The following is a 143,245-nucleotide window of genomic DNA, read 5'->3' as shown; positions in this document are numbered from 1 at the left end:
TCGAGCTTCGATTCTCTGTCCATCGATCGATCGGATCAGAACAAAGTTTATTTTGTTTCGATCTCGAAACAAAACGTTTCGAGGGTTGGACTTGGATTTCTCCTCGTAATCGAAACAAAGCCGTGGCGAATATCGTGGAAAGGATGTATTTGTTATTGCGGTTGTTCACAATGCACCGTTGTGCTGACCCGATTGCGAGTTATCGGGCGCGGTAACGTCGGGTGATAACGTCGCCGATTCGAACGAGCTTGCCGACTTTCTGGAGGAATCGCGTTTCGCTCGCGCGCCATTTCGCTCTCCGCTCTAGAAATTTTCTAGTACTTTAACTCGAAAACAAATCCACCCCCTTTTGATTTTCATCCATCCTAATACATTCTAAACTCTCTCTCGAAAAAGTCTCTCTCTCTCTCTCTCTCTCTCTCTCTCGATATTTTCCTCCTCGATCGAAACAGACGGAACAAGCTAAAGGAACGAAGAGAAAAAAAACGAGTGGAGAGGATGGAAAAAGTGCGGAGGAAGCGAGAAGAAGAAGAAGAAGAAGGAGGAGGAGGAGAGAGGCAACGGGGCAACGTGCCGGCCCCGAAGTTCTCGGCCACGAAACGAATTTAACGATCGCTCTCGCACATGGAAAGAGGAGAAAGAGCCCGCAAGAGGAATGCCGTCGGTGGCTAGATGGCTGCGTGCCGTCCCAAAGACAGCCGTGCAACCGAGAAGAAAAGTGTGCGTTAACATCGCTTGGAGCGGCACGGCCTGTGCACCCGTGTCCGCCTATATTTATCCGAGGATGCAATATTTGGCCGCGTCTTCTAGAGACTCGACCGGCCACATTCGTCCCAACTTCGAGCGCGCGGATGGGCGCATGAACGAACGAACGCAGCCTACACCTATCTCTCTCTCTCTCTCCCTCTCCCTCTCCCTCTCCCTCTCGCTCCCACTTTTTTTCCCCACTCTTTCTCTTTCTTTCTTTCTCTTCCACCATCTCCCTCTCCCCTTTCTACTCTCCCTGCTCACGGCTCTTTCTTTCCCTCTTTCCCTCTTTTTCTCTCTCCCGTATCCTCCTCTCTCTCCCTCCCTCCCTCCCTCTCTCTCTTTCTTTCCCTCTCCTACTCCTTCCATCCTTCTCTCTGCTCCTTCTTCTGCTTTATCACAATGAGCGAGCGCGTGTGCGTGTCCGTGTCGTTAGGCAGTAGCTGTCGGTGCAGGCGTGGTTGGTTCCTTGCCCTCTGTCGCGTATTTATATCTAGCGAGTAGAGCGAATGCATTGCGGCTCGCTTCTTGTTTGCCGGGACCCGCTTCTCTTTCTCCGTTCCACCATCGCCCCGACCAATATCCCTCTCTCGTTCCCTCGCGCGCGCTCGCTCGCCCGTCCGTCCGTCCGTCCGTCCGTCCGTCCGCTCGCTCGCTCGCGGCTACATGCTCGCGCGCACTCGCACACCCGCTCGCTCGCTCGCTCTCTCGCTCACGCACACCGCGGCCCCGCCAAACCTGCTCCTCGAGCAACGTTAACGCCTAGCACCGGCTAATCACCGGGGATACCATGATTTTTCCCTCCCGATCGATTTTCCTTCCTCCTCTTTTTCGATTTTACATCACGACACGATTCGATTCCCCTCGCTTACGATTCCTCCTCTCATGGGAGGATGTTATAATCGATCCTTTCGCGATTCTTTTCGCACCCGATTTTCATGAGAGGGGAGAGAAGGAGAGACGCGATCTTTATACGGAGTTCAAAAGTTGGGAGCATACGGTGTCGGCAAAAAAAGTGGAGCGAAACGGGGGAGCGGTCGTCGTGTTGGTCGTGGGCTTCCATTATGGCATCCTTGGTCGCCGCCGTATTACCATTCACTTTTTGTTCTAACCCAGGGCCCTCTCGGGCGTACGCCCGTTAAATTCGCCGCGGAAGAAAGAAGCCCGAGCGTTTTAGAGCGTTGTCCTCTAGCCTCTCCTCCCTAGCGGCTAGCGGTTCGCGTGACGAGTTATAATTTTCCTGTTGTACGAGCCAGCGTTGTTGTTGTTGTTGTGTATATATATATATATATATACGCGGCCAATTTCGGAATCTTTTTCGATTTTAACGCGGCGGCCTCCGTAATTTTACGACATCCGCCGCCGCTGCGCAACGCGCGGTGACGCGTCGATCGGCGACGGGCGGAGAAGATTAAAATAACGTGTAATCGCGAGATTACGCGGTTGCCCTTCCCAGCTCTTTCCATTCCTTCTTGCCCTCCCTCCCTTCCCTCTCCCTCGCTGCCCACCGTCGTTTCGCGGAAACGACCGATTTTTTCCCCGATCGTTTAATCGCGTTTTTCCTGTACACAAACGTGCACGTAACGTTTTTTTCCTTTCCTTCTTCTTCTTTTTTTTTTTCTTTTTTTTTCTACTTCACATTGGATACTCGCGAACACACAGGCTCGGAATCGTAAAATCGTTGATTGTATTCGATGAAAATTTCATAGTGCGAGGGGAAAATTATGGTGATTGTTGAATAATCGTTGTTGGTTGTGCAGACGAGAGTATACCACTACGGAAGAGGAGGATGATGTTTTACGGTAAAATAAGGATATAATTAAGAGTTGGACTTCTTAAGCCGCTAAATAGTCGTTAATTTATAATAAAATATTTGTATCGTAATTTTCATAACTACATAAATTTATTCGTGTGTATTGCCAATTCCACTTAACGTCCAGTTATTTGGAGACTGTACACGCACTCTTCTATTTGCATTCCCTTTAGGCTCGCGTATATATGTCTGAAGCTGGATAATATAATAAACGCGTGCGTAAATCGGTGACAAATTGGCAACCGAGTCGTTCGTTTTCCAAAGAATTCGTCGATATTCTCGATCGTGCATATATATATATACAGATATCTTCTCGCAATTTTCGCCGATTCTCGAAAGCACCACCTCGACTTTTGCCTCGACTTGTGTGCTATTTACGAACGCACAGGTTTCCTCGCGGAACGAATTTCTGCGGCAATCGGCGGTATTCGATTATTGGTAATTAAGCAGTCGCGCTTATTACGAGATAAAGGAAGGGGCAATGGCTCGTAGCCGCGTCATAAACATCCAACGCGTTTCCCTATCCACGCCATTTATACGTACACGTAAGTGAGAAACGACACGCACGCAACACCGTTCCGTGGAAAGAAAAAAAAAAAAAGGAAAAAAGGAAAAAATATGTTTCGTCGCCGGCAGGTCTGTGCACGATCCGCGGAATCCGCCGCGAAACGAAATTCAACGGCCTCGCGGAGACGAGAGATCCGTCGTTGGAATTCGTGTTTCGAGAACGAGCATGGCAGTTTCTCGCGTCTCGCGAAATATCCGTGAAAACAATGGCGAATTCGGGATTACAGATCAGGCATTTCACGCACGATTTTCGAAAATCGTAAAACTCGATCTTTGTCAAAAGAGACGTTCGTTTCGTCGGCGCGCGAAAAGTCTGCGCCTCTCGCGGACGACAATCGCTTTAAACCGATGGCGAAAAGACGATTGAAGGAAAAAGTAGAGTAGATTGAAATGGGGAGGAAAGTAAAAAAAGAAAAGAAAAGGAAAGAAAAGAGAAGAAGAAAAAGGTAAAGAAAAAGGCGGTAGAAGATGACAAGCTGTCGTGGCTCGTAGTAAAGGACGACGGAAGGAATGGTGCCTCTTTAAAGTATCGGGAGCAATCTCCCTCGGTTGCCACTGTTACAATTTCAAACAGTCCTGCGTTTCATTTATTTTTTATCGGGGAGAAGTTTGTTGACCTTGCAGTGCGAAACGCCAGGAATACATTGGAGGAGGCACAAAAGTGGGGTAGAGTAGACGATGGTGGTGGCGGCGGCGGTGGTGGCGGTGCTGGGGGCGGTGGGGTAAGAGACGTCAGGGTTGTGCGAGCCAACGCCACGGTGGTGAGGGTTGCTCGACCGGAGTGGGATGAATCGGACGGCGAGCAAGTTATTTCGCGCGAAATGTGCATTGGCCGAATTTGGCCTCGTGATTCTTTTTTTTTCTTTCTTCCTCCTCCTTCTTCTCCTCCTCATCTCTTTCTTTTTTCTTCTCTTTTTCTGTCTCTCTCTCTCTCTCTCTCTCTCTCTCTCCTCTTCCCCTGCCCGTCCAAACCGAAACTGCTCCTTCACGTTCGACGGAGTTTTCGCCACGCGTTTCGTCTATCTTATCGCGAAAACATACCGATAGGTCGCACGTCGAACAAACGCGTTTTATCTTCGCCACGTATATACTCACGAATATTTCACCGTTATAGAAGGTATTCAATCATCATCGGCGCGAAGAAGTGACGCGTGGGTGGGACGCGTGTCCTCGCTGCCACGCGAAATTAGGCGGCCCATTGACATCCGGCCAACGTAGTAGTAGTAGTAGTAGTAGTTTCCTTTGTACGAGAGACGGCTCAGGGCCGTTGGGGGATCTCGATCCGAGGAAATCTCTCGAGCCGAGAACGAGAAATCGTGAAGATTCCTCTCTTCTCTCTCTCTCTCTCTTTGTTTCTATCGTGAAGAAAAAAAGAAACCGAGTAAGGTAATCTCGCAAATTTGAAAAGTGAAAGTGTTACTACTACGTGCGCTATTAGCGAAATGATTCGGGAGTGATTATCGCGGGACGGAAATCCGTGGAGGACAAAGAAAACCGGTGGTTTCACTTTTCGTTCGAAATTATCGGCGAAAGATGACGGAGCCGAAACCCGTGAAAGCGTCCAACTTTATTGCAAACGTGGCCACGTGGCACACCGCGGGACAATGATACTTCGCGTTAAGAAGTTATTACGCGAAGAAATGGCGTTCACCGCGGTTATAATTATCGGCCGTGAAACACACGATTCCCGGATAATAATAACGTGGCCCGGAAAGGTAGCACGGGTTGATGTCTCAGGTATTAATCGCGCCGGGTTACGGCGATATTATCGCGGAAATGAACGCGCGCGTGAAACACGGCCACTAAATTAAAACCCGTCCTTGCCCGAGTGCCGTGTTTTTCACGGGGACAATCCCCGGTTGCACCGCGATGAATCAAACTAATTAAATCATTCGCCTACGCGGTACAATTATTTCGCTTTAAATCTCGGCTCGACCTCGGCCCGACCAATTCCACCCTCCACCCGATGCGATTCTCCTCTTTTTCTCTCTCTCTCTCTCTCTCTTTCTACGGGCAATCAAGAGAGGCGAAAAATCTTCTTAGAAGATCCACTCTCTCCTCCTCCTTCTCCTCCTCTCTTTACCTTTGCCTTTCGAATCACGAAGTTGGTGGATAACTCTGTTCCACTCCCTCGAATCTTTCGTAGGTAGGTATATACGAAGTTTCACCGGACGGAGAGGATAATCTTCCTTGGTTTTTAGGTCACTCGGCGAAGAGATGTCCAAAATTGAAAGTGTGTACCGGTTGGGAGGGAAACCAGCCTAACCGTGGTTAGGTTAGGTATCGCGCGCGTGTGTGCGTGTATATATGCGCGCGCGCGCGTTTCGTCTGGCCACGTGTTGTATCTTTCGGTCCGGCTCGTTTAGGCTCCGTTTCGCGAGTTTTTTTCACTTCACGAACGAGGCCCCGAGCTCCGAAGCCCCTTGAAACCGAATTTAGAGCGTGTAGTAGTGGTGAAAAGATGTATAGTTGCGCCGGTTGTTCAGAGGCGGAGAAAGAGAGGGGAGGGAAAAGAGAAGAGAAGAAGAAGAAGAAGAAGAGGAGGAGAAGAAGGAGGAGGAGGAGGAATAAGAGGAAGGAAGAAGGCGTTTCGGAACTCGCGGCTGAACGGCCAATGTAGAAGATTCGTTATGCGCCATGCCGCACGAAAGATACGCTCGTACGACGAAACGAAGGAAAATTATGAGCGTGCGCTAACGTGGAGTAATATTTAATGCGGCAGAAAATTCTGCCTCGGCCCGACCAACGTCGCTAAATATTCGTGATTTCTCTCCGCTCTTTCTTTCTTTCCTTCTCCCCGATCCTTTTCGTCTTTTTCGCTTCGTTTAATTTCTTTTTTTCTTTCTTTTTTTTTTTTGCCCCCTCTTCCTCTCTCGCGATTCGTTGGCAGAGAGAGCTCGAGCCACGCAATTAATGGCGTTAATGCGTTTTAACACAGGCAATTAATATCTTTGGTTAGGCAAACAAATGTTTTTCGGTGGCCAGTCGATGCTCGCTCACGAGTGCATGGGAATGCACTCGTTCGGAACGGGCACGGGTTTTGAAGTGTAAATTATGATGGGCCAGACGATTGACGTGTTGCGATAATTAACACGTAATAATATACCGTTAATATTCTTTTGCAATCGCATATCCTGTATAATATTCATAGATATTTTTTTTTTCTTTCTTTCTCTCTTTCTTTTTCCGTTCCAGCGCCACTGCTGGTTGCATAATACCGCTCATTAAGCCCGCAATCAGATTGAACCGCGTTGGATGCCCGCCGTTTATTTTGTATTCCAACATTGTATCTATTTTCGCGCGTATTCATAAGGGAGCGCGAGCGCGAGCCCGAGAGCCCGCTAATGCCGATTAAAGTGATGGCCGAGCGCGAATTCTCCTCTCTCTCTCTCTCTCTTCCCGTTACGATTATTTCTCCTCCTTCTCCTCTTTCTCTTTCCTTCCCACTATATCCCCTCGAAACTATCCAACCTAATCATTTCATCGTACACAATGCAACCGTCACCGATGGTGATTTCAAGGCAAAGCAAACCTTCTACCACGATTCGATTCCTCTCTCACTTGCAATAAGATCGATCGTTGCTCGCGTTCCTCTATACACACTCCAGGCCACGTCTTTCATTCACCGCGACCGGCAGGCGTCACCTAGAGAGAACCAATAAAGACGGCAACGAAACGAAACGCGAGGAATGTGACGGAGGTGCACGTATCGAATCCCCTCCCCCCCTCCTTCCATTACCCGCGAGGAGTAAGATCTGCTTTTATTCAACGGCAGTGCGAAAGAAATCCGAAGGCATAATAATTAAATCGCGTCGGGGTAAACGATCAAACGTTCTTCGTCCGTGGAAGGCAACTTCGCCGGCGATGGGAAAGGGGGGTATCGCGATGGAAAGAGGGGATGCGAAGGAGCGGAGAGCGGGAGGAAGGGATCGAGGAGCAGCGCGGTGTGAGGAGTAAGGAGAGAGAGAGAGAGAGAGAAGAGGCTGTCGTGGCTTCGTGTGCATAATTGCCGTGATTATGGGTGTGTCAGTTCGGCCCGTCTAGGTGCATTCACACGCATTCGGCGGCTCTAGATGCAGCTGATCCGGCGGGTGCGTGTAACGGCGCAGCAGCACCGACGCAGCGGAAGCGCTGGCAACCGCGCAACGGCGCAGACCGATGCGCAGCATCATTATCTGGAGCGCTGCTTAGCGAGGAGCATCATCCATGTTGCTCGTTAACTCGCGTGCATCTCATATGAATAAACTTCTTTAATTATCGCGAGGCGACCGCTCGGGGGAAATGTCCGCCTCGCCTTCGCCGTCCTCCTCCTCCCCCCCTTCCGCTCGCGATTTTTCGACGAATTCCTCCCTACCTTATCCGTTTCGTCGTGTATACCGTTGCCAATGAAACATTCGAGATCGCTTTACCGCGAGAGATCTACGCATCGTTCGATACGCGTCGGGCAACCATTGCTCGTTCGGTGGCGCGCACCGGCGCATGCGCAGACGGCGGCGCGCGTCGGTGACGCGGTAAAAATTGAAATCGCTTTATCGCGTCTTTCGCGAGTTATTTTCGATCGGAACTTTTTTTTTTTCTCTCTTTCGTTTCTCGTTAACCTTTTCGCGTTCACGGATGAGATACCCCGTTAAGTTAAGAATCTCGAAACACACACAAGGGTGGAGGAGGGGGAATGAAAGAAAGATTCCATTGCGTTTCGCAATCTCTTCGCGAAGAGAAGAATCACGTGTTTACGTATCGAAAGAAATCATCTCCCCCCCTCCACCTTTTCGGAGAGGGGGTAACGAGTGCACGCGGTTCGCCAATTTGGCAGGGATCGTTTGCAGGGATCGTGGCGCGAAAGTTGGGCCGGGCTCGCTGATTTACGATAACAGCGGAAGGGAACACCGCGTGAAACGGGGAGGAAATTTGGCCCCGGCGAGAAAATAACGTCTTGAACGCGTCGTTGCTCCAATTTCCACGGGCTAGTGGCGCAGTTTGGTGCAGTCCAACGCGGGGAAAGAGAGGGAGGGAGGGAAGGGTTGGAAAGGGAAAGAGAGGGGAAGAGGGGAAAAATCGGGAGGGCAAGCGTATAACACGTTTATGCATTTTCCTGCCAGTAATACACCGAAATCGATAGCAGTAATTACGTAGAAAGCTCTGCGTGTCGTCGATATGACTTACTGCGGCCGGCTACTTTTTGCGGACTTGGATCGGCGGACCGATCACCGTCCAGGATTATTTCGCACGGAGAGGAAACACAGCACGATCATCGGACGACGTTCTCTCCGACGATCGCGCGCGTGTCGTCGAGAGATATCTTTGTAAAGAAACTTGCGTAATTACGAATCTTCCGTCATTATCGTTTATACAGATTATCATTATCGCGCAAAGTTCCCCCGCGATATCGGTCGCGGTCTGTGTGCCGCTTATCTCGTACCACGCGTTTCCCACTTTCGCATTTTTCGACGGTACTGCGCGCGCGGCGCGGCGCGGAGCGGCGGTCAGGTAGCGCGTAGGGTGTAACGTTGATTTAAAAATAACGTGTAAAGCGAGATGAGAAAGATGGCCGCGATTACGCGACACTACGTGATTCCTAAGGCTGGCGAGGCGACGTTTAAAAAAGAAAAAAGAAATTCTTGCCGCGCCGTTGAAAACTCGAACATTCGTCAAACGTCGCGAGGAAACGTTTCACGCTCGGTTGAGCGTATTCGCAGGTGCAATCGGGTGTCAATCGGTATCTACGGTGCGTACGTACGTGTTTCGCGAGATATCGTGAAAAATCTCTCGAGATCCGCGAGTATTAGAGTAAAAAAAGAAAAAAAAAAAGAGAGAGAAAAAGAAAAGAAAGAAATCGTTATCGCCGGATAAATCGCTCGATCGAATCGTTATTTACAACTTTCTTCTCCGTGAAAACGCGGGGCCTCTCGATGATATAGAGAGGAAAGAAACGCGATGCCGCGAGAGATAGGAGCGAGCGATTAATCGCGCGGAATTAAAGTTTTCCCCGCGAATTATCCCCGCGGTAAATACACGTTACACGATTTCATACCGGATAAATCGATCTCTCCGATTAATCCAGTTTCCCCGCAACCATCGATCGCTTTCGTCCGATGGGACGAAGGCCCCGTTCCCCCCCCCGCGTGTGTCGATTGACACGCGATCGAGCGTAGAGATCGCGCTCGTTAACTCCGTTATTGCTAATCGGCCGATCGACCATCCACGTGATCGACGGGGATGAGTTACAAAGTTGAATCCGCCGCCATAAGGGCGAATCGAAAGATCGCGCGCGAGCAGAAGCGATCATCCTTCTTTCTTCTCTCTTTTCTTTTCTTTTCTTTTTTTTTGCGACCCTGATGCTTGCGGCCCTGATCGCGATAGGACGCGACCTCGAAAGAGAGAGAGAGGTAGGTAGGAGAAAGGTTGGATAATTTAGAACGATGAAACGATCCGTGCGATTCCGCGGTGATCTTCCAATTAATTTGCCGATTATCTAAGATCGAACTAGGATGAAGGAAAAAAGGAAGGATGAGGTAGGATGTTTCGGCTGACAGAAGATAACGCGTTTCGCGACTTTCTAATTGCGTTCTCGCCGTGACGAGGTTGGCAACCGGCGGAGATCCTTGCTCCCGGCCAGATTCCGGATCTTATCCTGTACCGGTGTCGAGGATATCGTTGGCGAAACCAAAAAAATATATATACATATATACATATATATGAAAGAGGCGGAGTGGCGCTCGCGGGGAGATCGATCGTAACGGGCGTGCACCGTTTCGCGGTCGATCGTCGAAGGGCGGGAAAGCCTGTTTCGAAAAGGCTGTCACTCAGTTTACGCGATCCGGAGTTGGAAACCGGTTCGAAGGCAGGCCGTTCTGGCTTCGGCCCTGGCTACGAAGATCGAACGAGCACCGACATCGGCAGCAACACCGGCAGCACCACCGGCAGCATCTCTGCCGTAACGGAAGCCGCAATAGCCGCATGGATTCTTGTTTTCGCGTTGCTTCTCCATTTTTTCTCTCTCTTTCTCCTCCTCTCCCTCATTCCCTCTATCGCGCTACGCTATTCCACTCTCCTTCCACTTTCCATCTCTCTCTCTCTCTCTGTTCTCCCTCTGCTCCTCTCTTTCTCTCCCTCCGTATCGCTTTCGTCCTCCTTTTTCCCCCGTTTTCCCTATTTTTTCCTATTTTTTTTCCTTTCTTTCTCTCTCTCTCTCTCTCTCTTTTTTTTTTATTATTATTTTTCCTCGTGTTGCTTCTCTTTGCGCGCAAGCTCGTGCATATACGCATCGGCGGGCGTAGCTCTGCTGCCCGCTCCCTGATAAAATCCCACAAAAATCGAGAAGCCGTTAGCTCTCCGGCTAGCTATGGTAACCGAGAGGTGGAACCGGTGCTCAATATAGATTCAGGGAGCAGCCTTTACACGGAGTGCATTCGACGGGAGTCGTTGTTAATGCTAAATGAATTTTAATCCTCGATTTTTGGACGTTCGACGGAACGCCCTTTCGACCCACCTCGATCTCACCGCTCTCTCTCCCTCCCTTCCGCGAGCCCTCCTCTCCCTCCTCCTCCTCTTTCTCCTCCTTCCTCCGACCTCGTCCTCCCTCTTTTCGATTCGATAGAGCCCTGCGATATGCGAGTAATTAAAATATTGACTAATCTGCAATTCCGGATGGAAAATCGTGCACGGTGCATGAACCGAACGTCCATGGTTCATGCTTGAGTCGATTGAATATTCTTGATACATATTTCGCGGATCTGTCGATTTCGCGCATCTGATTACCAAGTGCCGGGATGTTTTATGTATAATGTTGTATACGTGCTCGATCTACGGGGTGTTACATCTCGAAAATCATCCTACGATGAAGAAACGATTTTTAACAATCGAACCTTCCTGCCCTTCCTTCAAACGCGATTCATCACGCGAGTTAATATATTTAATATATTTAACATATTAGGGGAATTATTCGAGGATCGAAAACTTTGGACAAAAATTTATCGCGCCACCTGGTACGTTGTGCCGGGTATAATCATCAGTAGTCCGTGACACTTTTAATTTTCCAGCTTGTGTATACGCGTAATAATAGGTTCAGGGTCCGAAAAAAAAGAGGGGAACTTGGTTTCCTGGCGAGAGTATCGTCTCGAGGGGGAGGAGAAGGCGCGCTTAGTTATTCTTTCCCCTCCGAACACTCGTGTCAATTTCGTTTCGTGAATTTTTTCGCCGCTGTGTAAGAGATACGACGCCGGTGTGCACGTGCGATTCTCTCGACACGGGAGGGAGAGAATGCGTGAAACACGAGAGCGCGAGCCGCGGTTGCAAGTCGGTTGTTGTTGCTCGCGCGAGGAGAAGAGGCCTGCCAATAGTTGGTGCCGGCCGCCTCCTCTACATTCCCGCTCTACAAAGTTAATTACACGGCTGACGCTCGTTAGCGAAAAAAATCGCAAAGGCGATAAATCATAGTGATAACTGAAAATACATTTCTGCTCTGCTAAGCGTAAGTTGCCGTATCTCTGCAAATGCGCAGTGTTCGAAGATATTAACGGACGCTCTCTCGATGCTGATGTTATATATACGAAGAAGAAATTGTTGTTGTTACACGAATTGTTGCGAGCGAATCGAGAAATAAAGAAAGAGAAGAGAGAGAGAGAAACGAAGAAGCAAACACCGCCAATTACTTTTCAACCGACTCTGCTCGATAATATAATCCCGCGAGCACCGATACACACAACGGCCATTAATATTCTAAACGCAAGCCTCGTGTACGCAGCTCGTGTTCCCGATCCACGATCTGTCTTGAAGGAACGCAAGGCGGGCAGATCCGGCCGGCACGAATCGTTCGTACCACCGGAAAGCCCTCGAGTTATAACAGTTTACTACGGCGGATCAACCACTGGATTCGCGTGTAGTTAGACGAGACCGTGGCTAACAATTTGCTCTCGATATCATAGATACCACCGTTACCATCCTACGTGCTTTACGCTTACGATTTTTTTGTTTTTTTTCCTTACCCTCATGGGGAGGGATTCTTCTTTCTTCGAGGATCGTTCGTTACGAATGGACGGATCTTGGTTGATCTCAAGAAGGAGGGGTTTCGTTAAGTTTTGGAGAATTTTTGTAATTTTAAACGTGGAAGTAGCGAGCGAATTATTAAAAGAACACGTTTCAAATAATTATGATACACGGTGGAAATAATTTATACGCGGAATTAATGTATACGGTTTAATCGTTCTTTCGATAATATTTCGTATATACTTCTTGGAGATTGAAGGAGAACGGGGGGGGGGGGGGGGGGGGGAATTGGCGACGAATATAAATTAATAAAATGTATTTCGCCGAGTGGAATATGCAACCGGCTCCACCGACGATAAAACATCAAATGCAATTTGCATCCCAAATTAATCACGGAACACGAAGAATCTTGCAAAACAAATTCGAATATCCATAAGCACCCATATAATTACGCGATCCGGATGCAAACTTAACGAAGCTCGGATGCGAAGCGAGGATAGGAACGGCGAGATACGAAAAGTATCGTCACAGACGAAGGGTTAAAGCGAAAAGAGAGAGTATAGAGAGAGAGAGAGAGAGAGGGGAAGAGAGAAAGAGAGGGGAGGAGAGAGAGAGAGAGGTGCGATGGTCAAAGAGACGAGAGGGGGGAGAGGAGGAGACGAATAAAGTGACAGAGACTCTCGGGCTCGAAAGGAGGGGAAAGGAGAGTGACGTTTCGAGAGATAAAGGTGAGGGGAGAGGGGTGACAGAGAAGATATTCTTGGCAGCGACTGCGATGCAACAACTGTCCCCATCCGTCATCTACGAGGCGAGAGAGGCCCGCCACTCGATGCGTCGTCGTCTCTCGTCTTCTCTTCGAGAGAAACTTCTTCTCATCGTAATCATCGAGATCTCGACCAACGACGTTCGTCGATCTCGTTACCAATTATCAATTTTTTTCGGTTTTGGTAAAAGAATTTCTTTAGACAGAAAGAGAGGAGAGAGCTCGGCCTGGAAACTTTTCGATCCTTCTTCCCGAGGAAGTGCAGCTCTCGAGTCGGTTTGCTTCGACGTTATATTTGTTCTACCCGCGTTTCGGGCGCGCGGGAATCCATCCAAAAGGCGAGGACCAGGTCCGGATGGAATTATTGACTCGTTATAGCATCGCTTTTAGCGCAAGAAACCGAGATTAACTCCGGAATGGATGGCGCCTATATTTAGGCCTTATTCGTGGTCGCCTTGGGGCACCATTATTTATACAAGATCTATGAAGAAGAAGAAGAAGAAGAAGAAGAGGAGGAGGAGGGCTGTAAAAGAGTTCCATTTAAAGCAATTAACAAGACATTCCGTTCCACGCTCGATCATAAAGATCTCCTTGCATACTAATGACCCACGGAACGGACCCACGGACGTCGTAAAGAGCGTCGTCGTTGCAAAGACGATAGAATAAAAAGAAGAAAAAAAGAAAAAGTTAAAAAAATATACAATAAGAGATAAAGAAAAAAGGGAGAGAGGGAGAGAGAGAGAGAAAAGAGAAGAGAGAAAATTGGCGAATCTGAACCTACGGCAATGGTACGGCTCCTCTCTAAATCCGGCCGGTGCGCGGTCTTATTTTAGCGGGCAGCGCGTCAGAATCCACCCCTAGAAGCGGTCCGAATGGAATTCTATTCCAGTTCGACGAACTCTGCGGCCGGTCGCGGCGACGACGACGCAATCCGTGTACACGCGTCAAACTCACCGTGCAACGTGCGTGCCATGTAACGCGCTTCTTCCTTCCACCATCATCCATCCATCCATGCGTCGAACCCCTGACCCGCCGCCGTGTCGTCCGTTCGTCCGTCCCTGAAACAATTCGGCGCGATCATTCGATCGTCCGTCCTCGCTCGATGCGTGCGCGATCGGTGCGTCTCTAAGACCCGTCTCTCTCTCTCTCTCCCTGGTAATGGGTTCTGGCTAGTTGGCGGGTGTACACAGGGTGGTAAGCCGGTTAAGAGAGCGGTGGAAAAGAAAGAGGAGGCCGACGATCGGTCATCCTGATGCATATACGCGTCCGTGACGCGAACACCGGACACACGCACGACCCAGAACGGTTTTAGAGTGGCGAGCGTGTACGTGGCCGCTCACGTACGTGTGCGCGCATCGATTTTACCCGCGTGTGGTGGACGAGATGCACGCACACGCGGTCGTGGTTTTTATATGAAATTGCCGCTCCACCGTACGCTCCACTAGGCCTCGGAATTGAGATAGCGTTATCCGATGACGAGCGGCTATATCGCGCGATATTACCGCTGGAAATTATTAACCATCTCGCGAGGCCGAGCCGACCCACCGATCGAGATCGATGGGATAGGTTTCTCCGCCGATACAAATAGAGTTGTGCGTGTTCCTCGCCTCCCTGCTCCTCTTTTTCTCTTCTCTCTTCTTCTCCTCTCCTTTCTTTTCTTCCCTCCTCCTTCTTCCCTTCCTCTCTCTCGCGTGGATACACATCGTTCCTTTTTGTTTCCCCTCGAAAAAAGGAGATTGAACGTCGGTCGGATGGGAAGGATGTTGGATTCGAGAAGCGCGACACCGATGGATTTATATCCTGATCGTTTAATGTAGTTTATAGAGAGAGAGAGAGGAAATTGGGACGAGTCAAGGTGTCGTGGACACCTTTGCCTGCGTGGACGGACATCGATAGGAAAATGGTTTGAGGAATCATAAATGACGGACATTCGGTTCACGCCGATCTGTTATTAAGTAATTATCCTTGAATTATGATCGCTCCCAGTAGCTCTTCCAAGTAAATTGGACATCGGCCGAGATCTTAGAAAAATGATTTTTAATCGGGAGTGGAGAGATATTAACCTGTTGGCGTATTATATACCCGTAATAAATCCGCCGATGATCCCTGGCAGATATCTTTAAGCGAAATTACGCGCTGCCCACGAATTAATCGCATCGCTCGATGCTGTATCATAGCATCCCCTTTTAGGCTGTGTAATAAGGCTCTCGCGATTTTTAATTCCCCTGGCTGGGGAGAAACGCGATAGACACAGAAAAAGTTTATCGATGAAACATCTTGGAGTGGAGCTAGGGAAATTTTAAATTGAATCCTTCTCGATCCTTTCTCTCGCAAAATAATAATTAACAATCCCGTTAAAAGAGAGCGGACGGGATATTATAGATTTACGCGAAAATCGAAGAATTCGCTCCCTGCGAGGAACGATTAGGCGTAGAGGACGGAGGAAATGGGATGGGATCGAATCTAGCGCATTGTCATACTTAACCGTATCCTCTCCGGGGCCGGGGCACGCCTACCGAGTTTAATGAACTTGCGCGATCAAGCCGCGATCGCCGTTCGCGATTCTCGATGCCCGCCGCGCGAATAACCCGTTATCCCGAAGGCCTGACCTACGCTGCCCAAGATTTTCGAGCGGCGTGTACAACTCGTCATTATCCGGATAATACGCGCGCACGCTCATGCACGCGCACCAACCTCAATGAATCACATCCACGCCCAACCGATCCACGCGCATCCACGTCCCGCGCTTTCCACCGTATCTGTCCAAGGATTCTTCTCTCGCCCTCCGACGATAAATATTTCCCCGTGACTTATGCGCGCATAACTCACCGCAGCCGCGTCCACCGCTTCCCCTCGTCGCGACCGATCCGAAGAGGATCGGTGGAGTTTCAAAGATTTTCGGGACGGTGATTTCGAAGAGATCCGCGTCGGGGGAAAAAATGTTGTTCCGTTAGAAAACGGTCGAAAGAAAAGGAGAGAAGGGAGAGAGGATGCAGAGAAGCAGATCGCGTCAAGATCGTTACGCGCTTCGATTCGACGCTCCTTTCTCCCCCACTCGGCTGTCTCTCTCACCTTTCTCTCGGCCGATTTTCCAAATCGAAGAACCCGAAGCAAGCCTCTCAACAGGACAAGACTTGTTGATCCTTTGACAGGCGGACGCGCGCCGCGTCCTCCTCGGCTCCCTCCTCTCGCCGCGTCTCTCGTCCCGCGTTCTCACCCCCCTCCTTCCCTCGATCCTCCGTCGTGCCCTCCTATTTGATCCTGGAGCAGGCAAATGCGCGGTAGCCGGCGCGAGGGAGGGGGCGGCCCTCCGAGCACACGTGTATCGGTTCACGGTGAAAATAGTGCAATAAGCGCGTAGTTATGCAGCAGCCACGGCGGCGTGTGGTTTGCTCATCACTACCACCACCATCCACGACGATACAGCCTCCCCTTCTCTACTTCTCTCTTCTCTCTCTTTCTCCTTCGTCCTCTCTCCTGTCGCCCGTTCTTCCTGCCACCCCCCTTTTCCCCCGACAACCACCCCCTTTCCTCCATCCTAGAGAACCAGAAACAGAGACGGAGAGAAAGAGAGGGAGAGAGAGGGAGAGAAAGGAAAGAACATGGTCTCCAGGTATATGTATACACGGGTACGAACGTTTAAACGGGGATAGCTACTAATTACAACGGTTACACCGGCAGTTGGCGAAGAAAAAAGACGGCCGACCCCGTGGAGGAGAGCCGGTGGAACCTAGCCGCGGAGGAAAGGGGAGGAGGGACACGTGGAAAGGGAGCAGGAAAAATTCAGCGGAGAATGGGCGGGCACGACACGACCGAGTAATCAGTCGCTGGATTATAGTCGTGTGGTTGGCGTGTGTGGAGGCGCACACACGGTCGTTTCGCGCGTGTCTTTAACCCTCCCCTTCTCCTCCTTTCTCTCTTCCACCGTCCTTTCCTCTCCTCTTCTCGATCCAACCACCGTTCGTCCTCCTTTCCTATCTACGACTATTGCCTCTTCTCCTCTTCCTCCTTCCGTTCTTCTTCCTCCTCTTGTTCTCTCCGAGGTGTCTTCTCATTCCTCTTGTCCCACCGGTGGTGGCCGCCGCCGCCTCTCGTCTTTCTCTTCGTTCGCGTGCTTGCGAGCCCCCCTCCATCCCCTCCTGTCGCCGTCTTGTTCTTCTTCTTCTTCTTCTTCTTCTTTCCACGCCACTTCTGTCTCCGCCACGGCTTTTTGCTCGTCGACAAGGAGCCGGGGACAGATCGGTTTCTTGCGGTGTTCCCGGTGAGCCGATTGCGTGCGTAAGTATCGCCCATGCCGGTCGCCATGGTTAATGAACTTACCGTAGACGCGGCCTCGTGTTTCACGCCCTGCAGCAGGGTCGCCGCGTGTCCTTGCCTTCCACGCTGTTCCCCGCGATTCGTTCCTTCTATCCTCCGCTGCAATTTCCACGTGTAATTCGCGCGCCCCCTTTTCCAACCTTCCTTCCTTCCTTTTTTTCTTTACCGTTTAGCAGAAATCGACGCACGTTTAAATAGGAAAATTTTTACGACACAGGAAGACGTTCGCGGATGTTGCCCTCCTACGATCTCGCGTTGCGTCACGCGAGGGAGGGAGAAGGTATCTCGTCTTTTTCACCTTTGCGTAATCCTTTGTAAAGGGTAAAGAGAGAGAGAAAGAAATCGATCCCCGATGTGCGAGCAGTCGGACATCGTTTCCGGGATACTAATTACAAAGGAGAGAGAAAGAGGAAAGAGGACTAAGTTTCCTCCGGGCGGAGAGGGAAAGGGGAGGTTGCTGCACAGAGCTCTGTTTCTTTTTTCTTTCTTTTTTTTTTTTTTCTTTTCCCCCAAGTATCCTCCGCGTTTACCGAGTAAAAAACCATCGAGGATCCACTTTCACGTCCGCCTTAACGACGCTGCTCATCGATAATTTGTAAGGCTAGCCGGTCTAACGGCGGGCATACAAATCACTGCCCGATAAACGTTTTCTTATCGTGGCCGTGGTCTGTCTTGGAGAAATGCAAAAAAATCCGAAACGTGGACGGGTCGTTACTCGGGCAGCGTGAACAGAGCTTTTGTTCCGATGCCAACGGATAATCGCGCGTTAAGAAAAAGCGTTTCGTTCTCGAAAATTTCTAATCGCCGGGGATCGATTCGCCAGGTTTTCTCTTTCTAAAATCGTCCAATTTTATTATTCGAAATCGACGGTAATAATAAAGTTGATTCGAACAATTTTCTTATCCGTTCCAAAACTCGAAGACACGATTTTAGACGCGAAACGTTCGTTTCTCTCGTACGTTACGTAGAAAAATTCCATTCCAATTTAACGATGCCTTGGAATCCAGTTCTCGAATCCATAAAATGGTGTCTATGCTGTTCGATGACTCGAAACCAGGTAGAGGCGATCGCGGATCCTTACGCGGAAGAAGAAATGGCGTTCGAAGCGGAGGCAGTGGCAAATGGAAACAGGGTCATTTCACGGCGAGAAAATCTGAATACCGCCGACGACCGGTATCCTAGAAGTTGCGCTCAGGAGTTGCCCTGGATGCTTCCGTGTGCCACGGAGAATGAACGCCTTTGGCTATGCGGCCCGCACGATTCTTCTTCGTCGGTTCTGGGTCCCAGCATCAACGGCTCTCCTCTCCCGTCGAGCGTAACCAGCTGGAACATCCGCGTCCCGATTTTTCGCCATCATCGATCATCGCCTTAAATACCGCTCATCGTTTCGATCATGTGTCTCGACTCCCCCTCAAGAGGGAAAGAGATCGATGCAATATAAATAATGCAAGGGGAAAGGAGCTTTTCGACTTTTCGACAAAGTTACATAGATTTTTTAATTCTCGGTCAAATGTTCGGCGAACGAAGAAGGAAGAGAGAAAATTATTATTCGGATCGAGAGATGAAATTTCTTTCGATAATTACGAGCTTAATAAAAATCGTCCATTCGAAATCTTCGAGATCTTCCTTCCCTTCCGACGAATCGAATTACCATCTCGCAAGGAATGCGAAGGGATTTCGATCCGAGGCGACGAGTGGACAACGTCCGAACGCCGCAAAATCGAGCGCAATCTAATATCCCCGTGCACCGTTAATAAAACGGTAATATGGAAACGGTTGCGGATCCCTCTCGCACGCGAGGGAACCGACGAACAAGAGAGAGAGAGAGAGAGAGGAAAAGGGTTAGACCCGTTGGCGCGATATTACGTTAATATCGTAAGTAGGAACCAATATGAAAACTAATACCGCGGTGAGATTACGCGGCTAGCCCGTGGCCATTGGGCAAACGCTACGTATAATGGCATTCGGGTGTGTGCGTGGACGCGATGGCGGAGGAACGAAAGGAGATATGGAAAGAAAGAAGAAAGAAAGAGAGAGGTGTGTGTGTAGGTTGCGCAAAAAGCAAACGGGCAAGCGGGAGGGAGGAAGGGCGTCGGCCGGCCTCGCGAAGCGCCACTCGGTCAAGCTCACTGCCATCATCTAGATTCTAGATAGGCAACGGGCCGCACACCAGCGCGCACACACGCACACACCGGCGGAGAGGAGGCAGGCCTGGCGTACGTTTAACCGTGTATACCCGGTCTAGGACTGCCGGTCGGTCAGCCTTGTGCGCCTCTCGCGCCTTTCTTTTCGTCGCGAGGGACGCCTATCTGTCCCTCTCTATCCCGCCCCATCTCGCTCTGCCTCCCTCCTCCTCCTTTCTCTCGCCTTCTCTATCTGGCGCGTACACGTCGCCGCATGGTATGCAGAAACCTCGACGTCCGTCGAGAGAACGGAGAGAGAGAACGGGGGTCCCTCCGTTCCGACGCCGAGGGGAAACGTTAGCCGGGCACGGCCGATCGTATGCCGCGTATAGCGGGGACCTGTTTTCTTGTTGCTCGGTATTAATCATAGCCGCGCGACCAGAAACCTTCCCCGGTTATCGATGAAGGAATCCTGCAGGTTTTCTTCTTGCGTTTTTGCCCCGATCCCTCTTCTCTCCGTGTCTTTCTTTCTTTCTTTCTTTCTTTCTCTCTCTCTTGGGAGGAGAGAGAGAGAGAGTGAGAGGGACCGGTCGTGGTTTATTTTTAACTCTTTCGATCCGGTAAGCCGACTGTTTGTTTGTATAATTCGGGCTCATTTTCCGTTTGCACAGGTTGTCGCGTCTGTCGCTCGCCATTGAACGCTCGAGTTTCCGCTCGCTCTTCTTTATTAACCGCCTCTGGATCCAAATGGTGCAAAGCGATACAGTCTCCATTCCAGGTTGGAATGCGAGCAAGAGATGGAGTAATGGGCTAGCGATTTTTGCGTATCGATTATACCGTTATGAATATATATATATATTTATAATCGATTCGGACAAATAGAAATTCCAAATGAGATTAACTATCCCCTCCGCCATCGACTCACCTCCACGTTGACTTTCCAGAAACTTTCATCAAAGTGACGCCACGAAATCGTTCGAAATCCTAATCCCCTCACCGATCCCCTGTTATCAACGGTACCGTCGCCTCTTATCGGCCGATCGAGATCGGGAACGATCTCCTTCGGCTTTCATCGAGCGATGGCCGGCCGGTGCAGCGGGACGCTTAGTTAATATCGATGGCTCGCAGCCCATGCCTCGTTTGTCACGGTGCAATGAGTTTCGCGGGCTTGCACGCGTGTGCGAGCACCGTGTACCAGCCTGCCTCGCCCAGATCGCCCGGAATTTCATCCGATCCGAGGCGAGGCGAGGCGGGGCGGGGTGGGGCGAGGAGAGGCGAGGAGAGGCGAGGCGAGGCGAGGCGTTTTTCTTCTCTCCACCACGCGACGAGGAGCGTCGTCGCGCGAGAAAGGAAGGAGGAAAGAAAGGGTGAAAAAAATTGGTTGGCCGCGTCGATTAAAAGCTTCGATCGCTCGCCTCCTCTCCTCTCCTCTCCTCTCCTTTCCCCCTCCGCGTGAAATATCGCGTATATCCCGATTGTACGCGCGACGCTGGCCGGTAAGTATATTTTATTACCGCGCAATAATATCAATTATCGCGGGGATGCCGCGCGACGCCTTGCGCGCAAAAACATGATTTATCGTAATGACAGGCCTCGGGCAGGGGCTATTTATGCGAGGCGACGCGCGCCAATGAAATTTCCCCTTCTCTCCCCGTCGAGGGAATCGTCCTCCTTCGATTCATCGAGCAACGCGTGACAAATCGCTCGAATTTTCCTTTCTTTTCCTTTCCCTCGACCGTGTTTTCTTACTTACCGTCGGTTGAAATAAAGTCCGCGCGATTATGAGATGCGGACTCTGGATCGAAAGAATTACGATCGCATTCGAGAAGAGAGGGGAGCATCCGTTAAAGGATAAAGAAAGGCGCGGCAGAGGTTCTGTTCGACCAATGGCACGTTTCCAAACTCGAAATTCGAACGACGCGACGCGTCTCGACAATCCTCGCGCGAGTCCTGCTACCTAATTCGATCGCTTCGATTTCTCGTCGCGCATCGCGATCGAGACGATTTGGATTCCATGTTTTTCTTGCCGTGGAAGAAAGAGACAATTGTCCATTTTCTCCGTTTCAGATCTATTCTACTGGTCGATCGCGATTATTTTTCTTTTTTCAGATCTCTCTCGCAAGTTTTTCGAGCTTGAAATTCCCGTGCCGGGAGATGCAATATGGGAAATATTCTCCTCTCCCTTCCCTCCGCCTATTAAAAAGAGGAGGGAAAAAAGCGCGGGGGCGTGTACGTGGCATTGTTTCACCGAGCCCTTTCCCTTTGAAATCGTAGCAAACTGATTTTTCCAAGACAGAGCCGTTCGAAATGCGTGGCGAAGTGAAACGCTTCACAAAAAGGTATCGAAGCTTGAAGCGCAGTATCGAAGCGACGGTTCTCCAAAAACTAGCTCCTCCCCTCCCCTTCTTCCTTTCGGTCGGTTTCATTCGGGGAAAAAAAAGGAATGAAAAAAAAAAAAATAAAAAAATTAGAAAAAAAAAGGAAGGAGGGAAGAAAGAAAAAGGAAGGAGGGGAGGGGAGGGGAAGGGGAAAAAAAAAAGGAAACACGCCGGAATGAAACGCGAAACGATTCAATTACGTGGCAGGACTTCAAAAGCAGCAACGCGAAACGAATTTTTTTCACGATGTCGCGGGGAACATGGACCCGTTCCGTCGTACCAAGATATAGTAAGTTGTGTAACGCGATTGCCACGGCTCAAAGTGATATAAATTTTAATGGGCCTGAGCGGAGGCATTTATGAAAATGAGTCTCATTAATATCGCATGAGAGCAAGATAATGCTCTCGCCGCCGCGATCTTCCTATTCTCTTTTTCTTTTTTTTTAATCCATCTCTCTCTGTCTCTCCGTCTCCTCTCCCTCTCACTTTTTTTCCTTTCGTTCGTTCTCTGTCGTCGTTCAAACCCCGGGCTCGTGGTTGTTGCGTTCAAAGCACAATTATGCGGCATTAGGTTTCCGCAAGAGAGGCGAACCTTGATTTGGGGCAACAGGTGCACACAATACGCATGCATAATGCACAGCGAGCACATGTAAACTGTCCTGCACGACGCTCCGCACCCACGCCAAATTAGCGTTATTAAATTTACATATACCAGCTCGCGCTCCTTCCCCCTCCCCACGCACGAGAATTAAGCGATTCTTTCTCCTTTCCGTTTCCCATCCTCTCTTTGCGCGCCCGTTTTTTCGATTCTCCTTTTTTTCGCCTCGCGAAAAAAGAAGAAAAGAACTCTTCCGTTAACAGATTCCATCAATCAATCGTATCCTTCGATTCTTACTCCGCCTGATAATCCTCGAATCGTTGTCCTGTCGCGTTTTGATAAGAATTAAATACTCGACTCGATCGAGAGACATACGAAGAATCATTGTCTTGCCGAGAATTTTTCCTTTCTTCCTTTTTTCTTCTTTCGAATCGAGGAGAGATGGAAGAATCGCGGGATTCTGATCTATCGAAAAGTAAACGCTGGCATACGGCCACGCGACTTCCCCTCCCTCCGATGATCCGCTTGACCATGAGCCACTGCCAAAGCTTCCGACAGTCGGCGTGCTCTTTCTTCTGTGCCTCTACAGCCGACCATTATCCAGTTCAAGGGGTCAAATTCTCCCTACGTAGCGGCGCGGACGTGGCGCGGCTTTGAAATGTCCAACCGCACGTCTACCAACCTATCGAATTAGTCATTCTTCGGTGAACCGCGGCCGAATTAGACGTGCCGCGCTACTAAATATACATCGAAACGATTAGAAACGCGTTCGCGGGAATGATCACGGGCGATTTATTTCGAGAGGCCGAGAGAGAGAGGGAGGGAGGGAGGGAGAGAGAGTTCGAACGAGCTTCTACTACAACACGCGGTTCAATCACTTTTATCGTCTAATATCGGGATATTCTTTCCTCTCTCTCTGATCGTGGAAACTTTTGTAGAAAATTGTGTTAGTCAGATTTTCATTCCTTCATTTCTCGAAAGAGACGAATTTTTTTTTAAACTGGTAATAATAATAATAACAATAATAATATTATTAGAAAATTGTACGTTTGTTTTAACATCCTCCTTTCTCGATTTTTCCAAGTATATTACTCGTATTTCGATCATCGTTATATTTCGATTCATTGAATTATCTCGTCACAGATTTAAAACTCGGGATTGAAAAATTGACGAGGTAACAAGGTCGGGACAACAAGTTGATTCATCGTCATCGGGGAAAAATGACTGACTTTTCATTGAAAGGGGCCGGATCGATGACAGGACATTCCATCGGAGTGGTGGAGGCACCATGGCGATCCCCCCGACCCGGTTTCGGCAGGGCGGCTTACAAAATATTGGTCAGTTTCATCAGCTGGTCGGCCGGACGGGATTGATTTTCAAACAAACGTTGACTGGATCAGTACCAAAATGAATGACGCGCAACAGGTACCCCGTGGATACTTGCTACGCCCCAGCTGGCATCACGTGTTATTTGCATTTATGTATTCGCCCCGTGCGGGTCGCTTTCGCAACCGCGATTTCCGTCTGGAGAGTCCGTCTCTCCTCTCGGGCCGAAACCTTTTCCATCCCTCCTGGATTAATTATGGCGCAGTTACAAACTCGGCGGATAACAAACTCGTCTTCGCTTTAGCCTATACGTCCTAATATTCGTAATAAACGTCCCTCCCTTCGAGGAGCGTGTATTTTCGGTTCAAGGGCAATTCTTGGAACCCGTCCAATTTTCATCGGCGTTACCTTCTCTCTTTACCTTCCGTCTTTACGCTACTGATGTCGTCGCCGCCGCCGCCGCCGCCGCCGCTCCTCCTTTTTTAATACCCTTGTTGCAACGTTTTTTTCATCGCTGAAAGTAATTTTTTTTAATACTTTTACTTTAAATTTTTTGTAACTGAAACTCTCTCTCTCTCTCCCTCTCTCTCTCTCGTTTTTTTTCCCCCTCGGTAATTTTACTTCGCTTCTCCAATGTTGAAATTTGCTTTTTGTATTATCGCAATGTTTTCGTGCTTGTTGAAATGAAAAATGTATGATATAATGGGAGATATTGTCGCGGAGAAAGCTCGTGGAATAAAGGATTATTATTTATACCTCTCTGATCCGCGGTGCAATACAGATATTAGAATCGTGGCAACGTTCGTGGCGATAATATACAGTTGTTGAAAATAACGCTTGCACGCTCGATTCGTTTTTCTCGATAATCGAATCTCTCGATTATGGAAAACTCGTGTTTTCGAGAAACATGAGTTTTTTCTCATACGAATCTCGAAATAACGGGAAGAAGAAGAAAGGGAGAATGTTTTTGAAGAAGGGTGAAGATTTTTCGCCTTGGCTCCTTCTCTCATAGACGCGTCTATGAGTGACATTACTCGCACGAATCCTCTCCAAAGTGTCACCTGAAAATAACTCACCATTGCTATTCTAGTAGCACGCATACAAGTGTGCAGGGTGTGCAGCGCCACCAAAGTCCTCGCACGCATTTAAATCAAGGCAGACTCCTCGAGGGCACTCCAGCGCCATCGAAGTTGCCTCAAAGTGAACGGACGGACTTTCCATTCCGCCGGAAAACAATTAAAATGCGCGAACAGGGATGTTTCGTCGCCCCGTCTAGATCATCCCTTCCTCCTCCCCCTCTCTTCCGTTCGGATATGATATCCCTTCGTCTTTTTCCCGTTTTTCTCCCGCTTCAATTTATCGAGAGAGAGAGAGAGAATCGTGGAGGAACGAGAAGAGCCCCGTGGAAAGAACAAATTCACAACGTTGGATGAAAACGGAAACAGTTATCGAGGGGAGGAAAAAAAAAAATACAAGGGATGATTCTCGCAACCTCGCTGCCATCTAAATTGCTCGTAAACTGTTTGTTATGTGAAACAATATTTCAAACTCAGCATCGTGTGCCGGCAAGTTTTTCCTTTTTTTTTTTCCTTTTTTTTTTTTTTTATATTATCGAGATGTTTCAAGCTTTTTAATCGTAATGCGCAAAAAATTTGAACAAGCGCACGGTTGAAAAGAGTTTTTCTCTACTCGTTCTCGGAATTTTCGACAACGAGCAGAGTCGGGTTTTACGAAATTATAATTATTGCTATAAAAAAGGGGATCATCCGACAATATCTCGAAAATAAATAATCATCGTGTCGTGTTATTCGATGCAATTTTTTTGTACATGATAAACAATTTACAAGCATTTTAGGGAGCAAGATTGGAAGAAGGTCCCATCTTGTTACAATTTCCAGTATCTCCAGCAACTGTTCAATATAAATAACATTATTTTTATTAACAAGAGAATAATATTCTTCCCTCGCGAAACACGAAAGCTCGAGCGCAAACACAACTTTCTCCTTTCCTTTTTTTCTTTTTCTTCTTCTTCTTCTTCTTCTTCTTCGTTTTTTTCCTTTCTTTCTTTTTTTTTTTTCACCCGAGTTAAAACTTCTAGTAAAACATTTACGCCCGGGCATGTTACGCGTTAACATAGTGGAACACGCAAAAAACCGCGAATAGTCGGAAAAATAACATGGCGCGATTCCCTTTCCTCCCCTCCTATTCCTCCTCGCTGTTGGGAGAGACGAGCGAGCTTATTTATCGCGTCGCCTCCACTCTTGGCGACCCTATTAAAATTCCCTCAGAAATCACCTCCCTCCTTCCAGCTTTTCATCAAAGCTCCGTAAGAAAGAAAGAAAGAAAAAAAATAAAAAAATAAAAAGAAAGAAAGAACGCCATCTGCGTATATTCGCTCCATATACCGATGGACCCCATCGGCCGATAAAAAGGACGAGAGTGAATCAAAGTGCAAGGTCGGCCCGCGTATTTACCCGCGTGTACACGCGCGGGTGTAAGGAAAGAGGGAACGGGACGTGTTACGAGTCGAATGGTCGTTGCCGTTGACTCACGCTGCGAATCTAAAAATATCCATCGTACGCGATGCCAAAGCCTCGCGAAACGAGGAGTAAAAGTAGCGAGAAAGAATTGAGAAAAGCGGAGGAAGAGGGGGAGAAAGAGAGAAGGAATGGAGGAGAGAGAGAGAAGGGAAATTTTGCTTCGCTGGAAGAAGAGGAGGAAGAATCGTAATCCGTTGGTAATCTCGTGCAACGTTGGTTGCATCGACGATCGTCTTTAAAAAATTCTTCCTTTCCTCTCCCGTATATGGACAGATCTTGGAAATCTTTATCATTTTCCACGGAATTCTTTCCGAAACGAACACTCCTCCTCACTTTGGTTCGTCCAATTGCCGAATCACCTTTCGTTCGTTCGATTCCCTTCCTCATTATCCGTCGTGAGATCCATGAAATTTTCACGCGGCCGTTAATCGTTCCTCTCGCCGTTAATGGAAGATTTTGCAAACGGGTCTTAAAAAACAGAGGTGGAGGTTTACTCTCGAAGGTAAAGCGAGGCTGACGCGTAGTGAAAGGAGAAAAAAGAAGAAGAAGAAGGAAGAGAGAGAGAGAAAGAAAGAAAATGGAGAAAAAGAAAAGGAAGTGCGTGGAAATGAGATTAATAATGCAGATGAAACGTCGAACAATTGTATCCTTTGTGCGAGGCCGGTTTCGCGCTCGATTTACCGCTCGATGAAATTACCAGGCCTGTTCTTGCCACGGAGAAAACCCTTCGGTGTTTACGGGGGTGTAGCATCGCCCGCCATGAAAATACCCTTTCCCCGTTCTCCCTCCCCTCCCTTCAATCGTCCTCGCTCCCAGAATTTCCCCTCCTGCTCGCTCCCTCGCGGAATTAAACGAAACGGACCGAAGGGCCATCGGGCGTTCCACGCTCTCGACATACGATTAATTACTTTTTCATTACGTTTTCCTCGACGACGTCACGATCGATTAACACGCACAACGTTTCCTTGGGAAAAAAAAAGAAAATTTCTGGACGGTCTTCCGGATAGATCGCGCGCAAAAACTCGAAACGCGACGTTCCTCCATTCTCCTCGATTACGCAGCTCGTTACGTTTACCTTACGTTTACCTACGTTTACCTTGCGCTTCTCCCTCCATCCTTGGGAGCGCGTGAAAAAACGGGAGGGAAATGAAAAGTGGACTTTTCGAACGGGAGGAATTATCGGCGGTTTAAGGAGGAGGTTATCGATCGGTTATCGGTAATTGCGATCGTCACCTCGACAGACGTCAAGAAACGTTTCCTCTCCTCTTTTCCGCAACGCCAATTTCTTGGTTGGCCGGATTCTTGGCGGAACCGGTGCCTCGGATCCGATGTGACTCGTTCGAGCAGCTGGATTTCCACGCTTCTCCCCCTCGGAGAGAGTATCCTGCTCCCCGCCCGTTGCGATCTCGTAATCTCTCTCTTCCCTCGCGAGATATCGATGAAATTGTGAAACGACTCTTGCGGGAATTTTCTTTTCGAGTTTAATTTGAAAGAGAGAGAGGGAGTGGTAGGAGTATATGTAAGTATATGTTTTATTACTTGAGCGGATTAATAAGGGAGCGTGTGGCCTGGATCGCGGGGTCGAATATGTTGGACGTCGGTGATACGAAGGAAAAACTGATAGATGCTAATCGCGGGAACGCGTACCAGCCGGGCAAGGAAAGTTTGCTTAAGTCGATATAACTTCTAGCTGCACTCGCTGTACTTTCATGAAACTATTTAGCCACTTCCATCGACGGCCAAGAAAGTGATTGGATAACTTCGTCGCTAAACGAGGAACACAATTAAAGTTACAATTAAGATACTAATCGAACCGGTCGCGACCAACCGTCGGTGAACTCGGGCGGCGATTTCGAGCGACGACCGATCCGTCTCGGCTCTTCTTTCTCGAAAGAAAAATTCAACTGTCGAACGGACGAGCGATTCACGAACGTGGATGAACGTGGACAAAAAATTAACCGGAGTGGTTAAAAAAAAAAGAAAAAGTTGCTCTCTTCGAGGCGAAAAGAAAGCATCCTATCTCTCTTTGGAAATTCCAATTTCACAGTAATCTTAGTCTTTTTTACCTCTTACCGAAAAAATGATCGTCGTGCATCTTTCAACGTGTATTTTTATTTATTTTTTTTCCTTTCTTGAAAGAAAGAAAGATATAACGAGGAAGATTCGTATCTCTCGAGCTCGCCAAGTATTTAGCCAACCAGCCGTCCAGCCAAGACGGAGTATTCTACTTTGCGCTGGTCAGCGTTTCCATCGATTCTACTTGGAATCGTTGCAATTAACCGGGACACGTATACGCGGAAACTTGGCCAACTAAAACTCGTATCATATAATTTTCGTATCGAACCGCGTCGTGATACAACCGCGCGTTCCTCGATTTCTCTCCACGTAACCGGCCACCGATAGATCTCTGAAAAATCTCGTGCGAACGCGTGACGTAACGCCCAGTTTTTTCTTCTTTCTCTCTTTCTTTCTTCCTTCCTTCCTTTCTTTCTTTCTCTCTATCAACGTCGTAACGGGTTCCCTCTCGAGCCTCGAGGTGATCGTGATATCTTTCATAATTTTTACCGTTTATCGACGTCGAGGGATTTATCGGGTTGAAAATTTCTGTGACATAAAAAAAACACGGATATATTTACAAGCGTGAAATGATTTAAATCCCGTACCCCTGCTCCCCGCGTTTCTAAAAACATTTTTCCGTGGTTGATTTTTAATTAGCGACCGGGATAAAGTAAGCGCAGGTTGCGCTTGTTTGTTCGTAAATATACGAGGTAGAATACATAAGAAAAGAGAACGCACAGAGGCAATGCAAACAGTGAGGATATTCAAGAAGAAGTTATACAAGAAGAGGGAATTTAAAAAAAGGGTCTGCTCAAGACAACAATACGCAAGAAAAGAGGTAATTATTTACCAAGTATGCGTAAATAAAAGTCTAGAGATAAAACGAGGAAGAAGAGGAAGAAGAGGAAGAAGAAGAAAGAAAAAAGAGAATAATCAAGAAAAATAATAATCGTCGAACAATTTACAAGATATAAAACGAACAAGATACGAACGAATACGATTTCTACTCGCGATCTCTTTAAACGACCGAAGAAACTGCCTGTCCCAAAGGATTTTCCCGGTAAAAGCAAAAGGGCGAAACGAAACGGGTGCACGGGGGATCGGAAAGGAACGAGCCGAAAATTCGCGCCCGGTCGCGCACTCAGATATTAAGAGGCAACGGGCAAGAGATATCTTCTGGGCGACGGTGAAACGCAATCAGAATAGTAATTAAGGATTCGGTTAACGTTCGAAGCGCGAGCGTAGAACGCAACCCAATTTAAACACACAAAAGTGCAGGCCGGGTTAGCGCCAGAGGGGGAGCGAGAGAGCGAGCGAGCGAGCGCCGCGGCCGCCTCTCGAGGGGAGGCAAAAGGAGGACGGACCACGAGGACGTGGAGGCGCGGCAGGACGAAAACACGAGGAAGGGGGAAGGGAAAGGAAGGCGACGCGCGATGGAACCGACGGAGAACGCGACTCCGTTCGTTCCTTCTCGCGAACGCGCGCGCGTGTGTGTGTGCGCGCTGCTCCGCACATGCACCGCGAGGAGATCCGCCGCGTGTTCCCGCGCGAATCCGACTTTGGATACAAAAGCACGTGCCGGTAGGAAAACAGTGAGAGCCGAATCCTGTTCGCGTTGAATATTAATTTATTTTTAACCTTCTTTTTATCCTTTCTCTCTTTCCCTCTCTTTCCTTTTTTCGTTCTCATTATACAGCGGGCTCACGAATCGCGGTTTTTACGATCGCCTCTTTAAATAGACGAAGCGTGTTCGGGAATCATTGATTATCCCAGAATCGGTATAGGAGAACTCGGAATGACGTCAGTCGGGGCGAGTGTCAAAAAAATTCTACGTAACTGCGACGTTCGCGAAAGAGGTTCACCGAGGTGAGCACGCGCCTGCGTACGACATTGGCGCGCGCGGTTGTGTGCGGGCGCGCGTGCACGCACACGTCACCGGATTTTTCTCAGAGACACGCGCATCGATGCTCGCCGATCGGCCACCGATATACCAACCAACGCACACACTCCAACCCGACCCTTTTCTCTTCCTATTCTCTCGCCCTCCATCCCTTTCGTCTCTCTCTCTCTCTCTCTCTCCCTCTGTATACCTACATTCCTACGGTCGCGCGTATCGCGCGTGCATAGAGGCATCGTACGTACGTACGTACGTACAAAAAGAGGGAGAGAGGGAAAAAGTCAGAGAGAGAGAGAAGACTCACGCTCGAAAGCACGATCGGGGAACGCGTGTGCGCGCGTGTCGTAGACGATGCGCCGCGAACCCGGGTGAAAAGTAGGGGAGAGGGAATTCCTGCGCCCCCCTCCTCCCCGTCGCGGCGTCCACCGCGTCTCTCTCCGTCCCTCCTACCCTCCATCCTCGTCCTTCTCTCCTCTCGCTGCACCCGCTCGCCCCCCAACCTCCCTCCCCGTCGACATCTCGCGCGCGCGAGACGCGCTTACACACCACCAGCCGCCCGTGGGGCCGTTTCGAGAGTGGCGGCAGGTGGAGCAAGGAGACGGAGGGGGTAGATCGGAGGACTAGGGTAGCAGGAGGAAGCCGCGGAGAGAGCGATCGGAGGGAGAGAGAGAGAGAGAGAGAGAGATGAAGGAGGAGGAAGAGAGAGGGAGGGAGGGAGGAGGGAGAAAAATCCGGCGATGGCCAATGGGAGGAAGGCCCTGAACCCCGAGCGGGAAGATCCGACAACGTCGCCGTTGAGTTTTTGTTTACCGCGCGCGCTCAGAGGAGAGCGCGTAGCTGCTCCTGCAGCAGCACCACCACCATCATCACCACCACCACTACCTCTACTACTACCACTATTACTACTACTACTACTACTAGTACCACCACTACCAACGCCACCATCACCACCACCACCGCCACCACCACTGCCATCAGCGTCATCAGCATCGCCAGCACCACCAGCAGCACCGGTATTAGCAGCGTTGCTTGCACCAGCAACGATAGTAGCGACAGCGAGCTAGTCACCCAGCGCGAGCGGAGAAACATACCGGACGCCGCCGCCGCCGCTTCCAATCCTCTCTTTCTCTCCCTCTCTCCCCTTCTTTTTTCTACGTTTTTCGCTTCCTCTTTCTCGATCTCTTCCCGCTTCCGTTCCTTGCTGCGCTCGCTCTTTCTGCTCCTCTCCTCTCGCTCTCTCGCTACGCTCCGGCTCCTCTCCACCGCGACCACAGATAGACGAGGAGGAGGAGGAGGAGGAGGAATAAGGGAACGGAGCGGAGGAAAGGATAACCACGATTTCGATGTTAGTCGATAAAATTATCCGCGTTTCTTTCGTCCCTTCCCCCTCCACCTCCTTCCCTCTTCGAGGGATCTATTTATCTCGATCTCGGGACGAGTCGCTTCGTCGTCGCGTCATGCTATCCCCGTACAAAAAAAAAAAAAAAAAGGGAAAAGAAAAATCCCCGTCCACAAATTTGTTCCTCGATCTTCGACGATTTTTCCGGATCCGCGCGCCTCCCATCGATCTTGCTCCGTCAAATTGTCGACGGTTTGGAGGGTTGGGCGCGGAAATTCGCACACGTCCGCCCGCGATGTCGAGCGTTTTAATTAAAATAATTAAATCGCGAGGCTTGGGGGTCGAGCAACGAGTACAGCTCGATGCCGGTCGAGTGTCGCGGAAGGAAAAGTAATTAAAAGGAACGCGTGACGTGGCGCGACGGCTTTTCCACGGGGTTTACACGCTTTTTCCGATTTCAGGCCCGATGATGTATCGCCGCGCGACCGGTTCTCCCTCATCGCGCGCCCCGCCGATTCGTAAAAACCTGATTGATAACGCTGTCGCGACACTGTTCCGCGCTTCTTCGCGGAATATCAGGATAATGTAGAATAGAATGAACACTAGCGGCCGTTTTCTCTTCGGTTGATGACCGAAATCGTCGTCTCTTCTCTCTCTCTCTCTCGTCGATTCGAATCGTATCGCGTCTAATGACGTTCGTACGACCAGATTCATATATTCGTAATTAATATTAATTATTTACGAACGATTGTTTACGAGCGAAAACAATGGTATATTATCGCCGAGACGGGAGGAGGGAAAAGAAACGCGTTCGAAACCAACGAAACGGTGCAATTTTAAACGGGACAATAGGAGGAATTCTTCCGAGGAGACGAAGCAAAAAGGATCTTCTGTAAACACCCCATAAAAGGGTTGATCCTCGAATCGTCTTCCTCTTTCCCCGATTTTCCTCGTCTTCCCCAACTTTCTTCCCTCTTCCCATCGTATATCTACCACTTCTTAAAGTCGACCTCCCTTTCGAACGATCCGATACCCGAAACTATTCGACCTTCTCCCTCCTCCTCCTCCTCTCTCCTTCTCTTTGCCGCGACACTCGCGAGGCGAGCCACATAATGCTCGATAATGAATCGAGGCGGAATCGTCGATGGCTAATTCCGTCGAACGATCCTCGTTTTCGCGAAATTTACGATATTACTCGAAATTGGGAACAAAACGGGGCGCGTCTTAGGGTGCCCCTTATCGCGGCGGCGCCTTTTGCTGACGAGCAATCCGCGGCCACGGTTAACGATTTTCGGCCGCGCCAGAGATCGGAAGATTGCGCGGGAACCTTTCTTAATTTATGGTCGGAACGGGCAACATTTCTCAGGCGCCCTCGCCGGGGGACCGAGCCATAACTCCGAGATCGAAGCCAGATTCTACGTAGAATTCAAGGGAATTCCGCCAATGCGAGCAACGCGGATTGATGGGACGCTGCCCGATGAATCCCCCCCCCCATCTCTTTTGCATGGAAACGAAATTTTCCCTCCTCCTCCTCCTCTCGATTCAATCATTTTTCCCCCACCTGCTTTTATTTTCCATCCGGCCGTCTCTTCAGGGTGTCCTTTCCCCGTTGCTTTACACGTTCCAGTTTCCTAGTTTCAAGGTTCGAGTCGCGATAAAGCTCGCGTTGAATCTCTCTCTCTCTCTTCTTCCCGACGCAGCTGATTCTCTTTGGGTTTCCGCAACCCAGGGAAAACTTCTTTCTTGGGTTTTGTTCTATCTTAAAGTTGCCGCGTTGAAGAACTTGTTGGTCTCGCTATTCTCGCGGATGTGTCTCTCTCTCTCTTCCTTTCGCAGTTCACTTTTGCAATTTCGTTTCGACACGTGCTTCCGGGTTCTCTATGGTTTTTCAAGAAACTTTCTTTTTCCATCATTTCAGTCTCTCCGCAATTTTCCTTTGTACAAATTAATTATTTCAACCTTATCCCCCAGCTTTGAGTTACTCGGTTACTTCTTAAACGTTCTTTTCTTTCCTTCTTTTCTTTTCTTTTTTTTTTTGAATTTTTCTTTCCTATAAAATATCTCCCTTTCCTGAATCTCACCTTCTGTTTGCTTTTCCCTTTCTTCGAATTCACTTCTCCTCCTCCCCCATCCTCTTCTCTCTTCTTTCGCTTTTTCTTTTTCTCTCTCTCTCTTTTTTTTAATGTTCCCGCTTTAAGTCTCTTTCTCCTTGAATTTCTCGCTCTATAAGTCTCCACCGCTTTAAATCGTTCCCTCGCTCCCTCCCTCTCCCTCTCGAGCAGGTGCTCCTTTTCCGCACAACGCTTCTTACACGGGTCACTCGGAAAGTTTTCAGATAAGGGTGCAGGATCCAGGATCAAAGTTCCTCGTAATTTTTCGAAAACTTCCCGGACGCGTTCAACCGACCTTCTTCTTCCTCTCTCTCTCTCTCTCTCTCTCTCTCTTTCTCCAACACCCTTCTTCTTTCCCTCCCGAGAGACGAATCTTAAATGCAAAACGACCCTTCCCTTCGATCGAGTAAATGAGTCACGTGCACGCACCGCGGTGATTTATCGTTTCGTCTTCGATGGAGTATCGAAAAGATTTTTACTTTTGTTTTTCTTTTTTTTTTTGTTCTTCTTTTTAACCCCCTCTCTGCCTCGCTGCCGCACCGTTTATCTCTCCCCGTAACGAAACGTCAACGAGATTAGACGAAGAAAGATAAAATCGAGGGGAGGAGAGGTTGATCAAAGTTGAGGAGGGTTGATTAAACTCCAAAATTTTTCGGCGATTTTTTTTTCTTTTTCTTCTTTTTTTTTTTTTTTTCCCCTCCCCTTTTTTTAATCCGTCCAGTCCATTAGGTGCGGCGTTAAAATTGCATCCGCGACGTGAAATCCCTACGTGACAAGAGTACAGCGACGATTGTGGCCGAGACGGGGGGAGGGAGGGGCGGGCGTGTTCTTTGAAAAATCCTCGGAAAAGGGTAAATTTGCCCCCGGTGTAATATTTTACGAGGACAGGATGAGTTGAGATTCGAAGATAACCGAGTAGTGCCGAGGTTGAGCATTGCTCGTTTTGCAATCTTTCCCCGCCCTCGTGTTCCTCCTCCTCCTCCTCCTTCTTCGCGCTTTCCTCCCTCTTTCTTTCTTCGCCCGCCCAACTTTTCGAATCTAAAATGTCGCTCGCTCGCTCGGGTCGATGACATTTACGCCATGCGAATCCGTCGAATCCGCTTGAATCGGCTATTCGCGAAATTAATTTTTTCACATTTTCGGCGGGAGGAGCATTTTTATCTTGGGAGCAAGGGAGAATGGAGGGAGGGGTTCGCGAAAAATCTTCAAAAAAAAACTTGGTGTTTTGGAATGGATCCGGCTATCTTCTAACGATGCGTTTTTCTTTAACGGCACGCGTGTGAAACGTGAAGCTAACAAGTTTCGCCGTGAATAGAATCGTAGTACGTAGATGAAACCCTTTCCGGGCTTTCTATAAAAAAGAGCCCAGGTCTGGAGAAATCCTCTTTGGAAGAGGAGGGAAAAAAAGAAATCTGGCAAGAGCAAGCAGATCGCGAAAAAAAAGAATCTTTTATTTTTTCCAAAAAATGAAAAAAAGAAAGCCTCCTTCTTCCGCGAAATGAAAGCTTCCCTTCCCCGAAAAAGAAAAAGGACAAAGAAATTTTCTTTCTTCTTTTAGAAAGATCTACCATCCTGCTCCTAAACTTGCTCCTTCCACTCCGCTCCGTAGATTCGCCGCGTTAATCAGCTAAAAATCACCTTTTCAAACGCGAAACAAGTTCGAACGTAGTTGGGATTCTATCTGTGCGCGAAGATCTAGCAAGCAGCTTCTTCTCTCTTTCTATTTCTCTCTCTCTCGAAAGAGAGATTCCTCTCCGACCGAGAGGAGAGTAGAAAGGATATTCGAGCAACAAGTACCACACTCGAAGCGGAAAAAAAAAGGAAGGAGAAGCTCTCTTTGCCCGAGCCGCGATCTCTCGACGATTAAAGGGTTAACGGCGATGGCGGACGAAACGGCGCGCAATTTCGCGCCGTCGCGTCGAGTCGCGAGCCACCAAGTCGGACGGCTGCGAGTCGCAACGACCGCGGGTGGTAGAACGTCGCTATAAATTATTCGATGCACCTCGAATAGACCTCTCCGCCGGCGAAAGTTTCGAACCGTGTCGCTCACGTTTCCCTTGCCCGGTCGGTCACTCGACCAATCCATCTTGCCCATTTTTGCTACCGCGTTTCCGGTGTCAGGATCAATGGATCGGCTGTCATCAGTGGTGAAAAGTAAACGATCGAACGACCGATAAGGTATATAAAATACACGTTGCCGTTGTATCCGTTCCGCGAACGGTGAAAGCGAAGCGGCGCCGATCCTCGTGGATCACCGTTGAGAATAATTTACGCAGTTTCTGTGAACCGTTCAACCTTGTCAAAATTGTTGTTGAGGATGCGAAGAATGAAAAGGAAGGAAGGAAAGGACAAAATCTTCGTGAAAGGGAAATTGATAATTCTAGAGGATAATACAGAAATTAAAAATTTCTTTATTCATATCTCACGAAAGAACAGTTGAAAGAAGAACGAATCGGGGGAAAAAAATATTTCAAAGAAAAATACAAGTTTCCACGGATAATAATCTAATCCAGATTCTTAGATTATCGGATACAGAGTAGTTACCACCACTCTGCACCGCGTTCTTCTACTTTTTTGTCCTCCTCTGTTTTTTTTTCTCTTTTTTCGCTTCGATCCACGTCTCCCTATCGATGTAGGAAATGCACGCTCGCCGTTTGGCCGTGTCCCGGCGCAAAGTAGAGATAATCGTTCTCGATGACACGCATCGCCGGCCACCGATGATCGGGAACCGCTTTCGCGTTTCCTGTGCGTCTCTATTCACCGCTCGATCATAACCATTTCGACCTGGTCGAGGTGTGTTTACGAGGCATTGTTGCCCCCAGGAACGGAACCCGTACAGAGAGAGAGAGAGAGAGGAGAGGAATCAGTTTTTTTTTCTCATCAGGGACTCGCTTGCTCGAAAATCAGAGGAGAGAGAAAAAAAGAAAAGAGGAAAAGACGCGATTCGGATTAAATTATTGGGATAAGATCGTTGTATTTATCGATCGGTTAAGGATTGGTTGGATCGAGGCGCGGGTTCCTCGCGCGGTTGTTACGCTCCCTCCCGAAAAATAGACCGCGTTTCGGAGGCGTGATAAAAACAGTTGACGCGGTGTTCCCTTTCCGAGGCCCGGACTCGATCCCGTTTCATCTCCGGCAAGTCAAATAATCGAACGGAACGAAGTTCGCGTCAACAATTAACACGGTCGCACGCAGAAATACCAGAAAACCCCGGCCCGTGACGAGTTAAATTTAACGATCCCCCTTCCCTTTCCCCACGGCCCCTGTCTGCTAGGTGGTATCTGGTCGAAAATAAAACGCGGCGACGGCCGCGGAAATTCGGCCTAATTGTGAAAACATGGCGCAATTAGCCGGAAAAGGGTGCGCCTGCGAACTTTTACTAATAATATCTCTCTCTCTCTCTTCCTTTTTTTCCTTCCTCGTTTTCCTTTCTCCCCTCCACTCGTCCTCTCATTTTCGTCTCGTCTTCGCGCCGTCTCTTCTTCGTTGGAAGTTCGCGAGTCACCGAAACGAATTTAAAGGAGGCCTGTTACGAATCGTTTGGCGCGCGCGCGCGCGCGTGTGCTTATATACGCGCTTTCGACTCGAGGGAGAGAGAGAGAGAAAGAGAGAGAAGGAGAGGAGGAAAAGTAGGAGGGAGAAAAGCGGGTGGGCGAAGACGAGGGCCGAAGAAAGGAGAAGAACGAAAGGAGAGGAAAGGTGTCATCAACCTCTCTGGTGGACGGTGACTAACTGTGCTAAAGTTTTAACCCTCCTCTCCACGGGAACCTTCCCTTCCCCTCCCTTCCCTTCCCCGCGAAATGTCGCGTATGCAAATGGAGAAAACGGACGCGTGGTCAGCCTTCGTCGAATCCACAGGGAGGAGAGGGTGGATCGAGCGTTTTTCCTCCCCCCTCGAAAATTCGCCTCCCTTTTCCTCCTAAGTTTCGTTCATCGAATCTTCCTCCTCTCGCCTCTCGGCGGTTTCTCTTTGAATCTTTTCAGGATTTTTCCAAGTATTTTGGAACGATGAATAACGGGAATTTTGTATATCCGGAAGGAGGAGAAATGATTTGGGGGACGGGTTGATCGCCACGCGGAAGCGCGATGCTCGAGGTGTTAATTTCGTAGCGCGGCCGCGTTGTTGATTTCACGAGGGGCGACGCAGACGCGACGCTCGGTGCGTGCCGCGACGGTACGCGACACGGAAATCAAGTTGTCGGCCGATTAACAGATAGCCGCGGCGGACGGCAAATTCGATTCCAACCGTGCCGATCCCCCTCCTCCGGCAAAAGTTTTTGAAGTTTTCCATTCTCGGAATCGTCATTAGAATCCAATTGATCCTATCGTTGCTCTGATTGTGACGCTGATGATTCGCTTTTAGGCGGGTTCTTCGATTTTTGAAGGGTTGGAATTTTAATCGAAACGTTTGAACGTTTTGAAAAGAAAAGTGGATCTTAAAATTCCATTGAATTCATTTTTAAAAGACGATGAATTATGTTTAGAATGTTTTTTTTCTTGCACCACAGGTGATGATCTGATTTTCCAGATTCTGATCTTTCTGCATCTTGAAAATTGAAAATTTACAAGCTATTGTTCTCAAAATGTCGTGTGGATAAGATTATCGAAGAATGAACGATTGAAAGTGATTGAAATTTTGATGAAAAAATTTTAATAAAGAAGAGTCATCGATTAATTTCCAAGTTTCCGCGCCAAGTCATTTTCCACGGAGCCGAATCATACTTACAAAACCATTGCTCCAAATTGCGAGAAGGAATTCATTAAATCGCGAAAGAATTAGAGGATACAACGAAGAACCAACAATTTTAATCCCATTCCGAGGCATTGTTCGAAGTGACCCGCATTTCCAGCCATCCTTAATTGCTCGCGCTCGCTGAGAATCTCTCGCAGGAGCGAGAGATGGGCTCGGCTGGTCCGCCGGCGCGACGCGGATCGATATAAAAATGCGCGACTTTTCGGCAAGTCGACGCAACTAGTTTAAAGTTAGGGGAGGGGAAGCACGGTGAGCGCCGCGTATGTAAATTAGACGCGACGGCAAGCCGAAACTTTTCAGAATTTTGCAAACTTGTCGGCCTGGCTCTGCGTGGCTCTGCGCCACCACAGGACAGGGGTAGAGGAACTTGACGCACGATGAAAAGTCGCTTTTGACCGCCTTTTATTTATTTTATTTTATTTCTTTTCTTTTCTTTTTTTTCGGTTCCTCCATCGATGTCGACGAGGGAAACCGAACCGGTGGTCGCGTGTTGCTCGAGTTTTCGTTAACGACGACGTTAAAGACACCGGAAGTCGACTTCTAATCGGTCGTCCAACTTCTTTTCAAAGAAAACTTTCTTCCTTCCTTCCTTCCTTTCTTTCTTTATCTTTCGTTCCTACCTCTTTCGACAAAACGCAACGATTCTTCTCGTACAATGTGTTTCGTCCGAAGAGAACAATGTCCAAAGCTCTTTCGAGTTATTTTCGATGACAAAGACGGTCAGAGAAATTCTCGAAAAGGATATTCCCTCTCTCTGAAGCATCTTTCAAGATGCGCCCTCGTGACGCATAAGACGACGACGAGCTCTCCTAAAAAAAAAAAGAAAAAAACCGAGCAGTTAGAACGCGACAAAAGATGTGAGGAAAGGGGAGGGGAAAGAAAAAGAAGAAGAAGAAAAAAGAAAGAAAAAGAGAAAGAAAAAACAAACGAGTTCCGGTAAAGAAAGGGGTGTGTGTGTATATATATATATACACTCCAAGGGAGAACGCAACAACCGTTCCACGATGAACTGTTGCCGGCAATTTCGCGTAGCCGAGTGGCTCGAGACGTTGAATAACCGAACGACGATACAGGCAACGTTGATAAAGAGACAATATAACGCAAAGCGAAAGTTCCGTCCACGCTTTGGTGGCCGCTTGTCCCCTTTCTCTCTCTCTCTCTCCCTCCCTTTCCCCTCTATCCGCGAACATAAAGGAATCTTTTCTTTTAAGAAAATCCTATAGGGGCGATGCTACGAACGAGCCTTTTGAAAAAAACGCGGAACGCTTGGCTTTTGCCCTCTTCTCCCGTACACCGAGGCCAAACGGCGGAGGGGAGGGAGGAATAGGAAGAGGAGCACGCGATAGTCGTCCGAGATTTTCCACGAGCGACGCACAAAGTGCATTCGACCTCCCCCTCCTCCCCCACGTGGCGTAGGAGGTACAAAAGCTCCGTTTCCGGCCGCTTTTGTAAGAAAGTAAACATCGATAGGTTCGAAAGAGGTTCGAGGAGGGAGGAAGAGGGAGAGAGAGGGACACGTGGTGTGGCGGTTTTCACGATGGATGGAAGATGGAAGAAAGAGGGGGTGGGGGGAGATAAAGGCGATTTTTATCTTTGAAAACTCTTCGCGGCGACCGTTTTCCATCCCGCATTTTTTTCCACGTTCCACGAGTTGGCCGTTTCGTTCGTGGTGGGCACGAACGAGGGAGAGGGGAGGGGGGGGGGGGTTGTGATGGATAAAAGCGGGACGATCAACGAGAGCCTCGAGACCGAAAGGTATTACCCCTTTCTCCGTAAACAATGCCGCTCGTTTTTCCATTTAACGCGGCGGCAGAAGTTATTCATAAGCCCTTCAAAAGAATCGTCGACGAGCCGAGCGGAAGGGTTGAAAAGGGTTAAGAGGGTCAGAGAAGGAGATCGGACAGCGGGAGGCGAGAGGGAGGGTGGGGCGAAAGGAGACGCAACGGAGGAAGGAATCGAGGGGGGAGGAGGCGGTGGAGGAGTGGTACTACTCGAGCGAAGTTGGTCAGCAGGATGAACGAAGGAACAGACGACGACGACGTTGACGACGACGACGACGACGACGACGACGACGATTGGTACCAGACCACGACCACGACCACGAGGACCATTACTGGGGGATAAGAGGGAGAGGAGGGAAAGGGCGGGAGAACACAGTCGGAGAACACCACCCTCCCTCGTTTACTCTCCTCTTCCTTTCCTCTCCCTATTTTCACCCTTCTCGATCTCTGTTTCGCGGGGGACCGGCGTGCATCTGGCCGTCCCGTTCTCTCTCTCTCCCTTTGCCTTGGCGCGGAACAATGCGCGGAAAAGTGTGCGATAGGAGAAAAAAATGGACCGCTGCCATTATGGAGTTCAGGGCCACTCGAGTTGTTTTGCTTCCACCTCCGCAAAGGAGTCTCGTACAGAGAGGCAACTGTGCTGAATGAATCAGAGAGGCGGAGGAGGGGGAGGGAAGCCGTTACCGGCGGTGGGACGGAGAGAGAGAGAGAGAGAGAGAGAGAGAGAGAGAGAGAGAAGGCCGAAGGAGGAGGAGAGCCGCCGAGGGAGAAGGAAGGATGAGAAATAGACGGAGAAAGCAAGGAGGTGGAAGGAGGACGAGGACGGAGGGTGCTTTCACCACCACCGGTGGCCTAGACTTCTTCCCTCTCTTGCGATCCCGTTGCGTTCCTTCGGTGTCTGCCACCGAGTTTCCTATGCATTCGCAAAGTGCCACAATCGTCCCTCCCACCCCCGCCTTTTCCCGCGATTCCTCTTCCTTCCTCTCGCATCTCCGTCACTCTGACGGGCCAGGTAACCGACCCGACCAATCCTCCTCCTCCTCCTCCTCCTCCTCTTCCTCCTCCTCTTCCTCCTCCTTCTGGTTTCGTCCTTGTCCAAAGACCGGCTCCTTTCTCGCACCCCTTTCGACCACTTGTGCATCCATGCTTCGCGGTTTGCCTTTCTTCGGGCGTGCCGCGCGCGCAGTCGGTAACTTGGACAACTCTTCTCCTCTCTTCCTCCTCTCTCTCTCTACGATCAGCAGGAACGAGATGATTTACGCGGGGTGATACTTCTTGATTAGAGGTCGCCGCTGCGTGTTACGCTTTCTCACCGTTTTGCTAGATTTCTCCCCTCGCATAATCCTCGTGACACTTGAAATTATCAAGAAACGAGTCAAGTTTCTTCTCTCCTCTCTTTCTCTCTCTCTCTCTCTCTCCCGTGATCGTCTTCTTTTTTTTATCGCGCTTCTTCTATACCTTCTTTCTTCGTTTTTCTTCTTTGCTCGAAGAAAACAACAAGCTCGTTCAAAGAGTTTAAAATTTAAAGAAGAATGAACGGAGAAGAACGTGGGACGAGACGAGTCGAGTTTTTCGATTGCTATTTTACTTTCGGTCCAAAAATAAGACCGATCTTATCTACCTGCGTGTTCTTCTTGTTCATCGAGATCAGTGAACTAGCGCCGCTTATAGAGCGAAACGGGAACTTGGTATCGCACCCGTAGAGATGCAACCATGTGTACGGGCGTAGTGTAGTGGCGCGCGGAGATCCGGAGATCTGTCTCGCGCAAGATTTACCTCTACCACTTGTTCGCGATTTATCTCTTATTTTTCGCTTTGCGAATAACTTCGTCTTCTTCCCCGCTCTCGGATAAGGTTAAAACTAAATGTCCAAACTCCTTTACCATCGCATGATCCTCTTAAAAAGAATAACAGAGACGGAGAGAAAAGGAAAAGATATGCATACGACGCATCCGTCGCACTTCTCTCCACTAATCATCCAGGACCATCTATACATAGAAAGACGCGAAAAAAAAGATATATATATATATATATATTCAGCCGTTTGTGACGAGATAAAGACTTCTCTCTTCAGCCAAGGAGAAGGGTGTACGAGAAAGTGATACGGTTGGTGGAAGGAACGCGTCGGGGGTGTATCGAGTCGCAGCCGCGGCGCAGGAATTACCATAATCCTCGGCGGCTCCGGCTCGAGCGTTTCTATAAAAAAGTCCGTCCGTCCGTCCGTCCATCCGTCCGCCGGTCGTTATTGGGGAATGCAGGGTTCTGGTTAGGTTCAGGAGAGCCGGTTACATCGGACGGCGGACAAAAGGGCTTTGTCGAGTAGACAGTGACAGTGATCAGACCGTGATGAGTGACAATGACGTCGGTCGGCTGTGCGGCAGCCCATTATTCCACCTGGCAGAAAGCTTTCCAGTTTGGCACACATCGAGTATCCAAGCGATCACTTATTATAATCATGCCGACCGTGTGTTGTTGTTGTTGTTGTTGTTGTTGTTGTTGTTGTTGTTGTTGTTGGCCATGGCTGACATCAGTGCTAAAAGGGATGGCGGGGAGTGGGAGCGAGACACACACGTGGGGAGGGGAAGGGATGGTGAAACACCCCGGGGTGGCGCGACCACCATTGGCTGCACGTCCGGCTATACATCTCTCTCTCTCTCTCTCTCTCTCTCTATCTCTCTCTCTATCTCTCTGTATCCCGATCAAGCCGCTCTGATTAGTGATTAGCGCGAAATCGCGGCAGCTCGTTCGTACATCGCCCGGATGGTTGCCAGTCTCGGCTCACTGGCTTCATTCTTTTCTCCTAAGCTATTTAATTAATGCTGAATTCTAAAAATACCGACCGCCACTGCCGCCCTCCTCCTCCTCCTCCTCCTTCTTCCATCCTCTCCTCCTTCCTTCCATCCAGAGGGGGGAGAGGGATCAGGGAAACGAACACGAACGTCGTCCATCGTGTGGGGAAAAAAATTTATTTGATGCTAGAATAACCCTTTCGGCGCGGAACGCGTCCCCATACTTCCGTCTTCCTTCCATCCACGAGTAATTCCGCCGCCTCCAATCGCTCGGTGCTCGCTCGATTGATAACTTTGCTTCGATATTCCCTTCCGTGTTCACGATGAATGAAAGTCGGGTTAGGGGAGGGGAGAGGAGGAGGGAGAGGAGGGTAAGGGTCTGAGGGAGGGAGAGGGACGGTTGAAAAAAAGGAAAGGAAGCCGGCGCGAAAGGGACTTGATCCGCAACTAGAAATAAACAGCTGAAACCTGGCTCCGTTCCTTTGCGCTCCACGTTTGTCCTCGTCGCGGCTTACTAAACCGTACTGCCTCGGGTCTCCTAAGTATAGCCGCCACCTCTAATAGAAAGCGCGTTTCTGACGTTTGAACGGCCGGCTAAGTAGACGCGTTAACACGGTGTTAACCTTTCAACCGCGTTCACTCACTCCGCTTTCGCGTTATTAAGCGGCGGGACGCATGATCCGCATCCCTAATCCGTCCGCGCGCGAGCGCGTGAACCGACTACTCGAAACTGCCGACTGTCAACCTGCCACTTGTCTCATTCCAACCTATCCTTACCCTTAATGGAAGGCCAAAAAAACACTTGGAAGAAGAAGAAAAAGAAGAAAAAGAAATACGTAGACGAACGTAGTGAAATTTTGGGTGAGAGAAGCTTAGCTAAGAATTCAGTATCACGAACGACGCGCGTTTTAATAAAAAAAAGAGAAGGAGAGAAGCCACGGTCTCTTACCCCTAGGTTCAGGGGATAATCGTACCAATTTCGAAGCACGCCGCTCCACCATCGATCCACTTCCGCCGATCCCAATTACGCGGAGGATCCTCCCTCGTCGGGGGAGGCGCGACGAAAATCCGCTCAAAGGAGTCCAACCCTGAAAAACCACGTCCTCTCCTCTCTTTTTTTTTTTTTCCTCTCCGTGTATAACGTGGAACCACACTTGTCCCTTCGTTGTAATTGAATCGTCAAAATTGCCACGCCGTGGCCCCAGGGGTCATCGACTTGTTCCCCCTTTCCTGCGTGAATAGGAGGGCAAGGAGGACGCCGTCCCTCGAAGGAGGCCCACGGGAGGCCACGGATTTATTGCATAACAACCCCCCTCCCCGAGTCGGCTCCTCGTAACCCTTGGAAGTTGCGTAGGTCCGACGGTAGAGGGTGCTGCATAGGCTCGATGATCTACTTGTTGAATGGCGAGGAGAGAGAGAGAGAGAGAGAGAGAGAGGAAGGAGAGAGAGGAGGCAGGATATTTCTGAATGAACGAACGACTGAATGGGCCGCCGCACATGGCATAGGGTGCCTACTTGACACCGATCCGCAACCTCAACAATCGAGTTCGCCCCGTCTTCGGATACGGCAACCCGTTCACCTCGCCCCTTGGCAACCTTCGCGAAACTCGGAATACGAATTGGCCTCCCGTTCTCATGCGTTTGTCCCCTGGCGAAGGAGGATCGTTAAATTAGATGAATTTTTCTCACGAAAGGAAATCGAACTCGCCCGTTCGAGAAATTATTGTTGCTCGAACATTTGCGCAGATTTTGTTCGATGAGACAAAAACATTATTAGAATTTTAAGAGGATTAAAAGGGAGGAACAGAGGGGAAAAAGAAAGTGGAAAGTCGGCGGAAAAACGCCGAAGAGAATGTCGTAAAACAGGGGGATAGATTTTCCAGCCGAGCGTTCCGGAACGACGCGAAATCAATCCGAAATAAAATCTCGTGACGGCGTGGAGACGTCTGGGAGAAGAAGGCCGGCGGAGGCGCGTATAAGTCATAGTGGCGCGTTTACGACCGCCCTACCCGCGGAGGAAATCCACTTATCCTTTAACGTGTCCCGACAACTCGGCAACGATCGTCGTTAAAATTCGTTTAACCCTCGCGCGACGAATTAAGCATCGGCCTCGTTAACTCGCGAAATTAAACCGCGCACCTACGACGAAATTAAAAAACAAAACGTTGGAGAGGGTCGGAGGAAAAGTTTTTGGGTGGAAGGAGCGGGGATGGAGGAGGAGGAGGACCAAGGAAAGGAAAAAATACAAACTGGAGAGAGAGAAAGAGAGAGGAGAGAGAAACGAGATAGAACGATATATTCGATAATCTTTCCGGAAATCTCGCGCGTTCGTCGATGATTCTCCCTCCCTCCCCTACCTGAAAACCACCGAATAACAGAGTGAAAAAAGAAAAAAAAAAAAAGAAAAGAACAAGAAAAAAAAAAAAAGAAAATGGAATGTCGAAGAAATTCGAGCAGACGTGCTGTTCGATGCCACTTAAGGGAGAGAGAGGGGGAGGAGGGGGTTAAATCGTTTTCTCGGGATGTACCCCCGAAGATATCGGGAGGGGGGGAGGGGGGCGTCGAAGAAAGGGGGTGGCGTCGCGAAGCGGAAGGCAAGCGGCGGGTTAAAAGATCGTCATGCACCATCATCCGAAAACTCTTTTGAATATTTTTCGCAGAATAAAAAGAGATAAAACGCGGAGGGCGAAGCCGGAGGATGAGGACGGGAAGGGGGACGAGGGGAGGGAGGTGTTGGTGGTGCGAGGGGGTGGTGGTGATGGTGTGGGATAAATGTGGGTGGCGAAGGGGTGTTAGCCGGGGCGGAGACGGTGCATTACGACCGGGACAGGGCATGGCATGGCTAGCTCAGGAAAGTACAGGATGTGAGAGGAGGGGTAGTTGATGCAGGAGGGTGCATGAGGAGGAGGGCGGTTGCCCCAGTAAAAATCGATCCTCCCCACTCTTTTCCTACTTTTTCCCCTAGAGAGGTTCGCAACCATGAAAGGATGGGGCTACGGGGGTGGTGGTGGTCGGGGGTAGGACCACCGGGGTGGCCGCGGTGGGATGGGGAGGGCTTGCAGGGTTACCTACGTACCCTGCCTGTCTTTGTGTATCCGCGTTTCTGAATCTTCGTGAACGTCCGCCATTGTATTGGTGCACGTCCGTACGTGCCGTTTTCGCCCCGCGCGTGTGTTCGTCGCCGCGCGCCACCCATGTGTGCGTGTGATTGAACGGATTTTTCGAGGGTGGTCGTACGCGAAAGTGTGGATGCATGGTAGGTGGGGACGGCAACGTACGAGCGGAAGGCACCGTATACGTGCCACGTACACGCGTGCGACTGCACCCTCGTTGCGCCTGTGTACACCTTGGACAGTTTTTTTCGTAGGTCCTCCCCAACGCGTTCCTCCCGCGCTCGCGCGGCCACCCTTTCCACCCTCCCTCCCTCTCTTTCTCTCTCTCTCTCTGTCTATCTATCTATCCATTTCCCTTCCTCCTCGGCCTCCCTCTGTCTGACTGTATTGGTCCACGTGGTTAGGGTCGAACGTGTGCGCGTACAGCACACCTCATTGACGACGGTAAACGCCCCGAACTTTCGCAAGCGTCTTCACTTTCGCGATGTTTATGACGGCGAAACCGTGTCAGCGCGTCCAGACTCGCGGGGAACGCGAGCAACGGCGAAAGGGAAGGGACCGTCACTTCGACGAATACGCGTTTTAAATTTGTTTCAATTTAGATGGTCAACGATTAGAAGTAAAAATTTTCAATTTAAAAAAAACGACAAAGCGGATACGTATTTATTCGTTGAAACGTGAGAAATAATACTTTTTTTCGCGATGTTTACAATTCTACGATTACTTGTTTAAGCTTGCGAAATTTCTTTTCTTTTCTTTTTTCTTTTTTTTTTTTTTTTCTCAATTTATGCAGATTTTAATTGTACATTTAATCGTACGTTTCGTTCGCGTATCTTTCGCTCGCTTTGTATCGCGATATTTCGATGAAATTTCTCGTTGAAAGCTGAAAATTATTTAACTTGTACGACCAGACCATTTGATATCGGGTAATCAATTGTAAAGGCGTGTTTAAGTGGCCGCCATCGAAGAAGGAAGCGCGGCTAATAGAATTCATTCACGACGAGAGTTGTTTAAAAATATTTGGATTAAGCGAATTAAAAAGTAACTCGAGTTGCCGAGAGTGTTCTTAAGTTCCTCGATCATGAAGCGGTGTTTCGTGAGGGAAGCTCGGGGGAAGGAATGGGGGAAGGAGGAAACGAGAAAGGTCGAAGGAAAGGAACAATCCGAAAGTTAAACGCAAAGTTAATTTCCATTAAACTAATATCAATAACCGAGTACAAAGTGCAAATAATCATGGAAGTTTTAAAAATGACCGTCCATCCAGGTATACTCGGGCGGCAGGGGGATTAATATTCCTTATCGAACCCGAAGTTGCGATCTAGCGACGCGTTTGCGGCTCGCGACCGCGCAGGGGTAGATAAACGATAATTACGCTTAACTGCACGTGAACCCGGTACCCGTCATTTACCTCGTCAAAGATTTTCAGCTGCGAGAAAACGAAAAAGAAGGAACGAAAAGAAAGGGGGGGGGAGGAAAAAAAGAGAGAAAGACGCGTACGAATAACGCGATCTCGTTCATCGCATTCACTTTCACGCGAATTTTTTTCGAATCGATACACGCAAGCTTTCGTAAAGAGAGTGTGTTGCGAGAGATTGGAGAAAAAGTGAAAAGTAGGGGAAGTTGGAAATCTTGTGGCGAAAGTTTCTTTCTTTCGAAAAAGATTTCAAAGTTGATCGTACTCTTTACCAACATTCCGACACATTTGGGCGAAAACATTGGCAGCTCGGTGGCCTAGAACTTCCTGCGCCGCGCGGCGATCAACCACCCCAAAGAAAGCCCATGAAAGCGAGCTATCGTATATTTCTTCTGGCGAGCCAAAAATTTCCTGATCCCTCGACGATATCCAACAACCGTGTGCACCGTACACCCTCCGCGCACGCGAGTGCGGGTGTGTGCATCGGTGTGCGCGGCAGCCTCGCGTGGTCTACGAGGTCTCCTCGTCCGTGTGCGCGTGTTGCACATGCGAGCCGGTGGTTCCGCCGGCGGGTGGAGGAGGGAGGGCGAGGGGCGGGGGCGCGCGCGTCCACCACCCTGTGTAGGTGCACAGGGTGCGGGGCGCGCGTGTGAGTGGCGGTGCAGCTGTATGCGGAAGCGCCGCCTCCGCCGTCGCGGCGCTTCTGTCGTCCGCTGCAACGATGAAAAATTACCCAGAAGCAGGGTGAAAGAGGGAAAAGAGGGCGAGGGAGGAAGACAGGGGAGAAGGAGGGACGGCGAGAAAGAAGAAGAGAGCGAGAGGAAGGACGAAGTTTAAGGGAAGGAGAGGAGGAGGAGGGAGGAAGAGGAGGAAGGGAGAAGGATGAGGAAGGAAAGAGGCTGGTGAACGGCGGCCGAACGACGGCGGGGGTTGAAAGAGGGAAAAAGAAGAGGATAGACGAAGCGGTTTTTTCTCTAGACCCCGAGCCCGAGTCGTCTAGCGCGCTGAGTTCGCGAGGCTGACAGACAGCTGCAGCGGAGCCCTGATATATCGACCGGGCCACCTAACCAACTACCCGCACTCACTATTATACACCTGGCCACACGCACGCACCCACACAGCCGTGCGGGGGGGCCAGGCCACGCGGTGGTAGACATGCTGGCGTGTACGAAAAAAAGCCGGCACACAGAGCACACCGACGCCAGCCTCTCTTGCCGAGGTGGGAGCCACTCTTTGCGCTCTTATACACTCAAACACGTACACACCGAATTTTCTCTCTCCTCTTTCCTCTCTTTTTTCATCCTGCCCACCTCCTCCTCCTCCTCCACCTCCTCCTCCACCTCCACCTAAACCTCCTCCTCATCCCCCGTCTCCACTCGGCTTCGCTCTCTTCGCCCTGTTCCTCCTCCACCTCCTCTTCTTTCTCTCTGTCTCCGAACGTAACCCGTTCCTCTTTCTTCCTCTTCTTTCGCTGCTTTCTACCCATCCCATCGCACCTGTCTTCGTCCCACCCCCGCCCCTCTACTGCCACCGGTGTGCCGGTGGTGTACTGTCTCCCGTCTCCGTCGCTCTTCTTCTATCCTGAAAAAGGGTGGTTGCTAGAGCGAAAAAGGGTGGCCTCCGGTAGGATGGCTGGGGTGAGTAGAACAGGCCGGAGGATCAGCCGGAGGCCGCGGGAGGGGGAGGAACCGGTACCAAACGGGGGTGGACAAGACGAGCGGTGGGTGCAGCGAACGGAGCCCAGTCAGCTCCAGGATAATTAGATCCTTTACAGGTTACCAATGATTGATAGTCTTCGAAATACGTACCTACCCTATACTACCCTGTCCCACCCCTCCCCCCTGCACCCCAATACCGCGCTGCCTTTCTTCCACAAATACGTCGTGCACGTGCACCATGCACATACACACACACACACATATATATATATGTATATATACATATATATATATATATATATATATATATATATATATATATATATATGAACATGTACACGCGTGTACACGGACACCGGGGACTATGTACGGTTTCGTAGCTCGTACGTCGAACTGCTGTGCGAGAGAGCATCGAGCCGAGGGGGGTGAATGTGTACGATAAATGCGAAATCCCCTTCAGGGACGATTACGTCCTACTGAGCTTCGCCTGGGTCACGACCGACCCTCTCTTGCCCTCCACATACACCCATCTCCACATACACCCACCCCTTCCTCCCTCTCGCCCTTTTTCTTCCTGGCTATACCGCGTTGTCTGAGGGAAAAAAAGGGGGCTCTGGAATTGTTGGACTTCGCCACTGTACCATCCACTACGACACTGCCGCGATCCTCGCGAATACCGCCGGTTCAATTCGATCCATTTCCCTCCCCTCCCCCCCCTGCCTCGACCCCGAAGAAATTTCCCCCTGACCGATCCTGCGATCGGGTACAACGTTCCTCTCCGCGGTAATAAACATGGAATATGTATCAGATCGCAGATCGAAACAGGGTCAACGAATCAAGGATCTTGAATAAAGAAACTTTTCCATATCCTCTATAAACGGTCCTCCAATTCCTTTTCCATTTCTTGCGCTGCTTCTCTTATTTTCCAATGATTAAGAAGCCAAGAGTCGATAATACCGTTTCGTGGCAGTAAACGAAAATCCGTAAAAATCCGTGCAACTTTGTGTGGGAATGGAAAGAAGGAGAGAGAGAGAGAGAGAATTAGTCACGCAGCGTACTATTAAACAGCGTGAATCCTGGAAACCTCGGTTTCAACTCTGCTTCCAACCTCAAACCTTCCATCCGCGCCCGCCGTAAATTGTAACTTGGAAGCAACCACGTGTAGCGCAATATCTCCGCGTTATACCGCACTGCGTTTCCTCGCAAGAAAATTCTCGGATACCGTACTCGTCAAAATACGTCAAAATTCGTTCGGGTATCCTCCTCCTCCTCCTCCTCCTCCTTCTCTTCCTCTTCTTCTTCCTCCTCCTCCTCCTCCTCCTCCTTCTCTTCTTTCTCCTCGTCGTCGTTCGTCGGACACTGGAACGAATTTTGGCTCTGTCCGTTAACCCGTTCCAAGCAAGTGGAAATTTCGATTAATTATAAGCCGCTGTTGTCTTTCCCATCCACCGACCCAGAAAAGCAATTTTTCATATATTCACGCGAGATTCGCCTCCAACTTGCCAGCGTTTCGCTCTAGTTCTCACCCTCGCATCTTTGAAATGGAACCTACGTGTTAAACAAGTAAAAGTAAAAGATATAATATAACACGTTCTTCCTTATTCGAGGATTTTCACGGATGTGAAAATATTCGCATCCTTTTCCCTTTACCGGCCGTAATAATTTTTTTAGCAATAAAAACGAACTTTCACACAGGCGATGATGACGCAAATTATGCGGGAATCACGTATTACCGAACGATTCTCGAGAAGCAATTTTCGTCCGATTTACCGCTCAATTAATAAGTATATTTACAGCAGTGTCCCGTGATGCGAGCGCGCGTATAGAATATCCACCTGTTCCACCCGTTCTACCTGTTCTCCTTATTTCAAAAAAAAAAGAAAAAAAGGAACGTGTTCTCGCGTGACTCACATTGCTGACGCATTATTTTCAAGAAAGTAGGAAAATAGAGTAAAAGGGGGGACGGAATTGAAATCCGCGTATTTGACGTCAACCGATGACGTTTTGTTCGGTAATCAGATACGATCAGTGACGGCAGCGCTACGTTTTCTCTTTGTGACATGGACGAGGCTCGTTTTTTTTTTATATTATATATACGCGTCGATTTGGGAAAAATCGTCCCGCCGCTCTTTTTTCCACCTTGTTTCGCGCTCGATTCGCGTCACCGTGAAGCTTCGAGCCCAGATCGCGATTAAATCGCGGGGAAAGCAACAAGCGGCGCGGGAGGAGGATGATCGAGGATGAACGAGGATGATCGATATGCGGACGCGCATTATGCTCTAAACGCGTGCAAAAGGACGAGCGGACGAAACGAAAGAAAAAAAAACTCTCGAGAAGCGCACTCGGGGAATGGGAATAAGAGAAAACGCGTGCACGCGTTTCTCTCGGGCCCACGCACCACGCACCACTCCAGCCACCTGTTTACCGGATAAAAACACGAAGAATTGAGCGTGTACTCCCGCGGACCGCCACCGCCTCGCTTGTCTCTGACGATCTATTGAAAAAATACGCTTGACACGCGCTCGCATTGTAAGCACCGGGCGTCGCGATATAAATTTAATATCGAAACCGCGATTCGATGTTTATGAAGTTCGCGCGCGCATTCATCCGCGAGATTGAAATGCGGCGTTGCACGGAGGAGGGGAGGGGGTAGCGGAAATAAAAAGTTCGCGTAAGAACAAAGGATCCCCTGTCCCTGCGGGATATCACGTCCCCTCCTCCTTCTGATAAAAAGTAAACAACTCGACGACCCTCATAAATATGTATGCATAACCGGCAAGACTTCGAGTAACCTGCAATTTTCCTCGCGTGCCCCCTCCCCGCGATGCTCCTGCGTCATCTTTGAATCTCGAAATTCCCGCGAAAAATTCGAAACAGTTAGAACAAGTAGAAATTTTTGATTCGTTATACGATGACTACAACTTCCTGCTATTCGTGTTTTAAAAAATGCACCGAATGGATGGAAATCCAGTTTATTTAATGACGTCATATACAGCTTTCAAAGTATCTATGTTGAATCATTGATAAGGAATCCGTAACTTTCTCAAGTCGATCGGAAATAACAAGTTAGAAACTGAGCGGAAAAAAAAATAAAAATGAAAATAAAAAATATCGTCTCGTAATTCTCTTTTCCTATATCTTGTTGAATCACGTTGGGAATTAAGAAAGAACGATGACTCGAGATAACAAGTTTTCCATCTTTTCGAAAATAATGTTAAACGGTTAAATTTGTGAAAATAAAAGAGCAATGGGACGAAATGGAACGAATCTCCGATTAAAAAAGAATAATCTTTTGGATCTTCGTTGTAAGAATAGAAAAAGGTTTGCTGAAGATCTAATAATGTGGTTCCACGCGTTTAAACTTCGTTCGAAGTTCAAGTACACAGTGGAGATAAAGGGTGCGAAGTTCTCGGAAGACAACCGCCACGGCCGATTGTGTAAGGAGCTCTCAAAGAGCATCGGGGATTATTTTGAGCTCGTTCTACCTGTTGAAGGTTGAAGCGCTCCTCTCTTAAATCGTTTCACCGCCATTTCTATCGCGTTGTGTCCTCTCCTCCGTCAAAACTCGTCTACAAAAATTCGATTCGGTGGCATCCGAATGAAATAAAAGTAAAAGATAAAGGCTGAGGAAAAAGAAGAAGAGGAGGAGGAAGAAGAAGAAAAAGAAGAAGAAAAAAAAAGAAGAAATATATATATATATAGGGAAGAAAGGAAAAGGAGTTCGCTTGAAATCGCATTTATCCGGCGACAGAAAGTGCTCCACTTTGGAGAAACGAGGCGGGAGGAAGTTCGTCGTTTCGAGATCTCTCTCTCCCAACAAAAGATGCTTCTTGCTTTCATCGTGCATCGGGCAAACGATGTCAGAATGTCGAATTAGTAGAGAGACAGAAAAAAAAAAAAAAGAAAAAAAAAAAAAAAAAAAAAAAAAAGCAACGACTTACGAAAACAATCTCGAGACGACTCTTTTCGAAATTTGAAAAAAAAAACGTCACGAACCTCGCATATTGCATTTTCTGATGTTGCTTGGATGAAATTTAAAAAAAAAAAAAAAGAAAAAAAAAGAAATCAATGAATTCTGCAAGGAAAGAGAAACAAAATATAGAATTTTCTATCTCTTTTTTGATTTTCGATGTTTTTTTTTCCCCCCCTCCGTTCTAGCGCTCCTATTAAGAGGAAACATCGAAACGTTTCTGTTAACGTCGAAACACGCCAACGGTCCATTGAAAGGGAAGCCAGAAAATTAAAGAAAAATATCATTTTTGCGTTTGTAAACCGGCCGCACTCCCGGTCGATGCGTTTCCTTTGTTAAACAAAAATTATAATAAACGGTATTTCAGGAGTTTTAATTGAAGCTTGTACTGGTGGCGAAGTTCTCCGGGGAGGAAAACAAAAAGAAAAGAGAGAGAGAGAGAGAGAGAGAGAAGAAAAAAAAAAGAAGGAAAAAAAGAGGAGGAAGGAAGGGGAGGAAAAAAGGAAAAAAATATATATGAAAGTTTCACGTTCTTATTTGCGCCGGGGAAAAATATAAAATTTCAGTGTACCGCCTCGCAAAAGCGCGGAATACGCCGTTCGCGTTTCCGCTCGTTATGAACCCTTTAACGGCCGTTATTCTTTCGAAATCCGATACCAGAAAAACTGTTTCTCTCTCCCCCTATCGATACCTTCGCTTCTCTGTGAGCCGTTAATTGAAAATATTTTTCACCGAGCAACGACAATGTAGAATAAAATCGATGGAAATTTTCTCGCAAGATACCTCTGAATTTTACACTGCAGAGCCGGCAGAATTATTCGTTTATTTATTTCTTCGATTATTATCAATTTTTTACGGAATATTTAGAATGTAGGGATATATATATGGTAAGTTATGGTATCGTGTTTAGAAATCATTAATAAAAGTTTCAAACGTCGAGTCAAATTGCGCGGCGAAATCAATGAATTAATAATTCGAAACGAATGTCCGAATAATAATTGGCGTGTTATCTCGATCGAGTGACAATATATTTGTCCGATTTCTTCAATTCCTTCACGTTGTATTCAAACTTGTACAAGTAAAAGATTAAATGATATAAGTTTCTTATGAAAATTAAGAGAAAAATAAAACATAATTCAAATTAATCATCCTTAACAAACGCAATTGGAAATTTGCATGATGCACTCATTGCTTCATCAAACGAAAAACGTATTGCTGAAACTGTAATGTTCCACGTCAGAGGGATCTCTCAATTTCACAATAATGAGATTGTGACACGAATGATCATTTCCCCGAATTAAAAATTACAAATTCGATATATTTTCCGCAGATCTCTCGCGCGAAGAACAAAAATCGAGGAGGAAATCGATCTAAAGAATGATTTCCTCCAGCATTAGACAGATTTCTTCTTACCTATACATAGATTATGCATACAATATCTTGGATAATAATATTCATATTGATTATCATTGGTTCTGTCGAAATTTTATACACGTTTATCGTAATTTGATTTTTCAAATTGACCTCCCTTTTTTTTTTGACTCGATTAAATATTTAAGATTAGATCTATTAAAAATAATATATTCCATAATAAAGAGATCCATTATGAAAAATATGTGTACAAATTAATCAATTACTCTTTACAAGACGATACAATGTTATCCAATCTTCTCTTGAAAAGAAGCAACCAATCCCAAGAAATCCGTTGGGACGTTACAAGACGTAATTCCTCATCTTCTCACTTATCATCACTAACAACATAATTTCATTCATGATGAATTTCATGATAGATCTTTAAACACGCGACTTGAAGATATATGAGAGAATCGAGTTAATTAAAACAATTAAGTTAATAATTAAACAGTCAATCTTTTCATCCTTCTTCCAATTCTTTGTCAATTTTAATAATTACAGTATTCATCGTATTAATACATATTCCAATTTTTGAAATCCATTTGCAATAAGATAGATGCAAAGTGGTCCCTGCCTGATATTTCTGGGAAACCAGTAATGAAAACTTTTTTGCAAAATATTTTTTACAAAATAAATTTTAAAATTTACATATTAAAATTATTTTTTAAACACAGGAAATTCTTGTGAATGAAATTTTAACCAATAAGCGTCTACAGGACACCATAGGGGGAAAGTATCCTTGGACGCTGAATCATAATCGTTTCATCGCACAAATATACACATAAATATAAATATAAATATACACAAATATAAATGTATGTGTGTACACATGTGCAGACGTGTATATTAACATTTCTTATAACACACGACATGTATCTTACGTATAATTATTACTAGAACACGGATTTCGATGCAATTGTAAACAAAAATAAAAATTATTAAAGTTCAAGATTTTAGAAGAAAGTTCTTAAATATTTATGAGTATCTTACTTTGGATATTTTCTATCACTTTGCGTATTTTAGAAATTTTTAATTTTTTTATTAATAGACATAATCGGTGTGACGATCTTGGGAAATATTTTTGCGTTGAAATCTTAGGACAATTTTTACCTATGTATTAAACGATTATTGCGATTGTCTCTTTTGTATGGAGAAACGTAATCCTTTTTTTGTAATATTCCAATTGTAATTTTTGCTGCTGTATCTCTTAAATCTTACTCAACTGTGAAAGTGTGATGATTAAGATTTCGAATTTTGAATTACACGTAGCATTTTTTTTTATCAAACATGAGGTTAATGGATCCTGTTACAGAATTATGTTGGAGGTAATTGATTTGAAATACGTAGATGTGAAACAGTTTTAAAATAGGAATTTTTGCAAGAAAAATCTTGAATTTCGTAACGATGCGAATATTGAATGGATAATACTGATCTTTTTGATCTGTTTTTATAAAATCTTTTATAATATTAGGAATATTTTAAAAAGTATCCGTGAAGTATATGAATTTTAGAATCTTAAAATCTTTCTCAATTTAAAAAAAGATTACAGTTTTGTCTGTATATGCTTAATTCGATTGCAGTTAGAAAATACTGTGGGGAAGAAGGTATAAGAGAATTAGAAAAAGATCATTATGTTATGTAACGATTTATTAAATATATAATATATTAAATGATATAAATATATTGTCATAATACTTGCAATAATGAAATAGCGAAATAGGGAATAGATTACATGTTATTTATAATCTGATATTTGTATTAAGTACAAATTAAAGTTCAAATCATATAGATTTCATATATTATGCAGAAAGAACCATAGAAGAAATATAAAATATTTAATCGTTAGATAAATAATCTAAAACATTAAATAAAATCTAATAACATTAGATATGCATAAAAAGTATTAAATTTCACAAAATTCAAAAATATTTTTTTCGAAATTTATATTATATCGATCAGGATTGCCGAAAATGTTATATGGGTAAAATTTAATGTTAAATTCTATATAAAAAAATAAAAAAAAAAGAAATTATCATGGTGTCAGCAAATTTTGTTCACTCTCTAACGAAGTATAACATTTTCTTAGATAGATAATTTTACTCTTCTTGCATTCAATTGGCAGTCTTTTTTCATTTCAGAAAATCCAGATATTTTTAACTTATAAGTAATATTTAAAAGAACAATAAGTAGAATATTAATTTGTTAATAATATTATAAAAAAATTATTATATTTTGCGTTTATCACACAATTTGAGCATTTTGTAACAATGATTACGTTTTACAAATGATCCAGTGGATAGATAATAAGTTAATTACATAATATATATGTATGCTTATCTATAATATATCGAATATTATAAGCAAATTGAGATTCTCCATATTCAGATATTACCGAACATTCCACATTTATTTGTTTGTGGATCTAATTGGTCTATATTTGTAGTTAATATCCTAGACTATGTATAATTACGTAATTTACATCTGATTGGTGAAAAATTAATGTTTGTTTAACACAATCTGACAAATTATTGTTACGATATGAATCGAGACATTTTCTTAAAAGACATTTATCTATTAAAAATGATAAATAAATTAGTTTTCTCCGAATGAACTTTAAAAAAAATGTTATAAATGTCATAACTTTTTTTTGTTTTTTTTTGATAATTATTAATCATGAATTAATCATTAAATTTTTCGAAGTTTATCCTAGTCGAATAAACGTATGCACATATGCATCCCGTGTAAATCCTCTGCATCCCATATTCCGGCAATTTTACCTCTTGGTATGTTTGCATGCAACAATGAGGTTGATTGAGACCATTACATTTCATACCGAGATTTCCATCGATACATTTAATGTGATACAATTGCGATACCCAACCGCCAAAAATCTCCTCAAGCGGCTCCATCGTATAATTACACACTGCTGTCTTCTGCAAACTTTCCGCTTCTATAAAATAAGTTTCGTGTGATCGTTTCTTTCTGTCCGATATCCGATTCTTTGATATCATATCATCACTACCGTTGAACATTAACAAATTTATCAAACTTTCTTCATTATTATTTTCGATCGTGTGATGTATCTCGTTGAACCGTCGATAGACACCCTTGTGATGAATATGATGTCTTTCTGACGAAGCCTTTGCCTCCGTTAAGTCTTTCTTTGTAGAGTTAATGAACATTATGCAAACGAGAATCCCAGTGATAATGTACATCGACATAGTTTAAAATTTCAATCGTTGTTGCGTTAGATTGGAAATTGTCGTTTGATTGTCGTTTGGTACTTGAGAAACGTCGTGATCACTGAATTTTCACTTTCTATAACTTGAGAATGAGTTAACGTTAACGATAATTTTCGAAATGGAAGATCCTTTTCTCTCGAAAGGATCAAACTGGATGGTTTATCAAAAAGTGAATTCTCTCGATCGAGAGATGAGAGTTTTAAGGTAAATAGTAGGTGATTCCCATCCCCACTTTATATTATATGTTACCACTACTCCTTGGATTTCTTCGTTGCTCTCTTATTTTTGTCTCATTTCTAGAAACATTGCTATGGCATGGTGGTGACTCACTTGATGGTATAACATGATATGGTGTTTTTCCACGAATATATCTCATATCTTATGAGATTTAAATAAATAGTGCTGCATTATCATTATCGAATCTTACATATTTTTCGAACATACATAATGCAAAAAATTCTATCAATATATTTTTCAAATAATTTATTCTTAGACTACATAATTAAATGTTCTGAAAACAAGTTATACAAATCTTACATTTGTAATTTTTCGATATAATAATGAAAGCAAATATGATTTTTTTGATTTCCAATGTGCCATTGCAGAGTTTTAAAAAAATATTAAGTTTAAAATTTTAAAAAGTCGAACAAAGATCATTATAATAGAAACATTCTTCTTAGTAATATTCGTGATTTTATTGATATTTTTTATTTCTTAACAAATAAGATTATATTTTGTAATTGGATTATATAAACACTTCGATAATTTTTAAGTATAATATATATATATATATTATAGTAAGTATAATATATATATATATATATATATATGCAACCATATATATATATATATATATATGCAACCATCCATTTATTTACTATATAATAAATATATCACAAAAAATAATCACAATGGCAAACAATATAATATATAATATATAATATAATATATATAATATATATAGAGTATTTGTATGAATTATATGAACATTGGCGTAATTATTTTTGCCACCGAATAACTGATTATGAAATTCAAACCAATCCTCAATGATCATATTTGCGTTGAACTTCGTTCATGATTTGTCTATATTTTTAATTCTATTAAAATTTTACTTATCCATAAAATCCAAATTATGCATGATCTATCCTCATAATTGAATCGCTATTATTATATTTTTTATTTTTTAGAATATATAATCATATATCAGCTAAAGAATGTCGCAAAATTCAAGCATGATTTGAATTTTGCGCCATTTGTGCGGTATTTTTTCAAGATATTTTTGATGATTGCGATGATGAAAACGCTGAAGATGATCATCAATTAGTATCTAAAATATCAGATACTGTGAAAATTGAATTAAAAAGTTTATTAAATGAGACAAAAACACAACCAATAAACTAAAGAGAAGACAATTATAGTATTATATAGTAGTATTATATTATATATTATATTATATATTATATATTATATATTATATATTATATATTATATATTATATATTATATATTATATATTATATATTATATATTATATATTATATATTATATATTATATATTATATATTATATATTATATATTATATATTATATATTATATATTATATATTATATATTATATATTATATATTATATATTATATATTATATATTATATATTATATATATTATATAGTAATTGAAGAAGAAATAACATACATTGACAAAAAAGCAAATACAGATGTTAAGAAAGCTATAGAAATTATTAAAGAAAACGAGGAAATACAAATATCAAAAAAACAACCAAATAAAAATCAAGTTATAAAAAAAGAACAAGTTGAATAAAATCATTAAAGATCAAATAAATTATTTTGTACGAAAAAAAAAAGACAGCGTGACAGTTGACAGTTCAGGATTATTAAAAATGGAACGCTACATGAAAAAAACAACGCATTTTCATTGTTGAACAATATTTTAAATAAAGTTTGGCAGTTACAATTCATATTTTTCGAACAAAATCATCTTCAATATGATAAGGCTCATTTTTATCTTGATGGATTGATTAATCGACAAAATTATCGTATTTGGAGAAATCGACAAGTGATTGTTGAGAAACAAATGCATCCATAACAGGTTACTATTTTGAGCTGGAAGCATCATCGGATCATTCTTTATTGAAAATGCGGTTGGTCAGGTAATAACAGTTAATGGTACTCACTATCACGATATGATAATCCAGTTTTTTGTGTTTTGCAAATTGCAAGATATGGATCTCATGAACGATATATAGTTTCAACAAGACGTGTCACATGCCATACAATCCGAAAAGTAATTCAATTATTGCACAAATTATTTTCTGGTTATATAATTTTCCATTTTGGTAGTCAGAATTAGCCGTCCAAATCATGAGATTTAACACTGTTTTTTCTTTGGAATTTATTGAAATCTAAGATTTATGCCGATAAGACCACGAATATCAAGCCTTAAAGAAGAAAATTGAGCGCTATATCAATATAATTCAATCACATTTATGCAAAACATCATAGAAAATTTCAACAAAATAGTGCGTATGTGCTAGCAAAGCTGGAGGCTATTTACTTGATATGCTATTCCATATATAACCCTATATTTTATGAATCAATAAAAAATTTATAATTTTTAATTATAAACCTGTATTTTCTATTAAAATTACTTCTTACGTGAATTTTGGGATATATATTATAAAAGAATTTTTCATTTCTGATAATATTTATTTTATTGATACTTGAATATAATACTAATCGAATATAGTATATAATAATTATCAAATATAGTAAGAAATATAACACGAAAATTAAAAACTAGATAATAATATAAAGATATAAGTATAATGATTTATTTCATAAAAATAAATCATTATTTTTTTTTTATTTATTTGCTTCTTTATTATTATTATTCATTTATTCAATTTAAATGGAAAGAATAAAATATAGAATATATATAAGATATTAAAAAAACAAAAATAAAATAAGAAAAGAGAAGCAGTAAATGAGTAGATTACTGCGATCTATCGTTCATATAAAGTATATATTATTTTATTATTTTAAATGAACAAATCTGGCGATAAATCTCTCTTGTGCGGAAAACTTGCATGTGTACCAAATTTTAATACGGATTTTGTAGCAATGATACAAGATCTTCGGATACACTCGTCCATTGAAAGTGTTGGATGATAAGCTTTAAAATATGCAAGAGCTCCTAGAAATGAATCTCCAGCTCCCTAAACATATATCATGAATATTAGCAATATGATATGTTATAAATTAATTGTTAAATATGAATAGAAATTTCTTCCTAGATAAAATTAGTAAAACATCAAATTTAAAAATTAATAATAAAAAAATTAAAAAAAAATAAATCTCAAAAAATCTTAAAGCATATAAAAAATGAATTAGCAAATGTATAATTTATCTTTTTATATTGAACAAAAAAAATCATACTGTTGTATCCATAGGTTGAACAGTAGCAGTCAAGACTTTTTTAACAGTTCTATCCTTCTGAGATGCATATATTGCTCCTTGTTTACCAAGAGTAATAATAACTGTATTGCAACCCATATCCAACAATTTATTCATAATATGTTCTATACTCAATTTTCCGTCGAAGGATATCCCACTCGTAACTTCTGCCTATAAATATATATTAATTTTCTAATCTTCTTTCCATCCTTAATCTTATCTAAATAAAAAGAGAAATTATAACATTAAAGAGTTGTTGATAATTTAATAATTTAATACCTCGAGTTCATTAACGCAGAATATATCACAGAGTTTCAACAATTCCACGTCAATATTTTTCATAGCAGGTGCTCCATTTACAATTGATAGACCTATCGCATTATATTTTTTATAAAGCTAGTAGATTTTATAAAAGAACAATCATGAGAAACAACTAACCATAATTTTTGTGAAGCTTCAAGGCGTGTAAAGTAATTTCCAAAGGTATTTCAAATTGACACAATAAAACGGAAGCATTCTTGATTAAATTTATCGAGTTATCTATATGATTGCGACTTAATAAATTATTGGATCCTAATACAGTTATGATACTGTTTTCGCCTAAAATTAATTAATTTTGAAGAATTTCATATATTTTAAATACCAGTGAAAATAAATTTATAGAAGCTTTAAAAAGCTTACTTACCACTGTCGATAACTGTTATATGTGATATTCCGCTATGTATATTTGTTTGTATTTGAACGTGAGAAGCATCTACGTTTTCCTTCTTAAAAATCTTTAAGTATTCTTGAGCATAATTATCAGAACCTAACTGTAAAAGAAATTTATTATAACAAAATCAATTTAAGTTTAAACAAAGAAATAATTTTATATATATATATATATATATATCTTATATATGCGATATCTTTGAAAGGTTAAGCCTAGAGATCAAAAAAACAAAATTGATATACAAAAATTATTATATAAGATCGATTATATAAGATTTATATTAAATAATTTAAATTTGCATTAAATAAAGTGAGACGACTCTATCACATCAACTCTTATTTTATCTCTACTTTACTTCATCTAATGCAAATTTAATTTAAATTGCATATATATATATATATATCATAAATGTATATACATTTTTAGAGATTCAAATAAAAATAAAAATCGTACAGAAGCAATGATTGCTGTGGTTGCACCAAGCCTGGCAGCTGCTATACATTGATTAGCACCTTTACCACCATATTTTACCTCAAATTTTCTACCAATTATTGTTTCCCCAGGTTTTGGAAAACGAGAGGAAAAGCTAAAAAATAAATTTTTTGTACCATAATCAAAGAAAAATTTCTAATTTATAGTTACTCAATTAAACATAAATTTTAATATGATATCTATAGAATTCATATTCTATGTTTTTCTAATCTATAAAATGTGTAATATATAAATGTGTCTAACAAGATATAAAGATTTAATTTTTCAGAAAATCTAAATAAACTAAACTGTATCATAATATGAATTTTAGCTATTCAAATTATAGAATTGTCACTTACCAAGTAAAATCAATCATGCATGAGCCAACAATAACAATTTTTGACATTTTTTACTTTAGTCACTAATAATTTCAGAATAAAAATATCGTTATAGGTTATGTACGTAATGCAAGTCACATATAAAATTATTTTTTAATTAAAAAATATGAAAGACACTGTTTTCATAAACATATAAAACTGATAAAAACGATTATTCAGATTTATCGCAATTATCAATTAACCATTTAACTGATATAAAATTTTTTGTTACATATAGTAACAAATAAACTCTACAAAAAAGAATGAGATTCAGTTGATATAGAAGATAGTTTAATAATAATATAAAACTATTTAGATAAGAATTAAGGTATCAAATTAAGAATTTTTATGATTAAAAATAAAAATTTTATTTAATTTCAAAAATAAATTTTATTGCACCATAAATATACATGTAACTCTTATCACTTCGTATGTATATTCATATATATATATATGATATACATATATATATATATATATATATATATACATATATGTATATATATATATATAAATATATATATATATATATTGTACAGATAAACTTTCGCACTTTAATCACGTTTTCAATTATAGAAAATAACATGCACATACACTCTTGAAATTAAATTTCTAAAAAATCAATTAAAGAATTACGATTTATATATTCATATTATGTTTTTTAAAACAACGATAAGAGATTAATAAAATAGTAGAAAATTATTTCATTGTCATCTATTAGTACATATGGATACATTATTTAAAATAAATTTATCTACTATTGTTGAAAAAAATTATATTAAAAAAATAATTTAGTCGAAATATACAATAGAACTAATATTTAGATATTAATAGAACTTTTTATTGAGAGATTCAAATTTAAACAAATATAGCAAATAATTAAAAAAGGATAAATAGGTTAAAAATTAGGTAATTAGCGCCATCTCTGAACTAAGACATAAATGAAAATAATATAAACTAGAAGAGAAAATAGTAAAAAATAAAGCTAAGATAAGAATTTGGCACTACCGCCATCTCTAGGATTTTATATATATATCGCTCTTTAAAAATACTTAAGAAATGATACTGATCTTCAATTTTCTATTTTATTTTATCTTTGAAGAATTATCATATTTAGATATCTATGGTGATATTCTGCGATACCAATGAAAATTCTGACCGTTGTTTGTTAATAATATAGAGTATATAAAGAGATATTCAAGGAGATACAGACAAAATGAATAGATAAAATAAATTACTAACTTTGATTATCAGTTTTTTAATATTTTCCACATATTAATAATATTAAAAATTAATATTTTTAATTACTATTTTGCTATTAAAAAATTCTATGCTTTAAAACTTGTATTTTAAAATTAAAAATTCAAATAATTTTTCTTGAAAATTTCAACATAAAAATTTCTTTAATTAATTATTTATTTTAAGATGAGAATTAATACAATCTACGTTCAATCCGTTTTGATGACTAATTTTATATTATATATTATAAGATTTATTTCTAAATATGAATATAATAAATGCATTTCGGTCCTTTTTTCTCTATATTCATATAAAATTTTTGTTTATAATTTTTTTTAATTATTTTTTTAATGAATAAATAATTTATTTAATGAATAAACAAATATATTAAATTGATTTTTTATTATTATTCAATTACTGATCTGTAATTCATAAGTGATAGATGTCTTTTATTTGATAATCATTAATAAATAGTTAATTAAAAAAATTTTTTCAATAAAATTTATTATAGAAAATTATTTGAAATCCTGAATCTTGAATTTTTAAATTGCAAAAATAAAAATTTATAGGATTTTAATATAAAAAACTAATAATTAACTAATTTTTCGTGTTATATTCCCGATATAATATTAAGGGAGATATTAAGAATTATATAATTAATATATAATATTATATATATAATTATTTAATTAAAATTTGCATGTTTTTTGTCTTTTTTTTTATATAATGTTCCTCTTCTTGTTTGTAATATCATGAATACCTCTTTACATATTCTATATTACTAATTACGAATCGAAGCTTTCAACTTTCATTCACAAGATGGTGCTACTGATATTAAATTCTTCTATTTATTTTTCTTTGTTTAATTTATAGATAAAATTAACAATTTATACCAAAAAAAAAAAAAAGAAAAAATGCAATAGTAATCTTAGAATGTTTATAAATATTTTTTACAATGAATTTGCTTATACTTTCTTTTAAAATGAAAAACTCGAAACATATATAAAAATTAAAAAGAGAATTTCTTGAAAAAAAAAAATATGTACATGAAAATATAAAATATATATGAAGAAAGTATGTATAAAATATATATATATATATTATATATTATATATTATTGATATATAATGAAAATAATATGTATGTAGATATGTATAATAAAAACATATGAGTACTAAAACTAATTACACGGATTGAAGTTCGATTTCTTTTAATATGTACATCAAGAAATTATTATTGTTAATTCTGTAAATTATAACAAAATTAGTTTAGTACTAATAATATTTTTAAATAAAATAATTTCTTATTTTTATTTATAATAATATTTTATAATTTATATTAAATTTATATTTATAACTTAACAAATATATTATTTATTTATTTATAATATTTTAGAATTGTAAAAGAATTTATCATTATTTAATTAAAATATATAATAATCAATGATAACAATGATAATCTTATAATTATATTATTAATTATCAATTATAATTATATAAAATTTATATTTTTATTATATATCATAGAACATACACAAAATTTTAATTAAGTAAAAATTTTGTTTTCTAATTTTTTAATTTCATTAAAAAAATTAAAAAAATAATATCTAAATTAATAATAAGAGGATAAGAGGGGAAAAGAGAGAGAAAGAAAAAGACAGACAGACGGATAGACGGACGGACGGACAGACAGACAGACAGACAGACAGACAGTAGTATGAACCTCCGACTTCATTCCTGTAAACATTGTGTTTGGATTTAAGAAAGTAATTGCTTTTTTCTGAGATCTACTAAAGTAAGATTTATATAAAATATTTGATTAATCGAATTGTTCTTTTTTAAAAACAATTTTAAATAAACATAAATAATATAAATAATGTGTGATTTTTACGGATATCTATGCAGTATGGACATGGTAGTCCTGATTGGTAAGTTCATTCTGCCATTAAAATCATTTTACGTATTTAACAAATATATTATTAATTAGTATAACAATCTAAATAAAACGATATTAATTGAAATATATTACATAATATTATTGTAAAATAATACAATGAATTATATCATTGTATAAAAATCGTCTATAAGCTATTATTTACTATCATCCTAAAAAATATCGAAATATATTAGTTAACTAACGTAGCTTCCATAGCTTTTAGTATAGATTTTATTATTAAAATTTATTTCAATTTATTTTATGCAAAATATAATTTATAATTATTTTATTCAAGACGAAAAAAAAGAATTTAAGTTTATTTTTATGTGATTGATGAAGAATCTATGTAAGGTTATGAGAAATAATAAATTTCTTTTATTTTATATTTAATAAAATAAATAACAAATATATTTTGATATTTATTTTTTCTCTAATTATTTTATTTATAATTTTTTTATTATTGATGATATTAATTGTTTTTTTGTTGACAGGACAATCAATAATTTGTTAAATAATTGTAACGATCTTGATGTTTTACCATGGAACAAATAGATGAAATACAGAGTGATATTAATAAAACAGAATTATCATTAACAGTAGATATACCTTCTTCATTAGTAACAAAATCAAATATTGATCATGTACACAATGAGGAGAATATTCCTGAAAATCAAGAAAATTTGCAAGAATGTACGAATAATATAATTCAAAATGTTTTATCAAGAAATGAATATGATATAACAGATTCAAGTAAAGAAATTGAAAATAAAAAAAATAAAATAACAGAAAATATAAAGAATGTTATAATTAATGAAGAAAAACAAGAAATAATAAATAATGATACACAAATTGATAATAATCAATGTACAAAAAATGAGGAACATAAAGAAAATCAAACAGAAAAAAATGAAAGTAATTTAAAATGTGTAGAAGACAAATCTTTGAATAAGGAAAATACAAACAATGCTGAAATATTCAAGAATAAAGATGAACAAAATTATGAAAAACACAATGTTTGTACAGTCTTAAACATAGATTCAGTTGATGATAGTAATGTTCAATGTCAAGCATTAATTAAAACACTTAGTGAGACATTTGATAATAAAGATCAAACTTTGCATGTCACAAATACAAATGCAGATTTGTCCAAATTAGTTGATGCTAATTCAGAAGTAATGGTAGTAACTGTAGAAAGTACAGAAGAAAATATTGTTTTAACTGTACATAAAAAAGATGATACTATAAATTCCGATGAAAACGATATTTCTAGGGAACAAAAAGAAATAAAAAAAACTGAAATTGTAAATGAAGAATTTAATTTAATAGATTATACTCAAGAAAGTGATGGAACTATTATTGAAGTCATTTCAACAGAAATTGTAGATTCAGAAATTTCTGAAGCTTGCGTTCAACAAGATAATAAAGAAATTTCAAATCATATTGCTTTAGAAAAAAATTCTATAAATTCTACTACTTCAGAAGTAGTTAATAATTCAGAAACTGTGGATATTAATTTTGAAACAGAAAAAATAAAGGAAGAGAATAAAAATGTTGGAAAAAAATATGATGATGATCAAGTAAAAATAAATAGCAATGATAAGACTGAATATTATGGTAATTTACATAAAATTAATGTAGAAGAAAAAGTTATTCATAAAGAAGTCATTTCATCTACACACATTAATAATATAGAAGAAGAAAATATATCTACAAATGAAACAAATAAAATAGATACAACTAGAAAGAAAAGAAGTGTAATTCAAGATATTTTTGATGATTGGGGTGATGAAAATGCAGAAGATGATCATCAATTAGTATCTAAAACACCAGATACTGTGGAAATTGAATTAAAAAGTTTATTAAATGAGACAAAAACACAAGCAATAGAAGAAAACACAGTTGTAGTAGTTGAAGAAGAAATAACATGCATTGAGAAAAAACCAGACACAGATGTTGAGAAAGCTATAGAAATTATTAAAGAAAACGAAGAAATACAAATATCAGAAAAACAACCAGATAAAAATCAAGTTATAAAAAAAGAACAAGATAATATAAAATCATCACTTAAAGATCAAGTAAATTATTTTGTACCACAAGCTGTGGGAATGTCTGTAAAAAATACAACACACGAAACAGTTGTACTTAATCAAACTTCATCATCACAGACACAAATTATGCCTATTAATCGTGGTCGTAGTTTAACCAATCAAATAGCTTCATCAACTGAAATAACAGAAGCATTAAAAGAACGACTTCGTGAGAAACAAAAGATAGTAGAAGCACCACCGCGACCTGATATATTTTTTGTTAAGAAACTAACACAGAGATTGTCAAGCAAATTAGTAGGTAGTCCAGGAAGTTCTTTACCAGCACTTATACCATTACCTCAACCTAATATTCAATCACTTATTCATTGTGATAAAAATTTATCGGATAATACAGAAACTAATAAAGAAAGCAATTCTGATAATAAAGAATTGTTAGAAATATTGGAAGGTGATGTTGATCCTGATTGGTCTAATTTGAAACCACCAATTTTAACAGAGGAAGGAAAACGTCCAGTAAAGATTGAACAAAGTGGTTATAATACTCCACCAAAACTTGATCCCTTAGTTGAAAGAGAGCTAGCATTAAAACAACTTTTAGAATTGCCTGTTACACCAATGAAAAGAAATACACAGAAAATTTCTAAAAAGAAAACAATGAAATCTACATCTAATAAAAATTCTAAAGAAATAAAAAAAAAAACTGAACATAACACAGAAAAAAAATTTATTAATATTGATTTAATAAATGAAAATAATTTTATAAAAGATACAAAATCTAATCTTTCTACATCTTCTCTGATTATTGAATCCCATATTTCAGAAAAAAAAACAGATGTTCAAGATATACGAATAGATGAATCAAGATCAGGTAGGAAACGAAAACTTACAGAAAAAGCTAGAGAACATGAACAACAACAGAATATTGTAAAACGTCAAAAAGTATATAAAGGTAAAGTTTCATTGAATAAAAAACAATCACAAGAAAATGAATCACAAATTTCAGTTGATACTAATTTATCCACTGAAGATCATGTATCTAAGGAAACTACGTTACTTGTTAATGATGAAGTTCATCTCATAAAAGATGAAGTAATGAATAAACAAATCACAAATAATAATAAAGTTGGTCCATCATTAAATAAACTTGATAATATACCTTTAAAGCCTTCAAGACAAAATCTGAACAAAAAGGGATCACAACCTATTGCTAAACGAAATATAGTAGTAAAAAAGATATTAAAACAAAACATATCTTCCAATAAAAAAACTCCTGCTTTAAAAGCTAAATTAAATACATCAAAAAAATCAGGACCAAAATCAAAACGATCTACAGAAAATAATGGAGATCCTAAACCAAAAAAGAAAATTATTAATGAAATAGATAGATTGCTTCAAGATGAAGGTGTTGTTAATTTATTATATGATGTAGAACAACCGGATAAAAAACGATTAGTTCCCATTACTAAATCTCAAGCAAAAGTCATGGATATACAAAAAGTACAACGTGAACTTAAACTTAGAAAAAAATTGGTACGTAATGCTGTTTTGAGATTACGTACTTCGACAGGAAGTGTATCTAAAGTTTCTCCAAGATCCAAAAGAACTTCTATATATTTAAATGATATGCAGGTAGATAAGAAAATTGGAGATCAAGTTGTATCAACAAAACAAATAAATTTAACATCTCAAGAATTTATTTTACCTGCAAAGATAAGAAATGCAGCAGATGCATCTATTATAATTAGAAGACATTCATCTAGCTCATTTTCCAGTGCATCTGGAAGTCCTAGAGTTAGTATTGATAGTTCAGAAAAAAATGAAGGAATCAAAATTGATGAAACTTCTCATTCTTTAAGATCTACAAAAAGACGACATTCACAAGATGAAAAAATAAATCTAAAAAAAAGTAAAAAAAAAACTATACAAAAAAATGATACAGGAATAGATCTTGTTGACACCGAAGAAGATAAAATATTTCTTTCTGGACGTCTTAAAAAATTAGATTCAAAAAAAACTGACAAAAATTCAAAACCACAAGAAACAGATGAAACTAACAGTAGTTTAGGAAAAGTTATTACACGATCAAATGGTACAACTACATGTAAAGTAACATCAAAGACAAAAAAAACTGCAAAAAGTAAAGTTACATTTGCTAAAGCAAATGAACCAAATGATGAAGAATTTTCCAAAGAAGAAGATGAACTTTCAGCCTGCCTTGCAGAAGCTGCAAATGCTCTATCAGTAGTAAATGCTGGAAGTCGATCTGCAAATTCAATGACAAATCGCAAAAATAAAGGTAAAAATGATTTCAAAAAGCAAAAAGCATTTTATATTTGTAAAAAAATTTTTATATGTTTAGCAAATTATAATAATAATAATATTCTATATGTAAAATAATGAAATATTCAGTAAAATTATATTATTATTTCAGTAAATGTAAATATTACTAAAATGCAAGAAATGGATAATAACAAAATAAAAGCAGAAACTCGAAGTCAATTTAGTAATAAAGAAATAAATGTACGTCGACACGGAAATCTTGTTCAATTAATACTTACACCATCATCTTCAACAAAAATAAGAAATGCTCTTACTATACAGGTAATAAAATTATGAAAAAATTAATTAATATTTTCTGTTTTATTGTAATTATATATTTACATAATAGCATTTTTTTTTTTAGGTGATGCAAGAATTTCGCGAAATATTATCTATTCTAAAAAAAGATGATGATTGCAGAGTTGTTTTATTAACATCTACAGGTAGTAGTTTTTGTGAAGGTCTTGAATTATCTATGTTGTTACATACAAATAAAGAAGAACGACGGATTCATGCCCAAGAAATGGCGGATGCTGTTAAGTACGTAAATATTATAATAAAAATTATATACTCATATGTTTAATTATATTTATTTATTTAAAAAACTTATGTTTATATTTTTAGAGATTTTATTAAAAGTTTAGCATCATTTAACAAACCTATCGTTGCTGGAGTTCAAGGAGCTGCAGTTGGACTTGGAGTAACAATGTTGCCTTTATTCGATCTTGTGATAGCTAGTGATAAAGCCACATTCAGTACACCTTATGGTAAATTAGGACAAATTGCTGAAGGTGCTGCTGTATTTACTTTATTACATATATTAGGAAGTGCAATTGTAAGTATATATATGTGTATGTAATAATAGTATATTATAATAATATAATATTATATCATATATAAAAATATCACATTTATTTATATATAATATATTTATTTATAATATAACATGATTTTTAAAAAATATATATAATTATAATATAATTATATATAATAATTATAATTAAAATATATATAATTTAAATCAAATTTAAATTAAAATTGCAGGCAAGTGAATTATTATTAGGTGGAAGAACTCTAACAGCTAGTGAGGCATTAAGAGCTGGTCTTGTTACTCGAGTTTTGTGGCCTGATAAATTTCAAGTTGAATTATTACCCACTTTAAAAGCTATGAGTGAACAATCTTCACAGGTATGTATTCTATATAAATATATTTATTAATTTTTATAATACATGTCATTCTTTAAATATAAATATTATATCTAATAAAATTATTGTTTCTGAAATAAATATTATGTATTCTTAAATGGAAAATAATAACTTTTGTAAGTAGGTCAAAGTAAAAAAGTAATTTTTAAATATTTTTTTTATTTCTATCTTTGAAGATAAATGATTTTCTGGACAATATATTTATAATATAATGTTAAGTATAATCAGATTATATTTGTTTACAAAATTCATAAATATCACAATTCTTTTCTATATAAAAAAATAAAATAAAAAAAGTAAAATTTTTTTAAAAAAATATAATATATATATTTTTTTATTTTCATAATAATTCTAAATATTTGAATGTTTGTATAATAAAATTTTTTTTATGTGTATATTTTTGAAGCCTTCGGTATGATTCTGAACAATTTTAGTTTAAAGTTATATTATATGGTATAAAATAAAAATTTTATTTCTATTTTATCATAAATTTCTATTGCTATTGACTATATTTATAATTGTATTTAATTAATATTGTATTTAATTTTGTTATTAGAATATAGAACTATATAAAAAAAAAAAGAATTTAATTCTTAAATTTAGATTTTAATAAAATTTAAGTATAATATAAAGTTTTAATATAAATTTAAAATATATTTTGCATTTTTGCACACACACACCTCCATATATGATTTGTCATAAAACAGATAAATTTCCAAATTTTTTTATTTATTGTTAAAAATATTTTCTTTCATTAAGACATTGACAATATCTCTCTGTTAAACTAAATATTTAAAATTGGTCGTGAATAATGTTATATATTTCATTAATCATACATTCATATGAATCATTTTTTCTATTAATCTATATTATATATTATATATTTATTCAGATTATTTAAATATTATGTATTAATAAGTGAATTATATACAAATAATACATATATCATCTCAATATTTAAGTAACATTTGATTTCCTGCTAATTATAATATAAGAATTAAAACATCTAATTATTATTAGTAACATAAAATGAATTAAAATAAATTTTTATGTTAATTAAATTAATTTATAGACATTTATATTACAAATAAAAATAAAACGATTTATAATTGCACTCTCTAATTATATATACAAAACTAATTAATATTCATATTATATATGTAGAATTTTCATCTGCATCTGCATTCTAAATTATTATTTAATATTCTGTTTATTTATTTTCAGTCTATGGAAGCTACAAAGGCATTATTACGTCACAGTTTGCGAAAAAAATTGGATGCGGCATTAGAATCAGAAACATATTTGCTAATCCAGCATTGGTGTTCTGTAGAATGTCAAACTGCCATGAAGGCGTACATTGATGGAAAAGTCCAATAAATATTGAAATGGTAATATTCCATTTTTTCATCTGTAAATCTGTTTTTAGTTATTTGTAATTTATATGATAGAAAACAAATAACAAGAATTTCAAACATGAAAGAGATAATTATTTTATCGAAGTATTATATATAGCGGTAATAATTTTATAATATAGCAATACGTAATGTGTAAATACATGTTTGTCATTTGTTATATATAATTTGTATATGAAGTTGTATAATACATTATTTCTTTAAAAAAGGGAATTGTTTTATAGTTAGTTCTTACATTTATCATTTATTATTAAATGTTATACATAAAATTATAATATTATAATATTATTAATGATTAATCAGAATATTAATATTAATTAATATAATAATGAGTTTGATTAAAATATTTTCTAAATAATTATATATATTTAGATATTAAAATACTTCAATATTTTGATTTGTAATTTAACAGGAAATTTATTCAAAAATATCTATAAAATAAATATATAAAAAATTCAATTATATGCTACAGATGCCCAATGATTTTGAATGGAAGTACTAACGTCATATTCCAACACACCTAGTATTATAAATTGGATTCGAAGTAACAAGATAATTAATTTGGAAAACATTAACGTGAAAAAGAAGTCACAGCTGGTGTATCATTTAACATCAATCACGCACGATTATTTTAAAAATATAAAATCAATTATTCAAATGGAACTATTTTAATATTAAATGATTTAGATTTATAAATTTACATACGCGATTACATACAGAATGAGGTATTTCGTATTATCGTTTTGAATAATTTTTAAATTATGTTTTATATTAAAAAATATTTAATTTGTTATAAAATCAAAAATAAAGAAAATACAAAAGATTTAAAAAAAAGACTAAATAAAAAAAATATAATATATGATATAACATATACTGATATGTAACTTTCAATATATATGTATATCTTTTATAAAATTCATAATTAATTATATTATCCAAAACGATATTATTATACATCTCATTTAGTATGTATATGTATGGATTTTCTATAGATTATTATTACTATTAAATAAAATAAAAAAATGATCATATGGGGTGAATTTGTGTTCTTTGCATACACATCAATAAATTTTGAACAGAATGTAATTTTTAATTGTACACTAAAAAATAATGTATGATTCTTTATATTTGATATGATATTGTGCCTTGGTCATTTTATAAAAAAATAAGAACAAATAGATATAGAAAAAAATATTTGTAATTATACTGAAAAAGTACAAGACTAATTATTGACTTAAAATTAAAAAAAGTTAAAAAAAGTTTAAATAGATCAAATTGTTTTCAAATAATTTTTATTCTGTTTATTAATAACATGCATCATTACAATTTAATTAAAAAAATAACTTATATTAATTATTTATATTATTATTTATGTATATTTTAAATATCAACATATAGTATACATAAGTATTATATATATATTTTATATATATTTATAGAATTGACTTTAATGATGCATTCACATTGGATATATTTTATGTCAAAAGATAATTAAATTATATTATAACATTGTATAAATGGTCTATTTTACTACTATATCACATGAATCATAAATATATAAAAAAAAATGTAAAATAAAATCTTTAAAAATAATGTATACATATGATAACATAATTTAATATACAAGTCTGGAAAAGGATTGTTCTAAATAAAATGAACTTATAATTTTTCTTGAATTTACGCATGCAATGTTTTAAGGATTACAAAAGGCTATGAAATAAAATTTAAGACAACATTGAGAAATTTCATTGAATACTGTTCAAAAACATGGAGTATGTTGTAAAGAATACAGTCACTCTTGTACAAATATTACACATGTAAGAATAAGCCATTCTAAAACATTGTATTATCATTGAATATAAAACCCATACAAATATAAAGGAAATATTCACAAGCCAATTTATGTTTAGTATGTATTAAAAATATATAATCACCTATTTATGTTCGTGCACGCACAGGTGCGCATATGTATGTAGTATATATTATATTTGAAATAGTAGTAAATATATCTCTAATTGTATAATAATATTAGTTTCTCTTTTATCAATAGGCAACTTTAGGCATCTTAAACAGGCATTCATATGCTGAGAAATTAAAAAATTTAAAGTTATAAACATGATAAAACAATTAACAAAAACTTTATTAATCGCTTTACAAGGGCAGCTATTTTTCGTAGGATCGGCAGTTTGGACGTTTCATCAGAAAAGTCCTATTTCTTTTTTAAGGTTCACTTGTTTCCATACTGGAAGTTCTTGAAATTCTTCTTTAGTCATACCTAGCAATTCCTATTAGAATATATAAAATATATATGTCTTGTAAAACTTATTTATTACTAATAGTTTATAAAACGTACTTGAAAATGTTGTTGAGATAAATACAATTCTAGATGTGTAGGATCAACTCCTTCTGGTAGTGGTCGTTGTAATAATTGAGCTGGAGGGTATGTACTTTGTGTTAATCGAACTAATTCACTCTCCACAGTCAACACTTCTCCAGGATTTCGACCATCCTAATTGCAAATTACTTGTTTAAATTATATAACTTTAATAATTTTAATAATTTTGAAAAATTTAAAAATACCTCTATATTTAATTCTGCAATATCATCACGATATATCCATGTAGGAAATAAATTTATAAATTGCAAAGGTTCAAGACCAGCCCAGACTAGATAAATTGGATATTTATTAATTTCTGGATGAATTTTTTCCCAATACTGCATAGCCATTGTCATGGCTGCTCTTCTTTCAGCTTGCCATCTAACTGCTTTACTACCAGATTGATCTTCTGCTCCAATATTAGGCCACCATCCTTGCCATATCCACAATTCATTTTTATTATCCAATAAAAACAAGGCTATAATGACAATGAATTTTTAAAAAGAATCATTTTATTAAGATAATGTATACAAATTAAAATATTGTATAAATTACCTGGTTGATGAGCTTGATATAAATCTTCCTGCAGAAAAGGAAATGGAGTTGGCAAAGAAGCACGATGTGGACACAATATTTCTACAGATTTAAATTCTTTAGAAATACTTGATAAATGAAACAATCTTGGAGTATGTTCTTCTATTTGATCTTTTTCTAATGAAACATACAGCTTTTTGTTCATTCGTCCTAATGCTATGTGATAAAATATTTTATTTATTATTTATATAATAAGTCACACAAATGTAATATATAATAGAAATTTTCATTCACCATTAATGAATTCTTCTGGTTCCATTCCCTCATCAATTTCAAAAATTTCTATATTACCTTCAAATGTTAAACCTGTTTCTCGAGGTCGATTTTTTTTTAATTTAGCAGCTGCATTAATTATATTCTGAAAATACATATAATGATACATACATATATATATATATATATATATATAATTTTAAAGAAACATAAAGAATATTTTATTTGAAATTTATCTATTCATTAATAATATTTTAAAAGAATACTTTTTTAATATGAGGTAATGAATTAGATCCATGCCATACATAGATTTTTTTATTTTTTGTATCTAATAATATAAAAGAAGTTCTGCTCCGTAATTGACGAGTACTGCAAGGAATCTCTATTAAAGACATCTCTGATTCTAAAGTACCACGACATATATACAATCGCCATCGTTCATCGCATTTTGTATTCATTTTTTTGCCATTATGTACAATCATTCCTCCAGAAAATAAATTCAAAAATGCTGCTGGTTCGTGTCCTTGAACTACACGAAGCTATAAAAAATTCAGATAAAATTTAAAATATTTATTTGAATAATATCGTTTACATTGATAATTTACCTGAGGTGCTTGATCATTATCTAATTCAATAGTTAATAATGCTGCAGCGCCTTGTTCATTTAAAGACGCATTTTGACCTTGCCAAATAAAATATACTGAACGATCGCGACCCTTTGCAGAATGTTTTGACGGCAAACCACTAAGTTCACGGCCTAAAAATAACATAGTTTAATAACATACATCATCATTATAACAAATTTAAACAAAAATTTAAATGAAATATATTTGATATCTACCAGTAATTGTAACAGAATACATCCAATGCACAATATAACTATCCCCAGAATAAAATTGTCCAATAGATGAATCATTCAAAAGAGTATGTGAAAATTCATCAATATGCCATACTTTTACATCTGTTGTTGTAACAATAAATTGTTTCATCAGCTGAAAAATAATTACCAAAAATGTATATATAGATTACTTATTAATATTTAAGCTATATTTTAGATTATTATATAGTTTATTATATAATGCTAAATAATAACATATTATTACCTCATTATCATACCAACCAGTACCTCTACCTAAATGAGTTCCTTCAAGAACTAAATCAACTGGAATAGTACATTCTTCTAATAGAACATTAATATTGCACATTTCTATAGTTACAGTTCCATCAACATGTTCTTCGTTTTTAATACCTCGAACTCGTATTATACCAGAAACATTTGGCCAATCAAGGAATTTTTCTCTAAAAAGTATCGTTTCGACATGTTGTGTCAACTTAGCAAGTAAACACCATTTAGGTCTGACTTTAGCAGATTTTAAATCTGCTTTTGATATAGTGCGTCTACCAATCATAGATGCTGCACTAATTGGACACACAGTACATTCTGAATAATCATATCCTTCTTGCCACATTTCTGTAGCAAGATATGTAGCAAGTCTCTTTTTATCAGTTGAAGCTCCTTTACCACTCCATATGTACATTTCACTGCCGAAATCGAATACTAATACCTAAATACAAAAATATAGTTATTTATAATTACATTAACTACAATATATAAAATGTTAATATATTCCTGAATATTTTTGAAGTCAATTCTAAATGCTAAAATAAATAGAAATAAAAATAAATTTATTAAAATGAAATGATAATTTAATAACTTAATAAATAAATCTCAATCGACATTTTTATTATTGTTTTCTAGAATCGATTTTCCAAAATTGTTTCACATATATCTTATATATATTATATGCATGATATATATATAACATATATCATATATATCACATATATATTATATGTAAGATATATATACTGAAATATATACCTTATTTGGATCAAGCATTTCAATTTTTGGTATAATACCCCAATATTTTTCAAGTGGTACTAATTCTTCATCTTTAATTTCATATACCATATTTGTATCTATCATAAATGTTTCATAAAGTTCATCTTCATCAGGATGTCCACCATCAATAACTGTTATCAATATAATGATATCAATGTTCTAAAATATTAATATATTCATATATGATAAAAAAGATGCTATTTTTACCATCCACATTATCGTTTTCTATACCAAGATAATTCCAAAATTTTTGTAATTGACTTTTTGTACAAGTTATTTTATCTTCATTAATAATAATAACTTGAGATGTTTGACAACCAAGATCTTTATTTTGTTGAATACTCATTGCAATTTCTGCACCTCGTGCTTTTTCAATAACATTACAATATTTCCCAATGTAATTATAAACCTAAATTAAAAATATAATAAAATATATTTATAAATAATTAATAATTAATAAAATTAATTAATAACACATTTATAAATATTTATAAATTTTATAAAATATATAATAATTCTTTTAATAACCTCAGATTTTGTTACTAAAACAAAATTATCACCACTATTTATACTTTCTGCGACTGGTTCAACTAATCTCACTTGTACATGTCTTCTGCCTTTAATTAAAATTAACATTAAGTCTTTATATGGTTGTAATTTGTTAGAAGAAATATTTGTTTCTGCTATATTCCTTAGTGTTATATTACTAAAATCTTCAGTAGAAGCTAAACCAGCTAATGCTTCCATAGCTAATGATGAATTCTTAGCTACTGTAACATAATGCAATAACATAATATTATAACAATAATATCTATATTATTTAAAAATTTGACATAACTTACATTTCTCAACATTTAATTGCTTCATTACTTTTTCTGCAATACCAGTCCGAATTTCAGTATACTCTGATTTTAAATCAGTACGAGCTGCAAGCGTTTTAAGTGGATTTCTAGACATAACACGTCGTCGTTTTAATCGTATATTTCGTTTTTGAACTAATCTATAAAAGTATAAATTTATGAAAATTGTTACTTAATAAATAATTAGTATTAGTACTAATAAAGAAAAAAAAAATTACAATTCTGATTGCGATGTAATTATATCAAAATCACTTTCATTTAAATCAACAGATTCGGCCTCGCATTTTTCTAATGAAATTCCAGTAAAAAAAGAAGTGAATGTTTCGTCATCTATCTTAGGTATTGAGACAACAGGTAACTCATTCTTTCCCATTTTCAATTCTTCAGCTATGAAATATATTTTTAAATAATATTGTTCAAAAAAAAAAATAACTCATAAAATAATTTTTCACTAACCACTATCATCACTTGCAGGTTCAGAGAAACTTCCTCGTAATTTAATATATGAATCCTTGTTTGGACTAGTTGGCATAGACATAACATCTTTTTTGTATCCTAAAAATAAAATGCATTTTTAATATGTAAAAATTTAAATTTGAAAAAAATAATTAAAAATATTTAAATAAGTAAATAATTTTGCCTTTTTTTGTTCTAAATCTTTCAGGACGAGGAGTTTTCTTCTTTCTATCTGTAATATTTCCTGTAACTTCAATAAGTGGTGAAGATGGTCCTGGATCTAAATTTTCCAGTTGTTCTACTTTCATTTTGCCAGCTACTGTAAACTTTGTTACATCTGTAACAGCTATTCTTTTTTTCCAACCTTCTGTTGCAGATTCTAACTTTCCAAGACAATCTGCAAGCACTCCTTGTTTGATACTCAATTCTTCTTTATTTGATAAATTGGAATATATACCATCCTAGCAATTTCAATTAATGATAATAAATATTGCAAAATATTTTGATTTTGTAATAAAATTTTGCAATAAAAAATTATTTAAAGTAATTTACCGATGAATTACATGAGTTATGTTCAGAAGCTATACGTCGTTTCCAATTTGTATTTCCGCTGCGTTGTAATGCAGCTAATCGTTCTGCAATACTCATACTTGGACCATCATTAGTATCACTTGTATGAATTTCTTGTGTTATACTACGACATAATCCTGGAAGAGATACACCATGTTGCTTTTCTGTTGTTGCAGTATTTGATTCACTTTCATTCGTTTTGCTGTTAATCGCATGATGACTGATACTCTTTAATAATGGATTATACCTATAAATAGTTAATTATAATGCACATACGTTTATATACATGCTTTTTTTACATAATATAATCTTATCATTGTATACCAATAACTGTGTAGCAATAATTAAAACATTCATTCATGTGAAACTATATTTGATAAAACGTTCTTTAATTAAAAAATTATAATAAATATTCTTATAATTTATATCATTATTGATATTTAATATAAAATTATTTTTCATTTGAAGTAAATCAATAAATTAATATAAAATATATTACCTGGTATGTTTTGAAAGTATAAGATGATGATTAGGAGATATAAGTTCATCTTTTGTGCTACATGTTTCCTGACTTGTATATATCTTATTTTCAGATGTATGAAATGTTTCTTCATACTTTTTAGTAGTAATTACAGTTTGAACATTATCTATATTATGTGGTTCAGATTTGAATTTTCTATTTAATTCATCTTGAGTATTATATTTGTGAAAAGGCACTGTATATTTTTGTTTAATTTTATGTTGCCTATCTTCTATATGGTTATCCTTCTCATTATAGGCACAACTCATATTCAAATCATGTTCTGATGAATAATTATTTTCCATTATACTTCTTATCTGTATATAACATCTTATTTTAAAAATTATATTCTTATTAAATTTTTAATTTTTGTTATTCAAATGTTATTATTTACCTTATTTTTTTCCATATTAGATTCTAATATAGAATGTGATGAAATATTAAAATTTTCAAGTGTCCGTTGTTCTAATTCTTCAGATTCTTTTTTAAGTACAGATTTTATTAATTTCATTCCTTCAAGTTCAGAACTTTTCTCTTGTATGTGTGCATTATGTATATGTAATGCAAGAGGTTTTAAAATGCTTTTTGGGAAATCATCTTTAAAATAATTAATAAAACAATTAAAATATTAATAATTTATTTCATTTAAAAATATGTTTTAATAAAATAAAAAATTTACCAGTATTTAATGAACATTGATTAATAGTATTCAATGGAGATATTCGAGATGCTACTTCAACTTCTTCCGATGTAACTGGTTGTGTTTTATAACGAGTAGCTGGACGTCTTCGTGAATATTTTTCCAATGATAAATTATTTGAACATTTTTCAGTATCAATTTTTTTATTAAATAAACGTACTCGTTCAGCTAAACTTAATTTTGAAGGATCAAATTCATCATCAGTTGTAGTTATATTATTTTCTGCCAAACTTGATTTTTTAACTAATGTAATAGTAGCATTACGTTGATTTTGTAAAACTGCTTCTTGCACTTCTTGAAAAGTTACTGGTTGAGTGTTAAATCTATCATTACCTTGATTCTTTCGTTCTCTATATCGTTGTATGTTACGTGAAGTGTTACTCGATATTTTTTGGGACATATTATCCTTTTCTTTAGAGTTTGCTTTTTCTTGTAAAGTTTTAAAATGCAATGTTATTTTAGAAACACTGTTGGTACGATGCACATCATTACTTTCTTGAATGTTTTCAACATCTGTTTTTTCTTGTAAACACTGTGTTTCATTATTTAAATACTCTTTATCATTCATTCTATTAAAAACTGGAGAACTATTATCACTATTACTATTTACAAGAAGTTCATGTGAATTCAATCTATTTCTTTCTTCACTTTCAAATACTGTTGCAGTTTGATTTTCCTTTTCTATAAATTTTTCTTTTGTTGTGCTACAATTAAATACAATATTAATTTAAAATGCTTTGTAAAATTTAAATGAATATTATTTAATTGATATAAATTTATTATTTGTATAATGTATATAAATTGTAAAATTGAATAATATAATATTATTTTAAATCTTGTAATATAAGAATATTGATTCCCAATTTAAAAATATAATAATATAACAATATTTATAATAATATAACAATATTTACAAACAATATAAAAATATTTAATAAATATTTAAATTAATTAAATATTTAAACTTAAAAATTTTCTTATTTAATATTTATTTAATATATTACAATATTTTTTACAATGTTTTTTTATTATGCACTTCAGTAAAATATCAGTAAAAAAGAAAAAATTTTAAATTTTAATACCTTTTATAAAATTTATAAAATCAATTTAAAAAAAAGTATTGAAAATACTATCTTAAATCAAAACTTTTAGACAAACATACAGGTTGTGTGCATGCTCTGATTCTCTGTTTTCTGTAGCTTTTAGAATTGTTAGGTGATCTATAATTAAACTTGGCACAGATTCAATATCTTGCCAAAGTTACGTATAACTATATAGATTAAACACAAACAAATATTTGGTATAAAATATCATATATCAAAAATATTAATAAACAATAATAAATTATAATATTAGAATATAATATATATTATATATATATTAAATAAAAACTTTAAATTAATAATAAAAATTTCTAGCATAATTATCTTGTAATAATTATTTTATCTCTAAAATAATATTTTCAGAAAAAAATATTATAGACTTTTAATTTAAAAATAATATTTTATATTTGAAAAATATAAAATATTTAATTTTATAAAGATTAATATTTCATTATAAATAAGGTAATAAATAATTATTAAAAATAAAGAATTCAATTTCTTTAATTACCTGTATATTTTGGCACAAGAAACAATAGAAGTATTGGCACTCTCATCATCCAGAAAAAGATCTGTTTTTAAATAGGTATTATTAGTTATTAATTTTAGTTGTGATTTTTCTTCTGATATAGCATTCACAGATATTAATTCAAGAGATCTTCTTTTATTAAGTACACCAGTAAATTCATTAGGAATATTAGAAGGTTGAATATGGCCCACTGATTGTGCTCTTTTTCGCAAAAATAAATTTGATGGTTCTGTACACATATCACTAATAACTGTTTCATCACAAAGATTTAAACGGACTCGTGATTCGTTGTCTCTATTACTGGGTTGTTTTAATATAGGTCGTACAGAATCATTTTCTAATACTCCGCTCGTTCTATTTTGTAAAGTACGATTTTTAAGCATTGATAATTTTTTTGGCGAAGTCAATTCTGTTTCATAATTACATTCATCTTGTGAATTTTTTCGAGTACATTTCAAAATAGTTTTTTTAGGTTTATCGTCATGTTCATCTGATTCTGTGCTCGATTTTTTTTTCAATATTGGTCGTGGCTCTAAAGATGGAGGATCACTACCAAATGATTCTTCTCTACTATGTTTTTTTTTTAAGATTGGTCTCACCTCAGAACTATCAAGTATTTCAGAACTACCCACATTTGTTGTTTCCATTGTAATAGTCACATGATGGTTAACATTAGTTATTCGTTGGCTATTTGTAGATTTTCTCTTAAGTATACCCTGTGGTTCGGTAGAATTAATTTGACGATCTTCTCTATCATCTTCTCTAGATGATTTTCGTTTTAATATAGAAGTAGGCTGAGGATCTGGACTTTGATCCCTTTTAACAATTTCATCTAAAGATGATCGTCTCTGATTTTTTAATATTGGTCTAAATTCAGAATATATATTGTCAGTAGATGAAATGTCAGGTGAGCAACTGCGTCGTCGAAGTATTTCACTTTCATCTAAGCTACTGCGCTTTTTTAAAATACCATGTCTTTTATGTGTTGGTTCTCTAACAGATGGTGAAAAAGTTACAGGCAAAACTGCATGATTTATTGTATTAGATACGTTTTGACTAGTATCAATATCAGATATTTTATGTTTGAGAATTGAAACCGGTATATGTTGATGATTTAAAGATCCATCTTGAGAATGTTCGTCATTTGATTTTTTTAAAATAGAATTTTTTCTTGGTGATAATTGCAATATACGCATATTATTTTCTGTATTAGAAGGAAAAATTATTTGACATGATGAATTATTAGTATTAGATGAATTTTCTAATCGTGATTCACAACTTGATGGAAAATTGGCATGTGATTTAAGTCTTTCTACACGTTCTATTGCAGATTTTGTTAATGCTGTTAATGCATCAACTCTTCGAGAAACTTCTGAGTCACTATGTCCACCACTATTATAAAATTAAATTTTATAATAAAATTGCAAATTTCAATATTTAAAATAAAAAAAACATAATTACCTAATTCGTTGTATATTTAAATGTTTACTGCTTGCAGGAGAATTAAGTAAAGGCAATGTATAAGTTTTAGAATAATTTTCTTTAACTTTCTCACAAGTAATTTTTGAATCAAAGGATTTTTTACTTAAATTAGTTGATTGAAATTCATTACTAGAACTTGAAGTAGATATTGTATTGGATATGTAGCCTCGTTTACTTGATTGTCTTTTAGTTTGTTTAATATTACTTTCAGCTGAAATATGTAAATAAAATTTTTAAAAAAGTAAGTAAAGTTTTAAAGTAAAGTTTTTCAATAAATAATTTTCAATAAATTACTTACATTGATTTAAATGATCTTTTGCTGTTTCCATATTAAGTGATCGATTTAGATATGATTTTCGTTTATAACTTTTATCTCTTTCTCGTGGAAAATTTGTAATACTACTATTATTTGATATTGGATGTTCCTTTATAACATCATTATATATATATATATATATATATATTATGTATATATATATATATATATATATATATATATTGTTTGTATATATATTATATATCATAGAGACATATTACTAATATAATACATGTATATATACAATATATAAATCAATATAAAATAATTACTTACATCTTTAAATGATAAACTAGTACTAGGTTGAAGACTTAAAGGTGTAGAATTTTCAGACATAGTTAACTTTCTTGATGACATTGTCCCACCTATATAAATATAATATATAATATGATAAACATAAATATAATAAACTTTAGAAATAATTATATTAAATTATATTAATTTATTAAAAATAAATAAAAAATCTAATCTCTTACCATTAGGTGATATAATGGAAGCAGCACGTAATCTTGAAGCTTTGGTTTCACGAACTGGTGCTGTTTTATACAATGTATAATTTTTACTACTCTCCTTATTTTCTGATCTTGAAATCATCCGATTATTTTTTTCCAACATGGAGCTACGATTTTTATTTTCTATAAAAATGTTGACAATTATAATTATTACACTGAAGTATATTACATATATCTTATAGAACTTTTTATTTTTTAGCAATTGTTTTTTGCAATAATCTAAATTAATAAATATACAATATAGAATTTCAAAGAGATTTAAAAATATTTATCATTATTATAATTATAATTATTATTATATAATCGATATTATTTTTATTATTTATTATTTATTATTTAAAATACTTACTGTTTATATTACAAGATGTTATATTTTTTCTAATTTGACATTCTGAATTTTGCTCATTATTATGCATCTCATTATAGTGAGAGCAAATATTTTGATTTTCATATTGTATGGAATTATTTTGTGTTCTATTTGATGTTTCTTCACTAGTTGCCATTAAAACTGTAGCTCCAGCAGCTACCATTCCTAAAACCAGATAAATATCACATTTGACATTTTTAAAAATTTTATTATGCAAATATATTTAATTTCTTAAAATCCAAAAATATAGATTATATAAGAAATAAATAAAAATGAAATTAAAAAATTTAATAATTTTTCAATAATATAATATATATACTATTTTCAATAAAAATAATAATTGTAAATGTTTTGACAATAATTCATTTATTTCTCATGAATTAAAACATATATATACATGATACTGAATTTAAAAATAATATTAACAAAAATTTTCACCTGTTTTAAATTGAAATTTAAGCCTACATATTGTTACAAAGTATAACATGAAAGATCTCATCGATAATGATAACGTTATATTTGTCAAACTTAATAACAATGTTGAAAATGTTTACAAAATTCTAATATTATACAATATGAATTATAACAGAAATTTTCCTCACACTTACTGATCTAATATAATTTTTGTTTCATTGTAGAACTGTATCACGATTTCAAAAAACAAATTTACAAATAATCAAGAACACAACCAGTGACGCAGATCAGTTATGTCGTTATCACAGTTATTCAATAAATGTACTACTTATAAAATACTATATATAAAAAATATCTATTAAAATTGAATAAATACAAAATATGTAAAATTTTAATTTTATCGCGAACAAAAATTTAAAATAGAAAGAAAAATTTATTTCTAGCGAAAATTGCACAGGTATTAATCATTACAATTTCTCTCATAATGAAGTAAAACGAGTAAAACCGAAGCTAAGAATTAAACTAGATGGCGTTACTTGAATTAAATAAATATATTATTATAAAGTGATAAAAAAATAACATGTGGTTCAATGGAAAGTATACATTTTTCAAAAATTTAAAGTGTTTTCAAATTTCTCTTTTACTCCTCATATATTTTAATATTATTTAATTAATAACAAGAATTAATAAAGTAAGAACGAGAATTCTTTAATATAAGATTAAAACTAATATTATATATATAAATATTATAATTTGATTTAATAAAAATAAAAATTATAAATCATATTAATATAATTAATAATATTTAATATTAATAATTAATATTTATATTAAATGTTAATATTAAATATTAATATCAAACTAAAATATATTGTAATATACAATAGTTGAAAAAAGTAGAAAAAATATTTAAATTATTTATTATATATTTATTAAATTATATAAATGTGTGAATATAACTTTTATTTTTTAGAAATATGCAATTCCAAAATATATATAAAAATAATTAAAACATGGATAATACGGAATTATTATTCTTTGATACATTTTCACATGATATTTCTGAAGTAAGTATAAAATTATTTTATTTATATAATAATTAGATCAATAAAATTATTTATTTATTGCAGGAACTTAATTTGGATTTAGTTCAATTCCCAAAACCTGTTTATATAAGTGAAGTTAGAATTATTCCATTAGGTGCTAGAGTACAAGCTGATTTTCCTGGAGGTGTTCGTCTAGGGTATTTAATTAATTAATAAAAATTATATATTAAGATAAAAAAATAATTTTCCTTTAAATAAGTTACAAATGAAATAATATTACATATTTATTATATATTTATTTAGGGCCACAAATCCGTCTCAATTTGAAATTGAATTTTTTGTAAATGATTTAAGTAAGCCTGGTGCTTCTACATTTGAATCTCTTGGAGAATTGGAATATAAACAAAATATTCATATTCAATTAGAATGTGAAAGGAAACAAATACCAACAGATGGATTAGTACTTAGGGGCTGGTATACTACTATTACTTTAGCAGTATATGGAACATTAACTAAATCTTTAAATAATCCTCAAGAAGTTGTTAGTTCAGCTGCTGGTTCTGCAACTTGTGTTACTGGATTAGAAGAAGTGGTAGAAAATACTACTCAAATATCAGAACAACAATCTGAGTGGTATTATGAAAATCAAGCACAAACAAACTCAAATGTAAATGTTTTATATGTATATATATTTATAATAATAAATTAAATTTATAATTTAATTTTAAAACAATAATTTTAAAAAATTTTCATGGAATTTCCAGGAAACATGTGTTGCTGCAACACCTCCTCCTCCTATACAACCAATTCAAATAGTAGAATCATCCAGAAATTCAATCTCAGATACTGGAAAAACAGAAGTGATTCATTGGGAAGAAGATGCTACAACTAATACTTTAAAATCTACAAAACGTCCTTCTTCACCTCCTTCTGAATCTTTAGTATCTTTAAGTCCTGAATCCATATCTGCTGAAGAAGAAGAAGGAGAACAAGATGGTGCTGATCATGAAACAGGAGAACCTTTTGAACCTATATTATCTGATGAAGATATAATGGCAGATGATATACCACCTACTACGGAATATGAATGTGAAAATATACAGCTAAATAATATTTATTCTTTAACACCACCTGATTTATTGGATTTGGAAGAATCAATGAATATCACTGAAGAATACCATATTAACAAAGAAATGTTGGATAAAATTCATGAAATATTTCAATCTATATCAAAATCAGTTTTACATTTTAATAATGCCTCAGGTCAGGAAAAAGAGGCATTTGTTCATAATTGCGAATCGTTATGTGCAATACTTACTCCTTTTCATTTGAATAATACAGATTTTAATGATTTGACCAATATTGTAAATGCTGGCTTAGATATGGATCTTGCTCGTGCTCAACCTCAACCAGCTTATAAAGTTCGTCATGTTAAAGTTGGTGTACGATTAGCGGAAACTTTGTGTAAACTTCCACAAGGTCCAGAAATACTATTAAAAGTAGATGCACCTTATAAATTATTAGCATTATGCATGCGCGAAAATGTAGCACTTCCTGTGAAACTTTCCGCTCTTCGTACACTGGATGCCGCATTAATAAGTCCAATAATTGTTAAAGAATTTCTTAAATCAAAAAATAATTTATATAAAAATGCTTTAATGATGTTAGATACAGCAAAATTAGCAAGATTAAAATATGCTTTATGTTCATTATTACGGAAAGTACATACATATGAATTTCTTAGTGAAATGAAAGAAATTGATGAATTGGCTATCATTGAATTAACAAATACATATATATGTTCACCCACATTAATGGCTCAACCAAAACGTCAGCTTCCTGCTGGAGCTCAAATGGAATTTGAACGAGAATATAATAGAAATCCTCAATGTCATTTAATAGCATATTTTGAGTATCACAAACTGCTGTATCATATTTTATTTGCTCTTACTTCTCCAAAATCGGATTTAAGTTTAATTAAAGCTGCTCGACGTTTTCTTTTACGTATTTCTGATACTAAAGAAGGTTTATTGTATTTATTAAAAGAACCAGAAATTACCAAATTAATTTTAAAAGCTCTAAAATGTGATTTACCTGGAGCAGGATCAATTTTAGGTTGGCGATTGCAAGTTGTACAATGTTTATTACATTTGAAATATCAACCTTCAGATTGGATAGCTTTAAAAAAACTTCATTCTTTTTTAATATATTCTAATGGTTTACAAGCTATAATAACAATACTTCCTATAGGAGAATTCATTGATATTTTAATTCCTTATCTTTCTGATCCAAATCTGTGTGAATTTTCTGCAGAAATTATTTCAGCAACAATTCGTTATTCTGATCGAATAGAGATATTTCAAAACCGTGCTACAATTATTTTAGAAAAATCACGAACTCAAGCAGTTTTAAAAGATGTTACATCATATTTAAGTACAGCTGCACAGCCATCTCATTGGAATTATGGAGATGTTTCTCCACTAGTCACATGTATTAGGAAAAATGCAGATAAAGCAGCTTATCTTCCAGGACAGTTAATTACAGCATGTAGAATTTTATATTATCTTGTTTTTCCTTCAAATAATGATATAGATCCAATGGAACCTTATATTGAACTAAAATACAGAAATGCATTAACTCAATTATTTGCTGCTGATGGTTTAACAGCTCTTATTGCAGTTATGGCAAATATTTCTGAATTCTATGAACAACCATTTTTACATCGTGCAGCCTTAACAGGTAGAAGAGGTTTAGCACTAGTTGCATTACTCCTTCCATGTATAAGATTAACAAGAGCATTATTAGAACGTCTTATGAAATGTATGGCTACAGATTTTAAAGATTTAACAGCTGTGATTCCATTACTTGGTGTTTATTCATTAGTAGAAGCTATTCCTTCTATTCAAATTGTCCAAACTTTGTCTGAAGAAATAGTAGGAACACTTTTAGTATTTACACAGGCTGTGGATTCAGATGGATCAGGAAATGTAGCAAAATCATTATGGACACAAATGTTAGGTGAAGTTCTCAAAATGGTTTCTTTAAGTCCATGTAATTTTATACCAGGATTGAAACTTTTAACGAGACTTTTACCACCAGTTTTAACTTTGAAAGAAACAATGACTGAAGATGCTACTCGAATTTTAGGTGTTAGAAAATTATGGTCTGCTCATTTACAAGCACAAGCTAATAATTTAACTGAAACATTGCGGTTACTTTGCGCCAGTTGGAATAAAGATTTACTAATTCTTCTTTCAAAAGTATGCAAGCAATTAAGTGATTTAGCAGCACCTACAGCATTACTTGTAGGTAGATGTTTATTAGATGGTATAATAGCTGCCACACCATTAGAAAATAATGTTTTAATTCTTACTTTACTTAGCGAACTTGCAAGACATGCACCTATGAAGGCTACTTTATTAACTTTAACTAGCCCTGCATCTAGAGCACAGGTTAAATCTGATCAAAAATATCCACCTGTTATTGAAATGATGTGCACAGCACTTAAAAATACAAACGATATTAGAATACAATATGAAATTCTTGATATCTTTGAAACATTATGTGATTATACATTAAGTCTTATGCAAGAAGACATTAGTGAACCATTTGAAAAAAGACTTACACATTCAGTACCAAGTAAAGAACCACTTTTATCTATTTTAACTGTATTAATTGATATATTAGCAACTAGTACGAAATTTGAAGTTGAGATATTACAAAGTACACTTCGTATACTTTTATCTCTTATTAATCATAATTATGGTTTATATCATGTAAAAAGTTGTTTAGAAAATAATCCTGATGCATTACGATCATTATTAGATCATATTTCGGCTTTAGAAAAGCCAGAAATTCAACTTATTGTGGATTCAACTATAATGTTTTTAGAAAATTTAATTACATCTGAATCACAAGGAAGATCTTTATATCTACGTATACAACAATTATCAGCTTTAATATTATGGGATAAAAATGATCATCCTTTGGAAAAAATAAAACGTGCACAAGAATTAGTTGAAATCTTAAAATCTGCAGAAGATAAAGAAGAAAAAGAACCAATTCCAGAAATGTTAGAGCCATTATTACCAACTCCTGAAGCTTTGTTGAATCAATTTTCTCAACGATGTTTGGGTACACCAGATCTTGCTTTTAAACGCCCAAAAAAATTTACATTTATGTGTCCAAATCAAGCTCCAAATGAAAATACAATAGATTTATTAGCACTTGCAGCTGAATTACTTCCTACTGACTTTAATTTATTATCAGAAGCTCAAAATTTATGTTCTAAGATTCCACCTGATGATGCTACTCAACCACTACAATCAAAAACTCAAACTGATGATCAAGAATCTAGAGATGTACAAAAACAAGCTATATCTCCTGTTTCTAAAATAAAACAACCATTTGGTAAATTTATGTTCATTATATATTTTTTATTGTAAATTTTAATAATTACATCATTCAAAGATCAAACTGATCAATTTTACAAATTTTAATAACAATTTATAATTTGTGTTTAATGATAATAACTTAATGATTTAAATTAACATAATTGATCAGGTTTCTTTTTTTTTTCATTTCATCAATTCAAAATGGATTAATAACAATTTAATTAAAAAATATTTTTTCACAGTTACACCTATGCGAGGTCGGACACAATTTACTAATTCTTTAAGAGGTGGTCCAGTAGTGGGTAGTGTAGGCAGAGGGGCAGATCCATTTAGATCAAGACCACCAAACACTTCGCGACCACCATCACTTCATGTAGATGATTTCGTAGCATTAGAAACATGCGGAGCACAACCAACTGGACCTACAGGATATAATAAATTGAGTATTCGTGGAACATGTCCTTCACGTGCAATCAACACAGGAACAAGAAGTCGCCCTTGGACACAAGAGACTCGCCCTCCTTATCTTCGTTAACTTTATTAAAATTATCTTTATTGTCCATTAATCATTTGATGTTTTGATTTATATTAATGAGTAATAAGAATTTTATATTAATAAGTTTAACACAAAAATATTTCTCTTATAACACTTATTTTTTATAAAAAAATAAAACAATAATTATAATAATATAATAGTAATATATAATAATATAGTAGTATAATATGAATATCAATTTAAGTTTTATTAAAAAGAGATAACATTAACATTTCTGGAATATATATATATATTTATGTGACTATATTGAAGTTTTATACAATAATATATATATAATATATATAAATTAAATTATATATATAAGTAATATATATATAAATTAACATTAAATCAGATTGTAAACAAAAAGAAAATTTATTTATTATTTTAATAAGTTTACATCATTTTGTATTTTTTCTTTCCAATTTTCATATTTTATTTTAAAGTCATTATAATCTTTTCTGATTTCATTAATTCTTGCACGATTATATTTGTCCTAAAATATTACATAAATATATCAATACAAAATATTTTATATAAATTATAAAAATAGTTAATAAATAAAATAATTTATAATAATTAATTTACCTCATTTTCAAGCATTCCTAATACTAATTCATCAAATTTTTCTAATATATTTAATATTTTTTCTGATGGTGTAATATTATTATGCAATATATATTCCATTAAATGATATATATATACATAATTATTATAACGACATGCATTTAAAAATAATGTTTCTAAAATTTTGTAATTTGGTATATAACCAATGGTACTCATTTGTTCTAAAAGTTCTATTCCATCTCTGCACCTAATACATCCAATAGCTAATACTCCAAAAGTAATAATATTTGGTATAAAATGACGACTTTGAATTTCATTCAATACATCCTTTATTAAAATATAAATATTATAATTAAATATTACTTATTATAATTAAACAATTATAATGGTTATTATATTGGTTGGTTATATTGGTTGTAATTAAAATAATTACTTACTTTTGCAGCATTGTATTGTTTTCTTATACATCTTCTTTTAATAAGTACATTGAAGAAAGTTAAATCAGTTTTAAAATTATTTGATGTAATATATTTAAGAAAATATTCTTCTGCTTCTATTGTAAATGGAAGTAAATCTAGTATTAATGTCAATGTTTTTATATTAGGTGTTACATTATCATTTTTCATACGTTTTAAAAACTTATCGATTCCACCAAACAAAAGAAATCGATTTTCTTTTAATATATTATTCAAATTTCGAGATAATAACATATTTTTATTTTTTATTTCTCTTTTTAAATTTTCTTTATTTAAAAAATAATTATGTTTCTTAAGCATAATAATAAGTGAATTAGTTAATACTGGTGGAGAATCTAATAAATCTGATTTTCCAGTATCCATAAATTGAATCTGAGTATTCTTTGAATTTGGTACCAAAATGTCATTTATTTTTAGATCACCAAAGTTTGTATTTTTAATTGCCTTTAAAAAAAGATTATAATGAAATATGTTTGGTTTCATTTTAATTATTTTCATTTTATGCCACAAGCATAATGCATATTTTAATCCATTTTCTGTATCATTGATTATTGCATGAAATAAAGCAGAAATTATATCCTTTGAATAAATGCCATTATCTTTTGCTTCATCTGCTATTTCAAAAGCAATTGAAATTTGTTTATGCCAACTATAAGCCTTAATAAGACTTGAATAGTGTATATCATTTAAATTTATTTTTTTTTCATAGAAATATTCTCTTAAAATTGTTAAATATTTTAATGCTTTTTTTTTATCGCTAGATTCAGCACAAGCATTAATTAAACTAGTAAATATATGTGGAGTAAAAATTAAATTTCTTTCTTTTATTTGTTTAAATAATTTAAAACATTGTTCAATATCACCTTGTTGAGCAAAAACAGACATTAAAAGCCTATATATATGTATATTAGGTTTATCATTATTTTCTTTTATTAAATCTAATACACTTAAGGCCAATTGTAAATTTTTATTAATTACATGAGATTTAATAAGCTTATAATAATCGTTATCATACAATTTTTTTCTTTTTGAAACTATATTTTCAGAAAATTTTTCTTCTTTCTCTTCCATTTTATCCATTTTAATTCTCTCATATTTATTATATGAAAGATCTCCAAATATATTAGGATCTTTTCTTAATGTTTTTATAGAAAACTTTCTATTAAAAATTGATAAATACGAAAAATAAAATAAATCTTTCATATCTTTTATATTACAAATGTTTCTTCTAAATTGATTTTTATTATGAGATAATATAATATATAAATATGTCTTATTATTTGTATAATTAATATAACTATATCTTTGTAATGTACATAAAGATTGTTTTGTTTGTTTAATATGACAAGAATGATTACTTATATAACCTAGAATAATCTTTAATTTTAAAAAACAATTTGTTTCTATAAAAATCATAATTAATAATTTATTTTCCTTTTTAGTTAAGCTATTATTATTTATATATATATTTTTTCTTTATTATTTATTATATTAAATCTTTTAGTATCATTAATTTTAACGGTTATAACTTTCAAAACAAATATATTATCTTCATATTCTTTTATTATAAAATGATCACAAAATAACAAAAAGATAGATATTTTTATAATATATATTTTTTAACATAAAGAATATTTTTTAAAACTAAGAATTTTAATTAAAATAAAATTTTAACTAAAATTTATTATTATGAGAAAAGAAGATATTTAAAATAAAGAAGATTATAGAATATACATTTCAAGTTAAAATGTTTGATCATATATAAAAAATGATATAAATCTATTTATCATTCATGAATTATATAAAAACTGATATATATTTAAATTATTTAATTATATATTGATGAAATTTAATTACAAAAAGGCACACTAGCGCTAAGTACAACTACAATATATAACTTGTACGTAACAATAATGGTAATGGTAGAGTGATCGCGTCAGTTCGATAAAGTCCGTAGTGATTTACAGAGAGAAACGTGATATATTGATCAAATGTGTCTTCAATCGAGTATAATTATTAATGAAGAATTAATTCATTATTGAAAGAAGATTTATTCGATTTATAAGTAAAATCAAACGAAAAAATGGAAAAAACAGAAGAAAATGAACATAATGTGTTGCGAGAAGTTTTAAGTGAAGAAGAATTAGCGCAAATACCTGAAGGATTTATAAAAAAGCTCAATGTTTATTTCAATGAAAAATTTGAACAGTATATTACTGCAAAAGCAGTTTTTGAAACTAATAGAAAAAATTTTGGTAAGTTTGAAATTATATATTTTTTGTCACAATAACGATCATTTATTTACACAAAGGAATTAACCTCTCTATAGAAATATACTGTATTCATTATTAAATAACTTACATGAAATATTTTTTTGTAAATAAACATATAAATGAAATTTTTGCAAAATAATTTGCAAAATAATTTTATAGAAAAGATATCTATAAGATTTATATACACATATAATTTTAATATATGTAATATTAAAAAAAATTAGATTATTAGTAAAAGAAAAAATATTTTTATTTAAATTTTATTAGATCAAACTTTAAATAAATTACAAAAAGATTTGGCGGAAGAAAAATCAAATTTTGAAGAATGTAAAGGAAAACTTGAATTAGCAGAAAAATGTACTGTGGAATTACAAACTAGTTTAGATCAGTCTAAAGGTGAAATACAAAAACTGCAAGAAACTGTTAAAAGGTATTATTGAAAAATATTTATATTTTTATATGTAAAATATTTATATATATATATATATAATATTTATATATAATATAATATTGATCATATAATATCATTATTATTATATAACTTCATAATATATAACTATAACTATAAGTATTATAAGTATTTAATTATTTATAGATTAGAAAAAGAAAATGCTGATTTACGTAGGCATAGAGATACAGTTGTGGATGAGAGAGATGCATTGCAATTACAAGTTGAAAGACGAGATACAGAAATTGAAAGAATGCATACTGAATTATCTTCTTTGGGAACTCAATTACAAAATGCTGTTGCTGCAAAATGTCAAGCTCTAGCAGAAACGGAGGAAATCAGAAGTCGTGATATGACTCTTGAGTTTAAGTTTGTATTTATATAATAAATTCTTTTATTATTAAACAATTCAATTTTTAAGTTTTAATGTAATACTTAAAACTTTTTAGAGAAAAACGATTAGAACAAGAAAGAACTCTTTTGTCACAGCAAATGGCTGGTCTTGAAGAAGAATTAGCAAAAAGAATGTCAGAATTACAAGCAACAAGAGCAGAAGCTTCTGCACGAGCACTTTTAACAGATACTCGTTTAGCACAACGCGATGAAGAATTACGTATTGCTAATGAAGCAACAGCACAGTTACGAGAATCGTATACATCTCTTCAACGACGCTGTGATGAACTTGCTCAGAAATTAGAAGAACAACGTACACATGAAATTTCTATGCATGCTTCTTATCGAGAAGAAATTGGTGCTCAGACTAGATTAGCAGATCTCTACAAAGGCATGGCTGATGAAGCAAATGCAAAAGCTGAAGAATTTAGTAATGCAGTTAAAGAACTTCAAGAGTTATTAGAACATGCTACTGAACAATATGGAACATTAGAGACAACACATAATCAATTTCAATTACAACATAAACAAGATTTAGATGAAAAAGAACAAAAAATAGAAGAGCTTTCAAACGAACTAAATCATGCAAATGAATTATTGAAAAATATTAAACAAGGTAAATAAATACTAAGTTATTGTAATTTTTATAAGATTATTTATTTAATAATAATTATATGATTTTTTTTATAGAAAAATTAGATCAAGCTGTTGAACAACTTGCACCTACAGCAGCTATAGCTAGTAGAGTTCTTAGGAAAGGTTTGAGTCTTACTCAAATTTATACACAACTAGTTGATGTAACAAATGAGTTAACTTCAGAACGTGAAGAAAATGAACGTTTAAAATCGCAAATGGATGTTATTTTACGTGAATTAGAAGAAAAAGCTCCCGTTCTCCAACAACAACGTGAAGATTATGAAAATGCAATGACTAATATTAATACATTAACATCAAGATTAGATGAACTTATAGCAGAAAATCATAGATTAGAAGAAACAGCTGATGAAGCAAATCGCATTGCTAAACACCATACTAAAGAAAATCAAAGGTTAAAAACTGAATTATCAGATTTAGCTAGACAGGTAAAAAATTAAAATTATACTTTTTATAATTTTATGTATATATTTTAATATATATATATTTGATACTTTTAGGTATGCTTTCTTTTGAAAGAAGTTCAAGAAAATAGAAGTGGTACAACTATTCAGACAAATGAATTTTCAAATTCAATGGATATGGATAATCTTGCTTCATCTGAAATTATTAGTAAAAAACTTGTCACTTTTAAAGATATTGAAGAATTACAAGAAAATAATCAAAAATTATTATCAATAGTTCGTACATTATCATCAAGACAAGAAGAAATTGAAAGAGCAACTGATGAAATAAATTCTGGAGAAATGAAAGAAAAATTAGATAGGTTTGTAATACGCATATGAAAAATATATAATATATATAATGTAAAATATTGTATTTATTTTAATTTTTTATAATTATAATAGATATTTAGAACAATTAGAAGACATGCAAGCTGCTCAAGACAGACAAGCAAAAATGTTAGAAGGTTTATTGCGACAACGAGATATGTATAAAAATATGTATCAACAATGTTTAAAACAAACACCAGAAAACAAAGAATTTTCCATTCCTGAAGAAGAAAGAAAAGAAATTGATGTAATAAAAACTGTTAAAGATGAAGTATCTATAATGCAAGATGATGTTAATCGAGAAAAAGAATTGCAAAGACAATTAGAAGAAAATGAAACTAAGTTAAAACAAGTTACAGATGAATATGACACATATAAAAAAGAAAGGGCAGCCCATGAACGAATGCTAGGAGATGAAGTAGAAAGACTTAGAAAAGAAGCAGAAGCTAATTCAGCTCGATGTTGTAGATTAAAAGCTCAATTAGATTCGGCTAATGATCGATTTAATCTTTTACAATCAAATGTTACTTCTTATAAATCTCAAATAAAAGTTCTTGAAGAAAAATGTTTTAATTACAATGTGACAATTGGTAACATTTATTATATTTATTATATATTATATTATATATTATATTAAAATATTTATTGTTTACAAATATTATGTTAAAAATATGTACGATTTAATTATTTAAAAATTATTTTATAGGTAAACATGAGCAAAGCTTAATGATTTTGAAAGATGAAGCTTTAGCAGCTCAAACGCGATTATCTCGTGCTGAAGTACAATTAGAAAATTTACGTCAGGAAAGACAACTTTTACGTGATTCTGAAGGTCGTCTTTTGAAAGAACGTGAAGTATATCAGAGAGAACGTCAAACGCAAGCTTTATTACGAGCAGATGTTGAATCTATTAAAGCAAGTTTAGAGCGGGTTCAGGCTGAAGGTCAATTACGTGCTGAACAACGTTTAGATGATGCTACAAGAGAATGTGCTGCTTTAAGACGTCGATTACAGGAAGAACAAGATCGATTTAGAGAATTATCCGCACATTTAGAAAGGCAGCTTACTACAGCTCAAGAACGATTAACAGAAGAACGTAATATCACTGAACAAATTCGTGCAGAATTGGAACAAACTCGTCAATCTGACTTTCAAAATACGCAACGTATAGAAGAACTTAATACTAAATTAAGACAAGCTGTTACTCATTCAATATCAAAACCTTTCTCTGGTATGTATGAAATATAAAAATAAATTTTTATTTGTTTAGTTGGAAATGATTATAAATAAAATTCTGTACCTATTTAAACTTGCAGGTGATGAACATCTTGTAAAGAGATTAAAAGAACTTGAAATGCAATTTGCGACAACACAAGCAGAAGCAAAATCTTTATCAGAACAATTAAAAGCTTCACGGCAGCAAAGCCAACAATATTGTGATATAGCAGAAAGTGCAGAAGCTCAATTAAGAGAGCTAACAACGCAACATAACAAATATAAAGAAGAATTGGAAACTGCTTTAAAAGAAGCTCGTATAAAAATAATATCTCTTCAAAAAAAAGTTCAAGAACTAATAGAAGAATTAGCAAAAGTTTCTAATGGACGACAAGAAACTGATTCAGAATTAAGAGAAAAATTAGCTGATGCAGAGAGAAAGCTTGAAGAATTAGATGAAGTTAAAGGAGAATTAGAAATTGTAAAAAGTGATTTACATAATGCTTCAATAACAGTTAAAGAAGCTGAAGAGAAGTATGCTAGAGAAATGGTATTACATTCAACAGATTTACAGGTAAATATTTTTTCATATATAATAGATAAATATAAAAATAGATAAAAAAAGAGATGAATTAATTTTTATCATTGTATTATAGATGCTAGCGAAATTGAAAGAAGATGCGCAAACAGTAGAACAAAAGATAGCAAATTTAACTCAAGAAAGAAATGCAGCTGTAGAAGCTTTAGAACTTGAAAGATTAGCTTATCAAGAAAGAGAAAAAAAATTACTTGAAGAAATTAAAGAAATGCAACAAAGAATAGCAGATTTAGATGCACAAAATGCTATTTTGCACAATCAAATTCAAGAGTTAAGCGATAAGACTGCTATCATGCATAGTCAACAATCAAAAATAAGTGAACAGGAAAGTCTTGACACTAGTTTAGAAACCATGAACCGTAGTTTCAGTGGAGTTGAAGATGATTCTAAATCTGCTGAACAATTATTAAGAGTAATGAAGTATTTAAGACGTGAAAAAGATTTAGCTGTAACAAAATTTGATGTTTTAAGAGCAGAAAATCTTAGATTGAAATCACAAATAAAAGTTAGTATCAAATTATGTTATTGAAATTTTATTTTGCGTTTTCATTTTTTATTTATATTTTCTTTTTTTATTTAGGTTATAGATAAAAGATTGAAAGAAACAGAAGCTGTCCTTAATTCAGAAAGAGAAAAATCTGAAATTGATGTAGTCACGACATCTAAACATGCGGAGTTATTACGAAAAGTTGAAACATTGAATGCTATCACAGATTCTAATAGAATTTTAAGAGAAGAAAGAGATAGTTTAAGTGCAAAAGTTTCAGAGCTTACTGCAAAAGTTGCAGCACTTTCCGAGGAAGTAGTACCACTTCGAGATACATCAAGAGATTTACAAGCAAAAACTGAAGCTTTATTACAAGAAAATTCAAGTCTTAAAGGGGAAGCGACTAGATGGAGACAAAGAGCTAATGCGTTAGTAGAAAGAGCTAATAAAACGAGTCCAGAAGATTGGCGTAGATTACAAACAGAAAGAGAAAATCTAAGTAAATTGCTTACATCTGAGCGTGAAACACATGCAAAACGTGCAGAAGAATTAAATCAATTAAAAATAGAAAAAACTAAATTAGAAGAACAATTAGTATTGCTTCAAAAACAAGTACAAGTTCAAGGAGAAGAAGTTCAAAAAGTATCTGAAGAAGCCCGTAAATTAAGTCAAGATTTAAATGAAGCTCTTGCTGATTCTTCTTCTAAAGCTAAAGATTTAGTAACACTAAGGAAAGAGCTTGGTGATAAAGAAACAATTTTAAATGATATAAAAAATAAAGAAATTCAAATAAGAAAAATAGCGAAAAAATATAAGACTCAATTTGAAGAACTTGCGAAAACAGTAGAGGAAGAAAAAAATAGATCCGAAGAGTCTCGAATGTCTACTGGTACTTCTGCAAATGAAGATAATGTTCATGTATCTCAAGAACGTGAAGATCAATTGAGAGAAGAAGGTAGACAAGAATTACGTCAAGCAAACTTAGAATTAACATCAAAAATTGATGAATTATCTCGTCAAATGATAGCTGTACAAAATGAAGCAGAATCATTAAAAAAAGAAATCGATACTATGAATAAAACAAGTGTTGAAAAAGAAGAACGTGCAAAACAAGTATTAAAAGGTGCAAGAACTAAAATCATGCAATTAACAGAATCTAAGAAAATTTGTGAAAAGGAATTGCTTGACCTAAAAGCAAAATTTGAAGCTGGTGCTACTGAATCAGACACTGCTGAACATGACGCTAGACTTGCAGCACTTAAATCTCAAATGGAAAGTAGAATCTCTCGTCTGGAACATGAAAAATCAGAAATTCAGGCAGAAAAAGAAACTCTTGTACAGAGAGTTACTCAATTACAGCGACAATTAGCTGGTGTTAGTGGAATCAGTGCTACTACAGAACCACCAACAGCTAATATAAAACCTATGTCTGCACGTGCTGAAACTCCATTAGCGAGTATTCGTCCTATGAGTGTGGTAGTACAATCTAGAACAGCTGCCGTTTTACCTACAACTGCTACTGCGCCAGTAATGGTTGCACCTCATCAGCAGCAACAACCACAACAACAAGTGGTACATACTACTGAAACAAGCTCACCAACTAGTAGTCTTCCAGATTTTCAACCTGCCAGTACTAGTAGTTCATCACAGACAACACCAAGTACTTTACGACAACTCGTTGTACAGCCACAATTAAGTGAATCTGCAGAATCAACGCAAAGAGAAGATCCAGAAAGTGCAGAAACGCTTAGTGTACAACAACAACAATGTCAACAACAACAACAACAACAACAACAACAAACTGTCGCATTAGTTAGTCCAAGAGTAGAACAACAACAACAGCAACAACAAGCTGTAGTTAGTGATCAACAGCAGACTGTGGCTAGTAGTTCTACACAATCAGTAAGCACATCACAAGCTTCAACAGGTCATAAACGTCCTAGAGCTCTTGATTCAACAGCATCAGGATCTGGAATTGTTGAAGGTGTAGATCATAGTAGACAGGAACAAGTGCTTAGTCCCAAAACTAAACGAAGTAGACAAGAAATGTCATCTGCTGCTAGCGCAAGTGCTTCAGAGGTCGAGTACCAGGTGAATTTAGATAATGAAAATATAAAATATCAAAAAATAATTATATATTTAAAATATGATATATTTTTTTACTTTTTAGGTACCAACATCGAGTCAAAGAGATCAAGATGAGGAAATAGAAGAGGGATGTGTTGTTGTTGTAGATTGTGATGAAGGTGAAGGAGGAGGCAATCATCAAACACAGGAAGAAGAAGAATTTGATAATGATCCATATGAAGAAATGGAAGAAGAAGAAGAAATGCCTTATGAAGTAGAAGTAGAAGTAGAAAGGGATAATAATGAAGTTGAAATTATAATGGGTGAAGATTCTACAAGTGTAGAAGTTCCTAGACAAACTCAAGTAACAGTACCTACGAACCAACAACAACAACAATCAGAAGCAATTAGTAGTGCTGGACCAACAGGAGAACCACCTACATCTTTTACAACTCGATCTTCACGTGGAATTGCACCAATGCCTAGGCAACAACAACAACAACATCTTCTTTTAGTAATCATTTTTATTTTTATAATAAAGTAAAAAGAAATGAAGAGATTTTAATAAAATGATTTTTAGCCACAACAAGGATATGAGGATGGTGGTGATGATAGCATAGTACCAAGTACTCCAACTTTATTTGTACCACGTCGAGGAGATGGATTTGGAGAAGCTGTAAGTTCACCTCAAGTTCCTCAAGGACGCTTTACTTTTGGAGATTCATCTGCACCAACAACTGCTTCATCAACTCCTTCGTTATCAACTCCTTCTGGATCAACAACTCGAACGATATTTGGATCATCTAGTTCTGGTGTAGCACAAGTAATTCAAGAAAGCATGGATGATACACGAATAGATCTTGTTCAATTAGAAGATGGTGGTACTGGTCGTAGTGTACCTACTACTCCTTTACAAGTTTCACCAGCAGCTGATTTACCACCTTCGGTATAAAAAATATTAAATATTTTTATATAATATTATACTTCCATTATTTAATGAATGATTTACTTTTAGACAAGCAGTGGACCATCAGAAGAACAAGAAACCCCAGTTTCAGTAATACCAATATCAGTAACAGGTACTACTGTTGGTGATGCCAGTGAAGAATCTACTATACCAAGTATTCGTGTTCTTGGTGTTGATGATCAACAACATAATCAAACTGAAATAATTACAGAATCTATCAGTACTACTCCAACTGAAGGTAATTATAAGTTATATTAATATATTATATTATAATATTATATATGTTATATATAATATATATAATGCGCGCGTGTGCATAAGGTATGAGTTCAGAAGGCGAAAAACGCACAGAAGAAGCTGGTCCTTTAATCTCTGGAGATGATGATGCAGTAGATACTGGTGAAGGAACTGAAGAGCCAGGAAGTGATATAGTGGAAGATGAAGTAGAAGAAAGTCGTGAAGCGGAAGCGTCTCCATCAAGTAATACTCGTCAAAGAGCAATGGCAGCAGCAGCTAATGCTGCAATTGCAGCAAATGGTACTAGAGGTGCTACAGCAAGACGATCAGCAAGATCATCGTTTAGAACAACACGTGGTACTCGACCTACACCTATTGTATGGGAAAGTCAACCTGGTGGTAGAGGTAAATATAATCATAATAATATATAATATTATTTCATAAATTATGAAATAATATATATTGTCTTTATATTTAAATCTTATAAAAATATATTATAAAAATATACAATTTTTTTTAAAGGACAAAGCGTAATACGTGGAGGACATGCAGCAAGAGGAACAAATAGCGAAACGGGAAGAGGACGCGGAACAAGAGGACGAAGAATGCGATCTAAATATTCATATGCGCGATTTTAAGTTAAATAGTTTTGAAATCATGAGAAAAATTGCACATTATTGTTTTTGTACACGAATGGTGTAAGAAATGTTGACTATTAATATATCAACTTTCAAAACAAAAAATATTTTTATTTAGTGATAAACGATAATTTCGTTGTACAGATACATTTATCGATATGACATTTGTTATATCTAAACTTAAAAAAAAACTATAATATAAGTCTTATAATGGCAGTGTATATCTATCTTTTTACATGAAAAATTAATGAAATTAAAAACATAATTTCATTTCTTTAAATTTTTTGAATCAAAAGTGACATTCCTCTAACAAAAATTTTTTCAAAGAATTAAATTGAAATTAGCATTTAAGTTATCTTATTTTATTTTTTTGACTAACTTTGTATAATTATTATTCGATGTCATATATAGAGAGTATTGAAAATATGTTTATGTCAAATACTTTTCTACAAGATATATACTTTAACTAAATTTCATAATCTATTTAATGTTTGCCATGAAAATTTTATTAAAAATATTTGACAAAATGTATAAGTATTTTATTTTATGTAAATGCATATTTCTTAATTTTAAAGATTTAAGTTAGAATTTTATCTTTTTCAATAATTATACAAGTATGCATTTAGGAACATATATGTATGTTTCAATTTTCAATTCTATTAATAAATAATATAAAATCCTTAAATTTTATAATATCTAAATACAATTTGATATTTATTATGAAATTTGATAGAATAAATAAAAAAATATATATATTCCGGATATATCTAAAAATATAATATATGTTTATATATCAGTCTTTTTAGCCTAGTTTGGTATTTTAATAGTATTATCAATTAATACTTTTTCAATACTCAAATAATATTTAAAAAAAATTTACAAATATATATATATATATATATATATATATATATACACACGCGCGCGTGTACATACATATACGTATATCAAAAATATATTCTGAATGAGAATTTAAAAAAAATAAAATACATATAAATACTGGAGCTATTATAATTAATTAATAAATATTGGTTTTACATATTTTTCAATGCATCTTGAAATTTATCAATGCCATAATTTTGATGTTATTACTATATAAATAAGATAATATCACAATGATGAATATTAAAACTGTTCTTCTATATAAATCAGCGTAATTTCTAATATAATAATACGCTTTGGTCCCCTTTATTTTTGCTTAATTTCATTAGAAATATTTATGAAACAAAATAAGAAATATACTTAATTAATTATATAAATAATTTAATTTTTAAAATTGATATCATCTAAAACTTTTTAAATTTTTAATAAAATTATATTTTTTTAAAAAAATATAAAATTATAATTTCTATGGTTTTATATGATATCAATAAGAAATCTAAATTGTAGAAAATTTTATCTATTTGTTTTTTAATTATTGTAAAACGCAAATTTTTTTTGATTTTACTATAAATATAAAACAGATTATTAAATATTCTATTTTTTGAGAATTTATATAGATGCATAATGATTGCATATTCAAGAGATGATCATTTCATTATTGATTATGCCAATTTTTTTTGTATATAATATTACACATATTTATATCAAATTAAACTAGTATATTTAAAAAATCAAGCAAAACCAAAAGAAATAGCAATATTTTTAATTATTTTAATCCATTAGCAGTCTTATGTTTCTTATAAATCAATACTGTCAATTACATTTATAATTTCTTATGCAAAAAACATTTAGTTTTTAATGTTTTGCTTTAGCTGCTCTGATCAGTTAATATTAAATTAAAGTTACATTAGGTTGTAAATGTTCAAGTTGATATTGATCATTGATCGTGATAATTTCACAAGAGCATTTATCATGTTGTTCCACTCTAATCCATTGTCTTCTGTTATTATTAGTTTCCAAGCTCCAAACTTCGATTTCAATCTCTTCGTAATAGATCGCCGATTCTACAGGTGAACAGCTCATTAGTGGACTCGCACAACATCCAGAATGTCCGTCACATCTCTTTAGAACTATGTAAACAGGTTGAATAGGACTTTCTCCAGGATTCTGATGAACATTTTGCATCAAATCTTTCAAACTATACGCCCGAAATTGTGGTTTTTTACAAACAAATGTCTTAGATGCTTTTACTGCATCTGATAAAGTAATTCTTCCGACTATTCTATGATGATTATCGCTATTTGTTACCGCTGATTGGATCATGCTATCCAAGATCAACGAGATGAATATCATTAACTTTAATAAAGAAAATTTATTTTTCATGCCTCGTTTTTATTAATTTATTTTGCAATTTTTATTTAATTTATATCACTATAGTTATTTTTATGCACAACTCGTTTAAAGTGAAAATTTAACTTACTAGAAATACGTTTATAAATTTAAATTCTATGGCGCGATACTTGATGAACATATTTGAAATATGTTCTTTTAGTCAAATTATATGAATCACTGACACGTAGTCGTATCAAGACGTTCAACTGAGACTTTCCTGTTGCCAGAAGTGTATTTATACATGGAAGAACTTGCACACATAGTCTACGCAAGGTATATGCACATCGGTAGAGATTCATGCGTACGTAAATCCAATATCCTAATCCCGATTTTGTGGTAACATTTACTCATGCGATTCCTTAATCACTTGAAATATCCTGATGTATAAGAATCATCATGGTTTCTACCTTATGCGTCATGGATTTCATTCTTAATTTTATCTCAAAACTTGATCTTGAAGTTATATTACATATCATTATAATTTAATATGTAATAAATAGAGCTTCATTCTATAAATATTGTTCCATTTTATATATTTTTCAAATGTAAATTTACACAGTGAATTCCTGTAACTCGTCACGATCTTCAACATGTTTTTCAATACAATCGACTAACTTTTTGATAAGAAAATGTAAGTGCTTATATCAAAGTCGAACTTCGACTTTTCTTCTGCTGATACGTTATTCGAATAATCTATCACTCATATATAGGAAACTTTCAATATATATTTAATATTTTTATCGATATTAAGTAAACCCATTATATGTAATTCAGTGAATCAATGATATAAATAAGATTCATATTAAATATGGAAATAAAATTTCATTGTTATTCATTGAAGTTATATATTTATAATTTTATTATAAATATTTATATTTTTTTAACATTAAACTTAAACTTAATATTATTAAAAATTCTGAATATTTTTACCTGGATGTGCTTCTTTTTCTCTGAAGTACAATTGATTCATTAATATGATTCATTTAGAATTTAAATTCAATAAGTATTTTAGAAACTTAGTATTGTATTAAATAATTTGTTGCTTCATAAAAATTTATATTTATATATATAATTTGTATATATATTAAAATCAATTGTAAGCAATTCTGAAATTTTAAAAAATATGATTATTCAAAATTTTTACAAAAAATATTTAATGTAAAAAAAAAAACTGAAAATGAAATCAATTTTTTACAATGATTTCTTTAAAATATATTTTGAATTGTTGAATTACTTATAATGTAGACTTAATTGAATAAATATTTGTTTTTTTTTAAATTTTTTCATATTTGTAATATATGTATAATATATATAAATATTTCAATATAAATTTTCAATTTTCTGAACATATTTTTCTTTTTCAAATCTTTAATACATTTATACATATATATATTTATATTAATTTTCATTTTTTATTTAAAAAAAATAAAAATATATTTTATATTCAATTTCTAATAAAATAAAACAGACTTATTTTTAATATTAAGTATATATTTATTATTTATTTATTTTATCAATCTTATTTAAATATATTTCATTCGAAGAAATATAATTATGCTAATTAAAATTAATGCTAATTAAAATAATGAATTCTCATGCTTTTCCAGATGAATTAAATTTTCTCATATTTTCTATATTATATGTGTATGATTTCTATTTAAAAAATCACTAATTCTTATAAAATTAGGCAATTATTTTCTTATCCATCTAATAAAAAACATAATTAATATAAACATTATTATTAAAAAACATATATCAATATAATCGAATTCTTCGATTATGTTCTTGATTTTTACATATTTCTAATTACTAAAAAATTCATAACTAAAGCATGTTTAATAACAGAAATGAGTTTTAATAATAAGAAATGGAATAAAAAAAAATCAAAAAATGCATTATTATAATTGCATTATTATTGTAATATATATTTATAATTTCAAAAATTTTTATGAAGTATTTGAAATTTTTAATTTTTAAATGTTAATATTATAAAACATAACAATATAATAACTATAGAATATTTATATTAGCAAAGATTTATATATTAATCGAGAATCATTAAAAAAAATTTCTATTTCAAATTTGCCATATATTTAATTTTATTTTCTATTTTACATTTATTTTGTTTATATTTTTTATTTATTTTTTTAAATATATTTTTAATATATTATTTTTTTAATTATATTTCTTCAAATATTTTACTCATCAATTTTTTGATTTAAAAAGAATAATTTGAAATATATGAATGTATTTATTGCGATATTATAATTTATATGTACGAAACATATGATTAATAATAAAAATGTGTATGTGACGATTACCTTAAGTAATTACCAATTCAATTGACGTAACAGGAATGTCCTTTATATCGGTACTTTGATTATGTTTATTTAAAATTCCATTTATTTCCAAAAGAAATTTATTAATGATATTATAAATAGAACATATTATTTAATTTGAACTATTATATTATCATAATTAGTATCTTTAATAAATATTAATAAGATTAATTGATAACTAAATAAGAATGAGATATTAAATGAATGATACGTGTCAAAAGTCACATAATTTAATAACTTTTAAAATATGATTAAAATGATTAATTAGAAAACTTTGATTAGATACAACAAAAATATAATCTTCTCCAGTATTGATGATCTATAATTTTAAAATTATTAATTATATAAAATATATATCTAGATATAAAATTTAATTTGCAATTCATGGATTCGTAATTCTTTGCATACTATTAAGTCAGTTCTATGAATAACTGTTAACGGATATTCGTGTAATATGAGTTTCAATTTAGGCAACTGATGCTCACTCTCACCTTTCATAATATTCGTCATAATCGAATATATTATATGTTTAAAAAAAGTTATATAAATTTTCTTCTTTTTATTTATCATTCTGAAAAAAAGAAAAGAATATTAAATTTTATAATCAGATATTCTATAGATAATTGTCTATATAATGACTTATTGCAATCACATCATAGAATATACCAAATCAGAAAAAGCTGAAATACTTCATACAACGATATTACATTAAACATTGTATGTAATTATTTTGATCTCTTTACAAATTTATAAATTAAAAAAAAATTGTTATAATATATTATAAATAGTCTATACAATTTTAAATAAAATAAATTAATACAAAATAAAAATAAAATTACTGACATCTTTATAAAAATTATTCATAAATAAAAAAATTCAAACAATATATTAATGCATGAAGAACAGTATGATGCAATTGATATTCAAAGAAGAAAATGAAAGCGGTTGATGACTGATCGAAATTTCAGATTCAAAAAGCGAAGAGAAAGAAGAAATACGATGAAAGGAAAAAATGAAAGAAAAAGCCAATTGATGAGGAAAGGAGAACTAGTCATGCGACGTAACATGGTTTCAGTTCGAACAGGAGGCAGGACCCACTAGTTGTAATTATAGTTATCTTCGTGATGTTCTTGGAATGCTTTGCTTCAAATCCTTCTCGAGCTTACCAAGAAATAAGAGAGAGACAATACGAAACGCTATAGAATGAGACAAAATAATAAGATGAGAAGTAGATCAACGAAGAAAGAAGATGAGAAATCAGAAAAAGAGGGGGATGCAGAGGGCATCGGGCCGAGGATGAAAGTAACATATATATAGAGAGGAAGAAAGAATTCAGATCGCAGTTCTTAGTCCCAGACAATTGTGAATGAGATCTAAGCAAACATACAGATTTACGTTTAATATAATAATATAATATTTATATTTATTAACTTAGTAGTTATTTAATATTGAAAAAAATGAAAAAATATATTCTATTGTTATTTTCTATTCATTTCACTTTTGCTTCAATCGGCAAATATCATAGGTAAATTATATTACATAATATATATATATGTATATATATTAGTCACATAACTTTGACATATTCATTGAAGTAATCAATTCGATTTTCAGGGATAATGGATTTTTGAATCATGTACAATTAGTACATGAATTTCGCTGCTCCATGCCTCAACCAAGAGCTGTACCAGTTGCAGAACTTCTTACTGTTGGTCCTAATTCTGACGAAGTCTTCTATCCTGCTTCTACTGTTCTAAAACGTTGTGATGGAGCTGGATGTTGTTCGGATTATAAACAAATTTGTGCACCTATCGAAACTAGAAATGTTAGTCTTGTTTTTATGGTAAAACACATGATTGATCGACAACGTGACAGGCATCACGAAGTGATACATGCTTTAGAACATACAAAATGTGGATGTATCAACAAAAAAAATTATAAAATTTGATTAATTCTTTCTAAAATTTTTCTTAAAGTAATGCTGAAAAATTTTTGTTATTAGAATATTATAAGTAGTTATTTAGTTTTTTGCTAAAAAAGTTTAAATATGCCAAAATAATGTTTATTACATTAAGTAGAATTAATACGATTAATTAATTAGTACTATTAAAATAGAATGATGAGTTCCTCGATTAAATTTCTTTATAAGAGTTTTGACTGTGATATTTTTAATAATAATAAACATTCTATGTTTTTTATAACATATTAATAAATATTTGTTGATAACACAATTTCTTATTTTTAAACATTTTATTTCTACAATATTTTGTTTTATGTTTTATTCAAAAACTTACAAAAAACTTTCATCAACTTTTTTAATTAGTCAAATAATCTAGTTCTACTTACTTCTTATAATTAGTCTTTTATATCGAAATATTGTTTTGCGACCAGTACGTCACGTTTTATACTTTCATTATTCGGTGTTAATTTCAAAGCAGTTTCTAGTTCAGGAATACCATGCTGAGGAGCCGATAATTTACAAAGTGCTGCACCTCGTCGAGCGTGACATCTGGCTCTTGATTCTTTATTGCTTTCACATTTTGGTTCCATTAATTCTAATGCCTGAAAAATAAAATGAAGATTAAAATATTCTTATTTATACATATATAAGTTGAATAAATTATTTATATTATATATATTATAAACAATTTTCATGACTTACTTTAGAACAATCTTCTATACATCTACGATAATTGCCTAATGCATATTGTGCTGCTGATCTATTTACATAGAGAGATGCCATTTTATCACTAATCTTAATTCCATACGTATAAGCGCTTATAGCAGCTAAATAATTTCCAACTTTGAAAAATTCACTAAAAAAAAAAAAAAATTATAAATAATTTGTTAGTTATACAATTCATAATAATTTATATGAAATTTTATCAAAGCATTAAACATACTCTCCTTTATCCTTTAACCATTGGGGATCTCGTTCTTCTGGTCGAAGATCTTTCGCATCAAAACCAATTTTACGCCTCGCTTCTGCCTGTTTCTGCAACCACTGTTAATAAAATCAATATTAGTAGGACTTTTTCATTTTAATAATCAATAATAAACAAAAATAATACTTCTTGTTCTTCGACATGAGAACTTTCTCTAGCTGGTGTTGGAAATTTCCGTTCCGAAAATGTGATATTGATTATACCCATTTTTCTTGGTAACGGTATCGATTTTGAAGGTTCTTCAAATATATTATTTCTTTTTAAAATATTACCCCTTATCACAGATTTTACAGTTTCCAATCCTGGCCTTTTTTGTTTTTTATTATATAATTTTTTTATATCATTTTTATTCATTTCTTGTATTGAACTATGCGATGAAGATTCATAATCTGATTCAGATTCTTCAGAACAACTAATGTCATTTTTATTATCTTCTTCCTTTACTATCATTTCTGTTTCAGTATTACTTTCTTGATTCTTATTTAGTGATTGAATTTTTGAAATCTGTTCATCATTCTTTATATTAGTTTCTTTTATAATGCTTGTACTATTAAATATTTCTTTTTCGGTAATTGATTGAGATTTTAATATATTATCTTTATTTTTAAACCATTTTAATGGTGGTCTTGTAAAAATAAAATTAGAAAATTACTATCGAAGTTAAAATTTATAAAAAATTGTGATATTTATTAATTTATAATTCTAGTACTTATAAGCTTTTCTATTTTCTTGTGCTTTTCTGTCAATATTAGAAAGAAATGGTAATTCAGCTTTTGATCTCCAATCTTCAAATTCCTGCATAGCTTCTTTCCGATGTGTATCTCGTATTGTTTCTATTTCATTCAATGTGTCTGTATTAATATTAATTTGTTCTTTTACCGCTTCTTTTTGTAAATACTGACGCTTTTCTGAATTAAATTATAAACGATTAGAAAAAAATCATTCTATTTATATTTATATATCAAATTTTACATACCATTTTTAAATTTTGTTCTTTCTTCAGCGTGCTTTTGAGCATGTTCTAAAGCTTGAATACGGCACTGTCGTTTAAAGTCATTGTTAATATCTTGAATTTCCAAAGTAGGCCATTGCAAGTTAATATTCGTTTTACGCAAAGTAAGTATTGCTTCATTTTCCGTTAAAATACATTTACTTTCTTTTTCAACAATATTAGCAAAAAGAAATAATTCTAATATAAATGGTGGAAAACTGATCTGTTATTAAATCAAACATTGTATGATATTTATTTCTTTATATTTAATTAATATAATATATTTTCATTAAAAATTGGAATTTATACCTTTATGTAATTATCTATTACAAATAAATCAACCTTCTTTGGATATCCTTTTAAAGGTACATTTAATACAACAAATTCTGAAGTTTGACGCCAAGAATAATCTTTAATTATAACTGGCATTTTCTTGATCAACGTCTTTTTCAATTAAATGTACTATCGAAATACTAACGACTACGACTATCGATCAAACATTTTGCGATATATTATTTTATGTGAATGTATATATGTAATAAAAAATACAACAAAAGATAAAATTCTATTGTTATATTTATAATTCATTTTTATACATAAAAATTTTGAATATCTATAATCAATAAAATTTATCTAAATATATATACATATAATATATGTATATTACAAACAAATATATTTTTAATATCTTATTTATCAGGTAAAAAAAAATAAACTACGAATATATAGTATGAATTATTTTTAATTAAAACGTTTAAGAGTATTTGTTGACAATACTTTTTATAGATATTATTAAAAAGCTGCCATTTATGCAACTGATTCTGCATTCTGTGTCTTTATCTATGGAACTATAATTTTTCTCTTGTGAGCAATACTTTAAAATCATTGAAAATGTATGAAAACATTTAAATATTATGCAACTCCATAAAGAAATACAAGTTTTGGTTCTAAAATTATTTTTGAACAAATGGCATATCATATCATACTCAAGCCATTGCTTGAAAATCAACTATAAAAACTTATTGTAAATCAGTCGGTTTTTATCAAACATCTGCTCCTACGAAATCACAATAATTATTTAGAAACGAATTGCAGGACGTTCAAATTCTTAAAAATTTTAAATTCATTGAACACGCATATATTTCAAAAACATATTAATGATTACCCTGAGAAGCAAGAATGTTATATTATGTTGACACTTTTGATCAGTTCCCACAGTTCGTTGTACATAATAACAAAAGTAACAATAATTGCTTTCGAAATATTGTGATACATAATATTATTAAAAAATGGAGGACTTTTGATAAACGCTTAAAAAATTAAAAATTATCTTCTATAAAGATATTATGACACTATAGTTATGCCTCTTACACGCCTTACATCATAATCATTTTTTATAGATTACAGTAGTAGTAATCGTTCATTGTATAATATGTACAGTATATGTATCAATGATAAATACTTTGTTCAATTATTCTATATAAAAGAAATTATTCTTAAAAAAAAAAAAATATATATATATATATATTGTTCATTAAGAACAGTATAAAGATGGAACAAAGTACTTAACACTATACAAAACTTAATATTATTATAAATAAGAATACGTACAATGCAGTACGTTTGTCTATGTTGTACCCAAGCAAGTCCTGTAATCATGTGAACAAATATTTAGAATGAACTTTTGTTAGGACATTGGTTTAATATTAACATGTATTACTTAATACGCAAGATATTCATACAACATTCACGCATACATAGAGATATCGCCCAAAATATAAGAACTTGTAATATTCTTTTATTTATATATATTAATAAAGATAAAATTAAGAACTATCGCATGGAATGTCTGAAGTATACAAAAAGAATTCATCACATAAATTAAAAATTATCAATACAATAAAATGGACTTTGTGCGGATTTCTAATGCTTAATTCACAGATTAATATAGCAATTTTACAAACACTGTTAAATAATTAAAAGAGAAAAATTTTAATACGTATTATAATCATATAATAGAAATTCATTAATACTTTATTTGATTTTGATTTAAAAAAGCGATAATTTGCTAATTACATGAAATATAAACTGACAAATTTAGATAATAAAAATATAAACAAATAAAATTATTTTATAATCCGATTTTAATAAATTTATAAACTGAATTTGATACAGTATTAAATACTGTATTGATAATTACAAATTCGTTGATATTTCATGATATACATAGCAAAGAATAATCACTTTTCTTGACAATTGTTATGCACTAGGATTCTATTTTACTAATATTTATATTATTCATTATGAAAAATTGTTACATAGTTAATAGTAAAAATAAATACAGAAATGATACATTCTAATAACATAAAACTTATATCTCTATAAAAGTATACTTACAATTGTAAAAAAATGTTAGCAATAATTGAAGTTTTATTACAATTTATCTAAATGGCTTGAATTTTATACATACGTATCACATGCATACATCTGAAATAGTAGATATGCTTTTACATTCATACATGTTCTCTTCTTCGAATTGTATTTATTGTTATTTTATAAATAATAACTAAATACTATTAGAACAATATGAATGTAAAGCAATATGTATACAAATTATAAATAAATGCAAAAATTTGAAGATCAAAAACTTATAAATATAAATAATCAAATTTTAAAATTTCGGATAGAACAAATCCGAATTGGAAACATTTAGTAAATTGTGACTGGGTGTTTACATTTAGATAATTAAATAAAGGAAGAAGTGAAAATTACGAACATCACTGGAATACATAAAATTTGAATATGTTATCAATTTTTTGTGCAAAGTTATTGCATTTTATAAAAGACATAAGTACATTAATATACGCACGAACTATTTTTTTCGTGCTGCTTTTTCTGCTTTTCGTCGCATCCGTTCTATTTCTTTTCTTTCTTTGCGTTCCCGGTCTGCCTGTGCTCTAAGTTCTTTCAATTTACGTTTCAAATGTGATTTTTCTTCTCCACAAATACCAAAAGCTTTGAGATCACGAGATTCAAGTCTTAAAAGGTTTCCACCATTAATTCCAGTTTCCAGAAAGCGTGATGCATAACGTTCCAAACCAATTCCTGATAACCACTGACAAACCTAATAAAATTTTTCAAATAATAAATTGTTATTTTATAAATAATAAATATAAACAAAATAATATCTATAATATGGAATTTTGATAAAAATATTTTTTTTAGTAATTTTAAATAGATATATGTATGTGTAAATATAACTTACTTGTTCTTTGGACCAATCAGTAACTGGGGCATTCTGCCAAAAATGAGATTTTTTGTCACCTAAACCAAAGTCACTTGGATGAGGAGGCAACCAAACTTCACTCGTATCTAAATTAATAATATTTATGTGCATATGGGAAAGATAAAAATATAATGAAAAATAATGAAAAATAATGAAAAATATATAAAATATATATATATATATATATATAAAGAGAAAAAAAAAGAAATAGATTATGAATTATTGCTTGCATTGTTTGCATCATAAAAATCTAAAGTACCTGTTTTAGATGGACTAGGATCAACAGCAGGTGGGCTCACTGATCCACCAGAAGAAAGACTAGATGGCGAACTACCTGGATGATGCCAGGGTGTACTGCTACTAATTAAATTTGATGAAGGAATAGTGGCTTTTTTTACTATACAAATAAAAAATTATTTTAAATGAATTACATATTAGATATATCATAAAATTTATAAAAATATTGTTATATATATATATATATATATATAAAATATTATAAAATTTTACCTCTTTGATTGGCTTCATTTACAGCTTGTCGTATTTCTTCCACTAAATGATGGGTAACTAAAGTTGGATCACTAGAATGTGGATTATTTAAGTCACTAAAATCTCCAGAACTTTCTCTTGATGAAGATATGTCATTTCCACCAAGTCGTCTTTCTCTTTCTGCTAAAACTTGTTTTAATTGCTCTGCAAATGATGCTGGTGGTCCAGTTAAATCTATGAAGAATTGATAATAATTTTATATTTAAAGTTACATATAAATTATATTTAAAAAATAATAAAAATCTAAAAAAAGAAAAAAAAAAAAGAAATACTTTTTTGAGATTGTGGCCAACTTTGTTCTGTCATAGCTCTAACTTGTGAACTAATAGTACTATGTTGTCGAATTGTTGTCGGATGCGTAGGTTCCATATGTTTACTTTTCAATGAACTAATTGAAGAACTACTAGAATAGGAACTCAAATTTGATTGTTTTGATGTTAAATCGTTTGGTGATCTGCTACTTGTATCCTGTGAAAGTAATTTAGAAGATGAATCCTCATCAGTATTGTCACCTGATTCATCCAAACCATAATCCTGAAATATTAAATGATTAAATAAATATAAAATTTTTCTATTATACTAATAATTGTATTACATACAGAACTGCTGTTACTAAGACCACCAGATCGTTTAGGGAGTTGTCGATTTGCAAGTCCTCCTCTACTGGCAAGTTCAGCTTTACTTTTTCCAGCCGAATTGTCAAGTAATCGATGTGCAGGTACTGCTCGATCTAATTCTTCCTTAACTGGTAAAGGAAGCGGTAATTTTCTTTCAACTGTTGCTGTTTTATCACCATCATCCGGACTACTAAGATCTGTTTCTGTATCTGAAAGTTGACAACTAGTTGATGAAGGAGGGGGAGGTAATTGTCGGCGTGACAACTGTGGTGTAACAATTCTAGCCGTAGTTCCATCATAAGGCAATCTTACTGGTAATCCAAATCTCCGTTGTGTTTCTGTTAATTCTACTTCCAATGTAATTACCTATAATTATTTATAATTAATTTTTTTTATTATATATAAATTATTCTAATTTCCTTATTTTCTTAATGATAACATACCCTATCTTTTAAACTTTTAACAAGAGCATTATATTCTGTATCTTTCTCCTGTAGTAATTGTTGATAAAATTCATCTCTAGCAGCGATATCTGTGCGTAATTCGCGAGCTGCTCTTCTGGCTCGAGCATATTTTTGTTGTAAAGCAGCATTTTGTGCTGTTGCTTGAGAAAGCATTTCTCGTGCCGTTACTAAATCTTGTCTAGCAGTGCCTAAAGCTCTTTCAGATTCGTGTAGTCGTAAACCAGATTCGCGCAATTTTGCTGCATATTCTTCGCTTCCAGCTCCACTGTTTTCTAAGTCTACAAGCTATAAACAAAAAATTTTATTATAAATAATATACATAAATATATTAATATAAGTATTACATAAATAAAACATTAATTTAATATTTTTTAATAAATCATTTTATATTTTTTAATTATTTATAGATATTATTTATAATATTATTTATATATTAGAAACATAAAAACTATATAAAATGATAACAAATTCGACATACATACATTAAGCTGCACACAAATTCATAATTGTAAGTATATGATATACAAGCATATTGCATTAACAAATAAATATACGTAATAAATAACATAAAATTTTATATCTTATGCTATTACCTTAGCTTTGAGTTTTTCCACCTCTCCATCTGCTAATGCTAGTTTATACTGACTCTGCAAGCAGTGAACAACGAACACAGTGCATAAGCAACACCAAAATATATTCACACTTATAAACTTATGATGGAGTGCTCATAATATAGCGTTTATATAAAAATAGCAACACACACACACACACACACACACACACACACACACACACACACACACACACACACACACACACAAAATATTATAATGCATATGTTCTTATAATAATGCATTTTATGCAATATTTTACAAAATTAATAAAAATGAATATACAATTAAATATTTTATGCAATAATAAAATACTACAAAATAAAATTATAATATTTCTAATTTAAATATATCTCTAATTATATATATCTTTCTCAAATAAAATTGACTATAATATAGACTATAATATACATTTTTCATTAACTACATTTATAAAAAAAAAAAAAAAAAAATACTTCTAAATAAAAGCTACTATAACCAAATTATACATAAAATTATGCAAATTACATATATGCTTCATACTATACATCCATCTTATTGATAAAAAACATTTTACCTCTTGTAAAAGCAATCTTAAACTGTCAACATCACTTTGCGTTGTAGCAGATGTATGTGGTGGCATTGATGAACTGATAATAGGAGATCTACTGCGACCAGAAGGTAAATAATTTTCTATAGGACTTTGAGGAGGTTCTCCTTCCGAACATGATGACATAGCTGGAGAACCTGGTATTCCTCCCATACCTCCAACAGAAATATCTTCGCTGCCTCGTTGACTATCAGGTGAAGCATCCGAGAAATTAAGTTTTCTGAAAAAATATATTTATTTTAAAGCTTCTTAAATAACTTGATCAAGTTTTTTATTTATTAAAAATTAATTTCTTTCAGCCCTTCAAGAGGCTACGAGCCATCATTGAAGTGGCCATAAATTTTCGTCATAGACATTAGCGAGCAAGGATAAATCATCATGAAGAAATCATTTTTAAATAATATATGAATTTGTTGATTTTAAATCATACCTAGCAGAATTAGCTTGTTCTCTTTCTTTATCTGCTTGAAGACTTTGTCGAATTAGCATAGCCACTTCTGAATTTGGATCACGTTCTCTACCAATTACAAAACGTACGAGTCCTGAAGTATTACGAAGAACACTAGCTGCATATGCTTGTGTGACTCCAACTAGAGATTTACCATCCACTTCAACAATTTGATCGTTTACTTGTATTCTGCCTTCTCGTGCAGCTGCTCCTTTTTCTGTGATTGTTTTAACAAATATACCTAATTTTTCTAATCCTGCATCTGCACCAACACCCATTCCAATAATACTTAAACCAAGACCTTCTGGACCTTTCATAAGCTCTACTGGAAATACCTATATAAATTTAATAATAAATTTAATAATAAATTTTTTATTATATATAATATATATTATTATATTATGAAATAATAAGAATATGAAGTATGAAGTATTAAGAGTGTGCATATGCATGTGCATATGTATGTGTGTACGTGCAATAAAATACACACTATATTTAATAATTTAATTTAAAAATTGATTTTACCTCCATTTTTTCAACTCGTTTCTCAAGTTCATACTCTGCACTAGCAGCAACAGGATCTACATCTTCATTTCGTCGATCGTATTCATTTACTGAATGTGTTGAATAAACTCTCATTGGTTTCGTATCAAATGAAACTTTAGACATTTTTTTAATGGGTATATTTGTTGGATAATCATCTTTTTCGTCGTCTGATTCTGGTATTCCTGCAACTTCCATCCAAAAATGACCATCTTCAAAATAATGTACACCATTTTCAACCAATATCTAAAAAAACGTAAATTTAATTTTATTTTGTTCTTAAATTATATTTAATAAATATAAATTTTATCTATGATCTTACAACTTTGCCTGGTGTTGGAGGAACATATTCGTCTTGATGTTCTGTTTCAGTGTCATCGTTAATTTCGTAAGTATCATTCAAACTATTAACAGATCCAAGTAAACCACTTTCACTACCTGTTACAGAACCCACTTGACTCTCCGTTAACGAGTCTATCGTTAAATCGCTACGTGATCTATGGGACAAACTAAAAAATCATATAAATTTAGTATTTTTTGATGAAAATCCATTAAAATTTTATACTAAGTTATATGACTACATATACAATTAATAAAAGTTAATAAAAATCAATATTAGCTGCAAAATAGTTTTATAAAACATAAAAAACATAAAAGACTGAACTGATTCACCTATAATCATTAGTGGTGCTATTAATAAGACTGGTATCAGGAGCAGACAAGACATCAGAAAGCCAATCTGGTGTGTTATCTTGATCATCCTTTTCCCTCTCTTTATCAATTTCTTTATTTTTATCAATAGATTCTTCACTTACAACTTCAGCATGTGTAGTAGGTGATAATAATCTTGCTATTTCTTGAGCTTCTTCGTCTGATAATAAAGCTGATCCTTGTCTAATTGATTATTCATGTGATTCACGATGCTTTTATAATTTAACATTATAATCAATGAACTAAATATTAACGAAACAATAACAATTAACTTACCTTATTTTTTTCTCTAGGATGCTGTTTTGTCCCAATTTATTATGAGTTTGTTTGAAGTCACATTCAAATAAACATAAATAGAAGAAAATATTAGAATTTAAAATAAAAAAATAAAAGTTATTAAGCTCTTTGCAAATTACTATAAAATGATTAGCTATAGTTAGAATTATCATAATATAAAATACAGAAATGTATTTGAAAAAAATCTATATAAAAATTCTAGCGCATTATATATATATATAATAATAATATAATGCGCTATATATAAAATATAATTTTAATTATAATATTACTACTTCATTCTTATAATATAATTTTTTTATTGTTTTTGTTAAGAATTCATTTTTAAATATATTATTATATTTAAATATTATATTTAAATATATTTTTATACAGTTTTAAACTATTTGCTTAAGTAACTTACCGTGAACTTAATAAATTTTCTGCTTCATCAGCTGTCATAGTGTCTGGTGTTACAGGAATTGTTTGATTTGTAGTAACTTTAGAAAAATTTTCTGTAACAATTTTAGAATTATTACGTTCCATAGTATTTTTTGCATCTATTGCTGATATATATTCCAGATTTGTAATAGTTTTAGTATCACTAGAATCACTATCATCATGAATACTACTTTCAGATATAATATGTTCGTTTAATTGTTTTTTTTCTGTATGATGCAAAGTTACAATAGCAGGTGATATATTTTGAGACATATTAACTTGTTGAACTGTATTTGTAAAAGTATTTTCCTGTAATCTCAATTTTGCCAGTTCAGCTTTCTGTTTTTCTTGCTCCCATGTTGTTTGTGGTTGATTTAATTCTTCTGTACTTTTATTTAGAATATTACTTATTGTTTGAGAATTGGATTTAGGTAATGATACTGCATCACCTGCTAATGTTATTAATTCTTTCTTATTATTTGTTTTTGATATAAATTTAGAAATATTTTCTGAATGTAATGAAATATCATTTAATTCAGCCTCTTTGTCATTCAATTTTTCAGATGAATTCTCAGTATTATGAACACTTGAAACCACTGAACATTGACTTGTGTTTAAACTAACTTTTTCTGTTTGATCTACTTTATTATCTATTTCAGCAAAACTTGAACGTTTTCCAGAGACTTCTTCTTTATTTTTTGCTAGTTTTTCACGTACAGAGATTTTAATTTGATCATTTTTGGCATTGGATACTGTTTTTTGACATACAGTTTCAGAAAATGTATGTTTTTCATTGTTAATATTTGATTTTGATTTATTATCTAAAATTATATTTTGATTTTCTTCTGTAATCATTGAATTTATTCGTACATGATCTTGATTACTTTCTTGAGATACCTTATTATGGCAACTTTTTGCTGAATCAATTTTTATTAATGTATTTTCTTCTATATTTATTTTTACTTGTGGTTTAATTTCATTGTTTTGAGGAGAAATTTCTTGATTTTGTTGCATTTTTTTTACATATGGCGAAGGTATTGGTATATCCTTATGTTCTAAAGGTGGGTATTCTTGATCTGAGCTGACAACAGATGGTGGTCGTGGTCCCAGACCAGCAGCTTGAAGATCAACACGTACATGAGATCGTCGAATAACTGTAGTAGTATCTGATTCATTGAATTTTGAATTTTTTTCTAAACTATTCCTTTCAGCAATAGATTCCATATATGCTGCAGGTTTTTCTTGTTCTTCATGTTGTAAATCATAACTGTTACGACCTTAAAATATTGAAATATCATATTATTATCTATAATGAAAAATCCATATGCTAAAATGTATATATCAATTTTTAAGAGAAGATATAAAATACCTCGGCAATCAATGCAAAGAAGACGGAGACACATGATATTTATATTTATATATATATATATAAATAAATATAAAATAAACAGCTTATAAAATTAAAATGAAAAATCATATACATAATAAAACATTTGGTTCAAGTTTATTCAATTTTTTTAAACTTAAAATTATAATTTCGAATATTTTAAAATTTTAATATATAAAATCTTAGATAAAAATGTATTGAATATAATAAATAAAATAATATACATATTTTATAAAATATTAGAAAATTATTTTTAAAAAATTAATTTTATAATAAAATTTAAATTATTTTAAAATAATATTCCTAAATCTTTTTAAAAACATAATGCAAAAGATTTAACACATTACACAAGATAATTTATCCATTTATATATATATTATATAAATTCAATTTCATAAAATAAATTATTATAAAATTAATATTAAAATTAATATTAATTTTGAATAAATTTTTTTTATAACACTGGTAAACAAACCAAAATATTAATATGTGTAAAATATTTTTCTGAAATAAATGATGTGAAGTAGAACCAGACAGAAGCAGAACAGAATACACAGATTTCTATAAATAATACCAATGAACCAGTAGGAGGAATTAACATCAAGAAGAGGAGGAAAGGGGAAAGGAGGAAAGCTTCCTCTTATACTGTTACTTTTTAGTATTTTGGCACATAGCCATAATAAAATTGTAAAATTTAAATATATTGTGAAATAATTATTTTATAATAATTAATAAAATATATAAAAATCAATTATTAAAAGATTAAATTAAATTAATTTAAATTATTAAATTTAAATTAAATGTTTGTATATATATATATATATATATATATATATATATATACACAAAATATATATATTTACTATTATACATTTCTATATAGATGTGAATTATTGGAAATTGGTCATATACTATACCAGTTTGAAACTTTTCTGATATTTCCTTATCTGCCTTCTCTTCTTTACTATCTTTAGAAGGAGAGCTAGGGGAGCTCATACTAGAAGATGCACTATCTGTACCTCCAGAAGGTGGTCTCAATTCCGGATCCGGAGATTTTGACGGTTCAACTTTCTTTTCTTCTGACAAACTATCTTTTTTTCTCACTGTATTTATACATGGTCTGGCCCAATCTGGTCGTGGATCAGATCTTATAACTTCGCTTTTAATTTCCATTTCTTCTCTGGCACATTTTAAATCTGTAGCTTTCTTTAAAATTTCATCATTTTTAGCTAACCATTCATTTCTCCACTCAGATGTTTTGGGTGGTGAACGTATAACGTTTGAAGGATAATTTAGATATTCAGGAGCATCAAGTAAATCGCTATCTTTTTTTATTTTACTTTCTACAGTCATACTAATAATATTTTCTATAGACATACTTCGTGTTGGACTAGATATGTCAGAATTTTTTTCACAAGAGGAAATATGTGATTTTGTTTGTGAATAAATATCAATACTTGAACTTGCAAAAGTACTTTTAAGAGATAAATTACTTTCAGAACTGTTAATATTTTTTGAATGATGTGTTGAATTATTTTTTGATGTATCAGCATTTCGGCAATGTATTTTTGCTGTAGTATTTTTCTGCACTACTGCATATTCTGGCATGCACCCATCTTGCATCTTTTCTAGCATAGGACTGGAAATATTTTTTGAAATTTCTTGATTTCTTTGGAAATTTTTATTTTGTATATTTGTACTTTTTTGTACAACTGCATATTCAGGTATTGTTGATGAAGTATCAAAATATTTATTTATGGTAGCATATTCTGGACTGCTAGGAATATCTGGAGGAGATACTGCTGCTATACTAGCTGGTCTTTCCTTTTTTGTATTTGAAGTAGAAGAGTTTCTTGTTGGTGGTGGTGGTGGAGGTGGAGATATAACTGATGATCTAACAGAACAAAAGCTTGCAGATCTTGTGGCTGGATTAGCAGAAATATCTGTTGATCTTTTTGTTTCATTATCAATATTTGTAGCATTTTGCAAATGCCCTACAGAAGCAGCTTCAATATTTACTTTATTTGCACTCTGATTTAATGAACTTTGAACTAAAGATCTATTTGGATCCGAATTATATCTACTTGGTCTTGTTTTTGAAAAATGACTAGTCCAATTTTTTTGCTTTTCAATTAATTCTTTTGAATTCAATCTTCTTTCTGGTTTTTCTGGTTTCTCTGGTCGATCATCCAAACGATTTTCTTTGCCATAATTTTTGTCAAATTTTCCTAATCCTGTTCGTGATTTATGTTTATCTTGCACATTATCTAAACCATGATTATGACCATTTTCAAAATGTCTTTCAGCATTTAAGGCTGGTACACTTGCACTCCAATTGCTTAAATGATCTCTGGTTCCTGGAGGTGATGGTGATCTAGGACGTGGTGATCTAGCTGGAGATGTACAACCTGATCCAGAATTTGCAGAGCTAGAACGTGATCTTAAGCCATGTAAATTACTAGGCTTTGTAATCCTATCCACCCTATACAAAAGTATGTTTTTAGAAAAATAAATATGTATAATTTATGTATTTTTTTTTATATTTATTTATTTATTTATTTTTATATACTTACGGTTTATTTGGTTTATTTTCTTCTCCAAGTTTTTCAAAAAGTGCACGTGCATTATTAAATCGAGCTACATGACTTTCAGTTCTCACAACTGTAACTTGTGTTGGAGATTCTTTTAAAGGCACAGCTGGTTCCTTGAAACCATCTGATAGAATATTATTTGTCCTATGACTTAGATTATCCAATTGTGGTTTTGATTGGAAGATATTTGCAATGGCTGAAACCTTTGAGCCTCCAACTCGTTTTTTTTCTTCTACTGTTGCCATGACTTATTTCCTTTAACAAGAAAAAATTTTAAATAATATAACATTTAAAAATTGTTTCAGTAATTTATAAATTAAATATAACAATTTTTTTAATAAAAATAATTTAATTATTATTATTATTAAATACTATTATTATCTGTACCTCTCTTTTATAAAAATGATGAGAGTTTTATAATTTAATGTATTTCAGCCCATTGTCATTCATATATTTTTTATATTTATCATATTTTTATATATTATTTTTTTCATCTGAAAAAATATTACATTAATATACATAATATAAAAGTAATTGATTATGCATGAAATAACTCAAAATACATTATTACTATATATATTAGTTATTGTTAACACTAAAAATATTTATGTACAAAATTATTTTATATTTAAATATAAATTTAAAATATATATTTAAATATAAATGTTTATAGTCATAAAATTAGATCATTGATTTTTAAACACACAAAATATATTTTTGAAGTACAGAGCATATTCAATAATAATATTAATAGAATATTTTATTGTGCTACATATTAGATATATTTACTGTGATTGTCTGAAATGATTTAAGACTTAAATAGAAAGCATAGCATAAAGAGGTGGGGTCTTGTCTGGGCTTCACCCTCCTCCTATTGCCATAGCACACCATGCTCTTGCAATCAATACTTGAATCCTTTCTCTGTAGTTGAAGTATGAAAAGTGGAATGTTTTATTATTATATTATATACTATGCATATTACGTGCTCATCTTTGTAATAATAGGTTAAAGTTAAATGTAGCTTAAAATAAATAATATGGTTAATGTAGCAAACTTTCTTTCATTTATATAATCTTTTTGAAATATTCTAAAAGTATAATTTAAAAAATTATCTTTAATATTTATTATCTCAATATTTATTTAATAAAATATAAATAAATAAAGATAATAAAAATAAATTAATAATAAATTAATTATTAAATAAAGAATTATTTAATAATATATTTATGTTTGAATGTTGTTATAATGTTATTAATTATTAGATAAAAAATTATTTCATAATTAAAAATAAAGAATAAAAATAAAACCAATTATTATATGATAAATATTATTTATTTTTGATAGTATTTTAATAATTTTCAATATATTAAAAAAATAATATAACATATTTTAATGATTAAAAATGTTTTTAAAAGTTATATTTTAATAATATTAATAACATTTAATATGATTATAATATGATTTATATTTAAAATATAATAAATATTAAAAAATTATTTTATTATATAATAAATAATAATTATATTAAGATATAAATTTTATTTATTTTAATATATTATGAAAATAAAAATAAATTTGCAAATTTTAAATTAAATGTATTATATATGTTTTATGTGTTTAAAATAAATGTATTTATATATTAAATATTTTAATATACTCATATTGCTTGAACTTTTAATTTTGCTTAATCATCTCTCATTTTTAAATAATTAATCATCTTTCAGATTTAAATAAAAAAATGAAATATCTGCACTATATTTCAAATTTTTCAATAATAGTTATCATGATAATAGATTAATCTTAGATTTAAAGATAAACATTAATAGATAAATAAAATTTCAAATAATATTTAAAAAATAAATTTATGTATTTAAATATAAATGTTTCATTATATGTAATAAAAACTTTATATGCTATGTATAAACATTAAAAATCATTGGCGGATGTTATAAAATGTCAATAATTCGCAATGAGTAATCTAATAATATTTACAAAAATTAAAGTAAACGTACGTTGTATTTCGCCATTGTAAGCTATCAGACTAATGAATTTGAGTCTTACAAAAAATTTATAAGTGTTTATTATTTAAAAATTCTTTATATAACATAATTTTATAATTAATTTTTAATTTAATTATAAAATAAGCATATACATAATCAAAATTATTTTTAAATAAAATATGACAAATTGTTTATAGAAAGCATAAACTAACCAGAGGTGTCACCATGTGCACGAAACCATTTTTCCTGATATGATGTATTTTTAGTGTTTCGTATCTTCTTTTTTCTAGCAGCACAATTTTTCTATCACATACACGAATATAACTTTAAAAATAATTCTTTATAAAATTCTAGTTAAATATGATAAGATTTAACTGTCGACTTTGTCAAGATTGCTTATATTCGTGACAGACGCTTATTTCCACAATTTTTTTTATATTTTTATGTATAATAATACTTGCACAATAATCTTAAATACATGTAGTATTGCTACGGTATTGCTTTTAATTCTAATTCCTAAATAATCACTATTTATTTCCGGCAGTTAATTATGATTAATTTTACATCACGAAGCACTTTCACAACCGGCTGTGATCTACCCGTGTCAACAACCCGTGAAAAATGATTCCAAGATGGTCGTTATCTTTTTTTAAAGATGGCGACCATAAATACTAGGGATTTTAATTTTAAGAGATTTTATACAAAGAAAAATATTTTATCTTTTCTATGTTTTTTATATTTATAATTTAATATTTAAATGTATTGTATCAATGCTAAACAATAATATATAAATACAAATTTCGATAATAATAAATTTCAATAATAAATTAAAAATACTATATATCTAAAAAAATACGTATGTATGTATATGTAAGAACTTGATATTATCGCTATACAAAATCTTATTAATTTGTATATGTAAGAAAAAATATTTTTATATCAGATATGTAAGTTAATAAATAAATACAATTTTGGAAATAAAAAAATAATAAAAATAATATTTCTCAAAGTTAATTAAAATTCTATTTTAGTTTTCGACTAATTCTTTCTATCGATCATAACGTACACGTCATATAATGGTCGCCATGGTTTATTCATCCGTGAGGAAATAATTGGATATTGTGTTTTTAAGGAAAAAAAAGCACAATCCCTTGTGGAAAGTCTGCTGTGTACATCGTGCAGAGAAATAACAGAAATAAATGTTAAATACATATAGTAATCTTTGAGCATTCTTGCGTGAGGTGCGAAGTGTGTTAAGTGAAGAACGAGTGTGCACGTAAGTGTGTACGAGCTGCGTAAAGGGTTTATAACATCAAAGACTTATGTTTGCAAAATATGAACTTCTTTAATAAAATCAATGGCGAAAATGATGGTTTTGAATATGTTTTGTGGTGCTGATGTTGCTATTAATAAAATTTACAACGAACTTTTCTAGGCATAGCCTTCGCGTTTTAAAAGACTGCATAGAGACGTCAAACGAGCATGATGTGTTATTATTTGAAATACAGAAAACTCGAAGACTCCTCGCCTTTTTATATTAAATAGGCTATAAAAAAATATATTTTAGCAAGACTATTTACTTATAATAAACTTTTATATACAAAGTTTGAAAAAAATACTTGTGTTCTAATAGAGCAACAAGAATTGTGTTACTATATTCTTAAATTAAAGAAAAAAAAATTTCTACAACTTTAAATATAAAACATATTTATTTTTAACTTGTATATGGACATATATGCTCGTGAATTGTTAAAAAGAGGAACTTTTTCTTTCATAAACATTGTTTCTAGCGAAACAAAAACTTTAGGAGTATTAGGCATAATTTATATCTATTTGAAGCAAGAAATATTTGAAGTCTTGCAGTGATAGTAGATATATATTGAAAACTTTTATGAAACTTATAAATGTTTTAATTAAACTGCATAAGGACAATTTTAATATCAAAGTTTTTGATAAATGGACTTTTTAATCTTTTATCACAGTGACTTTAAATCGGATTTCATGTGCAATCTTCTGAACTTTTCTTCTCATATACTAAAAATGTTACTACATTATTTCCTACATAATTATCATAAAATCTACAAGATCCATTCAAATATGATATTGTTCTTGGACAAATATTATTGCATACTGGATATCCATCTAGTAAGAACTTTTTTATATTTGCGTTTCAGAAAAAGTTTAAAGGCACCAGAACTGCATTGGCTTCATACAAGAAAACCCGAAAAATCCAGAAGTACAAAGCCTGGATGACGGGACAAATGACAACATACATTTGAGCAATAGTGAAAGTGATCAAATAAAAAGTGAAAATATGGACAATAATACAGATGGGGACAACTTAAATCTGAGCTGCGGCGAAAATGATATAGTGGATGAATTAAAAATTGCTGCAGATGAAACTTATGATACACGTAGTGAAGTTTCATCTAGCAGTTCAAATTCTGATTCTAGTCAACCAAGTATAAGCTCTGTTTCCACAAAATCTTCTCGTGGAGATAATAAACGCAATCGTAAGAACAGAGGAAAACGTGCTAGATCCAGAGATTCTAAGTCTTCTAGTCCTGAAACAAAACGTGCAAGATCTAAAGAAAGCAAAGGAATTACTAAGAGCTATGATTATGCTACAAAATTAAATTACTTATTTAGGGATGCAAGGTTGGCTACTTTTTAAAATATAATATTTTTTTTTTATTTCATATATATAAAATTAATGTGAATTAGCATTATCTTAAATATAAATGTTTAGATAAGTACAATAATATAAATACCAGGAACATGTCTTAAAGTTTTTTTTATCAGATTTTTCATCATCAAATCAAACAATGCTGAAAATGTTACATTATCAAAAGCTAAAGGAGTATGGAGTACATTACCACAAAATGAAGCTAATTTAAATCAAGCTTATAGAGAATCAAGGAATGTTCTGCTTATATTTTCTGTAAAAGAATCAGGAAAGTTTGCTGGTTTTGCAAGATTAAGTACAGAATCTAGGAGAGATGGAGCACCAATTTCTTGGGTTTGTATATTTAATTAAATATATATTTTCCATTAAGGATATTTATTTTATATATTATTAGAAAAGAAGTATATATAAATTTTTAGGTATTACCACCTGGATTGTCTGCAAAAGCTTTGGGTGGTGTATTTAAAGTTGATTGGATATGTAGAAAAGAATTACCATTTACGGCTACATTACATTTATATAATCCATGGAATGATGGTAAACAAGTAAAAATCGGACGTGATGGCCAAGAAATTGAACCAAGAGTTGCAGAAGAATTATGTAGATTATTTCCAGAAGATGAAGGTAAATTAAAATATATGTATAGTTTTTCTTATAAATAAAAGAAAGTATATTTTTTATAATTTATAATAAATCTTTTAGGAATTGAAATGACACCAATTTTGAGAAAATCTAAGGAAGCAGCAAAACATATTACGAAGTCTCGTTCATATCGTGATAATAGGCCTGTTAATAGTAGTCCTAGATTTTTACGTTCGAGAGGTGGTAGAGGTCGTAGACTTTTTTTAACTTCACGATCTCGTTTAGCTTCATTAGCTAGAGGATCTCATTTAACTGGTAATGAGCATAGAGGATCAAGAGATCATCATCATCATCGATATGCTACTTGGTTTAATAGAAGTGATTCTCCTTATTCTAAGTACGTATGTGTTTTGATATACAATTATTTTGAATTAAATATATTATTTTTAATAATTATACAATTTATAGAGGATATGGTAGTCCAGGATTAGGTGTGGCTGCAGCAGCTGAAGCATATGTTGCAGATTATATGCGTACTATGCAACATCAATTGCCTCCTTTACCTCCTTATGCTGCACCACATCCATATGATTCTTTACCTCCACCACCACCACCACCTAGATATTATGATGGTTTACCATTACCACCTGACTACAGCGCAGCGGCTTCTGCTCTTGAAAAACGTAGCTATGAAAGAAGTGTAGATGAATTTTTGTGGAGAACAGCAAGTCGACATAGTCGTCATAGTGATCATCGATCCTCCCGTGATCACCATCATCGATATAGAGATCGTAGATAAAAAATTTTAAAATTTTCATTAATCTTAATATCTTCATTCACTTATTCTTTCACTTTTCATTCATGCACATATTGTACGGGCTTTCGAGGTATCGTGACATTTATAATTATGTATCGTTACATTTATGATTAATAATGTTTAACCGATTATTAATAATTCAAACAAAAATAATTTGAAATTTTAATTATATACATACATATATATTTAGATATAACATATAATTTTTAATAGAATTGAAAAAATAGTATCATTTTTTATGAAATGATATATTAAGAAGTGTCAAATGATTCGTATTAAAATTAATGAAATTGTAAAATTAATATAATTATTTTTCTGTTATTATATGTTTGTAATTGAAAAACAATATATGATAAAATTGAAATTATAAAATTGATTCACAATTCATCGAAATCTATTATATGCATTTATTAGTGAAAAGTAACTTATAAAAAATACAATATTCTTTGATTAATATACTTCATTTATTTTCTAATTTTTTTTTATTATTTCTAATTTCAATTTAAGTATTATTTTTATAATTTTTACATGTATTGATATTTGAGTATTTTGTAAATAAAAAATTTTGAATTGTGAATCAATCTAATTATATAATATTTGTTTTTGCATTAATAGAATGAATTTTCATAATCAAATATAACATTTTCATACAATTATAACATTTTGACAAGATCACTGCCTAAATCGATAAAAATTTACTTTTATAATACTGCAAAATAATAGAAATAAATAATTTACTTAATATCATCCACAATCTTTTCACATAAAAAAATTTATAAAAATAATCATTAAAAAAAATATTTTCACAACTAACAATATAGATCACTTAAATTTATATAATTGTTAAAATATTATTATTAGTTACAGAAACAGCCTAACTGCGAATACAAGTCACTGATTTATATAATACATTTTTGGCGTTATTTCGTAGTAAAGATTTAAAAAAGTAAATTGATTTTGTTTCTTTTACCTTTTTTATAAATATAATATTCCATTTTCTTTCTCATCATTATAGGAAATTAGGAAATTATGAAACTAAGAGATAAAATTTATCTTTCATTCCGTTCATACAGGCGGATGTTTAATCTCGATAGTTAATTTAGAATATATATTTCAGTTTTAATCATGTCACTTAAAATTCAATTTGTAAAATGCATATTATGTGTTATTTTATACATTATAATTTATGTTATTTTATTAAGATTAAAACAGAATTCTTATTTAACACAATATTCAAGTTCATTGTTTTTTGCAAAGTATAATCAAACAAAGCAAAAATGTTCTTTAATTTCTCAATCTGTTATAAAACCAATTAATTTAGAGATAGAACTTTTAGAATATGATGAAATGAAAGGAGAATCAATTAATTTGCAAGTAAGTAAATCATTATATTACATTATTTAAATGTAAAATATATAATGTAAATTATATGTAAACAATATCGATCTTTTCTTAAATAGGAAAGTGCAACAATGTTGCAACAAATTTCAAATGTATGTATGAAATATAATTTAAAAACTCCTTTAATAAGAAAACATTTTTTATATAATTCTGAACATAAAGTAATGTATTGTTGGATTCGAAAAGTAGCTTCAACAAGTTTCACAAAATTATTTACAGATTTAAAAAATCGTCTACCCACACGAAATTATTATAGGTAATTACATCTTATTAATTTTTTGATATGATTATTATTACAACTTATAAATTATTCATAGACAAATTGACATTCTGATACCACAAACATCAAATGAATTACAACTTATATTAAATAACACAAAAATATTCAAACTTCTTGTGGTACGACATCCTTTTCAAAGACTTGTATCATCATATAGGTATATTATTTTTCAATATTTCAATATATATTTAAATTATTGAATGAAATGATTTTTTTCAACTTTTAGAGATCGAATAGCAGATAATACAAAATATACTGCACAAGCTTGGATTTATACAGAAAAAATATTTCGTTTTACTAGACCTGAATTGTTTCATTCGAATACGACAACTGGTAATTTTCGAGAAAGAGTATTTACATCTGATAAAAGGTATAATGATTATGTATATAATAATAAAAATGTTTTGTTTCGTTAATAATAGTTTTTTAATATATATTTCATTTCTGTGAAGATTAAAAATAATACCAACTTTTAAAGAATTTTTGGAATGGCTTTTACAAAGTTCTGAAGAAGATGTTCATTGGATTCAATATTATAAACATTGCGCTATATGTAATATACGATATAATTTCGTTTTAAAGTTAGATGATTATACATATGGACAAATAAATTATATTTTTTCTAAATTTGGTTTGGATAAAAATAAAGTATATTTTCCCAAGTTAGAGGAAACACGAGGTGGATATACAAACTTCGATACTACATGTAAATATTTTGCAAATTTAACACAAGATATAGTTTTGAAATTATATGAAAAATACAAAATTGATTTCGAAATGTATAATTATAATGTTAATCAATATATAAATTGTGCATATAAAAAATATGAAAAATTTTAATCAAATAAAATAATATTTTGTAGTAAGAAAAATGTATTTATTCGTTTTTGTATAAAAATGTATACCATAACTATAATATATAAAATGGCATACTATAAACATAATATCGTATTTTTATAAATATTTGTAAAAATAAAAATACGTTTTATTTAGATAAGATTAATATTATACATATGTTTTTTGTTCTAGTCAAGTACACTATGAACTTATTACGAACAAAAATGTTTTTATATAGCATTAATAAAATTATATGAAAATTTTAAACATAAAATGAAACTGCTTCTAGAATTGGTACATATGTATTTTTTTTGTACAAATATATATTTCTTATATAAATTTTATTGATCAGTATATTAATTTTAGAAAATTTAACTTTGAAACAATTTGATCAATTTATATTTAATTTATTTACTGCGAAGTTGTAGTTGTTTGCATATTATCATCATGCACAATTAAACAATCATCATCTTCTGAATTTTTATGTATTTTAATGTTTGATTTTGTATTACCAGCATCATTAGTTATATCATTTTCAATAATAGAAATATCATCATCTACATTATGAACTTCCATTTTTCTTTTTTTTGGAGACACAATTTCTTCAAGAGAATTAGTTTTACGTTTCTTTACTGTATCCAATGAAACGGTTTCAGTTTCAACAATCATTACATTTTCTTTAGATGACTCCACCTGAATAAAATTTTTAATTTATATACATATTTAAATTCGTGAACATTAACACATTTATATATTATTTTAATTACCTGGCCATTTGAAGTAGATGGTTTTATTAAATCATTGTCTTCTTTAGGTTTGAGATCTTTTTCATCAGCTAAGATGAGAAAATCAGGACTATCACCTTTTAAACTTGGACGTTCTCTATAAATTATGGTTATAGTCAATGAATAATTCTGTTGAAAATCATCAACCTTAAGAATGGTACCATCTTTAATTCCTAATTCTTCTAAGAGTTTATCATTATTTTCTTCAGTTTCTCCTTCTTCACTACTAATAACAACAGAACCAGTACCATCTATCATAACATCTGGTGCAATCATGTTCAATCTACTTTTTAATACTATTTCAAGTAATTCTTTAATTGTTGTTTTAGATGTATCTATTGCTAGTATAACTTCTGGCATAGGTGCACATACATAACATTTTGGATTTGGTGGATTAACATTTTTCTCTGGTACTAATAACTGATTACGATGATTCATTTTCGAACGCAAATATACAGATCTACATGCTTTTAAATTATTTTCAAGAATGCGGAATGCATGAAGAACAACTAAGCCAGCAACTATTGCGTTTGTAGTTGCGATTGCAGGAATTATATTTCCTGCCATTGCTATAAAATATAAATAAAGTTAAAAAACTTACAATTTTTTTGTTTTCAGAATATAATGATTATTTTCTTACATTTTATATCAAACTTTGTTTTTTGAGGTATACCAAAAATGTAAGCTCTTATATTGGCACATGCAGCAACAAAATCCATTGAACTTGGATCATCTTTATCCCAAATCAAATGATTATTTGATGATTTTTCTTGTGAAACTTTTAAAGTATTGCTTAAACTTTTGATTGATTCAGCAAATATTTTTCCACATTTAGAAATACTCCATCGTTGCTGATCTTTTAAACCAGGTTCATTAATTTCTTTACTGCAACCTGGTACTGTATTATGAAAAACTTTAAGAAAATATAATTATTTTTAATAAAACATAAGTTTAAAACAATTATTCTACAAACCTCCATCTGGTAATTCTTTCCAATTTAAAGGAATAGGTGGTCTTCTTTTCTTCCATAAATTATCCATACTTAGTAAATATTTTATATCATCATGAAATAATTTTGTAAATAATTTTTCTGGATCATAATTACATGATTGTGCCCAAATTTTAGTTGATGTTCTATCAACATTTCCTTTTTCATTTGATTTTGAATTTAATGCATTTTGACCTGCAGAATCTATAATACATCATTTTTATATATATTATGTATATATTTTTTAATATTATTTTAAAAATTTTTTAAAATTATTATTATCCTTACCTGCTGCTTCCGGGTCAGCAGTATCTGGAGAAACATCTTGATCAGGATCTTCTTCACCAAATAATTGACTAAAAATTTAAAAATTTAAATAATATTTTTATATATTATATTTATACATTTATATATATATATTTTTTAAGACAAAAATTAATTTATAAACTTACTTGAATAAATGTTTTGCCCATACTATGCAATGAATTGGTTCACTAGGTGTATTACGAATTGTACAACCTGGAAAAGTTTTTTGTGCAGCTTTTGGTGTGCATTCATAACATTGACTTAATCCTTTTTTTATAAGTTCTACTTGACCTTCATAACCAGCTGTACCAGATTCAATTAATGGTACATCTGCTGCTAAACACATTCTATTTACATGATTTCTAGCTGTTCTATTATCAAGAGCATTCATAACTAAAGTAAATTTTTTAAAAAATGATACTCCATAATCAGAACTGTAAATAAAGATTTATACTTTATTATAAAATATTATTTTAAAACTATTTATTAATATACATAACTATATAAGAATATTTACGTTGTAATACTGTCATGATAATGAACTATTTTTGTATCAGGATTAAATGTTAATGCTGTTTCTCTTGCAACATCTGCTTTTGATTTTCCCACATGTTTTTTTTGAAATAAAAATTGTCTATTTAAATTACTAACATCAATTGTATCTAAATCAATCTGAAAATCATGAATGAACAATCTTATGACAAAAATGATTTAATCTTAAATGCTTTTTGTTATAAAACCATAATATTATAATATTATATATTCTATTATACATAATTATAATAATATAAATACCGGTTTCAAAATTTGTAATGATAACAATGAATACCATTAAAAGAGAGAAAAATATATAGGTTAGAAAATTATTAAGATTTTTTAATAAATGTTGATGTACATACTATTTCAATATTAGTGAATCCTGTCATAACAAGATTTTTTAATATCTCACATCCAATTCCACCAGCACCCACAATTAATACTTTACTTTGAAGTATTGCATTTTGTAAATTTTCAGTAAAAACTCCGTTAATGTTGGCCGCCATTTTTTAGGTTAAACACGACAATATACACTAACACCGTTTACGACTATAAATGTACTATATAATATACTTTTACTAATATACTTTTACCTATCCTATACCGTTTCCTTAGTGCTTTTAACCAATCAGTTCATAATTTTTCTTATTTGCATATATATATATATATATATATATATATATTTATTTCATATTTATACATAATTATAATAAATTAGAATTATATTAAAATTATTAAATATTAATAAATAAAAATAAATGTATATTTTAATATTGCATGATCTTTATAAAAAATTTCTTAATAAAATAGCAATGTCTAGGGAATTTATAAAAATAGAAGTATATATCCTTCTTAAATACTTTGATTCTTGATCGGTTTGAATTTGAAAAAACTATAAAAAACAGTTTTATTAAATTGTCATTAAAGCAGTATTCATTATCGACAATATGAATAGTTTCAGTGATTTAAGTCAGATTTCAGGTATATAAATTGATTATAACTTTTGAGTTAAAAAATATTTTAATAATTAAAATATAATGTAAATATAAATAAATATTAATTAAATTTATTTATTTTTAGATATACAAAGTATTTCACGAATTTCTCGCACGAATTGTAGTCGAATATTTGGTAGAATAGATTCAATGCAAAACTTATTTGAACAACAATGTAGTTTATCTTACAATACAAGTAGGAATATGACAAATCAAGGATTTAATCATTTAGAAAAAACTATAAAATGTCTTACTTCTTGTGAAGACAACATAGCAGAACATATAAAAAGCAAATTAATTTTAGAATGTATAAAAGAAACATCGTTAAATATAAAAGAAATATTATCTGATAATGTTGTTGATAAATTAAAAGGTTTACTTTTGATTCATGAACTTAATAAATATATGCATTTACCATCTACTTCAAAAAATATGCAAGAAGAATTGAGCATTTTGGGAATCACTGATTTACCAAAATATGATCTTAGTTATGAAGAAATGTTAGATACTAAATGTTATGTGGAAACATTGTTACGAGAAAAAATACATGAATTTATATTAAGGTAATGTTATAATAAATTTAAAATTTATTTCATTAAAAAAAAAAATTAAATAAAAAATATAAAATAATTTTATTTTATATTTTATATTTGATATATATTTTAGATATGAACAATTAGGAGGAAACATGAAAGAAATTCTAAGATCAACTGATATTAATATATATAAAAAAATATTTGAACCACATGAAATACAAATATTCCAATGGAAAGATAAAATTGAAGAATTGTGTGCTCAATATGAAACCGATATTATAAAATGTAAAACTTTAATGAATGAATGGAATGAATTGAAATACAAAAATGTAAGTCAAATTTATTTAGAAAAAGCAGAACATGTATTGTTGCAAACACAAGTTGCAGAAATACAAGCAAAGATACTTAAGTTGTCATGTCTTATAAAAATGTACAAGGAAACTCCAATAACAATTGATGCATACAAAGCACTGAATACATTTTTAGATAAAAAAATATTTACAATAATGAATGAAATTAAAGAAAAAGAAAATTTAAAAAAACAATATGAAGAATTAGAGAATACAGAATATGATGAAATTTTAAAAACTTATTTACATTTTTGTAAAGCTATTAAGAAACAAAAACAAATTAATTTACTAGTTCAGAAATAAACGAATTTTTAAATATATTTATATGAAAATTTATATTTAATATTATATTAGAATAAATATAATAAATCTTATACTAAAATAAATATTTTTATATATATATATATATATATATATATATATATATATATGAATTCATATAAATATTTCCATTCATAAAAAATATCTTCATTTTCATTTCTATTATATTATATAATAACATTATACAGTAAGTAATAAGTTATATTATTAAAATTAAATAAATTTTTTAGAAATAAATAAGAATTATTAATAATTTTAAAATTATATCAGGAATCAATAGGAAGGATATATTAAATTATTTAAAAACATATATTTATTTTATTTATTCACTATCTGATAATGTATGTTTATCTTGTATAGTTATGACAGGTATACAATTTTTATCAGTAAGCATTCCATGTTCAATTAAAAAGGTTTCAACATCAGAGGCATAAAAATCTTCTCCTAAATAATCTGTTATATGAACAAAATTACCTATTATTTGACCAGCTTTATAAACTAATAAAGCTGGAACTCCTTCTTTTTTAAAATGTTTACTGAGTCCAGCTACTGAACCTATAACAAAAATATTGTATATAATTTAAATTTAAATGATATAAAAGAAAAAAAAATATTTTGAGATCAAACCTAAAATTTTACAAAATTTTACATAGGGATAATCGTCTGCAACAGATATTAGAGATCCATTCATAGCTTCACAGCCAGGAATATTATTTTCATAAATATGAACAATAATTGTTATTGATTTTTCTTCATTGTCAACTGCTTCTAAAAATTGATCCGCAGTTTCTAAATTAATTATTCTGCCAAAACGAAGTTTCTCAGTTTTTGCAAGCATTTCTTTCATTCTTTGTTTTTGATATTCTAAAAGAAATTCATCAGTTAATAATTCAGCAAGATCAGGATCAGTTTGCATGATTTTTTCTTTTTCTTCATCTAAAGAACTACGACACGTTAAACTCAATTTTTTTATTAATTTAATTCTTTCTTTGTCTTGTTCATCTCTTTTTTCTGCTTGCAACTGTTTGTATCGTTGCCAATCCTTGAGATAAAATTAAAATATATTAAGTAAAATGTATATTGACTAAAAATTTATATTAAATATTGCAATCTTAATTTTACTTTTATAACACCCTTTGGTCCTGTGTTACTAGAAGTACCATCCCATTCTGAAAATGATGGTTCTATAGAATCTGTAATTATTTGTGGATATTTTTCATCCTCTGTTTCTTTATCAGAATCTGCAGAATCATTTTCTTCATCTTCACTAGAACTACTACAATAATAATGTAATTTTTCGCCTAAAATCTTATTTTCCAATGTTGACATATTTAATTATACTATTTGGAAATAGTTTGCACTATTTGTTTTATTGAATATGTATTTTGAATATAATTACGTTTCTTATCCTTAGAATATTTATAATATAAAATTATTTATTGGACAATAAAAGTAAAAGCACTTTATGTAAACAATATTAAAATACTATCCAGAGAAATATTGTATCAAATTTACCTAACATTACGTGCAAATTTCACACATATTATATAGATAATACGAAGTTATATTATTAAGATTTTATAAAGATATTAAGTTTTATAAGAAGTTAAAATGTACAACAACTAAATAGCACAAAATATCAATAGTTCTAATCAACTTACGAATATATCGTAAATATATAAGAAGTAATAATTTACTAGCTTATACATTTTAATACGACAACAAGCCGATAGATGGAACATGTATATCATCTGATGATTGGATTTATTTGTTTCATATTAGATAACATCTGTAGTTATAGTTACTGGCATGCATGTACCATTTATAAAATACCAATAGATGGAGATACTATATATATAATTTGACGATTAGTTTCATCTCTTTATTATCAAATAGTTCCAAGTTAGATATAGTTTTGATGTTCAGTGTCCAGTTTTCACAAGATTGAAAAACATAACATTTAAATTAATAACTAAATTAAAAACTCTTACGTAGGAAGAAAAAAATAAAATTAATTAATTAAAAGTTAAGTTGATTTTTTCTGATTATTTTTATTAAGACATACAATAAAATAAATTAAATTGCTACTTTAAATTTTAAAGATTTTTATATTATGAAAAATCAAAAGAAAAAAAAAATATGAAAATTGTAAATGCATACGATATCTTTTTTATTTTAAATGTAATTTTAAACGCAAATTTAAAGTAAATTTTTTATTTAATAAGTGATTAATAAGTGATAGTGAATTAATTCAAAACTAATAATTAAAAAGTATGTTTCTCCTCTTGAAAATAGCACTTTAGTGATTAAACTAAAATATTTCCGATTTCTTTAAATTAAATTATATTACTTTATACAATATAAAGTTGTTTGTGTTAATAGTGGTACAATCTAATGAATGCCAATTATTTAAACAATTCGCATAATATTGACAGAAGATTATATTTTTTAATTCTCACTAGTGATAATTTATTGGAGGTCAATGATAAATCAGAACCCCAGCAGATCATTTGTAATCAATCGTGAGGGTCGGGAAATTTCGTAATACGATACTTATATTTATCTTTAAACGCGATTAAAGCAATAATATAATATAAATATTGCATCGAGAATTAACTTTAGTAGTCATTAATTGTTGAAAAAATGGAAATTTTTTTTTTTTCGTTAAACTTTTCTAATCTTTCGTTTTACATTTTTGTGTGATAGCTATATATAAATTATCTATATATTAATAGATAATATATATATTAATTATTTATATACTAATAGTTATATATTCTATAAAAATTATTTTAAGAAAATATTTCTAATGAAAAATAATTTTATTTCTTTCGTATGTACTTGACTTGTTCAAAAATGTGTATCAACAATGGTGGCACGAAATTATTATATAAAGTGTCTGAAAAATGTGAGAATAATATCGATTAATTGGACATTTCTAAAATAATTTTAAATAGTATTTTTCTTTTATTTTTCTTTGAAAAACTTTTATTACAACTAATAAATTATTAACAGAAAACACTGATCAATCAGGAAACGTGTAGTCTAATCGAGCTGCGATAGTAGTGTTGGTTATGTATTGCCAACTTTGCACAAATGAATCCAAATAATATATATCGAAGAAAGTGTGTTGAATATATATCTCGCGACTTGACTAAGCTGACATAATTGATCAGTGTTTTTTATTAATAATTCGTTAACAAAACTATAATGAAAGATTTTGCAAATTTTGAAATTACTTCAAGAATCTCAATTAACAAATATTCCATTTTTGGGATATTGTATAATTTGAACTTTCTAATATAATAAATACAATTAAATAATTAATTATTTTATTTCCTGCTATTAATTTATATGTTAATTTATATTTATAATAAATTATATATATATATAATAACAGAAATACACACACACACACACACACACACACACTCACGATTTTACAATGATAGTTTACAAATAATGATCTTGAATGCTTGCACAATAGTGAGAATACATAAGAAGTATTCGCGCTTATTTGAATCATAATGAAGTTTCGTCAGTCATATAACGATAACAAATATGCGTATTTGTTGCGTCTTGTGTAAATACATTATATGTACATCGTTATTCGATGTACATATTTCTGGAATGTTCTCTTAAATTTTTAAATTTTATAATTTTATAATATGTGAAAAAACTAGAAAAATAAAAAGGAGACAAATATTTTAATGATACATAAAAAAATTCAAAATATTGATAAAATTTTAAAAGAAAATTCGAAATTTATAGTAAAAAGTATTTGGTTAAAAAATAAACCAATTTTTAATAGATCGATATTTTGACTTTTTATCATGTTACTTCATGATATAAAAAAATATTAATTTTTTATCCTGAACATTATTTTTTTTTAATGATAATAAAAAAACAAAAATTTTGCATAAATAAATTAGATTTTTCCTTGAATATTCTCTTATTGAATGACTCTTAATTTTTTAATTGAATTAAGTATCATCGATCGAATTAGTCAGAATTTGCAATAAAAGGAAATATGAAAAGAAGAGATTTATGAATTCAATCATTATGACCTGAATCACAATTTATCAACTATTATTTTTTATCGATGTATAATTAAAGTTCTTATAATTAAAATTGATTTATAATAGACATTTATCGAAAATGGAAATGATTTTGCAACATTTAAGAATACTATTTAACAATACTATTTATTAAGATTAACAAGCACTTATGTATTGAATTGATTCGTTAACTGTTACGCGTTGAACGACAATCAACTAGCAAACATGATCCATATCCACGCTGAACGCGTTAATTACGTGATTCTGTCTAGTTTATATAACATCGATCCAATTCGATTATAATATCGCGTGTAAACAAATTAAAATTTGACATGTTACTCTATTCGATGTTTGTTTTAGTATGCGCACATACTATTGTTCTATATTTGAATTTCACGACGAGTCAAATATCTTTGTTCATTCTTTCTCCTTTCTTTTCTTTCTCTATTTTTTATCTCAACCACAATTAAAAAACTTTGACGACACTGAAAATCTGCCCCTGACGCGACAAAAATTTGTTTTAGGGCAAAAGGCAGACGTTCTTTGTGGGCGATCAGCGAAATTATGCATCACTCGTTGCATCGCAAAGTAGCTTCCGGACTCACGAGGGAGAAGACCGGTGAAAACTGAATTTACAGTCTATTCGAAGCCGCGTTGTTCACGTGTATTTGGAACCCCCGTTTCACCCTCTATGTTGGCTACCGTAATTTGCAAGTTGCGGCTCGATTTACACCTTTTCGATTCGCTCGCGTTGCTGCATTTTTTATTTTGTGATGTTTCGATTTGATGTGTCGTTGAATAGAATGAATTAAGTGACAGAAAAGAGCAGATGAGCGAAAGAATTTCAAACATTCTTAATTATTTCTAAAATTTATAAAATCATCAACATATCTCTTTTGTATTCGTAAATAAATTTAAAATAATTTCGAATAAAATATATAATTTTTCGTAGAATAGTAATACGTCTCGAGGATGTAGCAAGAATAGACATTATGTCAATTCATATTGTGCAAGAATAACTTTGTTATTGATATGAAACTACTGTTTCCATTGATTTAGAAATAACTTATAATCATAAACACTTTATCAATTCCATTCTTGAATTTCTCGTAAATTACTGTTTTCATCGCTCATATTG

At 33.7% G+C, this 143,245-nt stretch overlaps 15 protein-coding genes across 21 annotated transcripts; 7 read left to right on the top strand and 8 right to left on the bottom strand.

Moving 5' to 3' along the window:
* Positions 1–60,716: 60,716 nt before the first annotated feature.
* Positions 60,717–62,755, bottom strand: LOC551282 (ribokinase). The gene is made up of 7 exons (XM_623678.6): positions 62,709–62,755; positions 62,332–62,464; positions 61,852–61,978; positions 61,605–61,766; positions 61,446–61,537; positions 61,149–61,337; positions 60,717–60,928 (listed from the first exon to the last, which is right to left on the bottom strand). Exons 1-7 carry the CDS (start codon positions 62,753–62,755, stop codon positions 60,752–60,754), a joined length of 927 nt encoding a protein of 308 aa, XP_623681.1. The 3' UTR covers positions 60,717–60,751.
* A 2,878-nt stretch (positions 62,756–65,633) lies between these two features.
* Positions 65,634–73,569, top strand: LOC409395 (MATH and LRR domain-containing protein PFE0570w). The gene is made up of 8 exons (XM_006564480.3): positions 65,634–65,892; positions 66,392–70,244; positions 70,380–70,549; positions 70,632–70,807; positions 70,892–71,102; positions 71,312–71,455; positions 72,698–72,861; positions 73,358–73,569. The coding sequence occupies exons 2-7, from the start codon at positions 66,440–66,442 to the stop codon at positions 72,848–72,850; spliced, it is 4,659 nt and encodes a 1,552-aa protein (XP_006564543.1). The 5' UTR covers positions 65,634–65,892; positions 66,392–66,439; the 3' UTR covers positions 72,851–72,861; positions 73,358–73,569.
* A 1,059-nt stretch (positions 73,570–74,628) lies between these two features.
* Positions 74,629–86,317, bottom strand: LOC551361 (supervillin). 3 transcript variants are annotated; one of them, XM_026443240.1, is made up of 27 exons: positions 85,993–86,317; positions 85,367–85,549; positions 84,982–85,140; positions 84,782–84,870; positions 84,488–84,614; positions 84,169–84,400; positions 82,690–84,099; positions 81,058–81,782; positions 80,773–80,975; positions 80,358–80,695; positions 79,841–80,105; positions 79,473–79,749; positions 79,289–79,387; positions 79,051–79,219; positions 78,815–78,972; positions 78,501–78,742; positions 78,180–78,381; positions 77,952–78,103; positions 77,173–77,634; positions 76,911–77,061; positions 76,675–76,826; positions 76,336–76,608; positions 76,091–76,214; positions 75,818–76,012; positions 75,466–75,740; positions 75,239–75,394; positions 74,629–75,170 (listed from the first exon to the last, which is right to left on the bottom strand). In XM_026443240.1, exons 2-27 carry the CDS (start codon positions 85,545–85,547, stop codon positions 75,084–75,086), a joined length of 6,903 nt encoding a protein of 2,300 aa, XP_026299025.1. In that variant the 5' UTR covers positions 85,548–85,549; positions 85,993–86,317; the 3' UTR covers positions 74,629–75,083. The 3 variants fall into 3 exon arrangements, with proteins under 3 accessions (XP_026299025.1, XP_026299023.1, XP_026299024.1); XM_026443238.1 differs by lacking the exon at positions 85,993–86,317 and adding an exon at positions 85,823–85,972; XM_026443239.1 differs by lacking the exon at positions 85,993–86,317 and adding an exon at positions 85,823–85,972 and having other exon boundaries at positions 78,501–78,739.
* A 153-nt stretch (positions 86,318–86,470) lies between these two features.
* On the top strand, positions 86,471–91,804 carry LOC411612 (protein virilizer). The gene is made up of 6 exons (XM_395082.7): positions 86,471–86,489; positions 86,772–86,865; positions 86,929–87,041; positions 87,148–87,511; positions 87,609–91,254; positions 91,481–91,804. Exons 2-6 carry the CDS (start codon positions 86,812–86,814, stop codon positions 91,771–91,773), a joined length of 4,470 nt encoding a protein of 1,489 aa, XP_395082.4. The 5' UTR covers positions 86,471–86,489; positions 86,772–86,811; the 3' UTR covers positions 91,774–91,804.
* Positions 91,805–92,179: 375 nt separating this feature from the next.
* Positions 92,180–94,044, bottom strand: LOC102655127 (pentatricopeptide repeat-containing protein 1, mitochondrial; the record flags this gene model as incomplete). Its single annotated transcript, XM_006564482.3, has 3 exons — positions 92,778–94,044; positions 92,362–92,667; positions 92,180–92,269 (listed from the first exon to the last, which is right to left on the bottom strand). Coding segments are annotated over exons 1-3 (1,638 nt in total), but the record flags the coding sequence as incomplete, so codon positions are not given.
* Positions 94,045–94,722: 678 nt separating this feature from the next.
* LOC412508 (nucleoprotein TPR) lies at positions 94,723–103,671 on the top strand. Its single transcript, XM_006564498.3, has 16 exons — positions 94,723–95,071; positions 95,357–95,519; positions 95,685–95,906; positions 95,987–96,546; positions 96,621–97,012; positions 97,085–97,350; positions 97,433–97,947; positions 98,064–98,588; positions 98,674–99,146; positions 99,229–99,675; positions 99,751–101,748; positions 101,828–102,238; positions 102,305–102,670; positions 102,740–102,929; positions 103,013–103,333; positions 103,451–103,671. The coding sequence occupies exons 1-16, from the start codon at positions 94,900–94,902 to the stop codon at positions 103,564–103,566; spliced, it is 7,137 nt and encodes a 2,378-aa protein (XP_006564561.2). The 5' UTR covers positions 94,723–94,899; the 3' UTR covers positions 103,567–103,671.
* Positions 103,672–105,153: 1,482 nt separating this feature from the next.
* LOC102655156 lies at positions 105,154–105,856 on the bottom strand. Its single transcript, XM_016914630.2, has one exon. It carries the CDS (start codon positions 105,829–105,831, stop codon positions 105,340–105,342), a length of 492 nt encoding a protein of 163 aa, XP_016770119.1. The 5' UTR covers positions 105,832–105,856; the 3' UTR covers positions 105,154–105,339.
* A 171-nt stretch (positions 105,857–106,027) lies between these two features.
* On the top strand, positions 106,028–110,225 carry LOC100579031 (vascular endothelial growth factor A-A). Of its 2 annotated transcripts, none has more exons than XM_026443333.1 (3): positions 106,028–106,113; positions 109,148–109,704; positions 109,794–110,225. In XM_026443333.1, exons 2-3 carry the CDS (start codon positions 109,637–109,639, stop codon positions 110,125–110,127), a joined length of 402 nt encoding a protein of 133 aa, XP_026299118.1. In that variant the 5' UTR covers positions 106,028–106,113; positions 109,148–109,636; the 3' UTR covers positions 110,128–110,225. The 2 variants fall into 2 exon arrangements, with proteins under 2 accessions (XP_026299118.1, XP_003250478.1); XM_003250430.4 differs by having other exon boundaries at positions 106,035–106,141.
* On the bottom strand, positions 109,653–112,592 carry LOC411506 (dynein assembly factor 4, axonemal-like). Its single transcript, XM_026443367.1, is given in 8 exon segments — positions 109,653–109,987; positions 110,526–110,741; positions 110,842–110,995; positions 111,083–111,183; positions 111,251–111,720; positions 111,829–112,032; positions 112,101–112,404; positions 112,407–112,592. Coding segments are annotated over 7 exon segments (1,578 nt in total). The 5' UTR covers positions 112,545–112,592; the 3' UTR covers positions 109,653–109,987; positions 110,526–110,534.
* A 247-nt stretch (positions 112,593–112,839) lies between these two features.
* On the bottom strand, positions 112,840–127,254 carry LOC551498. 2 transcript variants are annotated; one of them, XM_026443167.1, is made up of 19 exons: positions 126,841–127,254; positions 125,016–125,122; positions 124,611–124,883; positions 122,955–124,519; positions 120,634–121,927; positions 120,210–120,230; positions 119,895–120,116; positions 119,545–119,731; positions 119,205–119,468; positions 118,662–119,014; positions 118,199–118,451; positions 117,625–117,678; positions 117,011–117,316; positions 116,550–116,933; positions 116,223–116,484; positions 115,912–116,124; positions 115,661–115,798; positions 115,381–115,487; positions 112,840–115,239 (listed from the first exon to the last, which is right to left on the bottom strand). In XM_026443167.1, exons 3-19 carry the CDS (start codon positions 124,871–124,873, stop codon positions 114,988–114,990), a joined length of 6,138 nt encoding a protein of 2,045 aa, XP_026298952.1. In that variant the 5' UTR covers positions 124,874–124,883; positions 125,016–125,122; positions 126,841–127,254; the 3' UTR covers positions 112,840–114,987. The 2 variants fall into 2 exon arrangements, with proteins under 2 accessions (XP_026298952.1, XP_006564547.1); XM_006564484.3 differs by lacking the exon at positions 117,625–117,678 and having other exon boundaries at positions 126,841–127,253.
* Positions 127,255–127,444: 190 nt separating this feature from the next.
* On the top strand, positions 127,445–130,881 carry LOC411754 (YTH domain-containing protein 1). Its single transcript, XM_395221.7, has 7 exons — positions 127,445–127,575; positions 127,660–127,904; positions 128,803–129,286; positions 129,431–129,647; positions 129,734–129,938; positions 130,017–130,293; positions 130,365–130,881. The coding sequence occupies exons 3-7, from the start codon at positions 128,943–128,945 to the stop codon at positions 130,693–130,695; spliced, it is 1,374 nt and encodes a 457-aa protein (XP_395221.4). The 5' UTR covers positions 127,445–127,575; positions 127,660–127,904; positions 128,803–128,942; the 3' UTR covers positions 130,696–130,881.
* A 620-nt stretch (positions 130,882–131,501) lies between these two features.
* LOC100576099 (carbohydrate sulfotransferase 11-like) lies at positions 131,502–133,446 on the top strand. 2 transcript variants are annotated; one of them, XM_006564486.3, is made up of 5 exons: positions 131,502–132,087; positions 132,174–132,370; positions 132,432–132,551; positions 132,621–132,764; positions 132,847–133,446. In XM_006564486.3, the coding sequence occupies exons 1-5, from the start codon at positions 131,839–131,841 to the stop codon at positions 133,232–133,234; spliced, it is 1,098 nt and encodes a 365-aa protein (XP_006564549.1). In that variant the 5' UTR covers positions 131,502–131,838; the 3' UTR covers positions 133,235–133,446. The 2 variants fall into 2 exon arrangements, with proteins under 2 accessions (XP_006564549.1, XP_026299007.1); XM_026443222.1 differs by lacking the exon at positions 132,432–132,551.
* A 171-nt stretch (positions 133,447–133,617) lies between these two features.
* LOC409191 (SUMO-activating enzyme subunit 2) lies at positions 133,618–136,407 on the bottom strand. Of its 2 annotated transcripts, none has more exons than XM_006564485.3 (8): positions 136,210–136,407; positions 135,828–135,982; positions 135,457–135,744; positions 135,293–135,360; positions 134,990–135,208; positions 134,657–134,929; positions 133,999–134,585; positions 133,618–133,924 (listed from the first exon to the last, which is right to left on the bottom strand). In XM_006564485.3, exons 1-8 carry the CDS (start codon positions 136,351–136,353, stop codon positions 133,643–133,645), a joined length of 2,016 nt encoding a protein of 671 aa, XP_006564548.1. In that variant the 5' UTR covers positions 136,354–136,407; the 3' UTR covers positions 133,618–133,642. The 2 variants fall into 2 exon arrangements, with proteins under 2 accessions (XP_006564548.1, XP_392715.4); XM_392715.7 differs by having other exon boundaries at positions 134,657–134,914; positions 136,210–136,405.
* Positions 136,408–136,648: 241 nt separating this feature from the next.
* On the top strand, positions 136,649–138,100 carry LOC724457. The gene is made up of 3 exons (XM_001120319.5): positions 136,649–136,828; positions 136,928–137,405; positions 137,509–138,100. The coding sequence occupies exons 1-3, from the start codon at positions 136,795–136,797 to the stop codon at positions 138,029–138,031; spliced, it is 1,035 nt and encodes a 344-aa protein (XP_001120319.3). The 5' UTR covers positions 136,649–136,794; the 3' UTR covers positions 138,032–138,100.
* Positions 138,101–138,344: 244 nt separating this feature from the next.
* LOC410223 (phosducin-like protein) lies at positions 138,345–139,731 on the bottom strand. Its single transcript, XM_393706.7, has 3 exons — positions 139,172–139,731; positions 138,677–139,091; positions 138,345–138,604 (listed from the first exon to the last, which is right to left on the bottom strand). The coding sequence occupies exons 1-3, from the start codon at positions 139,376–139,378 to the stop codon at positions 138,372–138,374; spliced, it is 855 nt and encodes a 284-aa protein (XP_393706.3). The 5' UTR covers positions 139,379–139,731; the 3' UTR covers positions 138,345–138,371.
* Positions 139,732–143,245: the final 3,514 nt, after the last annotated feature.

The sequence above is a fragment of the Apis mellifera genome, linkage group LG10 (assembly GCF_003254395.2).
Source record: "Apis mellifera strain DH4 linkage group LG10, Amel_HAv3.1, whole genome shotgun sequence".
NCBI lineage: Eukaryota > Metazoa > Arthropoda > Insecta > Hymenoptera > Apidae > Apis > Apis mellifera.
Note: the sequence above shows the minus strand (reverse complement) of the source record. Positions and strands in the feature narration are given on the sequence as shown.

Excerpts from the sequence above, each read along its gene's own strand:
- LOC102655156 (XM_016914630.2), bottom strand. The coding sequence starts at position 105,831 with ATGAAAAATAAATTTTCTTTATTAAAGTTAATGATATTCATCTCGTTG.
- LOC411612 (XM_395082.7), top strand. The coding sequence starts at position 86,812 with ATGGATAATACGGAATTATTATTCTTTGATACATTTTCACATGATATT. Across the intron at positions 87,042-87,147 it reads CCTGGAGGTGTTCGTCTAGG|GGCCACAAATCCGTCTCAAT; the intron begins GTATTTAATTAA and ends ATATTTATTTAG. Across the intron at positions 91,255-91,480 it reads TAAAATAAAACAACCATTTG|TTACACCTATGCGAGGTCGG; the intron begins GTAAATTTATGT and ends ATTTTTTCACAG.
- LOC724457 (XM_001120319.5), top strand. The coding sequence starts at position 136,795 with ATGAATAGTTTCAGTGATTTAAGTCAGATTTCAG. Across the intron at positions 136,829-136,927 it reads TGATTTAAGTCAGATTTCAG|ATATACAAAGTATTTCACGA; the intron begins GTATATAAATTG and ends ATTTATTTTTAG. Across the intron at positions 137,406-137,508 it reads ATACATGAATTTATATTAAG|ATATGAACAATTAGGAGGAA; the intron begins GTAATGTTATAA and ends TATATATTTTAG.
- LOC410223 (XM_393706.7), bottom strand. The coding sequence starts at position 139,378 with ATGTCAACATTGGAAAATAAGATTTTAGGCGAAAAATTACATTATTAT. Across the intron at positions 139,092-139,171 it reads GACCAAAGGGTGTTATAAAA|GATTGGCAACGATACAAACA; the intron begins GTAAAATTAAGA and ends TTTTATCTCAAG. Across the intron at positions 138,605-138,676 it reads AAAATTTTGTAAAATTTTAG|GTTCAGTAGCTGGACTCAGT; the intron begins GTTTGATCTCAA and ends TTTTTGTTATAG.
- LOC100579031 (XM_026443333.1), top strand. The coding sequence starts at position 109,637 with ATGAAAAAATATATTCTATTGTTATTTTCTATTCATTTCACTTTTGCT. Across the intron at positions 109,705-109,793 it reads TCAATCGGCAAATATCATAG|GGATAATGGATTTTTGAATC; the intron begins GTAAATTATATT and ends TTCGATTTTCAG.
- LOC100576099 (XM_006564486.3), top strand. The coding sequence starts at position 131,839 with ATGTCACTTAAAATTCAATTTGTAAAATGCATATTATGTGTTATTTTA. Across the intron at positions 132,088-132,173 it reads GAGAATCAATTAATTTGCAA|GAAAGTGCAACAATGTTGCA; the intron begins GTAAGTAAATCA and ends TTTCTTAAATAG. Across the intron at positions 132,552-132,620 it reads AGACTTGTATCATCATATAG|AGATCGAATAGCAGATAATA; the intron begins GTATATTATTTT and ends TTCAACTTTTAG.
- LOC409395 (XM_006564480.3), top strand. The coding sequence starts at position 66,440 with ATGGAACAAATAGATGAAATACAGAGTGATATTAATAAAACAGAATTA. Across the intron at positions 70,245-70,379 it reads GACAAATCGCAAAAATAAAG|TAAATGTAAATATTACTAAA; the intron begins GTAAAAATGATT and ends TTATTATTTCAG. Across the intron at positions 71,103-71,311 it reads ATATATTAGGAAGTGCAATT|GCAAGTGAATTATTATTAGG; the intron begins GTAAGTATATAT and ends TTAAAATTGCAG.
- LOC551498 (XM_026443167.1), bottom strand. The coding sequence starts at position 124,873 with ATGGCAACAGTAGAAGAAAAAAAACGAGTTGGAGGCTCAAAGGTTTCA. Across the intron at positions 121,928-122,954 it reads ATCAGAAAAGTTTCAAACTG|GTCGTAACAGTTATGATTTA; the intron begins GTATAGTATATG and ends CAATATTTTAAG. Across the intron at positions 115,488-115,660 it reads TCCTAGTCCATCTAAAACAG|ATACGAGTGAAGTTTGGTTG; the intron begins GTACTTTAGATT and ends TTATTAATTTAG.
- LOC409191 (XM_006564485.3), bottom strand. The coding sequence starts at position 136,353 with ATGGCGGCCAACATTAACGGAGTTTTTACTGAAAATTTACAAAATGCA. Across the intron at positions 135,361-135,456 it reads TGGGCAAAACATTTATTCAA|TCAATTATTTGGTGAAGAAG; the intron begins GTAAGTTTATAA and ends TTAAATTTTTAG. Across the intron at positions 134,930-134,989 it reads GAAAGAATTACCAGATGGAG|TTTTTCATAATACAGTACCA; the intron begins GTTTGTAGAATA and ends ATTTTCTTAAAG.
- LOC411754 (XM_395221.7), top strand. The coding sequence starts at position 128,943 with ATGGACAATAATACAGATGGGGACAACTTAAATCTGAGCTGCGGCGAA. Across the intron at positions 129,287-129,430 it reads TACTTATTTAGGGATGCAAG|ATTTTTCATCATCAAATCAA; the intron begins GTTGGCTACTTT and ends TTTTTTTATCAG. Across the intron at positions 130,294-130,364 it reads AGTGATTCTCCTTATTCTAA|AGGATATGGTAGTCCAGGAT; the intron begins GTACGTATGTGT and ends TACAATTTATAG.
- LOC412508 (XM_006564498.3), top strand. The coding sequence starts at position 94,900 with ATGGAAAAAACAGAAGAAAATGAACATAATGTGTTGCGAGAAGTTTTA. Across the intron at positions 97,013-97,084 it reads TATCAGATTTAGCTAGACAG|GTATGCTTTCTTTTGAAAGA; the intron begins GTAAAAAATTAA and ends TGATACTTTTAG. Across the intron at positions 99,676-99,750 it reads GATTGAAATCACAAATAAAA|GTTATAGATAAAAGATTGAA; the intron begins GTTAGTATCAAA and ends TTTTTTATTTAG.
- LOC551282 (XM_623678.6), bottom strand. The coding sequence starts at position 62,755 with ATGTCAAAAATTGTTATTGTTGGCTCATGCATGATTGATTTTACTTG. Across the intron at positions 62,465-62,708 it reads TGCATGATTGATTTTACTTG|CTTTTCCTCTCGTTTTCCAA; the intron begins GTAAGTGACAAT and ends TTTATTTTTTAG. Across the intron at positions 61,538-61,604 it reads GAAGCTTCACAAAAATTATG|GTCTATCAATTGTAAATGGA; the intron begins GTTAGTTGTTTC and ends ATAATGCGATAG.
- LOC551361 (XM_026443238.1), bottom strand. The coding sequence starts at position 85,883 with ATGAGATCTTTCATGTTATACTTTGTAACAATATGTAGGCTTAAATTT. Across the intron at positions 75,395-75,465 it reads TTGCAGAATTAAATATAGAG|GATGGTCGAAATCCTGGAGA; the intron begins GTATTTTTAAAT and ends ATTTGCAATTAG. Across the intron at positions 75,171-75,238 it reads TATCTCAACAACATTTTCAA|GAATTGCTAGGTATGACTAA; the intron begins GTACGTTTTATA and ends ATATTCTAATAG.